General features: G+C 40.0%; 4 protein-coding genes and 2 long non-coding RNA genes across 9 annotated transcripts; 4 read left to right on the forward strand and 2 right to left on the reverse strand.

Annotated features, from left to right (window-relative positions):
* Positions 1 to 2,523: 2,523 nt before the first annotated feature.
* Positions 2,524 to 14,387, reverse strand: slc25a18 (solute carrier family 25 member 18). The gene is made up of 10 exons (XM_038306214.1): positions 14,234 to 14,387; positions 13,075 to 13,364; positions 12,735 to 12,857; positions 9,711 to 9,766; positions 9,473 to 9,563; positions 9,138 to 9,253; positions 6,356 to 6,545; positions 5,186 to 5,358; positions 4,412 to 4,487; positions 2,524 to 4,328 (listed from the first exon to the last, which is right to left on the reverse strand). Exons 2-10 carry the CDS (start codon positions 13,092 to 13,094, stop codon positions 4,187 to 4,189), a joined length of 987 nt encoding a protein of 328 aa, XP_038162142.1. The 5' UTR covers positions 13,095 to 13,364; positions 14,234 to 14,387; the 3' UTR covers positions 2,524 to 4,186.
* An 8,115-nt stretch (positions 14,388 to 22,502) lies between these two features.
* Positions 22,503 to 78,982, forward strand: LOC119797227 (cat eye syndrome critical region protein 2). 3 transcript variants are annotated; one of them, XM_038306210.1, is made up of 19 exons: positions 22,503 to 22,795; positions 55,349 to 55,443; positions 58,705 to 58,888; positions 59,106 to 59,233; positions 59,420 to 59,500; positions 61,284 to 61,351; positions 61,475 to 61,635; positions 66,169 to 66,258; positions 66,381 to 66,531; positions 67,336 to 67,465; positions 68,861 to 68,898; positions 69,058 to 69,149; positions 69,261 to 69,387; positions 71,199 to 71,548; positions 71,645 to 71,785; positions 71,902 to 72,691; positions 74,476 to 76,345; positions 76,668 to 76,728; positions 76,816 to 78,982. In XM_038306210.1, exons 1-18 carry the CDS (start codon positions 22,676 to 22,678, stop codon positions 76,717 to 76,719), a joined length of 4,668 nt encoding a protein of 1,555 aa, XP_038162138.1. In that variant the 5' UTR covers positions 22,503 to 22,675; the 3' UTR covers positions 76,720 to 76,728; positions 76,816 to 78,982. The 3 variants fall into 3 exon arrangements, with proteins under 3 accessions (XP_038162138.1, XP_038162140.1, XP_038162139.1); XM_038306211.1 differs by having other exon boundaries at positions 22,676 to 22,795; positions 76,822 to 78,982; XM_038306212.1 differs by lacking the exon at positions 55,349 to 55,443.
* Positions 78,983 to 79,824: 842 nt separating this feature from the next.
* Positions 79,825 to 88,237, forward strand: ada2a (adenosine deaminase 2a). Its single transcript, XM_038306217.1, has 10 exons — positions 79,825 to 80,095; positions 81,381 to 81,687; positions 81,881 to 82,100; positions 83,543 to 83,756; positions 83,848 to 83,975; positions 84,084 to 84,174; positions 84,270 to 84,378; positions 85,991 to 86,148; positions 87,439 to 87,641; positions 87,723 to 88,237. The coding sequence occupies exons 2-10, from the start codon at positions 81,381 to 81,383 to the stop codon at positions 87,823 to 87,825; spliced, it is 1,533 nt and encodes a 510-aa protein (XP_038162145.1). The 5' UTR covers positions 79,825 to 80,095; the 3' UTR covers positions 87,826 to 88,237.
* A 447-nt stretch (positions 88,238 to 88,684) lies between these two features.
* ribc2 (RIB43A domain with coiled-coils 2) lies at positions 88,685 to 92,794 on the reverse strand. Of its 2 annotated transcripts, XM_038306219.1 has the most exons (7): positions 92,492 to 92,608; positions 90,758 to 90,839; positions 90,318 to 90,617; positions 90,118 to 90,236; positions 89,119 to 89,280; positions 88,878 to 89,044; positions 88,685 to 88,800 (listed from the first exon to the last, which is right to left on the reverse strand). In XM_038306219.1, the coding sequence occupies exons 1-7, from the start codon at positions 92,606 to 92,608 to the stop codon at positions 88,731 to 88,733; spliced, it is 1,017 nt and encodes a 338-aa protein (XP_038162147.1). In that variant the 3' UTR covers positions 88,685 to 88,730. The 2 variants fall into 2 exon arrangements, with proteins under 2 accessions (XP_038162147.1, XP_038162146.1); XM_038306218.1 differs by having other exon boundaries at positions 90,118 to 90,617; positions 92,492 to 92,794.
* An 11,462-nt stretch (positions 92,795 to 104,256) lies between these two features.
* Positions 104,257 to 105,181, forward strand: LOC119797226. The gene is made up of 5 exons (XR_005282561.1): positions 104,257 to 104,538; positions 104,627 to 104,668; positions 104,747 to 104,821; positions 104,893 to 104,958; positions 105,103 to 105,181. It is a non-coding gene; the product is annotated as an uncharacterized LOC119797226 (long non-coding RNA).
* An 8,204-nt stretch (positions 105,182 to 113,385) lies between these two features.
* LOC119797246 lies at positions 113,386 to 114,665 on the forward strand. Its single transcript, XR_005282566.1, has 2 exons — positions 113,386 to 113,438; positions 113,588 to 114,665. It is a non-coding gene; the product is annotated as an uncharacterized LOC119797246 (long non-coding RNA).
* The last annotated feature ends 340 nt before the right edge of the window (positions 114,666 to 115,005 follow it).

Here is a 115,005-nt window from a genome sequence, read left to right on the forward strand (position 1 = left end):
GGCCTTCAGATTAGCTCAAGAACAGTGCGCAGAGAGCTTCATGGAATGGGTTTCCATGGTCGAGCAGCTGCATCCAAGCCATACATCACCAAGTGCAATGCAAAGCGTCGGATGCGGTGGTGTAAAGCACGCCGCCACTGGACTCTAGAGCAGTGGAGACGCGTTCTCTGGAGTGACGAATCGCGCTTCTCCATCTGGCAATCTGATGGACGGGTCTGGGTTTGGCGGTTGCCAGGAGAACGGTACTTGTCTGACTGCATTGTGCCAAGTGTAAAGTTTGGTGGAGGGGGGATTATGGTGTGAGGTTGTTTTTCAGGAGCTGGGCTTGGCCCCTTAGTTCCAGTGAAAGGAACTCTGAATGCTTCAGCATACCAAGACATTTTGGACAATTCCATGCTCCCAACTTTGTGGGAACAGTTTGGAGCTGGCCCCTTCCTCTTCCAACATGACTGTGCACCAGTGCACAAAGCAAGGTCCATAAAGACATGGATGACAGAGTCTGGTGTGGATGAACTTGACTGGCCTGCACAGAGTCCTGACCTCAACCCGATAGAACACCTTTGGGATGAATTAGAGCGGAGACTGAGAGCCAGGCCTTCTCGTCCAACATCAGTGTGCGACCTCACAAATGCGCTTCTGGAAGAAGCGCATTTGTCAAAAATTTGTCAAAAAGTCAAAAATTCCCATAAACACACTCCTAAACCTTGTGGACAGCCTTCCCAGAAGAGTAGAAGCTGTTCTAGCTGCAAAGGGTGGACCGATGTCATATTGAACCCTATGGATTAGGAACGGGATGTCACTTAAGCTCATATGTGAGTCAAGGCAGGTGAGCAAATACTTTTGGCAATATAGTGTATATAAACTGCAAAGACATAGAGTCGAATGATTCATCATTAAAATTTTACTGTTTTAAATTAGCTATGATGACCAAAGTTATTACAACAAGTTTGCTTCTTATTTTCTAATATCTTCTCAGTAATTTGGATGATTGTACTTTCAAGCTGATTTTGGTAAAACGTTTCTGTTTCCTTCCACAGTTTATCCTAAGAGTTTTTTTGAATTTTGGTCCAGTCCTCCTTACAGAACTGGTGTAACTGGGTCATGTTTATGGGCCGCCGTGCTTTTACACAGCTTTTCTCGGATATTCGAAGATTGCCACGTTAGATTATTGTCCTTGTTGTCCTTCAGCCATTCTGAAACGCATCAGCAGAGGTTTCTAGAGTACCAAAAAATGTATTCAAGTAAAAGTAGCACTACTTCAACATATCTCTACCCAATTAAAAAAAGTGGCCATCCAATAAATTGATCAAGTAAGAGTGAAAAGGTATTGTTTTGAAATGAAATAAATCAGCCAGACAATAATATAAAGTTAGTACAAATATATTTAAGACTAAAAGAGAATAATGAATACAAACTGAAAAACAAAATTAAAAATTAATTAATGAAAAAGAATATATAATAAAAATTGTTTGACATATATGAAACCATTTCTTAAAGTATATAAAGATGGCATGATGGAACAGAGGACAATACCTCCACTAGTGTAAACAAGATTTTTTTGTTCACTGTATATGACCTTGACCTTGTCTCACCAGATAAAAGTCACATTAAAATTGTGTGCAAAAGAGAAAAGGTATTTTTGTGGATCTTTAACTGTCTGCCTGTGTCACGTTAAAGGTTTAATTGTGGTTCTTTCTTCAGTTAAGGTGCTTGTCATGATCTTGGCACTACTGACTGGCATAATAGTTCATTCTATTCACCTGCCTAGCTTCACCAAATGTTTCATAATTGTTCATCTCATCCACCTGCTCCTGTCCCTATTTAAGCTGCTTGCTCCCAGCCATCAGTGCCAGATTATACAAGCCTTTGGTGAGTGTTCTTTAGCGTTCCCTGTTTACCGTGCTGAATGCCTGATCATGAATAGTTTCTGCAGTTGGACCTCTGAGCATGCATGCCCCTGTTCTGATCTGTTTGCCTGCCCTGTATTTGGACTACTGCTGGATTTTTCCTGCTTTCAACCCTGGATCCATCTCCTGACCCCGACGTGGATTCCTTTCAGTTCCTCTTCGGATCTCTGATCTTCTGGCCTGGACTCCTGTTAACCTCATCAACACCGGCTTTGGCTTTGCCTTCTGGAAACTCATGCTTTCCCTCGTCTGCTTGTTTCTTCACATAAGCCAGTTCAACAGCCTTCTGGACTTCGGCTCCTGGAATTCTCTGGGCGGCATCCGCCATGGCTGTGGGAAATAATCCGGCTGAATTCTACTCCTTTTTCTGGGATTCCAGCCAGAGATTCCGGCTTTTTTATCCTAGCAGCTCAGTCACAGATTCGATGAGTTGTCAATAAACTCTTTTTAAAATTACATCAGTCTGTCTACTTGATATTCTGGGTCCACAGTTCTGAATACTGACACTGCTCGCAGTGGGTAGAATACCCAAAGATTGTACTCAAGCAAGAGCAGCAATACTTCACAATAATTCTACTGGAGTAAAAGTAAAAAGTAAGGTGCAGTGAAACTACTCCTATAAGTACAGTTTAATCAAAAAGTTACTCAAATAAATACAAATAGTTATTAGTCAACGATTTATGTCCGAGCTTCGGTTCGGCTTCAGTATTTCCACTTAATTTTTTCTGGCATTTACATCCATGTTGGTACAGAACTCGATTCCTTGTGGATAATTACTTTCTTACTTCATGAGCATCTTAAAAAAGTCTTTAGCTTTTGTTTTAGGGTCAATCCTGACATTTCACATCACAGAACCCATCCCCTTCCTGAGCGCCATGGTGACTGAATAGAGGAGAACTGATGAGATTTGGACCTGAACCGGACTGATGGAGATCGACAGTTCTCCTGCTTTGCTGATTTCTGATGTCTAACAAGGAAGCAGGATGATCATTCCCATCAAACCCATCCACAGGTGTTTCCTCTAATGATCTCAGAGATTTAAATTATCTCTAGGACCAATAACTGATTTGACATCGTTCCATAACGTAAGAAATGGTGATCACAGAGAATCAGGTAAGGAGAAACAAAATAAACATGATTAAACTCTCTTATATTTTGGCACAGACTGCTATATTATTAACCGTTTATTTCAAACATTACAGCTGGGTGGAATTTAGAAGCTTTCCTGATGACCTCGGAGATTTTTGATGGAGCTGGATTTGTTTGTTTTGTTTTTTTTTCTATCTGCAGGGATGAGCTTTTAGCTGAAAAGCTGATCTGTTTCATAGAAGTAAAGACCTTAGGAGAGTTTTCTACTACTTCTTATAACCTCTAAACAGAGCCACCCTTTCAAAAGAAAATATGAACTTTTCACTTATTTTCTATTTAATTTTTTTTTCATACAGTTTTAAACATACAGCATTGATAAGGCGTTGATTGAATTGTCCTTAGTCATTGTGCGCATATCATTTATAGCAATGTATTTTAGACCATAAATCTGGAGGAAAAGCATTTTTTATTATTACTGGTATATAAATTCAAAGTGACAATGCCTGGAAGGCAATGTGTTGTCTTGCAGTCTAACCTGTGGCCTTTTAACAGGACGTTTAGCTGTGATGTAAATTGAATTGTAAGCTATTACAGGGATTAAGGAATTACCGTCAGATTAACAAATGACCTTAGAGAGATTGGCAGGGAGAACCTCCCAGTCCAGCAGAAGAATCCAGATTACAACTCTGACCTACAGAATAGAGTGGGAGGATCGCATAACAGAGTGGGCAGGTAGAGGCTGAGCTCCTGGTTTAAACAAGGCATAATAAACAACCGCTTTAGGTATGATTTAAATGGGTCACTTCCTCTTGATGTTGCACAGACTGAAGAAACAGTCACACTTTTCAGGCATTTTAGTTTAGGAGCTGTAAAAATATTCATCAGGTCTTTATTTACAGGAAATGAGAATAATATCTCAAGCAAATGTGGTGTTCAGCACCCTGGGCTAACCAGGACTCTGCACACACACACACACACATTAGTTACACAGACCTACAAAAGACCTTGTTTAACCATAAGAACTTTGCTGGCAGCTTGTAAAAACCTAGATAACAGTTATTAGAGTGAACCCGCCGGTCCAACATCTTTGTTATTCTCCTCCTTTGGTTAGCAGAGTGTGGCTGTGCTTCTTTGTGTGTTCTCTGCTTGTATTTAGACAGCATAATCACAGCCACCACTGCCAGTCACTGTTATTCCAGTAAACCCAGAACCGCCTCCCCTACCCCAAGGAAGTAGACACCCTGTGCGATACCGAAAAGAGGAGCGATGACCAGTGCCCGGCAAGCTGCGCCCTTCAGGAACGCCGACGGGCCTTCCCGACTCAAGATGCGCCTGAAAAAAAAACCCAGAGAAAGGACAAAGTGAGAAAGATCAGGGGAGGAAGAGTCCTAGAGCTCTTTGCTCTGCAGTCCTACCTTGTGCAGTCAACAATCCCTCTGTATGTGTCCTCCCCTTCACCTTTTTGTAAGGTCTGCAGACGAGTCTTAATCACTGTGCACATTTTAAGCAAAACAAAGTGTTAAAAAAATCTCCCATATAAATTATACAGTTTTATATACTTTGTTGCATTAAAAGCAAAAAAAAGGAAGATTCTATATTGAATTCTATTTTTGTAATTTGTGTGAAATTCTAGTGCAGTTTATTGCCTTCAGAAGTCACCAGGCCGGTAACAAGTCTCACCTTCAGCTGAGTGGGATTTAATCTGAGCCTAACTGCACCTGTTCTAGTTCTGTCCTCTTTTGAGAACATTAGATCATAAACAGCTTTATGAAGCTCAAAGAATCCTGCAGTGAGGAATTTCTGATTCAGTTTCAAACAGGATTTGAATCTAAAACAAAAGCTGTTACAAACATTGCACATTTACCACAGATCTGATCAATCCATCAACTGAACACGGAGAGAAGATGGAGCTGCAACTGCAGAGCTACCAAGACACTGACATCCACCTGATGAGGGTGGATTTTTACCTTCATGAACCTAAAACAACCACCCTAAACAGCACTCCAGAAATGTAATTGGATTAAAATGGCCTAGTCTAAGTCTAGACCCTAAAACCAGACAAGAATCCATTAAATCAAATTTGATTGCTTTTTATTGATGTTTTAAAACACATGACGGTTTAATGTGACAAAATGTCAAAAAGTGGAGCTATTCAATGTCCTCTGCATTGTTCTCTACCAAGAACTCACCATCCAACGGAGTTACAGCCACGGCTGCTATGGAGCCGGCAGAGCAGCCGGCCACAAAGGACTGCCAGAACGGTGCCCTGACCTGAACTGCAGCGTGGCCCTCCGCTGCCTCACGACCCACTGCGTTAAGGTTGGCAAACAGGGGGAAGTAGATCATGGAGAAGGGGACATCCCTGGGAAGAGACATTAGAAAAGTGGAACAAAAGATGAAGTGATGAAAGAGAGAGAGCGAGAGAAGAGAGACATGAACCTATTCAGCAGCAGTGTAACAACCAGACATAGCTGCAGGACTCTATTGATCTGTGTTGATTAGTAGATTTGTCGAAGAATGAACCGATCACAGCTGGAGTTATATAATCAGAAACTGGTTCAGTAATAAAGCTGCGTGACATTTGCAGGATAATAAAGAATGAAAAGTGCTGTAGCAACAGAAAGAACAGTTACACTTGAAGTCCCCGTTTTTTATTATGTGCTTGGATTGAGGGTTCTTAAACAAAATCAAGACAAAATTAAATGCAAAGAGAATTTGTAGAAATTTTTGGTACTCTTTTTATATATTGGTCAGTTTAATGCGTTACTGATTCAGAATTTGCAGACTTGAGCTGCATTCATTTTTTTCTGCTATTAAAAGGATTATGTGATTGCAAAGTTGTTTTTGATAGAAAATAAATCTGATATGTCTCAAAACATAATAAAATAAGGAAAAAGAAGGTATTAACCAAAAAATATATATTTTTAATCACTAAAATCAAATCTGTTTTATATTAGCTATGCAGCTTCTTGCATGTTTCCTTTAGTAATATAATGACTTAATTGTGGTAATGCCTCCTTACCATCACCCTAATTAAGAGTCCCTCCACATATTCTCTATCATGTTAAAGTCTGGACTTTGGACAGGCCGTTCCAGAATATTATTGGTTCCAGTCAGAAGGAACATATTGGTCTTCACACTTCCTTCACTTTCAGTGTCCTGGAACGTTTAGATGTGGTCCTTACTCTGCAAAATTGAATCAGACGGCTAAACTGCTTCGCTATCTACAGAACTCTGCTAATGAGCTTCAAGTGTATCAAAGCAGCAATAGGTTTCAGCACAAAAGAAGAAATAAAAGGGGGCGAGGGGGTAATGATTTTTCAGGGCCTTGTATTAAAAATTGATATTTGTGTGCCAACCTCATTAATGTTGCTCCTGCCCCCCTGTAGAGGCCCGCCAGGCCACGGGTCTTCAGCAGCTCCACTGTGATGCCTGTTGCCGAGGGCCGTTGGGGACGAGCCGGCCGGGCTTGTGATGCAGAGGCCACTAATGATGGAGCAGGACCAGCAGCTGCTGTCTGACTAGGAGTGGCCATGGGCCTTTGTGCAGCTAATGGGAAAACAACAACCGTCTAAGGTTAGGGAACAGAGAGATGTGGTCCTGTGGTGAGCACCCGATGGTTGCTTGTCTCTATCATAGGAGTGTCAAGTCCTAAAAAGCTACCAGATTACAGATTCTAGATGCATCCCTTCTCCATCACACCTGAATCAAACGAAGGGCTTTTTTCTCTGCCTCTGTAGAGCAGTGGCGGCTGGTGAAAAATATTTTTGGTGGGGCTGATATAGCCTAGTGTCTGTCTCCAACTAACCCGGAATAAGAATTCAAATAAACAATTGGACAATACATACAATTTAACAGTAATGATTTAATTTACTATATAATAACAGTAACAGTGATGATTTGGGTCACTGTGACGGGGTTCTTTGGCCTCCAAGAATCCAGTCTCAGTCGGGTTACCGGTGTTGGTGATTTATTGAGCTCAAAAACTCAAAACAGGGTGCAAAAGAAACTACACATACAAGATACTCTGGGCCTCAGCCTCCCTCCAGTTACCAGCAATGTAACAAAGAAACAGAAAACAAAAATTGCCGCTTTTCTTCCCACAGCCCTCATTAAATAGTTTAAGCCCCTCACCTCAGGCTCTCTTATTTCTGATTTCTTCTCATAAATCAGTTTTGTCCATATATTACCTCCACAAACAATTGATGTACAAAAACAAATAATTTTTACAACTTAATTCTTTTACACAGATTCATTGACTTATTCAATTACACCAAACTGGATTTGAACCCAGCAAAGACGCAGCCAGACTGAAGATGAAAAGTCCCCGCATAAACACGTACACACCCACACCCCCCACATACCCACACACACACACACACACACACACACACACACACACACACACACACACACACACACACACACACACACACACACGGCTAACCCCACTGAAATATTAAGTGTGCACCCTCAATATGCCAGCAGGTAACCAGGAACAGCTTGTGTGTTTTAAGTTCATGGAGCTACTGGTCTCAGCGCGAGTGTATTGGTCCTCACAAACACAGTATAACAGGAATGTGTGTGTGGCGCGCAAAGTTAGAGAGGTTGTTTTAAGCGACGAGGTGGATTCGTCACAGTCACAATAACCATGACATGAAATGTTCATATCATACAACAGGGATGTTCTTCTGGCAAACGGGTAGATAAATAAGGATCTCACCGAATTTGGTGGAAGCTGCATCTCGTTTGTTACATTCGCCATCTTCCCTCTAACTGTCTGCACCTGCGCTTGGGTTCAGAAGAGAAGCCTGTAAAAGCGCAGTATTTTCAGCGCCCCAATACCATAAAGTTCCGAGACGCTGATTGGCCATTAAATTCACCTAGCAATAGTACATGATTGACAGATTCTCTGCAAATGTGGGTCAGTCTGATCAGCGCCCCCAGAACAGAGACGGTAGGAGTCTGTCTGTGGAAATCCACAAATTAATGACAGTAGATAGGGAAATGTAGTTTATATAATTTGTTTTGCTTATAGGTACACACTCTAGAGAGTAAAACTGACATTTATGAGTTAATTTCTAAAAATATATTTTACGTTTCTCTCTTCTTATCAGGGAGGGCGGTGCCCCAGCGCCCCCTATGGGCCGGCCGCCACTGCTGTAGAGATTAAATGACTGCATGATGATGAGGGAGTTCAGCCATTAGATTCAGATGGGTTGGAGAGGGATTCATCTAAAAGTTACAGGACTGGACCTGGACCTTAATAGAAAAGGAAAGACTATCACAGATTAACAAGGCTACTTTATCTATTAATGAGATGGATACAAGCAGTGCAAAAATAATTTTTGACTTTTAACAACACTTTATATATTCAATCAAAACAATATAATCAATTGTTGATAAAAAAATATCATTTAAAAATATCTATTTATGTTAAAACACATGTCATCCAAAAATCACATAAATGAGGAGCTTTTTATATTGTAGTTCTCCATCATCTGACAAAGTACATAAAATGTTGTTAAAATCCAACAACTGTGGAAGTGAAACTCCAGCCTTATTCTGGCTTTAGCGTTGCGCTTCCACAGAGCCACAGCATCAAGGTAAGGTCCTTCCTGCAAGTCTGTCTCTGTGGGGCAAGTAAATGGCCATCTTTGCTTTGCTGTTTAAAATTTTTAAAATTCGGGCCTTTGGCTTGTTTCTTTTTGTCCTGGAAAACTCCTCCTATGAAAAGAGAATTTGTAAAAACCGTCCCAAAAAGATTAAAATCACTTATTAAAAGGCTAAAAACGGTCTTTGGTGTTCCCCTGCAAAAACAATCTAGAAATAAGTCAAAATGTCTCAAATTAAGTGTATTTGCCCTTAATTTGAGTGAGTAAATAAGATGATTTGCCAATGGAATGAGGATTTTTATTGTTAAAATAAGGTAATTAGATAATATACGCTTTAAATAAGAAAATTACATATTTTTTTCCCTTATTTTAAATATAAATTGTCATGTTGCATTGGCAAAATGCATTTATTTGAAGTAAAAATTATTTATCTAAATGTCGATTTTCTTCCAGTGTGTGCTTTCCATAAATAAAAAAAAATTGAAAAAATAAAATAAAATAAATAAATGAAATAAAACATTCTTACCTAGTCGTCCTGCATCTTGAAGCTGGATTTTGAGCATCTCCATGGGTGTGGTGACCACCACCTGACAGGTCCCAGCCCCACACCCAGCCAGTACTTCCCCCCACAGGGGTAAATGTCTGCAGAAAAGCATATAAACAGTAAGCCACTATTAAACACATTATTTGAAGAATATATCATGTTTACAGTTTCGTGCATTCTAATTAAAAGACAAGCATACCGGGTTTTAAATTTAGCCGCTTTTCCTCGGCAAAATTAATCTGAACTAAATGAATATCTAGTGATATTCTAATACAGGTGCATTTGATGAGAGGAGGGAAAGAAAAGCAAACAAATACCCGTCTTTTGAAAGCTTTTGTCTGAAGACATCATTGGCTGCCAGTTTGATTGCTTTCTCCGGTGTGACTAGTGTGAGGTTTACTGCTGCACCTGGAAACAACAAACAGGCGAATGTTTGTCTCCACTAATAGAACAGGCCTAAAAAGCAGCTTACCACCACAGAGCAGATGGTAGCAGAAGCCGTTTATGGCCGTAAAAAGATTTCAGGGAAACCATTGTTATTTCTGAATTAGATACCTCTGTAGCATCCAAAATAGCCCTCTGAGCGTATTGTCTTTGCCAGGCAGTCAAACCTTTAAAACAACAAGGAAAAGCCATTCAATTTCTCTTCAATTCACACGTCTCTGCTAGGGCTGAAACAATTAATCGGATTAATATTGACTGATTATTGAGATAATCGCCAACTAATTTAGTAATCGATTAATCGCTAACTTGAGTATAGAAACTCTAAAACAGGTTTTTAGCTGACAAGGTGACCCACTTAGAGCAGGAATTATAACAAAATAGTAAAAAAAAAAAATATATATATATATATACATTTCACAATTAAAATAAAGAAATCTCATTGGTCTGTCAATATAATCTATCCAGAACTCTTCAAGTGGAAAAGTTTTAGTTGCATCTGGTTTAATTTAGTTAAAAAACTTCTTTAAGGAACCTTTGGCTATCAGATTATTAATCGATTAGTTGAAAAAATAATCAACAGATCAACTGATAAGCATAATAGTTTTTTGTTGCAGCCCTAGTTTCTACACAAATAATTCTGCAAAAGGCTGATTCGACTGTCAAATTATAGGGATTACGTGCTTGCTCTAAAGCATCTGTTTTAAAGTAAAAATGGTGCCTCACTTTGCTGCAGATTTTATCCAAACTATTTTCCATGAATGAGTCACAGTGGAAACCCACAGGCTGCCGAGTCCAAACAGGATGGCCACGCCCGGTCAGCCACCAGATGTGAGCCGTTTAAACGTCGGGCTCATTGGGCCTTTTAAGGACACTGTCTCTGCCCTTTTCCATCTCTCTGATGATTTCTATCACAGGGTCACCGACAGAGTATGAAATGATCTGAGCCCTCTTTGTTTTAGATTTAACAGTGTTAAACTTAAATTTGTGTTGACCTTAACACAAACCTTGTTTTTTTTATTTGAAATTTATGTGACAAATCAACACAAACCAGCTCATTATTTGAAACAAGGCGAACCAAAAATAGGCTACTAATAATCTGAAAGGCAGTGTGAATGTGTGTGTTTTTTATTTATTTAATCAACCTCCCTGCAGGTCAGGCTGGAGGTGTTTTAGAGTTTGCTTCCACCAGCTTCATCTACTGAAGTTATAATTTGCATATTTATCAGAGTCGACTTAACTGGTACATCTTGGATTGGTAAATTTCGCTGTCAATGTCGAATACTTAATAATTAAAATGAGTGGTTAAAAAAAAAAAGGTCAAACAGGAATTTGTGTATACATTTATATAATTTTACAAAAGAATAAAGAGCTTAAACTCAATTGGATTTTATGTAGAGCAGCTTTAAACATTAGTTTTACCTTAGATTTTAATTTGGGTTTAGATACTTTGACTAGGCTATTCTAATCCATGAGTCTACTTCGATCTAAACCATTCATTGTATCTCTGTTTGGATGTTTAGGGTGATTTTCCAGCTTGAAAGTTAGCCTAAACCCCAGTTTAAGGTCTTTTGTAGCCTCTTGCAGGTCTTCTTCCTGGATGATCCTGGATTTAGCTACATTCATCTTTCATCAATTCTGATCACTGAAATGAAGCATCCCCATAGCATGATGCTGCCCCCACCTAGTTTCACAGGGTTGTAGTTAATTAAGGTTGATTTATAAAATGTTCATGAAACAAAAGGGCATAAAATCATTTTTGGTGTTAACAAAATGGAACTTCAAAGTTTGCTGCTGTGTCTCCTCTGTGTTTTTTTTTTCTGTTTGTTTGTTTTCTTTTTTGTGTAAAACTGTATAATCCTTTCATTGTTTCCAAACTTCCAGTAGGGCAACACTTATGGAAGCCACAGCAAATACTAATATACCCCTTTTCCACTGGCTCCTCTTGGCCCGGCTCTACTCAAATCCACCAGTTTTCAACTGCTTTTTCAAGACCTTTACTGGCTTTATTTTTAATTTACAGGTCAAGTTGGAAAGGGCAACAGATTCTCCAAACCTGAGCTATGGATCCATGCAGCTCATCCAGAACCATCATGGTCTGATTCTCTGATTAATGCTCTGAGTTTCACAAGGCTGTTTGTTCTCTATTATTATCTGAGGTCAGAAGCAGAACATCTGCAGTTTGTTTCAGATTGAAATACACAGAGTTGGAAACAAGTTACTGGGCTGGTGACTTCTGAAAGAGACAGAATTTAGTTTTTCATGTATCAAATTAAACTGCTGAGATTTAGTCAACAGTTTGTAGATTTTACTTTTTATTTTTGGCAAGAAAAGGTTAAGCTATTTTTCATTTCCTTCTCTTCACATCTGTGCTACTTTATCCTTATCTGTCACTTAAATTAGAATACACTAAGCTTTTTGAAAATATCTGATTTCTACTCATGCTTTAAAAGTTTCCTTTTCATTTGAATACAAAATGTGAGCAGTATTAGTGGAACACGGATGCCAGGATATAATATCGTTATAATAAGGTAGTATAATTAGAAAAGTACTTTATAGTACACAGATTGGGAGCCAAAAAGGTTTTGTTGTAAAATTTAAAGGTTTTGGTTCACAAAAAAATTCCAAAAATCTGTATTTCTAACACTGCATTGATCTCATGTTTACTTAAAAAAGTTGTGATATGGGTCAAAATTGTGAATTCAAAAGAACTTGAGAGCAAAAATCATTTAAATTTTTATTCATTACCAACATGACTCCTGTTACCTTGTGAATAAATAAATTATCGGTAAAAATGAAGCAGTCAGATCTTCCAGGGAATATGGAAATAATTATTGAGCTGAATTATTCGTAAGGATTGCAAAGGACTTAATTGCTTTATTCAAAGAAAACAGTCAATTTTTTGGATTTCGTTTGGACTTAATGTAAAAAGAATAATTTTAAAAGAGTGAACCAAATCCTAAAAGGTTAGGATTTGGGTCACTCTTTAACTATATTTAACCAAGTCTATTTAGCAGCTCATACATCATTTTAATATGAGTTTCACTCTGAAAAAAATCATAAATCAATCTTAATCCTCTAGTTTAGAAGCCATATTATGTCTAACTGTGACTGCACCAATCAGAAAACCCCACTCACATTCCTTTGTAGACTTGGACGCCCTGCTGGTTTTGTAGGCGGGTCTTTGCCAGGTCAATAGGAAATACACATGTCACACCGACCAGGCCCGCCACGCCCCCATTAATCAGCTTAGCTGGGAGACTGGAATGGATCAACGACAAACCCGATACAATGCAACTTTATTTAGAAAGCACTACAAAAACAACACCACTATCCTAAGCACTGTGCACTGATTAAAACTAAAAAATGCTGGACTGAAGCAATGCATGCAAAGCACAACTCAAAATGCCAACATTAAGACTTACTTATTATTAATAATGAATTAGCTAAATAAAAGAAACAAAGTAGAGCAGCTTACCTAACTTTCTTGTCTCCCATCGTGGTAGATTGGGGGCTCTTTTCCCCAGCTCCAATGCTCGTTCTCTTCAGCACGCCCCCCCCCAAAGGTGTCACTGCCGCTCAGCTCCCCCCTCCCACACCTTCCAGATCCTTTTAATGTGGTAGAAGAGGACGACTCACTTCTGTGCGGCTCTCACTGGGTGGATGCCTTCCTTTGTGCTGTCCTCAAAAAAATCCAGGGCTGGATGTTTGCGTTGCAGCTGGCTTTTCTGCTTTGCTGCACCTCAAATTCAGCTTCCCTCGCACTGTCTGGGAGCACAAAACAAAAGCAGTCACGATGGATTAAGTAAAAAAAAGACACCTTTTATTCTTTAAAGCCCTGTCATTAGTTGTCAACATGCTTGTGATGTCAGGTTTTAAGACTTCCTAAAAAAACTCATCCATAGTCTTCAGTTAAAATATTGTTTCTTTAGTCTTCCTAGAATCTGTCAGCTAAAAAGGAATGTCTGCGATGAATGGTGTCCTGCTGTAGTTCTTAAAACAAGTAGCTCAACAGGATATTCAAAGAAGGGTTAAACAAATAATTCGGCATGTTTTTTTTTATAGTAGTTTTTAGTCAAGCTTAGGAAATGTGTGACAATCTCTAACCCTCTGCTCTTTCATTTTTTCTTCAAATAGTTTCTGCTTTCTAATGTTCTGATTTCCATTTTCTCTTCACACTCCTATTAATCTCCGTCTCTTAATCCGTCCACCTCCATTCTGTCTATTTTTACCTCTGTAAACCTTCCCCTATCCCTGCCCAGGAGTAATACCAGCAACGTTTCCTTATTGTCCTGCACTTTGCATCATCTCTGGACATCTCCCAACACTTAAGCCATCGAACCCTATAGTAACTTTTTTTATATTTATCTATTGTTCTCTAATAAACTCTGTATTTTCCATAGCTGCAGCTACACATGCATTTAAAGAAACCTCTTTCAGTGAAACTTTCTTTCACTTCCATTCACACACAGTAGTGACCCTGCCAAAACACAGATCCAAGCCAACATCCAGCTTTCCACCCAAAAAAAATGGCACTAGAGCCTCCTGCTTGTCTATGTGGCAAAGGACCCATGAGACAACTTTAGGGAAAAATGTACTCATCGCAGAGACAACAGCAGCTGAGATGGAGCCCTTACCTCTGCCACTTCATCTCAGTCCTTCTTCTCACCTCAGCGACGCTGCAGCACTGGACATGAAGCAAGAGAGATCTGAGAAAGCCAGCCGCCACTCAGGGGCCGTTGCACAAACACCAGTATTGTCTTGCTTCTAAGTCCCTCCCTCTTGTGGTCACTCTCTCTCTCTCTTTCTGTGTGTGTCTGTGAGAGTGTGTCCCGGCTGCCCGGATCTACACTAACACTGCTCAAAATTTACTGGTGCCTGTAGTGTTGTTGGTTCATTGCACTCAACAGGCATGCAGTAACCGATGTCAATAATTAGATCTCAGAGTGTATTTTCATCTACAAACCAAACGACACAAGCGTAACTCGAACAAAGGAGGTTTTCCATCACTAATGAGCTCACTGTGTAACACTCTGGCTATTACATAATATCTCCACACAGACTGAATGCCAGCATGTTCACAGACTTCCAATTGGTGCTTAAAGTAACATCCAGTTTCATTTTTATGTTGGCTTTTATTGCTGAAAAGCCACTCTGCAAAAGTGAACCAAGGATAACTAAAACTTTGTAAAATGATAGCAGGATTATACGGATTCATCATTTCAGCTTTTATTATGTGAGCATAAATGAGGCAACTCCTTCTAGTTTTTTAAATTTTCACATACCCAGAAGTTCTGGGCGAGGAGGAAGAGTAGCAACAATCTTTCAGTCTGACTTACTGATAACTCCAAAGGCAGTTAATAATTACAACTCTTTTGAACATTTAACCCTTAGTTTCCAAAGCCTTTAATGGCTAAGTTCCATCGTATATCAGAGATATGACTGTTCCTTATGTTCCTAACAGAGCACTTTGCTCTCAATCTGTAGGTTTACTAGTGGTTCCTAGAATTTGTAAACAGAATTGGAGGCAGATCTTTTAGTTATTAGGCTCCTCTCCTGTGGAACCAACTACCAATTTTAGTCCATGGAGCAGACACCCTGTCTACCTTTAAGGGTTAAAACCTTCCTTTTTTATAAAACGTATAGTTCTAGTAACTCTGGTAATCCTGAGCTATTTCTATAGTTATGCTGCTACAGGCTTAGAGTTCTGGAGGAGATAGGGACCCCTATTTCATCATTTTGCTTCCTTCCATTCTATTCTCCCACTCTGCAGAATCTGTTAGTTTAATCTCTAAGGTTATGCTCTTACTGCCTTTTCTTATAGTAGCTTCGCCTAATCTGTTCTGTGTTGCGGCTGTGACACCACCCTGGAGAGAAATATCAGCTGTGCTGCTGCCATCAACACCTTTGTTTATAGATGTTGGAGATCGGCCTGTTTTTCCAATGTAGTCCTGTTTCTCTGACGATGACTGGTTGGGTGTGCTCTCTTCATTCTCAGACATGGGAGCTGGCCTGCCTGGCTGTGTGTTTCCTGGAAGGGGCCGCATTTTACAGTTGCTTTTTGTATCTCTGCTTCTGTGTCCTTGAACCCCAGTCGGCCTCAGCAGATGGCCGCTCACACTGGAGGTTTCTTCCTGTTAAAAGGGAGTTTTCCTCTCCATTGTCGCTACAAGCATGCTTAGTGTGAGGGATTGCATTCAAGTCAATGAGTCGATGCAATCAACTGGTTTTCCTTAAATAGAAAACTTTGAATCAATTTAACTGTATGATCTGGTGTAACTATAAAGTGCCTTGAGATGACAAGTGTTGTGAATTGGCGCTATATAGATAAACTGAATTGAATTTAATAGCAACTGATTTTGATGATAAAATAGTACAATGAATGAAAATTAAAAATTCAGTTTCTAGAAAGACTAACGACTACAGGAATAAAATAAAGGACTGGGCTTGGGCTCCTGCTTGAAGGTTCTGTTGGGATCTGGAGGCTTTGTCCACTTTCTCCACCAGAGGGCACACGAGATCTCTCCTGAGGGCATGAGCTGACTGCGACACCTGTTTCCCATCTGCTCATCAAGAGGCCCTACTTAAGGAGGAGGAGGCTGACACTTCCCTGCCAGAGTGTTTGCCAGTATTGGTACAGCAAAACCTGAGCCAGTTTCTCTGATCTGAAACCCTGATTTTTGTGAACCAATCTGATCCTGTGTTCTTCTGCCTCACAGATCCTGACTTGTCTGGAAACCTGTCATCCTGGAGAAAATAATCTCTGTCTGGAATCTGCCTGCCTGCCCTCCGCCTCAGTCTCTGCCTCTGCCCTCAGCCCTCTGCCTGCCGACTAGCCTCTGGACCCACAAGGTTCCTACTCTGCTGATCAGATTCCTCTCTGAGCAGGTATTAATCCCAGTCATCTGTAAATTGCCAATTTCCTGGATCCGCTCTAATTGCTCTGTCCTCCTCAGTGGCTTCCCTCCCGTGACCAGTCTGGCAAACCAAGAACCTGTGCACCCATTAGCTTGTGATCTTTGTTTCAATAAAACATTTAACTTTTTCTCTGCTTCAAGAGTGATTTCTGCATGTGGGTTAGGCGCCTCGACCCCAACATGACAGGTTCAGCATGTGGTTCTGCTGAGGTCTTCAGGAAGCAAGGGCTGTTTTATTGGAGACCTTAAGCCTTTCTGAATTTTTTTTCTCATCTCCAATCTTCCTCTTGACAATAGTCCATCATGGGGCTTTAGATAAGACCAGTTTGCTGGCGTAACCATGAGGATTAAAGCAAATATTGGTTTCTTTATCAGCGTGGGGTGGTACCAAGTCCTAATGGATAATTGAATCATTATCTCCACACAACTTGACTGCAGAAGGAAGCATGAAGCGCTCTAAAATGCCCCAGAAGATGGCTGAACTCCAATTTGGAGCTGATTAAACCCAATGGACCAGAACCAACCGACGACATCTCTCAATAAATTATCACTGGTGATACCTCTGGACAACCTCTGCACTGGACCTTTGTAACGTGGACTCTCGCCTCCTGCTCCACATAGTTGGGGTGAGGAAAATAAGTATTGGAACACCCTGCTATTTTGCCAGTGCTCCTGCTCAGAAATCAATTGTAATTGTAGGTGCATGTCCACTTTGAGATCCAGAAATCACAATGCATGATTTTTTACAACTTTTTATTTGTATGATACAGCTGCAAATAAGTATTTGAACACCTGAGAAGATAAATGTCAATATTTGGTACAATAGCCTTTGTTTGAAATTACAGAGGTTTGCTAGTTTTTCACTAGGTTTGCACACGCTGCAGGAGGGATTTTGTCCCACTTTTCCACACAGATCTTCTTTAGATCAGTCAGGTTTCTGGGCTGTCACTGAGAAACATTGAGTTTGAGCTCCCTCCGAAGATTCTCTATTTGGTTTAGGTCTAGAGACTGGCTAGGCCACACCAGAACCTTGATATGCTTCTTATTCCTTGGCTATCGACTCAACCTCAACCCATCTTCACATGGCCCTGGTCATCCTCTCCTTAATACAGTGCAGTCGCTCTGTCCCATGTGCAGAAAAACATCCCCAAAGCATGATGCTACTACCCCCATGCTTCACAGTAGGGATGTTGTTATTGGGATGCTACTCAGCTTTCTTCCGTCTTCAAACATGGTTAGTGGAATTTTGACCAAAAGTTCTATTTTGGTCTCATCTGACCACATGACTTTCTCCCATGACTCCTCTGGATCATACAAATGGTCATTGGCAAACTTAAGATGGGCCTTGACATGTGCTGGTTTAAGCAGGGGAACCTTCAGTGCCATTCATGATTACAAACCATGAAGTCTAGGTGTATTACCAACAGTAACCTTGGTAACGGTGGTCCAAGCTCTTTCCAGGTCATTGACCAGCTCCTCCCATGTAGTTCTGGGATGATTTCTCACCTTTCTTAGGATCAAAGGACATTCATGTTTAGCTTCTTCCATTTTCTAATGATTGCTCCGAGAGTGGACCTTTTTTCACCGAGCTGCTTGGCAATTTCCCTGTAGCTCTTGGCTTGTGGGGGTGTACAATTTTGTCTCTAGTGTCTTTGGACAGCTCTTTGGGCTTAGCCATATTAGTAGTTGGATTTTTACTGATTATATGGAGTGAACAGGTGCCTTTATGCAGCTAACGACCTCAAACAGGTGCATCTAATTTAGGATTATAAATGGAGTGGAGGTGGATATCCTGAACGCAGACTAACAGGTCTAAAAAGGGTCAGAATTGTAGCTGATAGACAGGTGTTCGAATACTTATTTGCAGCTGCATCTTACAAATAACTAGCTATAAAATCATATATTGTGATTTCTGGATTGTTTTTTAGATTATGTCTCTCACAGTGGACATGCATCTATGAAGACAATCTCAGACCCCTCCATGATTTCTAAGAGGGAGAACTTTCAAAATAGTAGGGTGTTCAAATAATTATTTTCCTCACTGTATGCATTAGAGAATCCAACCACTAGGGTGCTTCTCTGTTCTCTTTTTAAGTATTTAAATGTTTAAACATTTTAAATGTAAATATATTATATTACACTAGAGGTTAATAATAAAAAAACTGGTTTCCAAAAAACAATTGGTCCTAGATTTTAGAGAAAACATATCTTATGTTATTTGTTAAGTATAAAGTATAAAGGAAATATAGATGGAGTAGAGGTGGAATGAGAACAGTTCTGAATTATAAATCATCATACATTCTTTACTGTTCGCTGATTTTATCAAACGGGAGCTATATTGTAGAAGTCTGGGATAATACCTACAGGACATTACTGAAGCCGCTATGCATGCTGCAGAAACTAACCATCAGAAAAGTTCATAAAGCTGGCTCTCATGACCACACTAATCCATTATGTATTCATTCCTGCTTGCTTAAATCCTCTGATCTGGTAGAATTTCAAATCTCATAACTAATGTATAAAGCTAGAAATAAACTGCTATCAGGCAGAATACAAAAATTTTCTTTTTTTTTGTTGGGGGGGGGGGGGGGGGTGATTACTGGGATAATCTGAATTCCTGAAGTCTTATATGTTAAAAAAAACATCAAACAAAATGTTTGTTTCAGTACATGGCGTTAAAGTATTGAACAAACTCAGTGTTGAATTAAAACAATGTCCAATGAGACTGTTTATTATAACGCTCAAAAGGGTTTTCTTAAAAAAAGATGAGATGGAAGAAGGGCAGGAAAAATCAACAGGTGCATTTATTCACTGTAGATGGGTGCATGAATATCTTTGCAGTGATTGTAGTTGAGGACTGAGTTAGAATCTGGAAGTTTGTTGGTATTAAGGACTATAACCACTTAATTACACACATAATGTAATAACAATTTATTATACATGATGCTTGTATGTATTACATTTGTAATTTTAATTTATTGTCTGATATAAAGTTATAGATTAATTAATTCATTCATATTAAATTTTACCGTTAATACAAATATTTTATTTTTCTAAATCTGTATATATAAGCTTTTGTTTATATGTTTTTTACAGATGATAAGGACGAACAGGTGTCAATAATGATGGTATGGATCTGAGTACGCTGACTGTTCAGTGTCCATAAGAGAAACAGCCTGGAGGAAGAACTGTCCTTATGGGGGCTGCTTTTTTTTTTTTTTTTTTAAATAGCCCTTCAGTAGTGCTGATCTGTGTCCAGGATGTGTGGGGACTGCAGAGATGTCAGCTTCCCTTTTCTAGACCACTGACCAGAACGAGTCCTGGATGGAGTGAAGACCTGCGCAGAAGATTCTCTCTGCAGACCTGACTATTGTAGTTTGTTTCTGTGCAAATTCTGTGCAAATACTCCTGGGTCTGTGATTTGCATCTGACTTGCAATGTGCTTAGGCGATGGACCTCAGTGTTGTTTAAAAACGTCAGCACTCCAACTAGAGATTGCTCTGCTGTGAGCTGATGGTATTGATAAAGACACCTGGAAATGTGTCAAAATATCTTCAGAAGAACTGAGTGAATGTCTGGTTGCTTCTGATTTACGCCTGTTTTGCCAATGACCCAAACCAATTCTCCCTTTTTTGGGTCAGGACAAGAAGACTAGTGAAGAGCAAATGTGACCTGGATGAAAGAATTTTCACATTTTTCTAGTGCACTAGAGTGTCTTAATACAGCAATAGTCAAATACAGCATTAAATTGCTAGTATGACTTGATTGCAATGTTGTTTTAATTAAACCTATGTCTACTCATCTACTGGCACAGGTCTTATAAATGTATTTATAAAAAAAAAAAAAAAAGCTTTGATGAAGACATGCAATATGCAAAGAAAACATAATAGAAACGAATCTAAATCATAAAGAATCAGTGCATCCGGGTAACTTACAAAGTTAAAGATATGGAAACACATAATGACACTTTGAGGCTCTGATTATATCTGCCACCTGTGTATTCTGTCATGAAAAAATAAAGCAAACATACAGCAAAAAAGGCCCTTTTTCACAAATGAAGTTTACGTGTTTTTTTTATGTTAGAGTCAAAATTTATTATAGGAGAATATGAAAGAGCAGTGACGACTGGGCAGCCCTTATATGACTAACTACTGCCACCTAGTGGCGCAAGGGAGGAACCAAACCAAAACTTTGCTAAGGTCTGGTAAAAGGACTTAAAGGACTTAAAGACCTGTGTGTTGGTATCTGGGTCAATATTATTTTTAATTTGTGGGATAATATATAATCATCTTTTGCATTTCTCTGTTATTTGTAAACATTTTTAATCTTTTATTGCTGCTTTTCCAGGATGTGTTTGTTCGAAAGTATAACATGTATTAACCCCTGTTATAAAGCTTAGGAAAACTGACCAGAATTTCCTTCATTAAGGTTGGGAATTTAAAAAAAGCCAGAATATTCAGATTTGCACTAACTCTGAACTTTTGGAAGGTAAGGAAAATAACTCAATAACTGGCTCTATAAGTTTAAAAGTATGGTTACTTGGTTTATTTTAACCTCCTGGGGTTCCGTTATTGATTTGGGTGCATGCTGACCCCCCATAAAAATCTTCAGCTGCAGCTTCAGGATTTGGGTCAAAACTGACTGGTACCCATGTTTGAATCTATTCATAATGTTATCCACTCCTAATACAAAAACAAGGCCCATTTCATTAAAAGCAACTCTAAAAGTTAATACTGCAGCACAATGCACGACTGCAAATATAGTTTTCTTTTAGTAATGTTCAGTTGGTTTCATCAGAGATCATCACTTTTTCCAACAAGGTTTTGGAAGATTTTTGCCAAGCCTTGATATTTTCTTTAGAAGAACATGTTTAAATATAGGGGATGCTTGTTGGTGTAATGATCAGTGCTATTGCCTTGGAGGATGAGGATCCTTGTTTAGAATTCTGGTTTGGAGTCTTTCTGCATGGAGGTATATGCTCTCAATGTGGCCCCAGCTTACTCTCACAGGCCAAAAAGCTTGAGTTGAATCAGTAATTGCCCTTAAGTAAGAGTTTGTTTGCATTCATCGTTGTTCTTTGCCTCTTTGCTTCCCCATCCAGGGTGTAGGAGATTGTAGAAACATCCTGGTTAAACACTCTTAACTCATTCAGGATAACTGAATTCAGTGCAATGAATGATATGTTTAAACTTAGAAAAACTGAATGTCAAAAAGTAATCATGATAGATTTATAGCTTATAGAACATATGGTGCGTTTTTCACACTCACACTTAAAGTACCTTTAAGTTGAAGAATATTAACCATACCAAAATTGTAATCGCTAAATTTGCATGCATGTTAATTCGAACATATTTAGCACATGTATGTTGGAAAGAAAGAACTTCACCATCTCATAGGATGCAATATTTACTGATTACAGTAGGGGGAGCCCCTGTGTCAACTGACTTTAACTGAACACTTTTTTGCTGTTTACAAGTGTTTACTTTTACATAATAGCTATTGGACTGACATAACGAAATAAAAATAAAAACAGGTGAAAAGCAAGCAACAGAAAGTCACATTATAGTATAAAATTTGTAAAAAAAAAAATAAATCTCTAATCCAAGTCTGTTGTTTTGTATATTAACTATTTTAATCGATGCGTTCAAAGCTAAATCTGAAAAAATATATTGTTTTGCCGGTCATATATTACGTAACTTTAAACTTCCTTCGTAATTCGGTATTTTACTATCATTCCCTTTAAACAGGGAGCACATGATGTGATTGGTGGGGGCCGATAATTTTTTCAATATTCATCCTACGTAGAAAATGGGATTCCAATTTTTTTTAAAAGCTTTCAGATATGTGTTAGATGCCAAGTTAATACATATCCCTGACATTTTGGAACTTTCATATCTTTATAATCTGTGTATTGAAGTGGTTGGACTCGTTGGTCCCCCCCTTGGTGGTTCCGTTGGTAGCGCCCTTCCCATCTGCGCTGCTCCGGTGAGACACTGATTGAAACAGATTGTAGCGCTACGCTGGTCGCAATGGCAACCGCTCCACCAGGAAGGGAGCGACAACTTTCCTCTTGTTTGTAATGTTCCGGAGGGGTTCTGAGGCACTGAAGAGACAACTTTCCTATGTGAGGAAGGAGCGTTATATACTTTGACCTGTCCCAAAATGTCACAGGGATGTTCCGTTTCTGTGGAAGAGGTCCAGTCCTGGTGGGAAGTCCCCGCCATAGCCCACTTCTGCTCGCTCTTCAGGACGGCGTTTCGGCTCCCAGACTTTGAAATAGAGGTAACTGTTTGTTTACGTCGGCTTGCAGCCACACGAATGTCCTTTAATACGGAAATTAGGAGTTGTTTGTGTCAGCACTTTTGCTTACGTGATCGCTCGGTCGCATTTGGCACGAGCGCCCCGATTAACCAGCTTATGGACTGTTCTCTGAACTTCTCAGACGTTAACGGCAATCACGTTAGCTAATGAGCTGCAGTGCGGTTAGCTGGGGCTAACTCCCAGTTGCTGAAAGCTGCTAAGTGTTTACGTTTCTCTTGTAACATATTTACTGTCATGTTCCAGTGAGGAAGAAGCTACTTTTACGTCCTTCTTAAACATTTGCCACCAGTTTGTTTTTGTTATCTCCGGTTTGGCCGAGTAAACTACTTAATACACATCTGTGTTACACCCTTTCCCCTTGAAATACTCAAGTTTCTTTTAGTTTAACTTATTAGTTTATTTGAGCTTGGCATTAAATTCACTTGTTCCACTTTTAACCCTTGTTTTCTCAGCTGAAGTTAAGTTCACGGTGTGAGGTTTGGAGTTTATTGTCTCCCCAGCCATCTGGCTCGGGTAGCTATAGGGACGCAGATGCTGTTTTCAGGCATTGTTTGCTCGCTCCAGCTCCCATGTTGTTGTCCTTTAACGTTTGTGAAACGGCACAAGTCGAATACTTTCGGTTTCCATGGGAACGTCCTTCACGTGCTCCCCTTCTTTGTCAGGAAAAAGGTGAATTTATCACATTATGCGTTCATAATTTAACTTTTTCAACCCCTCCCTCCTCTTGTTCACCGAATCCCCTCTCAGTTAACAGTACAGTATCATCATGCCTCCGTGGAAGGTCAATGGAGATCGTTTGCTCTGTCCATTCGGGATTGATTGCATTTTTGAAAGAAATTGGTGAGGTCAACATCACCCATCAACAGCCTCCATCACTCAGCAATCCCCACCCCCCCTTCAAGCAGGGAAAAACGTAGGCAGTGGCTTTGTTGTTAAACGAAGTGTGGGCCAGATGGGGGATCACATTGCGCCTAGTTTCCATGAAAGTTGAAGGTGTTTTTAATGTTACTTTTTACTCCTTTATATGAGACCAAATAATCCAGACCTTTGCTATCACAACTTGTGAAGTCTAGGTCCCAGAGCGCCTTTATTTGTAACTTTGCAGATTCTTTTGTAGGTTAAGGATGATGCATTTTAACATCAGTGCACTGCAGCAGCCCACTGTGCATAATCTGTTTGTTAATCTGCCTCACCAAGCGAATCACACGTGTGGCTTCAACCCTCAGATGGATTTCGAGGAAACCTTCAGATTGATGTAGAAGATTGATGCTACGGCATCTTAATTAGATGCAGGGTTGTTTAAGGTTATAACTCTTCCGTGCTCAATTTAATTATCAGCAGTTGCATTTGCTATGCTAACCACATAGTAAAGAGACTGTCCCTTATTAGATGGATGTAGTTTGATGTTTTTAAATAAGTGTTTCTATTTTTAAGAAGTTTGATTAAAACTTATATTTTTTTTTGACTTGTTCTGTGGTTAGTGATCAGGAGTGTGATTTTTAATTCTTAGATTTTTCTGTCTAATTCCAGTCTGTTACTTTTACAACTTAAACAACCGGCTGCACACTTTTTGCACCTTTTTATATGTCGTTCTTATTGTAAATATGGGGAAATCATTTAAATAGATGGTTTGATGGTTTAAATGGAAATGTCATGAGAGCTGTACAAAACGAAATTTCAAAATGACGAAAAGTTGCCTAAGTCCTTAAGTCTAATGTAGAAAAACACTAAACTTTCCACACTTAATTTGTTATTCCATCACTGCCTCATTGATTGATATTGAGAATCACACCTATTGTGATAGATTTAACACATCAGAACTCAAGATTTTGCTTAGTTTGATACCTAGAAATGAATCCACTCATTTTACAATTCAGATTTTTTGATTCCTCTTAGAACATGTGAACATTAAATCTGATCTGAAATATCTGCTGAAATCAAACATAAAAACGATGTTAGATTACAAGCTCTGTTCTTTTAGACTTTGACTTTACAATAGAGCAGTCTGAACATTTTAATCTATATTTTATATTGGGTAAATCAATAGGTATGGATGATAGGTGTTTTAGATTTTTAAAGAATGTACCGATAAACCCGACTCCAGCAGTTAGAACTGTGGTAGGTTGTATTTGATGTCAACTCTAGATGAGACAAAGCAACAAAATGCTGAGCTGTGATGTCAAGGTAATGCTTGGAGAGAGCCACACGGTCGCATTAAGTTACTTTTCCACTAAAACAAACTAGCAGCATTTTGCTGCAGGTTGACTTGCTTCCTTGGCTTTTCCATTAGTTATGGGAAACCGTTACTATTTTGGCTCCTACTTGTTAGTAATTCCAGTCGGTCTGAATCACTCTAAAAACATGATCACTGACTGATAGGGATGCACCGAAATCAATAGCAACAACATGTTTTAGTATAATTTAATAAATCTTTTTTTTTTCTAACATTAGGCATCGTTAGTGATAGATAGTGTTAGCTTACCTAATTTTTGTTGTTTTGTAGTTGTAACGGTGTAATGACAATATAGTTACATTCTTAATTCTTCCAATGGAAAACAGGTATTTTGTTTTATCTTTAAATGGAAACATGACCTGAGGATATTAGTTTAAAAGCTGCAGAAAATTAAATGGTGAACGGGTAACGAGTTTTAGTGGCCTCTTATGCAGACGCAGGTTTATGTTTTGGAAAGTTAAGACATGTTTAACCTTTAGTCCCTTTCAGATGAAATCAGGTTTAGAGGGATCTACCAAACCAAACTGCCAGTTCGGTGAAAGATGGTGTGCTCAAATACAAATTAGGGAAATGTTTATCAGCTAATATCGAAAGTTTCCAAATGTTTTAATCATATAAGATAATATAAGATATAAAATTCTCTCCAACACTGTTGATACCACAAGGGCTGGATGTACTCTTGGAAACTGTCTTGTTTATTTTGTTTTCCTGCGGTGCTTCTGCCAACACACAGCTGAACATCAACCTCTAAAGTCTGGACATTTGGATCCAGCCTGTTTGCTTACTGAGGATGTTGTGTCATAGAAATCAGGGAAAACTGCAGGACAATCATGTTTGTTTTGCCTAATGCCACATAGCAGCAACAGGACAAGCCGGCCTGGGCAGTCTGAGGAATGTGGGCCTCTGAACCGACCGTCATTTACTTCTGCTTTCATCATGCCTTATACGCTGAGCATTTTGAAGAATACAACACTACTTGTGAAAGTTACTTAGGAAGTACAAACTTTTGTCAGTTTTCACACATACACTAACTTTGAGCTGTTTTTTTAAAGCTGAGTTTGTTAAAGCTGTCAATCTAGCCTCTGTGTAGAAAAAGGAAAGGTTTATTGGCAGGAAGTGGTTGTAATTTTGTTGTGAAGGTGTAAAGTCCTCAGTCGGTTCACTTTAATCTGCTGTCTATGTGTTTGATTTTGACTTGGTTAGCAGCATTGGCCTGTTTCAGTCAGGAAACATGAGTTTCAAATTTATCCAGATTTTATTGTTTTCTTATATGTTAACTAAAAAGAGAGAATGAATGAGTGAAAGATCTACTTCTAATATGGGAAGTACCATGTCCCTCTTGCTGTTTTTTTTTTTTTTTTTTGTTGAAACGCATCCACTCTGGATTTTAATGGGGATTGCTGTAAACCAGAAGTGTTTTAAAGCCAGTCAGTGCAGCCTAGTCAGACACGGTTTCCCAGTTTGCCCCCTCATGTCTGGTGAGTCAGAAGGTGTGGGGATTCATGTCTCCACAGGATCCATTGTGATTATCTAGACCATTTAGCTTTTGGTTCCCTCTTTGAATTATGCTATAATCCCTAATAAGCAATTAAGCAGATTATTATTATTATTTTATTTTTGTTCTTTTCATTTCTTTCCCATGTAGTGTAGTTGCATAATTGTGATATGTAAAGGTGCAGCAGATTAATTTGTTACAACCACAAGTTCAGGTCATGAGAAGAAACAATATACATTATCTGGTTCATGAAATCAAGTCAAACATGACTGATTACCGTATTTAAAAAGCTCTGTTTAGAGAACCAAGAACCAGCTGATAAAAATAAGCATTGGGTGGAGCGGCAGTCAAGTCTCAAATAATATGCTGTAAAAAAACATAATTTCCACCCATTTTCATCCCCCCTAAAATAGACATTAAATATCATTCCAATACCAATTCTGGAAAAATCATAAAGAATACAGGTGCTGGTCATAAAATTAGAATATCATGAAAAAGTAGATTGATTTCAGTAATTCCATTTAAAAAGTGAAACTTGTATATTATATTCATACATTACATACAAACTCATATATTTCAGATGTTTATTTTGTTTAATTTTGATGATCACAAATGACAACAAATGAAAATCTCAAATTCATCATATCAGAAAATTAGAATATTACTGAAGACCAATAAAAACAAAGGATTTATAGAAATGTTGGCCAACTGAAAAGTATGAACATGAAAAGTATGAGCATGTACAGCACTCAGTATTTAGTTGGGCCTCCTTTGGCCTGTATTACTGCAGCAATGCGGCGTGGCATGGAGTCGATCAGTCTGTGGCACTGCTCAGGTGTTATGATAGCCCAGGTTGCTCTAATAGTGGCTTTTAGCTCTTCTGAATTGTTGGGTCTGGTGTATTGCATCTTCTTCTTCACAATACCCCATAGATTTTCTATGGGGTTAAGGTCAGGAGAGTTTGCTGGCCAATTAAGAACCGGGATACCATGGTCCTTCAACCAGGTACTGGTAGCTTTGGCACTGTGTGCAGGTGCCAAGTCCTGTTGGAAAATGAAATCTGCATCTCCAAAAAGTTGGTCAGCTGCAGGAAGCATGAAGTGCTCTAAAACTTCCTGGTATGTGGCTGCGTTGACCCTGGACCTCAGAAAACACAATGGACCAACACCAGCAGATGACATGGCACCCCAAACCATCACTGACTGTGGAAACTTTACACTGGACTTCAAGCAACGTGGATGAAGTGCCTCTCTTCTTTTCCTCCAGACTCTGGGACCTTGATTTCCAAAGGAAATGCAAAATTTACTTTCATCAGAGAACATGACTTTGGACCACTCACCAGCAGTCCAGTCCTGTTTCTCTTTAGCCCAGGCAAGACGCTTCTGACGCTGTCTGTGGTTCAAGAGTGGCTTGACACAAGGAATGCGACAGCAGAAACCCATGTCTTTCATACGTCTGTGTGTGGTGGTTCTTGAAGCACTCACTCCAGCTGCAGTCCACTCTTTGTGAATCTCCCCCACATTTTTGAATGGGTTTTGTTTCACAATCCTCTCCAGGGTGCGGTTATCTCTCTTGCTTGTACACTTTTTTCGACCACATCTTTTCCTTCCCTTCGCCTCTCTATTAATGTGCTTGGACACTGAGCTCTGTGAACAGCCAGCCTCTTTAGCGATGACCTTTTGTGTCTTGCCCTCCTTGTGCAAGGTGTCGATGGTCGTCTTTTGGACAACTGTCAAGTCAGCAGTCTTCCCCATGATTGTGTAGCCTATAGAGCTAGACTGAAAGACCATTTAAAGGCTTTTGCAGGTGGTTTGAGTTAATTAGCTGATTAGAGTGTGGCACCAGGGGCCATCAATTTTGAACCTTTTCACAATATTCTAATTTTCTGATATGATGAATTTGAGATTTTCATTTGTTGTCATTTGTAATCATCAAAATTAAACAAAATAAACATCTGAAATATATGAGTTTGTATGTAATGTATGAATATAATATACAAGTTTCACTTTTTAAATGGAATTACTGAAATCAATCTACTTTTTCATGATATTCTAATTTTATGACCAGCACCTGTAGAGAACAACTTCGATTCAGCATTTATTAGATATAATGGTTAAAACACCTGCTTACAGGTTTTATATTTGGACAGACTTTTGTTATCTAGCAGTGTTTCATTATTTGTAGCTCATATTCCTTTATTAACAAGGAGTGGTAGATATATGGTTATCTAGGGTCTGTTTTAACCAAATCTACACAGAGAGGAAGGCTTTATGCAAACTGTAATTCATGTAGAATATTAAGATGCACTCAAAGCATTAGATGTGCTCTGGTTTTTGTTTTATATATGTTCAAAATGTAAAATTAGTTGCATAGATTTTTTTTTTTTTTGCAATTTGCCAATTAATTAAAGTGCCAACTAACTGATTAGATCTTTTCTGTTAAGCTGTTCACTAAATGCTGCCACACACATACTTTGATGCTGATGTCACAGGGGGAAGCACCCATTAATGGGCACCAACAACCAGCTGATGAATCTCTTCCTGTCTGTTTTCAAATTAGGAAAGACACAAATTGTCAAGTTTAAAGCACTCAATGACTTATTGGTAATAATTTACACGTCCGTGTCAGAATGTTTACAACCAGGTACTTTTGTGAGATAGACTTCATGTGGATAAGGGAGATTATATTCTCTTAATTTCTTGTTTCACTTCCACTATTACCTTCACTGATTAAACAGAGAGATCTTTTATTCCTGTGGAATATAATCTTGGATCAGCCTTGAGTCTTTTTGTATATCTTTTCTGGATAACTAAAAGACAGCTAGAGACAATAGCAGACATTGAGTTTCTATTGGATTGCTCTTTTGATTTGGCTGCAGCTCTTATACTGTTAAACTTAACTCATTGGAAAGCGATTGAATGGTTTAGAAATTGTACCTAAACCTCCAGTTTATGGGCATTTTATGCTCCAACCTGTATGAAACTGAAAGGGAATCCAACATAGGGCAGATCTGCTGTTCCACTTAACAGAGTTCCTAAAACTCACTGAATGAATTCCTCTTTTGGGACTTCACTTTTCATTGGCCATAAAAACTGCAGCTAAATGGGATTTTAGACAGATTCAGTGATCCAGTCCAGCAGCCCTGCAGTTGCACTTTCTATGACGGTGGTCAGTGATCAGTGGTCTGTACCCAGGTTCCCCTGGCCTGGCTTCCTAACCAATCCTTTGCTCATTGTTCTTTAGGAAACGCTTCACTGTCACTGTTTGCTTCTTTCCTCCCATCCCAGACAGTAAGCTGGATTACTGCAGAGAGGAAAACCAACAAGTGGGAGGGAATGGGTAGAGGAGGAAGTGGAGAAAGCCGTCCTTGAGATATCTTTCAAGAAAGTGAGGAAGCAAAATAACTTTAGCATGAGTGAGTGATTCGTAAACGCTCAGGGTCAACATGGATTTCTGCTTTGCCTTATCCTTTGCCTATGTGTTTTATGTTACTCTTTGTTTGTCTTTGCATCAGTGAAATGATGTCTGAGGTCCCACTGCCAACAGACACCGCATGCTTCTGTTGCTCCATCCTCCATGGGGAGCCTCTTATTGCCAGACATGAGCCTCAGCGCCAGGGACCTCTGTCCTGGTCTTGTCAGTATGCGCTCTGCTGACAGCTTGTTTGGCACATGGTTCTATGTTTAATACGCATCTTAATTAGCTGCTCTTCATTGTTTCACTCAGATCACTCGGCTCTGTAGACGTACTCTGATCAGGAACATAGCCAAAGTAGCCTTTGGATTGGGTCTGGATCTTGAGCTTTTATTTCCTGTTGATTATTATACAATTATTCTTGTTTAAAGTTTATGCTTTTTGTTGACATTTTTTCGAAAGTTTAAACTTAAAATTTTTACTATTTTGTGACTCAAAACTAACCAAAGCTTATTGTTTTTCTTTTTTGTTTCTGATTTGCACTAAATGTTTCTTTGAAATAGCTTCTTCTCCCTCCTCTGACTTTAGTTCTAAACCTTCTACTGTTACTGATTATCTTTCTCTCGAAGAACAACTTCTACACTGAAGGTTGTTGTTGCTGCCACCTGGTGGTGTTTTGCTGATCGGAAAAACGCTGATTTTTACGTTTCCAGTCAGTCTAGAAACACACTCCTGTCACCAATCGATTTTTCTGATACATTTTGTAAAGGTTTAAAATATAATCTAGAGAGAAGTATAGGCATTAATAGGGCGAGGTGGTGAGGAATTGGGGGGCAAGCTTGTGCGACCATGGAGGGACATGAGGACGAAAAAGAGCGGGGATCTGTGTGGTAAAAGGGTCCCAGCATTCTTGCGCACCTCGCTCTTCTTGCTGGTCCATCTTCACGAGGTGTTTTTCACAATGGCTGTCATACAAACAAAATCACCTGGTAAGGTACCAAGCAGGAAATACGCATAGAGTAGAGCGGATGTAGATTTGACCAATCAAAGGCCTCCTGTCTGCGGCATTGTCTGCGGTCACCTACAATTTTAGAGTGTGTGGAAGAGGCAGGGGCATATCTTTATTAACTGAGACACACACGGAGGCAACCTGGTTTCTGAGTATAAATCAGCCTTAAGCCTTCATGGAAACAGAGCAGGCAGAGTGCTGCTAATGTTTTGGTACAAACTTTTTATTTTTATTTTCCCAACAGTAATTTGCCAATTTCATTGGAGTATAACATGGTAATAAGCTATTAATTAAACAGCATTATGGTGGATCAGGCAGTTAAAAACAGTTCTTTGTTTTTATTTAACACACTTTCACTTTTTTCTTTTGCAAATCCTCCTTTTTTCTTTACTGTGATTGGATTCTGTTCTGCTTCCTAAAATTTCAACACACTTCCTGTTTTAATAACTCATTTATTTTCACTATGTGTAGGAACATAACATCAGTTTTTATTATTTGACTTTCTACACATCCTTGGCTGTTAATGACTGATGTGAAATGTATTTGATGTTGTTTGGCGTCACCAGCCCTAAGAACCACCTTAGACTAACCATAACCTTTCCCTATCTGCAGGAAGGAAATGGGCGTCTTTTAACAGCTTATGCATTTATGCTATCTTTTTGCTATTCCACTTTTTTATGTCTTATTAGGTCCCATATCTAGACTTTTGTTTCCTTCATTTATTTTCCATTTCCGCTTAGTTATTTAATTCGATATAAGCCACTTTTGCTGCCCTTGTTGTAATAAGAGCTGAATTTTACTTAAAAAGAATATCGGTGTTTTTAAAACAAAGCTTTGACCTTTTTGTTTAGCTACGTTTAGCTTTTGAACTGGCCTTCAAACTGATATAATGTGTACTCTGGTCAGATGAGGTTGCTTTTCTGGGACCAAAGAGAATATCAGTTCTTTCAGAATTCACATCTTGACTTTATCTCAGTACAGAATATGTGAATAAATCGTAGAATGGAAAATTTAACTAAAACCTGGATGGGGATATCCATTTATTTATTCTCAGTCCTTCTCCTGATAACCAAAACCGCTCCCCTGCCCAGTGCTCCCCTTGTTGAGCCCCAGCCCTTGGCATCACCATGACTAAACCCCAGATGGTGGTTCTTTCTTTGCCTTCCCCCTGGAGGGTGGAGGCTCTTCACTCTGACTGGGTAAAGCTGCTGTTGCTGATGCCCTTCTGGGGAGGGGGTTTTTTGGTGTGTGTGGGTGCATTTTAACCAGGGTGATTGTGAAAGAAGATTTAGTCCTATTAGATGTAGCAGAAAAGCAGGGCCAGATTGCCTGTGAACATGTCCTTGTTTCTGTTGTCTCAACAGCAAGTGGATTAACAGAGGAGAATGGGATCAAGCCTTCAGTGTTGCTCCCTCTTGGGCCAAATACAGACAGATGCATGGCCTCCTTATTCTCAGTATTGTGCTCTGTATCTGTGGATGGCAGTGAATGAATATATGCTGCCACCATTAGGGGTGTAAATGACACCCAACATCGCGATTAGATTCGGTATCAATTTCCTGACCCAACGATACGATTATTTTTGATACTCAAGAATACACCACGATATAATTCGATTTGATTAATTGGTTCAAATTTTTATTTTATTTTTTAACCTTACAGGCTAGAGAAAGTTTCAGACTTTAAATAAATCAGTGAAAGCTGTAATATCATTATGCATTTTATTTGAGAAACAACAGCAAATTACAGAAGTAGCAAAGTTGTACTTAACCTATGCCTAGGAAAACCTCATTCACTGAAAAATAATAATGCCTTTGTGTTTTCCCGAGTGTGTGTGTGTGTGTGCAGAAGGTAGTGGCTAAAGGAAGCAAGGTAGGAGCGCAAAATAGGCTTAGCGCCACCGCAGCACGGGAGTCAGAATTACATCCAGGAGCAAATGGATAAAAATGGACCGGAGGAAAAAAAACAAAACATGAATCGATACTTTTGCGGACGTGTCGATGCAATAGATCGGCGGCTGTTGGATCTCGATGCATCGATACAAAACAATTATTAATTACACACCTAGCATCTATGGCCTCTACGCAGAGGTAGTGTATGAGCCATAGGGTTGTCAAAAGTATGGATACTCAAAAAAGTATCAATATTGAAACGTTGTATCCGGATACAATAGTCGTTTTTAAAAGTATCGATACAGTGCCACCACCAGTGGCACCTAAGCAGTCATTCATTCATTCAGTGCAGAATAGAGGACAATGCACTTTCAAGACACTGTGTGATTGAATAATTCTGTGCACTTTTCAGTTTCACACTTTTTTTTTTTTTTTTTTGTAAGATGTGCAGCTGCTGAGAATTATTTTTGTTTCTTAACCGGTTTGGCTAGTGTCATTGTTATGTGTGCAAAGCATAGCCAAAGAAGGAACACTTAAGTTTAATTTTATAAGTTTTTTATCAAGCTTGCTTAATATTGTGCACAGCATACAACCTTTATTGTATTTTATTTATTAATGAAAATATTTCTGTAGAATTTTGGAGTCTTTGTTTTTATCCTTGTGGTATCGAAAATGGTATCGAGTATCGTCAACTTACTCGTTATCACAATAGTTTACCACAAAATATCGTGGTAAGATTTTAAAGCCATAGTGCCTGGACTTGTTTCTTAGGAATAATGCTTTATTAAGGTTTTATTTATTTTTCTTTTATTATAGTCTCATTTTATGTCTTTATGCTACATTTTATTCTTTAGCTGTGTGTTCTATTATTTTTAACTAAGCCCAGCACTTTGTTTTCAGCTGTTTTAAAGCATATAAAGTTGATGATGATTTGCCTGATGGTGATTGTTTTTTAGCTTTGCAATTTTAGCAATTTCATATCTAACTTTTTCAAATACAAAATGGCACCATTTATTGTAAGACATTACATGACATTACGTCCATCCATAAATACCTGGGGGGGCTTTAGTACTCACTGTGACACATTTATGTGGATTAGTTTCCTTTTGTCTGCTTATAGACTGATGTGAGGTAATGTGGTTATTTAACTCCAATAAATATCACCTCACATAGTTATTATGGTGTTGCTCTTAAATCTAACTACAAATATGTATTCAACATTTTTAGCAAATCATGGAAAGTACAGAACTACAGAAATAAACTTTAACTCAGCAGATTGAGTACATGGGTGTTAGATGGTGGTAGTAGGAAGGGACCCAGTGGAAAGATGGGGGCTTTAAGTGACCCAGAAGCATGACTACCCATAAAGATCAAACAGTTTTTTGCAAGTCTATTGTAAAACATTGTCACTTGTATGCTAAGTTTGGGGGGTGATGCTGCCCCTCCCCCTGATCTGATTGACAAGTGAGAGCAGCAGTACATGCATCAGATGGTTTCACATAGGCAGTGTGTGCTCAGGGGGGAGGCAAGGGGCACAGGCAGTTTATTTTCTGCCAGGCCCATTGTTGAGACTCCCTGTGGTTCCCAGTCTCTGTCTCCAGTCTGGGGTGGAGGGGCGTGCCTTTGCAGCTGGATGTGAAGCAGAGACGAGTAGTGATGAAATCCTCAACAATGGAGATCCCATCCGGGAACTGCGGAGAAAAGTCGGCTGGTCCGTCACTGGCATCTTTAGTCAGTCAGTTAGTTTAGTGAGTGATTTAATCTGTGTCTGATGCAACATCAGAAGGCAATAAACATCTTCATTTTAAACAAGCTGCTGTTTGTTCACATACAAAGAAAAATGTACTAACCCGAAACTATGCTGTTTTGTGAATTTTGTTTTCTCTGGGGAAGCACGGAGTTAAGGCTGATTTATACTCAGAGACCAGCTCGTCTGTGTTTGTGTAGCAAAATGTGCCCCTGGCGCAGGCCATCTGCTGCACCTGTCCAAAATTGTAGGTGACCACAGACAGGAGGCCTCTGATTGGTCAAATCTACATCCGCACTAGTCTATGTGTATTTCCTGTTTGGTACCTTACGGGCTCGTTTTGTTTGTGTGATCCCTATTGTTGAAACAGCCTCGTGAAGATGGACCAGCTAAAAGAGAGAGGGTCGCAAAAACGCTGGGACCCATTTCCACCTGGATCTCTGCTCTTTTCCGCCCTCATGTCCCTCCGATGTCGGACAAACTTGCCCCCACTTCCTCACCACCGTATCTAGACCCACAGCTAGTTCATGATTGTCCCTCTTGCATTGTGGCGTGGAATAACAGCCCACATCACGCTTCAATATTGGACATAAATCAGAAATATCTGTGAAAAGCTCACTGCGACACACTGCTGCAGGAGGATAACCAGCCCGTTATACTGTTGGCATATTTTGTAGGAATCCTGGAACAAAACATCTTGGCCTCTCAGGTCACTCTCAGGTGTGAGCAGAAAAAGAATTAGAAGATGACCATTTAGTCTGATATATTGTTGGAAAGGACAGTTTGAGTTCAAACACCTTAATTGCACACAAGCAATAACACATTTGCATCAGAAGACAAATGTATGTCATTTACCAGAATAATTAGTAATAATATATGCAGGGACTTATCTGACTTAGAATAAAACAGATTAGTGTTTATTAATTTAATAAAGATGCACCAATTACTCATCCAACCTCCATAAACTTTTTCCTTAATTTGCTCTGATTGGTCATTGAAATAATAAAAAATTAAATGTTGTCTTTCTTTTGAAATGCAAGAAAGAGCCAAACAAATTAAAGTCTTTAGGCACATCAACTAGGAGTGTCTCAAAACATTTTCATTTTCATTTCTGATATAACTGAAGCTTTAAGAACTGATAGATGCAGGCACACACTGGGTACAGTATCAGCACAAATCATACATGCTTTTATTACTTATGTTGTACTGTAGAGTGTTTACTAAAACAGAGAACAATGGCCAATGACAACAGCTATGAGAACAACTGGCCAATATAATATTACCAATTGGTTTCTGAAACTTCAAACAGAAGCCTGTTTCTTTCAGCATGACAGTATTTTAGATTTTAGAAGCAGGCCAATATAATCTGATATTAGTTTTTGGCTAATATTGGATCAATATCCCATATTAATACTGGACTGGGATACCCCCTAAGATCAACTGACCACATGCATGTCTTTCCGCTTTTTAAGTTAAAAAAAATTGTTTAAAGGATAGGAACATATTCTTTGATGCGTAAATTTTGATAAAGAAATCAACTTATCACCTCTTAAGTTTAATGCTACAATAACCACTAAAACCAGGGTGTGATGCAGGGTAAACCCAGCATCACATTTTTTCTTCCTTAATGTATTTTATTCCTTAGAATGACAAATCCGATGGGGCTGGTCAGAACTTAAAGATAGTGGCCATACAAATCCTGATTGGTGCATTTCTGCTTGAATCAGTTCAACCAAAGTTACATTTCTATTTCAGACCTCGGCTGGCACTCAACAATAAGGTACCTTTAGATGAACTGGAGGAGTTGGGGGTTTGTCAAGCAGAGGCTAATGTCTCATAACCTGACAACAGCCAGATGCATGTCTCGCTCCGCCCAGCTCCACTCACATACATCTGGGAACCCGCTCATTGAAAGTGATTTCCCCAACCGAATTTATGGTCTGTCCAATCAGGACGCAGGGTGGGTGTGTCCTGGAGTGGAGAAGCGACCGTGAGATTCCAACAACAATGGCGGCTCGCATCGAGGAAGCAAGCGGTAGCATTGATGCTGCTATTTCTTCTGTATTGTCCAATCTATCTGATATTGTTTCATTAAAAGAACATCAGAGAACGGCTTTGAAGGCTTTTGTTGGTGGAAACGATGTTTTCGCCCTTCTCCCGACCGGATTTGGCAAGAGCTTGATCTACCAAATGGCCCCTCCTCTCACAGCGTCACGGGTTAGCTTCGGTGTGAGTGGTTGAAATAGCACGTCAATAAAGATGACAGACAAGTGGCTTATCCAATCATATGCAAGGAGTTTTGATAAGGCCCAGCCTTCAGTAAAGGCAATTCCTATGGCGGGTTCCCAGATGTATGTGAGTGGAGCTACAGTAGGCGGAGCGAGACATGCATCTGGCTGTTGTCAGGTTAAATGTCTCATGGGCTGTTTGGGAATGTCAGGACCTTGTCACAATAGCCAACTCCACGGTGCTATGACACCTTCTGTTGGATGTGCCATCTAAGCCCGCAGAAATAGTCTCATTACAATTTCAAAATGTTTTTCAAGAGAACATCCCCCACACCCACGATTTACGTGCAAACAGCTCCAGCAGGATAGGAGCTGAAGCAGGAAGCTCAGTTTTATTTGAGGAAGCTGATGATGCGGTTCCCTCAAAGTGGAAGTGTGAAAGGAGCTGTTGGGCTGGGAGGCCTCCTATCTCCTGTCCTTAATGTTTTTCATCCACAAGTCTCAAGGTGTTGAACGGGTCTTCAAAGTTCTGTAGAGAGCCTGGTTCTGAACAGACCATCCCTGACCTCCTGCTACCTGGCCCGCCTGGTCCTGACATGTCCTGGTTAAACACATGTCAGCTGTGTTTAGTGTTAGTCACCTTTCCTTCTGTTAACACATGTCTAGTTCTTATTTCACTTCCTAATTTTCCCAAATAGATGACAGTAACTCTTAAGCTGTAGACAAGCCTTCTGATTTCAGTGAAGTTTTTGTAAATCAAAGTAAACTGTTGCCGCTTCAAAGACAGAAACTTGTTGTTATGAATTATAAGTCAGAATATGGCGGCAATAACTTAGAGATGTCAAAGTTTTCTTCTGATCAGATGATCTGTACATCCTGAGGATGTGGGGCGTTTTCCTGTGGCTTTACGGCTGGGCTTGTCATGTGGCAGGACGTGGTTGCGTGTGGGGGTAGGAGGGTGTTGTCAGATGATGGCTCCTGAAGGAACCATGTGTTAGCAGGGGTGTGTGTGTGTGTGAAGGGGGTTGGGTTGACGGAGGAGGAGGCTGTAAAGGAAGACTTGGGCCCCGTCCACACGAAGATGAACCCTGGCCTAAACGCACAAATTTTTCACCAAACCAGCCTCTCATCCACACGAAGCCGGCGTTTCGGGGGTCTGTAAACGATCATTTTTTTATTCACCCTTCAGAGTGGGAAGATTCTGAAACGCCGTATTCGCGTTTCCATCTTTACACCCTAACCGCATTTTTTTTTTACACGCATGCGTCATAGCGTCGCCTCTAAACACGCAAGCGCGACACATCACAACAACAATGGCGCCGTTGCTGCTAATGCTACTCACCCTGCTGTCGGGCTGGTCGGGCTTACAACAGAATCTTCTTCTGGAATATCTCCAGGAAGAACAGAGCAATATCGACCACATAGTTAAGCACCTGAATTTGACTTAACCACGAAAATAGACCCGCAGGGCAACCATGTATAAATATTAGTGCGCATGCCCAACATTTCGCTTATTTTTGCTTTGGCACCACAGCGCCACTTACAGGCCTGGCATACATTTTGCAGCGTTTTCATGCATTCGTGTGGACGCTCACTTTTATTTTACGTCTCCGTCTTTACGGCAAACGTTTTGGAAAATATCAGCGTTTCGTGTTCGTTTTGACTTCGTGTGGACGGGGCCTTGTAGGAGGTGAACGAGTGGAGCTTTTTACACAACAAACAGGTCTCCCATCCCCCTCCAGCTGGCCAGCCTCACATCCTCCAACTGTTGGTGATATGGACCCCGGAGGAGCTGTTAACAGCAGTGACATGGAACAATCAGCCAGAGCTGCAACAAGCTGCTGATACAGTGGGTCCTGTTCTCTCTATTATCACCTCTCCTTCGTTTGAGTGTGTCACAGCTCATCACATTAAAAGCATTTTCTAACGGTCATATGTGTCTTGAGGCCTGTGTATGAGATTCACTAGTGAAAGAAAAAAACTTTCCTCTCTCTCACTGCCTTTTTTCACCTCTTAGCTAATGTGTGGTCAAAAAGCTGTATTTGAAGATAATGCCCTTTATGATGTCATAAGGGGAAATAAGCTGTCCAGAGCTGGCTGTCTGTAGCAGGCAGTTTGTCAAGCTAGGGCCTTTATCTAATGGATCTTTATAAACTCTGACTGCTTGTCATGGTTGTGGGGTTGCATGGGTGTGGTCTTTGGGAGGACGGGGGTGTGGAAAGCCAAAACAACTCATCCAGAAGAGGTCTGAATGAGGAGGGTTTTTTTTGCCCCATTTACACTACCCCTCTGAAACCGATCCGATATTGGATCTGTTAACCGTGCCAAGCTGGGATTGAAGGAGGGAATCAAGGGAGTCAAGCATATCAAGTGGCGCCTGTAACATTCAGGAAGCTATGTTTGGTTATAATTGTGATATTTCGTCGTTTGCTGAGAGTCAGGCGAAGAAGGCAGCCTTTGGTGAATTTACTTGACAGACTTAGCTTTTGGAAAATGGATAGGACAAACAATAGTCTAATCAGATCTTACAGACACAGGAAACAACAACAGACGGTTCATCACACTGCTAAGCAGAATCATCACTAGAAATCGTGTAGCAAACTACGGAAGGCACTTTTTTTTTTTTATGAATGTCTGAAATTTCATGATTACGAGGCTGACTGTTAGAAGATGACTTATGCTCTCTTTGTTATCCGAGAACCGAGCCAGAACCAACCGCTCCAAGCCCCACTGATGAACTGGTACCAGTTTAGCATGGTTTGGTTGTGTCGGGCACAGTCCGGTTCAGTTGTGCGTGCCATTTACAATCAACAGTTAGCTCGGATACCAAAAACATGCTTCACAATGTTACCGTAAGAATCTGGAACATGTGTTGGATTAATCAGCAGGAATATGGAATATGTAAATTGATTTAAACAGTTTGCAGCTGGGTAAAGGGAAAATGTATGTATGAATGTTACAACAAGAAGGGTAATCTGACGCTTCAAACTTAGTGTTTCTCAGAGCAGGGCTTTTAGGACCGTGGGAACTTTCAGGAGGGGATCAGGGCTCCATGCATTTGTTGTAGGGCAGCTATAGACCCACTGAATTGGTAGCATGGAAGCAGGGATGATTCTGCTTTAGATCAGCTGAAGCAAATACATTGCAAACTTCTGAGACGGCGCGTGATTGTTTGTGATCTGTCCTGCTCCGCATAAATCTGACAGCTTCTGCAACAACTGCTGCAGCAGCTTTATCGGTGCCGTTTCAGGTTCTGAGACTTCATGTCTGAATCATGCCTCCTCTGTTTTAGATCAGAGAAGAAAGTTTAGTTTTTTCATCTTAGTTTATTATAATGTCACAGTTTCAGTGGGCAAAGTCATTCAACTGATAGTGAAAAATAGTGAAACTTTGATGATTCAAAGTAATACAGATGCCAAAGGTTCCTTTCAGTTGGTTCCCCTCTAAAGACTTGATGCTACTGATGCTCCTTTATATTGCTCTAAATTCCCATGTTCTGCTCCACGGTTTCTTCATTATTTTTTTAATTTTTTTTGCTGGTTCCTCATCTATTCTGTGAGCAGACTGAAACGTCATCATGCCTTGCAGCTGCAGGATGAATTTTATTATGTTGTTCTTGTTAGTTGATGAAGTGTTTCAGAGGTGTGGAGAGCAAAATGGTTCCAAGTCAAACAGAATGAGGGTTTTCATCATTTGCAAGCTGTTGAAATGAATTGATCATAAAGGAAAATGAGAGCAGCTTGCTTGTTCTTTAGTAGTGCTTTGATGCAGACGTTTCACTTTTGGTACCAGTTAGGCGCTGACTATAATTTAGAGTTTTTAATGCTGATAGTTGTATTAAATCAGCATTAAACAATTGTCTCATATTAGTTTCTCTTGGATCTATTTATTTCTTTTTTTCATTTTTTAATTTCAGTTCAGAAAAATCAAATTCATCACATTTGATGTTAGTTTTCACCCCTAGTTCCATTGTAAATTTAAGTTGGTGGGTCAGAAGTTGTCTTGTACTTTGAAACGTTTTGGGTTTGATTCCAGCTTCCTCCCACCACTTATTGATGTGGCCCTGGGCAAGGCTTCATTCATGTTGACCCAGTCTGAAAAAAAAGATCACAAAAGGATGGCCTCCAGTGATATCAGAGCTAAAGCTGCAGGTGTTAGTTTGGTATTTATTCTTGCTGTTTATCTGATCCTTCCTTAAAAAACCTTAACTAACTTAGTTTACATGTGATAGACAAGTAGAGAGATGGTTTACATTTTTTTTTTTTTTTGTGGTACAAATAAACCCCATCGCACTTATGCTTAGCTAAAGAAGGACAGATTTTTCCATAATTATCTGGCGTGCCACACTTTTCAGAGTTGATTTGTAGGTTTTATTGTAAAACTATCATCATAACATACAATCTAAAAAGTATTGAATTCTATAGTATGCAAAAAAAAAACACTTTTGCAAGATTACATTTGACATATTTCTAACTTGTTATAGATGGACTATTTTAAGATTGCATACAAACGTGGCCCAAATCAGATTTTTTCTCTTTTTTTTTCTTCTAGTGATTCAGGTGAGATTCTTTCCCGAATGTGTGAACAGCCCAAATCTTTCAGAATGTGACTGTGGTCTGACCAGCCTAGTGACCCGTCTAGGAATTAGTATGACGATGGTGTCACTCTATACTGACAGCGTTGAAACAGAAAAAACATGGAGGACAGCGTAGACTAGGTGTACAATGGAGGGACAACAACATTTTTGAATTAATAAATATTTGGGCAGATCCAAGAATAACTTAAGGGTCATACTGAAACAGTTTAGGTATTTACAACGCCACACCTACAAATTTCTCCGTGCAGATGTCGCCGCCACTGCTCCTCCAAAAGCCATAATTGAGAGTTTAGCTCTCTTTCTCCCTTTGTTCTGCATTGTTTGTTGTATCATGTTACTACTTAACAGCTTTAAATCCATCTATAGACACTAATATCTGACAGGTCTTTGTTTTTCTGCACATGCGGGTCACTTAATGGAAACAATTTGAGACGGTCTTGTGAACAGCCACAAAAAAAAAAATCAGATCTACCAAAAAAAAAAAATCTGAATTGAGCATTACGACCTGCAGTGTGAACGTAGCTACATGCGGTTTAATTTCTCCTCATTGGTTGTGTATCTGTGGAGATCAGAGGTTGTGGGTTTGAATCCAACCTTCTCTGTTTATGTGTGGAAGCATCTCTGGGCACAAGTTAGGCCTTGAATGACAGACTGATGCTGTGCAATATTCAGCAGAGGCAGCACAACTTCTTAAACACCTATTGTGTTTAAATATCTATGTTTTTTATTAATATTTACAAAAATGTCTAAAAACTTTACCATAAAGGGATAATCTTGATTTTTTTTAAATAGACAATAAGTGTGTATCTGTCAAACAATGGATGCATGTCTACTACTAAATTTCTTTCTTTTTTCTGAGTTTAGCTGCAAATAAAATCCAGTGTGTTACACGTGCTTCATAGCTGCTGTATGTTTAGGATCATCAAGACTTCTTACCTTCAAGCTTATCTTTTATCTTTGAACAAACATAAACTCTGGTTTTTATCATTTTTTCATTTTGTGGTAAACTGTACTCAGGTCTACGGTTTGACTGGATGAGGTTTTGTTTTTATAACACTCGTATTTAGTTGGTTTTCTCTTTTTATCCTGATAATGTCACATAGTTTTCTCTGACCTGGGAAAGAGTATGAAAATCCAGAGGGGGAAAAAAAACTGTAGAGATTTTGATTATTTTTGTGAAATGTAAAAATATATACTGTTATAGTGAGGAATAAATAAGGAAATTCCTCATTTATTTCCGCTCAAAATCCCAGACAAAAAGGGGTGAAGATAACATCATTATTCAGCATTTTGAGAAGGTTTGTCCTGACATGTCGATTGGTGCTTCTGACTGTTGAAGTTAGAGGTATAAATGTATAAAGCCATCAGAGAATGGAGTGTTGCAGCTTATCAGTCTCCATGAGGTCTCCCTAATGAACCGACTTTTATCTCTGAATATTTCATAGAGTATACATCTTAGTGTATCACATCTTTAGGCTTTGCGTGGTGTATTTGAGTCCAGGGGTATCCTTCACTGGAAAATTTTTAAATTTAGACTCTGAAACCCTACTTCCTGCATTTTGAGGTGAAATGCAATTACTACTTTTGCCCTGATTATGGGAAATATGTGTGATTGACTAGAGGGGGAAATTTCATAAGGAAGACATGAGATCATTTTTAGGTTCAATGTCATGTTTCATAGGTTAATTCAAACAATGAAAGTGTAATGCTACGTTCACACCACCCCGCGCTTTGAGCATCAAAAAAGTGCCTGCTTCTTCTTCATTTTTGATACTTAGGCTCTGGGGATGAACGGTTTATGAAAACCGTCCGAACCGTCCGGTTCGACTGTCTCGGTTCGGTTCGCGTGTGTTGCATTCGGTTCATGCGCTGCTCCTTTTTCTCATAGGGGAAGCGTTTACACTCCAGAGTAGAAGGTGGCGGTACTGCGACCAAAGCCAACCACCAGTAGTAAACAAGAAGAAGCAAAGCAGCGTAGCCGGATGTAGCAGAAAAAAATCAGTTGTTGTGGAGAATTGTGTGGGTATAGCAAGTGGGAAAGAACAGGAGTTGGAAGACGCGCCAGCAGCACTTTATAGGTCTGCTGTATGGGACCACTTTGCATTTAGAGTGACCTACGATGACGGCGGAAAGTTGTGGATAAAAGTGCAACAGTGTGCAAGCATTGTGCAACACGTTTTGTTTATGCGAACAGCAACACGACCAACATGTCAGGCTAACCCCGAAATCCCACATACTCCATCAGCGCCCCGGTGCGCTCCAGACCGCCTGCACAAAGCAAAGCCTACTGCCTCCGTTGTGGCTCCTGTCCGCTCCGCTCCGAGTTCCTTGGAGATCGTAGAGAGCATGCGCAGGATGAATAAATTCAAAGCAGCAAAACATGCGGAAATGATCCAGGGTTTCCACGGATCATTAAAAATAATTACAATTCATAAATTTTTCGGCATTTTTTTCATTAATTTCATTAATTTTTATGGGATTTCGGGGTAACAATCAACATATACCGAACCGAAAACCGTGACCACGAAACCGTGAACCGAACCGAACCGTGGATATGGTGAACCGTTTCACCCCTAAAGGCGTACCAAAGCCATGCATCCCAAAAACAGGGCGTGCAATTTCGTACAATTTACGCCCTTACACATTACTAGCTAAAGCCTGCTAATGAATGTTATTCAGCCGTTCTATAGTATGAAAAAAGGTAAACCATTACAGAACATTCTAAACAACGTCCAACATGTCTAGATCTGGCTGTCCAAGCATAGTCCCTTAAGTGAAGACCGTGGGATGCTAAAAAAAATACTGAAAACATAATAATGGCACCGACAGCAGGTTTTAGCTGTTGTCTGTATGAAAATTCATCACAACAAGACAATTCAATTCAATTCAATTCAGTTTATTTATATAGCGCCAAATTCACAACACATGTCATCTCAAGGCACTTTACAGTTCAACCAGATCATACAGTCAAATTGATACAAAGTTTCCTATCTAAGGAAAACCAGTTGATTGCATTGACTCATTGACTCAAATACAATCCCCCACACTAAGCATGCTTGTAGCGACAGTGGAGAGGAAAAACTCCCTTTTAACAGGAAGAAACCTCCAGCAGAACCAGGCTCAGTGTGAGCGGCCATCTGCTGAGGCCGACTGGGGTTCAAGGAGACAGAAGCAGAGATACAAAAAGCAGCTGTAAAAGGCGGCCCCGTCCAGGAAACACACAGCCAGGCAGACGAGCTCCAAGGCAGCTCCCATGCCAGAGGACGAAGAGAGCACATCCACTCAGTCACGGTCAGAGAAACAGGACCACACTGGAAAACAGGCCGATCTCCAACATCTATTAACAAGGGTGTTGATAGAAGCAGCACAGCTGATGTTTTTTTTCCAGGATGACGTCACAGCCAAACAGGAACAGACGAGGCAAAGCTACTCTGAGGAAAAGCAGAGAGAGCAGAAGGTTAGAGATTGAACTAACAGATTCTGCAGAATAGGAGAACAGAGAGAGAATGAAGCAGAATGATGAAATGGGGGTCCCTATGTCCTCCAAAAGTCTAAGCCTATAGCAGCATAACTATAGAGATAGCTCAGGATAACCTGAGCCACCCTAACTATAAGCTTTATCAAAAATGAAAGTTTTAAGCCTAGCCTTAAAAGTAGACAGGGTGTCTGCCTCACGGACTAAAACTGGTAGTTGGTTCCACAGGAGAGGAGCCTGATAACTAAAAGATCTGCCTCCCATTCTACTTTTAGAAATTCTAGGAACCACTAGTAAACCTGCAGATTGAGAGCGAAGTGCTCTGTTAGGAACATAAGGAACAATCAGATCTCTGATATAAGATGGAGCTTGGCCATTTAAGGCTTTATATGTGAGAAGGAGGATTTTAAATTCTATTCTTGATTTAACAGGAAGCCAATGAAGAGAAGCCAGGATAGGAGAGATATGATCTCTCTTTTTTATTTTCATTAGAACTCTGGCTGCAGCATTTTGGATCAGCTGAAGGCTTTTAACTACAGTTTGTGGACTTCCTGATAGTAAAGAATTACAATAGTCCAGCCTTGAAGTAACAGCAAGACAGCATCAAAAGACAAAAACCTTTATTCCCAGCAAAGAGCAGGAAGGTCAGACTGAGGTTGTCTGCAGCACACGTAGACAAAGACGAGAACTTCAGGCATAATGTTCCCTGGTCAAGTAATTCTAAAACCGAATTATTTAAACACCAGAACAGTGCATGCTTTGGATAAATCAACTTGAGATCTGTAGAGAAAAAACCTCATAGCAACTGTGAAACGTAGGGGTTGAGTTGTCATGGTTTGGGGAAGCTTTGCTGCTGCAGGAGCTAAGCATCCACCAAGAGTTCTACTGTTTGTCAGATAAAAATGAGTCCATCAGGAAAAACAGAGCAAAAGTTGAAGCTGTTAATGTAGCACTGTCCAGATCTTAGTCTCACTGAAACATCTCACAGTCGGACGTGAGGATTGGGACAAACACCCTTGTGAATGTAATTCTGCTACCTCAACGGGGTAACGGCTGTTCGGGGTTGGCCGTCCTAACTTTTTCCTGACTAAAGAAACTTTATAAAAATTATTCTTTTTGTTTGGATAAAACCAGGTTAACTTCTAGTAATCTAACTTCCTATTAATTACTTTCCCTTTCTGGAATTAATGAAGAAAGATTAGTTGACTATATGTGAACATTGCTTAGAAAGAACCAAAAATTTGATCAAATCTGCTTGTTTTTTCACAACTAATCCAACCTTTTAACTTTGAAACTAATATTTTTTTTTCTCTATTTGACTGATTTTCATTAATCCTTTTTCTTGAATTACATTAACTTCATTGCAAGGCGTTTTAAATGTTAAACTCCCACCTGCTGCAGTCATAACAAAACACTTGGAGTTTAACTTAAACCTTTCCTCACTCATGTGTATTTGAAGTTTGTTCAAAATGTGACTCTAAATCAAACTGATGTTAAAACATTTATCTGTGATTAAAGCGAAAGAAACAGTACATCACGTGTCAGTCCTGATTTTCACTATGGAAACATCGTGCAAATGACTGGCACTGTTCAGGTCATGTTAGTGGGGGTGCATTAGGTGTGACGGAGCTTTGTGAGGAAGAAAGAAGAACCAGTGCCCAGCAGTTGAGTCCTCACGCTGTTTTATGGACTGTAGGGACCCAGGCTCAAACCAATCTAGTTGATTCTATTCTGTAGATATGTTGAGTTGACATTTGGATTATTCTGTTCTGCTTCCTCAGTAGTGTTTTGGGGAGAAAAAAGGTCAGTTTTGATATTTAGAGGGACCACAGCACTTAGCAAGAAACTGTCTCTGACGGGGGCAAGGCATGGAGAGGAAGGAACGAAATAGGTGGTGGTTGGGAACAGAGGATATCATCAGGACCTCTGAGGCCCCTGCAGACCCTGGGCTTTGGGGCCGGGGGAGAAAAATGTGTGGATGAGACAAATAAGAGGTGAAGAGAAGCCACAGGGATCCTGGGGAGAGTAGCTTCAGGGTGAATAGCAGCTAGCAGGGCAGCCTCACAGAGGACTGGAGTGAGGACACACCTTTTCACTGTGCCTCTACTCAGCCTCCAGCCTTTGTAAATATTCAAAGCTGAATCAGCCGCTTTGTCTCCACCATTAGTTGAGTGATAAACCTGACGCTGTAGCTTTGATTTATAATCTCTACTTTATCACTTATCCAGCTCTCTTATCTTATGAGTCCCATTGATGATTAATGTGAAGCAGCCAAAGTGCTCTCTTTATTCTGTTAAGATGCCTTTAAAGAATTATTGCAGCAGTTTGTATTTTTCAGTTGTTAAGTTTATACCTTGTCTACAGATTTTATTATTTATATTTATATAAATATATATATATATATGACAGGTTTGGCAGAATGTATTTAGGAAGACGTTTGCTCAGTCCACTGAGAGGAAGGCACAATTCGGTGCCTGTCTGAAGAAAGAGCACACACACCAGATTCATTCTTCTTCACCTTGCTGCTGGAGACGTTATGTGGCACTTCAAAGACGGGGAAGGGTGGTGTTAATCCAGGGGCTGTAACAAGCCCTTCGATCTGATGTGCTGCACTCAGATCTGCTCTCCTTCCCCAGCTGTGGCCCCAGCTCTTTCAAAGCGTGTTCAAAGTGCGCCTGTCCTCTGATGGATGAGTTCACTTTGGCCAAAAGGCTGGCCGACAGGGGACCTGGAAGAAGAAAATAGCGCGACACAGGATCTTTGTGCATCTTTAGCACGTGTTGAAAGCACAACATTTATTGAGATCAAGTTTATCAGCAGCTGGATAACATGTGTCCATAAGAGCTAAAAGACACTTTTTCTTTTGGAGCAGTTCTTGGAGCTGATTTGTTTTGCTCTTTAATGTTTTTTATATCTTGCCCAGAAATCTGCCGTCCATATGATTCAGATGTGCTTTAAAGCTGATTTATCTCTGTTTGTGTAAAAGTTTCTGCTCATTTATTTTCTCTTATTGCTGTGTCTAATGCAGATCTAACCCTCTGAGTTCACTCTCAGATCAGAATTCAAATGATGCCTAAAATGAAAATGATCACTGATCCTCTTCCAACATCAGGGATGGTGTTATACTTTATTTCAATAAGCAGATTAACTCTGATGAGAAGAAAAGTGTCTGCTAGTTAAGATGGATAAAACATGGAACAAAAGACACACCACCCTGCGTCAGATACTTCACACTTTATTTTTTCTTTCTGACACATTGGTATCTTAGAGGGTCGATAGAGATCAAATATTCACGCTAGAGCATTTACTGAGAAGTCCTCCAGCATAAACTATCCCAGCAGTAAATCTAAAGCTGTTGCTCACAGGAACCCAAAGAACCTGAATGCTTGCTGATTTGTATTAATGAGCTCTAACCCTAGTAAGTCATTTTATTGAAATGTATTCTTGATTGTGTTGGTCTAAGTTTCCAGCATTTCCAGGTGAACCAAATTGAGACAAACCTAGTTGGTTTATCCTGGGACACAGAGATTTTAATTTCCATTTACCCCCGAAGTCGATGTGTTTTACTTTGCCACCATGTTTCTGTTCCTATTAAGATTTTCCTGTTTGATTGCTGCCTAGGTCCAACCAAGATGGACCAGCCTTGGTTGCACACAGACACAGTTTTAAAGAGGGGCAATTGGCCCAGCCCCTTCCTTTCAGATTATTCTAAGTGTAATGGGCAGCATACAGACAGACAAGTCCAGTCTGTTTTAGCATTAAGTCCACGCTAACCAGAGTTGATCAGGAGAAACTAGTCCATGTCTTCATTACAACCTGACTTGATTACTGTACTGCATTTGTGGGTTTAGTCAGGTCTCCCTGTTCAGAATGCTGCAACTCTACTTTAAACTGGAAGTACGGAGTTTTAATCATCTGTTCTTGAGCTTCCAGTTGGTCATAGAATTTGAAAATTCCTCCTGATGAACTAGAAATGCATCAGTGGCCTTGGACTATTATGTCTCAAACAAGATCATCGTCGACTTCAGGAAGAACCGGCCTAACCACGCTCCACTGCTCATCAATAGCTCAGCTGTAGAGGTGGTCAACAGCACCAAATTTCTGCAGTTGCACATTACAGACAACCTCCCCTGGAGTGTAAACACCATCTCACTGGTCAAAAGGACACTAAAGTTCCTGTACTTCCTGCGGAGGATGAGGAGAGCCCTCCTGCTCCCACCCATCCTCACCACCTTCTACAGAAGCACCATAGAGACCAGCTGTCTCGCTGTGTGGTGTGGGGGCTGCAACTCTGCAGACTGGAAGAAGGTCAGAAGAGTAGTGAGAACTCCAGAGAAGATCATCGGGGCTCCTCTTCCCTCCATAAAAGACATCCCAAGCCTGTTACGTCATCAATTATCCCTCAGACCCCCACCATGGACTGTTCCCCCTGTTGCCCTCTGGGAAGAAGCTTTGCAGCATTCAATGCAGGCACAGCAGATTCCGAAACAGCTTCTTCCCCACCACCATCAGACTGCTGAACTGTTCAATAACCTCTAAACTGTGTCACAGACTGCATCAGTGTTGTTTTTGTCAACGATAATGATGGCGAAATAATTTCGTTGACGCTACTTTTTGTCGTAATAACGAAAACTGAAAACTACCTAAACATGGATCTTTGATGACTAAAACATGACTAGTCATAGGTTTGAGTTTTCATAGATGAGACTAAATAAAAATTAGTGGGTGGTCAGTCAGATGTTTAAAATGCATCATTGTGCTGTAATCTGCTAAGCAGTATCAGCCGTGCCGCTGCATCCTGTTTGGTCATGCAGCCCACCTGGCGTGAAGCGCTGCACTTTCTGCATGACCACAGATGGATCATGGCTGCAGCAGCAGGTGAGAAAATAACCCGTAATTGTCCATTACTGCACGCTGAACTCACAAACTATGTTCTTCCAGCTTTGCTTTAACAGAAATGTGCGCTAAGCTCAGAGTCTGCACTTCACGTTCCACACTGATGGTTCACTCTCAGCAGTATGTCTCTTCCTGCTCTGGCTACTATGGTATATAAACTATATGTGGCAGATTATCCTCTGCCAAGCATAAAAAACAAAAAAACAACCTTTTTCTAACTATTAAGATTAAATTTCTTCCAGCTCACAAGGGCTGATAAATAATAATAAAATTTCTTTAATTTCTACCAAAAGAAATCCTTAAATTATATCCAAAGAAAATATTCCATTGCATACTTTTTATTTTTGGATAAAGAGCCAGGCGAAAAGGTGCATAGATCTTTGAATATTTCTTCCCCATAGTTCTCGTTTCTATCTATTTAAATTTGATGTAATTGTTTGCTCGTATTGTCACAAACATTTTCTCTGTTTCCTTTAAATATTTCAACATTTTAGCATATTAATTCAATTTAAGTCTGGATTGCCATGGCATTACAAGGCAATTATGTAGGTTATCTCTTTATTTTTGAATCGAACAGCAGAAACCAAGGGGAAATTTCTCAAAAATAAAGCCAAAATTGCCAAAAAAGAATGTTTTTGTTCTTTGTTTTCTTTCTTTTTTTTTTTAGCAATAAAGATGTTATTGATCTGTGTGTAATGCATAATTCATAGTTAATCAGGAAGTATTTGCTTTACGATGGAAACCTTTTATGTCTAAAAACATTTCTTTATTGTACATTTTGCTAGCTTGTCTGTCTGCTATATTCATCAATATGATATTTTTACAGCTTTTGTGAGACACTTTTTTTTTTTTATAAAGTAGGGCATTAATTTATAAAAAGTTCATTTGAATTCTATAAATCTAAGTTTTCTGCCCAGCAATTGTAGTATCAAGGTAAGAGCTGTCAGTCTGGCAAAGAATCTGGTTATATGAAATTGTAAAGTTGAACTTTTTTGCAACTTAAACCTAAACTAAAACTAGACTAAAATCTTTTAAAAATTCTAGTTGACTAAAACTTTAACATATTATAATGACTGAAGTGCGACTAATAGCTTTCGTCCTGAAGACTAAGGCTAAATCTAAGATGGCTGTCAAAAACAGCACTGCTCTGCATCACACTGACGCCAAAAAACCAAAACACTGCATAATTGCACCATATATATGTAAGGCTCTGAATTTCCATATCAATTCGAGTTTTTGCACCATGTTTTCTCCTACATTTGATCACTGCTGCACTTTAAGAAAAACCTGAAAATTTCGTTTTGTACACTTTGTATACAAAATGACAATAAAAGTTGTCTAAGTCAACCCTGTTAAACCTTATGTTTCTGTTCTGGCACTTAGATAACCTGATTCTGGTTGTTCTGAGATTTAGATTGAACCTTTAGGAGATGGAGCTTTTTTTTAGTCATGATGCCTAAACTCAAAATTATCTCCTGCCTCCTCTCCTTCTGTTAGACCGAAAACTAATTTAATGTTTTAAAGTTTAAAATTCTTGTCTAAAGATAAAGAAAACTAAGATGTGTCACTTGTCAAAATGTTTAGACACTTTACTAAACAAAATTAAATTGGGCTTTAAAAGAAAAAACTAGAACTTTCTTGGAAGTAAAATTCATATTTATTATTGCTGTCAGCAGAATAATGTTTAGGTTAGGTTTGGTCATCATGAGATTTTTTAACAACTGAAGTTGTTATTAATTACAACACATAATTTAAAAAATGGTTTTATATACTTTCATGTCAATTTTTTTTGTTTGGTCCCAAAATTATTCATAATAGGAAATCAGCCAATGCTGCCAAGACAGATCCTAATGGAGACTTCAGTACAGGTCAGAACCCTCCCTCAGAACTTAAACCAGGTCCTTTACCCTGTCCTTTATGGAAAGGTAAACATCTATCCTTCTGTCCGTCCATCCATCCGTCTGCCCATCAGATCTGACAAGTTATTTAAAGATTAATTTACCTCTGCAGCTTCTAATCTTAACATGGTGATTTTACCAATCATATGAACCGCCACCATATTACGGAGGAGTACCCCTGCAGCAGGTTGTTATATGTACCTGATGACCATTGTTTTCTCTTATTACAATTTCACAGGTACAGATTAAACCATGGTTGTATTTAATCTACACTATGTCTGAGACAAGTTCAGAACTCTTTGGGATGTTTCTTTGTAACTGATCTAAGGCATCATCACTTCTTTCTGCTCCTCCTGTTCCTTTTTTTCTTTGTACTGACTTGTTGGCTCCTGGCTTCCTTTAGCCTCCATTGCCAGGAGGTGTGCACGCTGACCTTTGCTGACCCCTGTGTTCAACTCGGTCCCTCCAGGAAGAGGCAGACATGCGACAACACGATAATTGAACGTGCTTCCATCTAACATGGAAGCTATTATTTAAATAATTTTTGTCTTGAAGCTGGCAGGACAGGTTAGCAAACAGTCGTAAGTCGCTAATATCAGAAAATCATGCAATGACAAATTTGCTAGTGATAACCCTATTTTTTCTTTTCAACACCTTCCTCTCGTATCTTTTTATAGGTCTTCTAACTCTCTCTATGTGCTTAAGCATCATACTTCCAATTTACACAGCATGCATCTCATAAATACTCACCCATTAATATTAATGACAGCATTTAAACTGCCTCTGCAGGGCGTTGGTATGTGTTCAACCATCGTCAAAAATTGTATTGAAGTCACTAAAGACATACTAGATTGTCTTGAGTTCATGTGTATATTTACACATCTATGTTTTCTAAATAAACTATTTGTAGTTTTGTACAACTGATTATACACATTTAATGCACCACAATAAGCAAAAACTGTAGCATCTCTGTATGCTGTGTCCTAGCACAAGGGTTGGATCTTTAGTTGACCAAAGTTTTGTGCGTTTCCCCCAAAGCAGTTCTCCTCCTAACCGGTTAGCTTAGACTGATGGTGCTTCAGAAGACAAATATCACTCAAAAATCTTATGATGTGCATTTAATATCTTCAGACTGCCGTTTCTGCTACATGTCAAACAACCAATAATCTCAGGTCTTTATGTTTTCATGCAGTTTTAGATGGTTTTTAAATGTTTTAACTGCTTTTTGTATCTACTCCAAGTATCTTTGTCTGCCATTAAAATGTATTTGCTGTTCTAAAACATTTACTTTTTGTCTGACAAAAACTAAAGCTGTAATGATCTGTAAGGGAACAGAAACCTTTTCACAGGAGTCATACTTTAACCTGAACACTTGGCTGATGGAAAACTACATTTGCATTTTCAGGCACCAGCCTCCCTTTGTCCTGTCCTGTTCAGCTCCAGAGCTTTTGGGCATCAGGGAGGAGAGCAGTGCATTCTGGGAGGCCATGTGGGGTGCTGCGTCTGGGTTGGTTGGTAGAATAGAGGAGGGGAACATGGCTGTGATGGGCCCTGCTGCCTGCCATCTTCCCTCGGTTCTTTGGCTCTTTTATAGTTTGCCCAGCCAGTTACTGCCGCTTCATAAACCCTCAATGGTTGAAAGACAATGCGAAGCAGGAGAGTGGTTATGGCTGGAGCTGAGTCACTCCTGAAGCCCAAGTACCACAGGCAAACCAGGAAGCTCTAATTGGACAACTGACAGATTCCAGTTCTCCCTGATGCTATAGTCTCTACCGCTCCGGCTCGGTTAGCAGAAACATTCTGCCTGGGGACCTGGATTTTAATAAGACTCTATTTGTCTTATAGTGTTTGTGGGATTTCCATATCAAATCCACTATTTATAATCCTGTTTGCATGTTACAGCTCACTTTGAATATTGACTCATGGCCTTCTCTGTCTTACGCCACTGCAATGACTCAAAGCACAGAGTGTTACCTTAGCTTCCCTTTTTGGACGCCGAGCTTAAATGGGCTCCAAAACACTGTAGAGATTAGTCTACAAACTAGTGTACAAATGGCTGATTCATGATGATGCAGCCTGAAGGTTTAGTGACGGCTGGCTAAAGGTTTGATGAGTCAGTTAGAGGTAGGGTTAGAAAAAAAACAGAACCACCACAGAGGATCCAGTGTGAGAAGCCTGACTCATGCTTTGGGATGTATGAAGGTAACCCAGGACTGGTGCAAGGGGTGGTGATAAAATCGGTTCAGTGTATTCAATGACGTCTGTAGAAAACAGCTATATTATTTGAATGCAAGTTATTCATCAAAGTTTCTTTTACTCTTTGATCAATATGAAAGAGAGCATGAAGCACAAAGATGTGTTTAGAGGGTGAAAATGTGGAAAAGTGGATTTCTGAACACCTCTGAATGTAGCAGAATCATCAGACATAAATCCCTCCTGATTGGCCAAGTTTTAAACTACGTGTAGAATGAACGCCTTGCTGCTGTGCTTGGATGTTTCTGTTGTGACCAAACTGGCCTTGATGTGCCTCAGCATGTGATGTTTTACCTGGTAGATGAGCAGGAACTTCAATTCCTTACGTTTTTAGCTTGGATCAGGTGTAGATATTCTTCTGTTGCCCAATCTGCTACTACTTTTTCTTAGTTGAGAGTTTGGGGCTCTCTCTGGCTGGGAGTGTTGAGCCAATTTATACTTCTGACGTATAGCCTCTGCAACCATCAAATCTGTCTCTGTGCGCAATCACGTCCCCCATTCAGAGGCTCTGCAACCATCGTCCCGCACCTCAAGAAAATCCTAACTACACGTCGGAAGGTCGCAAACCTGTGCAGACCTCAAGCCGAAGTGCGCAGACAAAAAGCAGCTGTGATTGGTCCTTGGTAGGCCTTTCCGGCTGTCTGTGTGGTTGTCCTCCTCGATTTGGTGCCGGGGCGCACCATTTTCAAAAACCGAGAAATAATAACAATGGATAACCACAACAAAAGGTTGATCGAGGAGGTTCGGAAGTACAACCACTTGTACGATGCGTCAGACATTGTTTTGCAAAATAAACACCCCATCCTGTGCCGCAGAAGTTGTTCTCTTGACCATCCGCCAAAGTTATCGTGAGTTCTCGAATAAGCTCCCCCTTCCGCTTTGGCGGGAAACTGCTGTGCGTCCCTAGAAATTCCAGACTGTTGTTGCAGAAGCATATCAGTAAAACTGGTTTGCGACCAGACCCAAGCGACATTTGATGTGTGTAGTTGCAGAAGCATAATTGGCCCTTTACTGCAGTCGAAATGCAGTCTGTACACTCAGAAAGTTCTGAGGTCCAGGGTCTTAATAGACCATAGTGGAGAGGTTACGTATCGAGCAGACTTCATAGTTGGATGCGGGGTATGAATTAGCGCTGGGTGGTAGGATTTGAAATCAGACAATGCTTCACATTCGAAAAAGCCTTTATATTGTGTTATGTGTGCTTAATTGTGTTATATATACGTAGTAACTGCAGCTCGTACACTTCATAGAGTCTTCCTAAAATAGCTTTCATACATACATGGTTGTGTAACTGTTCATTACAGCATTTAATTATCCACCTCTGGCTTAGAACTAATCAAACGGTAAATAAAATGTGTCCCCTTTTCTTTATTCTAGGAGCTGGAGAAAGCTTTGTATGAACAAGACTTTGATTTTCTGGGCGAGCTCCTGGCCTGCTTGTTGCAAGGATGCTACCAGCGCACTGATATCACGTGAGTTGACAACCCTAATGAGGAGCTATTGTGTAATAGCTTTAAAGATAGCATGTTTGGCAAAAATCAGCAGGCCAAACAGGCAAACAGGTTTGTGCTATTGATGAGGGGGATATAGCTGTTATATACTTGTAAGCAAGCTCTATAGGTGTTGCTGTTTCATATTAGGTCATACGTCATGATTTTACCAAAGCAGAGGCTAAAAAAAGGGGAGAGTTAGGCCTAAAACCACTGCTGACTGTTGAACATAACGGCTGTCGCATGTTTGTCAGTCAAACACTGTGGTGGTAGTGGAATAGATGGGGGCTGCTTTGCCATTCTATGACCTTAGTAACCTGCTGTGATTGATAATAACATAGCATATAATCCTTTATTAGAATGTGTGAGTTTGTGATCTTAAAATCACTTGAGGCAAGAGGTCAGACAGTGATTTGAAAGACATCAGGAAGTCTAACTTAGTAAGAAACAAGGTCTTCATGAAAGGTGTAGTTAGATTCTGGACATAAATCTTATTGAAATGTGGTGAAATTACAGGACATTTATTCTGAGAAACTGCATTGTGACACAAAGAATTAAAAGACTTAATAATATCTTTACATAAACAATATTCTTTGACTTATGAAAATATGTTCAGAATGATAAATTATAATAATCCAATTTGATATGGGTTTAAAAAAAAAAAAAAATCTCATTAGGTGTTTACTTCCCGCTGCTTTATTCTAAATGGAAATGGACATGCACAGGGTTGTCATACTTCCCTAAAGCGACTGCAGAAGTTCCACACTAGCAGAACTTCTGCCTGCATGTAAAAAAAAAAAAAACTGAAAAACAAAATCCCCAACAAACACAGTGTGTCGGTCCTGGATGCTGTAAGTGCCTAAAATGGACCTGCCTGAGATATTGAGAGCAGAAGTTATCGCTTTCCAGAGTTCATCCACAGGCGTATCATCTCATGCGTTTCTCACCATAGGGCTGCAACTAATGATTATTTTGCAAATCAATTAATCTGTCGATTATTTTTTCAATTATTAATCAGATTCCCTAAAGAAGACTTTTTATGAAATTAAACCAGGAGAAACTTAAAGTTTTCCACTTGAGGAGTTCTGAACAGAACATATTGACAGATGAAAATGTTTTTTTTTTATCTTAAATGCAGAATGTTTATATATTTTTTTTATTTTGATACTATTACTAAACTTTTACTGCTTTAAGTGGTTTTGCTGTGTCAGCTAAAGGCAAGTTTTAGTCTCTACACTCCAGTTAACAATTAATCTATTATTAAATTAGGTGATGATTACTTCAATAATCTATTAATCAGTATTAATCTGATTAATTGCTTCAGCCCTAGCTCCTTCAACTCACATGCAGGCAGGTCAGTTGTTGCCCTGATCCTAATTACACGATCAAAAGTGTTTAGATTGACTCTGTGTGGACTGAGAATCGGCTTTAACCCCCCCAATTGGAATATAATTCTGTTCAGTTGGAGCTCAATATGATCAGCTAGTTGGTTGGCTTGTTTACATGATGCTCGTTTATTCCACCAGCTCATTCCTAATTTCCATGTGTTTGGCTGTCTGACATCTAACTCCAACACCTATTGTTACATATTGTCGGGGTTAAAGGAGGATTAATTTTTCACATGCTGCTTTACATGTATTTTTTCTATTGATTTTTACTGTTTACTCAGCTTAACTTTGGCTAATTTTAAAATGTGTTTAATCAACAAGAAGTGAAAAAACAGAAGGAATCGGTATCGGCGTAAACCATTTCACTGCATCACTGTATGAGAAGTGAACCAATCAACCCAAACATGACATTAGATCCAAATTAGTCACAGGTCCCAGGAACCTCCACAGGAAGTCTGAGTCACCAGGGCCTTAAATGTGTGGAAGCCAGATCTTACTCATTTCAGGTGGGGTTATTCTGGTGGGAGTTGTGGTATTATTTAGATGGTTGATGATTCCTGCATGAAACCAGCAAAGCCACCAAAACTTTTCTCTACTCTGTTCTCTTGATGGGAGAAAGTGACTATAAAGTATATTTGAATCTGTTATTTATGCGTTGGTCAGGGGGATTCCCCTTCTGTATGCCTCCTACTCAACTCCAACATAAGAAGGAAGCATGAATGTACGGTTAAGCGATGAGCACAGATGCAGGATCCAGTGTTTCCACTCAGGCAACGGGTTACAGGAAGACAGCCTTTTTTATTGGACTAGACAGGCGCTGGCATCCTGGGGGCGGCTGCTGAGCGCTGGCCTTTCACAAAGCTGCCCTTTTCATCTGCACGCGTTAAACGCTCTGCCGGAGCTGGAGGGAACACAGGGAGGGAGCACATCAGGGAAAACAAGGGGACAGAAAGGAGGAGAGAGTGGGGTGATGAGTAGGGGGGAGCCTGAAGCTGTGTGAAAAGTGCACGCTGCTCTTCTAGATAAGCTCACTCTTTCTGTTTGCCGTTGCATAGATGCTCAGATAAAGCCCAGCCCCAAGGACAGCAGCAGGTCTGTATTTGAGGGAAAGCCTGGGTTTATGTTTAATTCCTGAACAAACTTATAACTGGAACACAAATCCAACATCCATGTCAAGTTCAAGGAGTTTAAATGCTGCTGCTTGAGCTTTATATACAAATAAATCCTTCATTTCAGGAGTTTAAAGGATCTGCTAATCAGGCTGAACAGGTTATAAAGAGTATCATGCCTTAAACCTCCACCTAAAAGACTGTAAATGCCTTTACTGTCCTACTGTACTGTTTAGAAGGCAGCTGATCAACAACGACTGACTTGACTTGGAGTTGATGTAAACCGTATCACCACAGCATATCAGATAAGACCAAAGAAAAAAAAAAATCTGGTTTGAATCAGGAATGTTTGGAAAATACAAATAAAATGTTTTAAGATGGGTTCCTTGTTTGATCAGTAAAATTCTGCTGGTTCAGGCTTAATAATTATTGCTTGGGTCTGGATGAAGAACTCTTGGAATATATTTAGGTAGTTAGAAGAGAAAAATTTTCAATTATGCCGAACAATGAGAGTTTCTGTAAATTTCATTAGGTTTGCTGATTTATACTTACCACAAGGAGATTTCATACCTTTATTGTCCAAATTAAATTAGCAGTTGATGCCTTTTTATTTTGAATTACAATGGGATCTGTCTGGGATTGCCTTTTTTTATTTTTTTAGCAGAACTTGTAAGCCCTTAAACAGTTTGTGATCTTTCTGTAAATTTATTTGGCCACAAACTCAATAATTTTCCTTCACTCTTCAGCCCGCAGACGTTTAGCAGTTACCTTGATGACATCATCAGCTACCGTTGGGAGCTGGAAGAGGGAAAACCTAACCCGCTTCGCGACGGGCCGTTCGACACGCTCCCACCGCGCGCTCAGGTGGAGCTGCTGCACAGACTCTGTGACTACCGGCTGGACGCCGCTGATGTCTTTGATCTCCTGAAGGTGTGTGACGTGTAAATAAACTGTCTTCCTCATTTATTCATTTTTATATTTCTTTGTATCTTGGTCTGTATGGGTTAAATGAAGGTGTCAGTGAAGTTATTCTTTAATGCTGTTTTTCAATCAGATACTAAGATGATTGAAAGACATTAATCATTAATTGCTGATGATTTAAAAAACTATTATTTCATATTTTGGTCTCCTTCTCCTCATCCTGTAGGGGCTAGATGCAGATAGTCTGAGGGTGGAGCCCCTGGGGCAAGATGGAGATGGTGCCCTCTACTGGTACTTCTATGGCACTCGCATGTACAAAGAAGAGCCACTTGACAGGAAAGCTGAGAGGCTGAGGTAAGTCTATGCAACTTTTTCTGCAATGCAAACTATGATGAAATGTTCCTGATCATGTATTGTGTGGTTTTATTGGAGGCTGCTTTCGGTGTGTAACTGGAACATGACCCTGACACATGTTTACAGGACAGTTAAGGATTCAGTAGCTAATTATCCTCCTTAAAATTATTTTTTATCTTTAAACAGTGAATATGATCCAATGTTACCAGAGAGGAAGAGAAGGGGAAGACCGCCAAAGAAACGAAAGTTTGAAGATGACTATATGAGGTAGATATGCATAGAAACAGTAGAGTTTTTATTTTAATAATCTATCACAGCAGTTTTAAACATAGTTTCCCATATATCTGTGTGACCTGACATAAATAATTACATTTCACTATTGTTTTGTACGTTCTTTTTTTTTTTTTTTTTTATATTGGCATAAAACTGTTTATATTTTCAAAGTCCTCATGGTGAAGTGATTAAAGTACTAGACTGTAATGTCAGGGACCCTTGTTTAAATCCCATTTGCTTCAGGAAGGGCATCCAGTGTAAAAAGTTTGTTAACAAAAATAAAAAATAAAAAAATAAGTCTGTGATCCCTTCAAGAGATAATCTGTGGGGTTTGGTTAAGCCAGTTTCCTGCTGTTACCATGGTGAGTAAAGCAGGTATTGGTACATTTTACGGCTACCAAGTCCTGGTAGAAAATGATCACCTTCAATAAAGTTTTCTAAAATGTCCTCCTAGATGACCTATGGACCAGAACCATAAGATGATGATCTTTCTTAAACCAGGATTGATTGTGGAAGACTCTGGAACATTAATTTCCAAATGGAATGCAAACAAAACTTTTATCTAAAGAAGAGAACTCTGGACAACCAAACAATGGTCCACTTAGTTCCTCCTCAGTCCAGGTTAAACGGTTCTGCCATTATTTCTGATTCAGGAAAGGGTTGACACGAGGAATGAGAATGGTTTGTAGCCCATAGCCTGGATACGTCTGTGGGATGGATCTTATAGCATTGATTCCAGCTTCTGTCCACATCTGGATCTAAACCCAACAGCACGTGATGGGATTTTATTTCATTATCCTCACAAGGCTGTGGTTAATCCTGTGGCTTGTACACTATTCCTTACCTCACCTTTTCCTTCCTCTCAAACTTCCACTGAACCACAACAAGAAGCTTCCATGACTGCTGCATCTTGAGAAAGATGATGCTGACTGTCAGTCTGCATCCTTTTGATGACCATAAAATTGGGTTGTACGATGGTTCAGATTTAGCTGAATGGTCCTGTTTTCCATACCTGTCTCAGGTCCTTTTCATTTAGTTTTTGTTGCTTTCATTATGCTCGCTCGTGCACTTTTGGGGTATTCTGATTTAAGTCGAAAAAATTATTAAAAAAAAACCTGCCTGTTATTATCATTAGACTGATGCTCTGGGAGGAGAGCGTGTCTTGGATTTTATTCAACAGTGTGGTATGTAGCCCACTTGAAAGGTAAAAAAGCTTAAAGCTGCATAATTACCTTGAAAAAAGTTTGTGAGACATCTATGGAATAAAACCATTAATTTCTTTGTTTAATTACTGGGAAAATTAGTGTTTTAATGGTATAATTTTTTGGAGCTGTTCTTGAACCGAAATTAATCAGATTAATCTTGATTAATTGATACCTGAAATAATTACCAAATAACAGTAATTAAATAGTATCAGTATACACGCTTTAAAAAATGCATTTTGAGGAAAACACAACCAACCCAGAGCAGTAATTAAACCAAAACTCAACAAAAAAATATTATATTCTCGTTTAAGAGGAAAAATACCTTCTCTGCCCTATTCAGAACCTCTCAAGAAGCAGTTTTTAGCTTCACCTGGTTTAGATTTGGTGTATTGAATATATAGTCAACCCTTTACTGGTGTTTGATGTGGAAGTTAAATGACTAAAAATATCTCTTTTTAGATTGGTAGAAAAAAATAACTGAAAGCTGCAGCCCTACTTGTGCTATTTGTGTCATCTCTCGATATGCTAATAGATTTAGGTTTATTCATCTCCGTACTTTCTATTTTGTTCAGTGAAGAAGAATCTGAAGCAACAAAGGTGAAGACAGAAAATGGGCTAGAAGATGTTCCTCCAAGCACAGGTAAACCAAATCCAAAGGTACCAGAAGGTTGTAGTGACTGCATAGGAAATGGGAGCGTTTGATTCTTTTCAAACTCATCCATCTCAGATGTTTTACTTCCAATGTCTCTCTGCTGTGTTTCAGCTCCTAAGCGAGGTACTTGGTCTCTTGTTTGTGAAACGGAGGAACAGTGGATCAGGTTGGCAGAGAGCATCAAGGACAAAGCCTCCCCACAGGACCGCCACCTTTACCGTGTCATCAGCCAGAATTTTCTGCCTGAGATCAGCAGCATGATTGAGCACAAGGTCAGTCCTGAAATCCCATCTGCACCAGTCTCCATCAAACATGCCTGATGTGTTTCAGTCATTTTCTTGTTACATACTTTATTTTTATTCCTGATTTTGTGTTGTGCTGTCCCTTTGATAAAATTCTACACATTTATAAAAAGCAGTAAAACATCTTAAGGCATTGCCGTTCTCATAGAGTTAAACATTTAGTTTAGTGACGTCATCATTTGGTAACTTAGTTTAACACAGTCATGAATGTGATCTGACAGCAGTAGCCATATGCTTTAGAGTTATAATTGATGCTAAACATTAGCTTTACTGTGTATGTTTGGGAAAATGAGGCTTGAATAAACTCTGTTAAGCATTTTCCCTTTTAACACATCATTGCATTTATAGAATTATCAGTTGAAACAGGGACGGTTGTTGAATATGAAGGCAGAATTAAACTCTTGAAGACATCAGCGATTGGCCTGAAGATGTTTTTACTGTTATTATACACAACCAACCAGAAAGAAAACACTTTAGTACTGAGAGGCAGAATTTACTTAGAAGTTGTCAATCACAGGAGGATTACTTTCCCCAGTGGTTTTCACCCTCAAAGTGACGAACGTCAACACTTGCGCACAAACAGATCCACACGCGAGTAGGAGAGAAGCTACGGGGGTGTTAAAAGCAAGCCACAACCGCATGGAGCATGCACTCATATGTGTGACATATTTGGGTCTGGTAGTACTGAATCTGCATGCTTAGAAATTTCAAAATGCATATGGAGGGTAGTTCAGGACTGTGTGTTTAAAAACAAAATAGCTGTCCATAAAGTATATGATGAGTGTGAGAAAATCCTTCTTCAAAGTTTACACTTAGACCAGTAAAATCAGACAAGAACTGTTTAAACAATCAGCTTTTATCGTGTGCTTTTCACACCCAGAGTGACTAAAGAGGTTTACAGGTTGAAAAATGCAAAGGAAATAAAACACAAAAACCCAGACTGTTCCATCAGATGGCCAGCTGGAGAAGCATGATTTGTCACTCCAGAAGTGGTGTGCTTTACACCAACTCCACCCCATGCTTTGCACCTGCTGATGTGTGGCTTGGGTGGAGCTGTTATAGGAAACTTCCATGAATCTTCCTACACACTGACCTGAGTTAATCTGGAGGCAGCTATACAGTTTGGGGGTCAGCAGCGATGGTCTCTGCAGAAAGTAGGTGACCTCGGCACACTATGGGTCTCAGCATCTGCTGCTCTGCTGGCCTACCGCTAGGACTGACCTGAGTAGTCATCATTACCAGTACCTTCAGCTTTGTTATAACACCTCTGAAAGTTGGCAGTGGAATATTTAGGAGCAATAAAATGTCACATCTGGATTACAAAGATAGGGAATCAAAGAAGCATGCCTAGGTGCCTGATTTTATACAGGTCCTGATTTAATCATCAGATTCCAATTATTTGGGTTGATGAGCCCATACCATGCCTCACGGTTCGTGTGGCCTCCTGTTAGGATCTGTCTCCATAATTTTAACTTGAGTCTGTTGCATTGTATGGAGCAAAGATGCTTTGCAACTGACAATTGATGGATGTTGGTTTGGGTTTGATCCATTATCAGAACGATTTAGTTGTCAGATTCCATTCCTCTCAGCTTAATATTTAACCAAAATCCACAATTAATGCTGTTCTTTTTCAAGCTAATTTAGATGGATTATTTTGAATTGTTTTCATATCTAAACTACCAAGGTCCCCAGATTGATCCGTTTTTTTTTTTTTTTTTTTGTACATAAGTAGTGCTCATGGATGTGCATATGAAACATTTTTTTTTTTTTTTAGTTAGAATTAAAGTAAAGCTTCTATTGGAATCCTCCTTTTGAATTGATGAGTTTATGGAAACTGTCCAAATCCAGTCAGAGTATTCTCCCTGAAATCGGGCTGTCGGGCTGCTGTCAAAGTCATTTAATGTGGTACTGACAGCCAGCAGGAGCTCACCTTGAGGCAGAACAGGGCCTCTTGACTGACAGCTCTGCTGGGCTGCAGGATTCTGTCGACCCTTTCCATGGCGACACCTGAGGCTCTCTGTCTGAAGTGTCTTGGAAGGGCTAGGGTTGTCTAGGGTTGAATTGTAGAGCCAGAGGACTCATCAGTGTTTCTGACTAAAATGAGTCAGAAAAGGCTGCTGTACCATCCAACTGATGGTTTTCCTTTTGCTTTTATCTTTTTTCCACCATTGTCATTCATCTCATCATTACTTCCTACCCACATCTTATTTCTTTTTCCTTTCAAACTATGAAAAATGCACATACACACCCACACCAATACAAAAACAGAGATGCTTATGCATTTTGAGGCTTCACCGTTTTTTTTAATGGTTATTCATTCTTCAGCTAAATTCAGTACACTGTAATGACCCCAAACTGATATAATTAATTAAAGATTTTTATTCTAATTAAACTGTTTAAATTAAAGTCTTATGTTTTCTGTTCATTCCTTTCAGCTTTAAGAACGTTTTCAATTCAATTCAGAAATAGATTTTTAATCACAAAGGCAAATTTGATGCCATATTATTGGGGTTTCTTCTGTGAGTTGTCTTAGGCTACGTTCACACTGCAGCAAATCCGATAATTTGGCCCATATGCGACCTGGATCTGATCTTTTCATGGCAGTCTAAACAACACAGATCCAATTTTTTCCAATGCGACCCAGGCCGCTTGGCTATGTGGTCCTAAATCCGATAGGAATCTGATCTTTTCAAGTGCAACCTGTGTGAACGGCCAGGTCGCATTCATCAAACCTGAACGTCATTAATACCTGACAACGGTCACTATTCCACTAGCTACGCATAACTGGCAAGAAAAACAATAACCATGGCAGACGATGATGCAGGGAGCAGTATTTATGTTTAACTATCGAAAACATTGTGTTTTTATGGTAAGGAAAGATTGCTAGATGCGCGGCGGCACTACCATCCGTGTTTACTTCCGTGAACACAGAGCACGCTGACCTGTAACGTCACTGCGCCCTCTACTGCTCATGCGGGACACTTGCGTTGTATGACTGCAGTTCACACAAGAGATCACATATAAGTCGCATGTATTTGGAAACATCAACAGCAACACAAAAAAATCTGATTTCACAAAAAAAACTGGAATTGAGCATCAAGACCCACAGTGCTGCCAACTTAGATTTTGATGACTGTTTGCAGGAAGGATGCCCTGTAATGGTCTGTCTTATAATTGTTCTGGAAAAGCCTTGATCCTTAGGGTTGTTCAGTCATCTTTATTTGCTGGTTGAACTTTTTCTAAATTCAAGAAAAAAGCAATTTGAAAGTGTAACGTGTTTTCTATAAAGAAGTATGTTTTCAGAGACCAAAGAAAAAATACTTTAAGGGAGAAATCAGTTTTTGAGAGAAAATGTTTGCATTCTGAATGCAAAAAAAAAAAAGTATTTGGGAGAAACATTTTTTTTTTTAAGAGCTTCTTTCCCTTGAAAATGATTTTCCAAAAGCGATTTATCGTTCATTTATTCTGACACAATAATGTCTCAAAAAAACCTTTTCTCCAGTCTCATGTAACATCAGTTTTAAGGTTGGTGTGAAAATGTGTTCTCTCGAATATATTTATCATTTCCCCCTTTCAGGTCTTTTTTAAATTGAATTAAATAAAAACACAAAAATAACTCCATACATTAGCACCATGCTTAATCTAATTCCATCACTTAGAAAATTAAAAACTCTGAAGGTTTAACTCTTTAGTTTAGATTAATCTTTTTTTTTTTTTTTTTTTTACTTTAAAAGAACCAGGTCTATGATGCCTGGTGATCTGACCCAATGGGATCAGGAAGATCAGGACCAACAAAAGTCCTGCATGGTTGTATGGTTGGTCAAAAAAACAAAAAAAGAGGATTGTTTAAGTCTGTCTCAAGCAGAAAGCGTGCCGTATGGAGCAGGGATCTGGATCCACAAGAGGTGACCAATGACTGAAAGCTTGGTTAGATTGGATTAACTCAGACTCCATACTGTCTTGTAAACAGGATCTGATGTAACAGTTATTCCTGCTGTTGCTCCAAGAGGGGGATTGCTTCATTTGTCTACTTTGTAGAGCTGGAGAAAGCTCTGATGGCTCCTCTGGTATCTCAAAAGAGTGAAGTCGATCTGTTGTAATGGTGTGATTGAAAAAATATGAGATGTTTTTAAAACTTGACTTTCCCTTGATGCTGGAAAAAAGTCCATTCCTGGTTAAGGAAATGCAGAAAAACTCCTTAAGTCTTGGTGGTAGTGTTGGCCATTGTTACCCTTATCTATGTATTCTCATTAATAAACATAAATGTTGGTCAAAGGTTAAGGGTTGAAGAGAGTAGGGAGTATTGGCCCTAGACACTTGGATGTGTTGGTTTATGGTTGCCAGTCTGCTGTGATCCCAGAGTGATTGAAGGCCTGCCGTTCATGGATGAACACACAAACATCATGGTTGAATGTCGATGATACTCCTGAAACGTCCCTGTCCAGTTTATAAGAAGGGAACCAAGCTTATGGTGTTTATTTATTTGTTTGTTCTTTTCTACAGGAGCGAGAGCAGAAACAGAAGTTACTGGATCCACCCCCGGTCCGTACATCCCAGTGGTTCTCAGAGAATCCCATTAAAGATGAGAAAGAGGTGCGTCATACAGATACTTCTGATGAATTATAATGAATGTTTAGTCATCAATGTTTTTTCCCCTGGTAAAACAGACACTCTGCGTGCAGAGGGAAGTAAAACACTCATGTTTGTATATCCAGGACAATCTGAAGGCCCGATCAGAGGAGGAGAGGAGGAAAGATGAAGAACTGGACCGGCAGGTTCTGCTGGCCGAGCAGCGCCGGGAAGAGGAGCGGCTCCTGCAGGAACAGCAACAGAGGGAGAAGTTGGAGAAGATCAAAGCTGTGGAGGGTAAGGTGGACTGCTGGATCACAAATACAGAGATAGAGCCCCCTCACACCACAGCTGGATCTGCAGAAATCAGACTCACACCAACTAATCAGGGAACTGAATGGTGAAGCTTTATTAAAAGACTGCAATAGGCCCCTTATTCATACCCCTTCCCATCTCCATTGCTGTGGTTTATTCCCTGCGAGCTGGAATAACATGCAGGTTTGATTTATGAGCAGCACTCAGATTGTGAGAGGGAGTGGAAAAGCCTCCAATTAGGGGATCTCTTCTTTTTCCACTTCTTCTGCTGTCATCTATCAAGGCTTAATGAACTGCTGATTGTTCCTCAGCGAACAAGCCTCAGTAATGTTACCATAGATGAGCAGCAGGATCTAGGCTACACTCTGTGGACTGCATGTGTAGATATTCTCCCTCAGACATATTTAATCTGCCCGGCCAGGGGTCTGGCAGACTGCTCTGCCTTTCATGTTGAAAGCTAAAGCAGTGATACACATCTGCTCTCTCTGTTCGTCTCTTTTCATCAACTGGACCTGAATAAGGGGACAGATGAACTATTCTCTTTTAACTTATTTGAGTTGCTGTTGTCTCTGACAGTGTGAGCCTGGTTTTCATTGGCCATGCTGGCAGCCTCAAAGAACCTCTATGGACGGTTTAAACTTTATCTTCAAAGCCTGAAGAACTAATCAGTGTTTTTCTGAAGCCTTTGAAGATGGATGTTTTGTAGTGTTTTTGTTTTTGTTTTTTTAAATACTTTTTATTAATTTGTGGATCTAACAGAGGACTGTGTTATTTACATCCTATCAGAACGAGCAAAGAGGCGAAAGATGCGCGAGGAGAAGGCCTGGCTGCTGTCGCAAGGAAAAGACCTTCCACCCGAACTTCTCAATCTGGATCCATCTTCTCCCATCAAAAGAACACGAAAGAGCAAAGAATTGTGAGAACCCACTTACTCAATCTTTGTCGTATTAACAGATTCTTGCTAAAGTATTCACACCCCTGGAATATGTTTACATAATGACCCTTTAGATTTTGAAAAAACATCAAAAAGTGGTATTTTATTGTTAGGTTAAGGAAAAAGGATACAGGGTTTTCATAATTTAAATCTTTTTATTGAAAATCATGTGGTGTGCATCTGGTGTGTAATCATTCCCTTTTCCCTGTGATAGCCAGAATCACAGTAAAGGAGCACAGCTGTGTTTCTTTTATAAATGGTAAATGGCATGTACTTATATAGCGCCTTTATTCAAGTTAGGAGACTTGACCAAAGCGCTTTACACTACATTCATTCACCCATTCACGCACACACTCACACACTGATGGTGGCAAGCTACATTGTAGCCACAGCTGCCCTGGGGCTCACTGACAGAAGCGAGGCTGCCCTGTGTAAATGCAGCTGTTCTTTTTCTGGTCTCAGAAGTTGGCCAGCAAACAACCAGAATCGCAAAAAACTGAAGAACCCAGCAGACGGTTCATGGAGGAAGTTCTGGTTCAGTTTAGAGCAGGTTTTATATATTCTAAGTAATGTTGGGCCTATTTTAGTCAGATATGCAAAACACTGCTGTGGAATGCTAACATGCCATCCTAATGGTGGTCGCAGCATAATGCTTTGGACATGGTTTCTTCAGAAGGGACACGAGTGAAGTGGAGGTCTACCAGTCGGCCTCAGCAGATGGCCGCTCACACTGAGCCTGGTTCTGCTGGAGGTTTCTTCCTGTTTTTCTCTCCACTCTCGTTACAAGCATGCTAAGTGTGAGGGATGGCATTTGAGTCAACGAGTCGATGCAATCAGCTGGTTTTCCTCAGATAGAAAACTTTGAACCAATCTGACTGTATGGTCTGGTTGAATTGTCTCTGTTAAGTCCATTGAGATGACATGTGCTGTGAATTGGAGCTATAAAAATAAACTGAATTGAATTGAAACAAGAGCCCAGAACTTTTAGCCAGAACAGTAGCTTTTTAGATCAAGGGTGTCAAACTACAGCCCTCTAAGGACAGCGCCATTTTCATATTCAACATGTTCATAACAACATATTCATGAGTTAGAATGGACCAGGCAAAGTCAAGTTGGAAATGTGGCTTTGATTTAGCACCATCATTTCTAAATGGATGCTCAGACTCCTTTTATCCTTAGCTTTTAAAAGAAAGCTGATTGGTTCTACAAAGTTAAGACCCAGATGGACTACAGCCAAAGGGATGCCACACATTTTAGATTTCCTATTTACAAACAATAAAAAATGAACTTTTCCCTCCACTTTCCAATGATGCATTGCTTTGTGTTACAAGTTACTGAAAGGACTCATTGTAACATCTCCAATATTTGATTTTACAGGTATGAAATTGATGAGGACTACACCGCTCTTTATAAAGGTATGTTCCTAAAGTAATAATCAGATTAGATTAGATCAGATATAACTTTATTGATCTCACAATGAAGAAATTCATTATAATCTACCTCTTTTGCCTTTATGTCAGTCTGTGGTAGAATTTTCATTCAACCTTTAACTCAATCCTACTTTTGTCTTTAAGTGCTTGAGGCCCTGAAAGCTCATAAGGATGCCTGGCCGTTCTTAGAGCCTGTTGATGACTCCTACGCCCCAAACTACCATGAGATTATCCAGGTACGTCGTCTTCATTTAGGAATTAAAATAGATTTACACTGAATATTATATCATATTAATATTGCTAGATAAATTGAATATTTTGACCTGGATGATCTTCCATTCTATCAGACGCCCATGGACCTGTCCACCATTGAGAAGAAGCTCAGTGAGGGGGAATATGTGGCCAAGGAGGAGTTTGTTGCTGATGTGAAGCTCATGTTTGAAAACTGTGTTGAATACAACGGAGAAGACAGCGGTAATTTTTCAGTTACACAAACACCTACATGTTGTTCAATGAAATGCATCAGAATCTGTTGCTGTGAGAAAGGAGTGTGAAGATGTTTCTCAGGGGAGGATTGTTGGTTCGAGCGCTTCAGAAAGAGGGGACGGACATGGTGCTGTGTTGGTGCCGTGGCCAGGGCAGCCTTGACAGTGATTAATGGGGAGTGATTGAGTTGCATTTCAGTGCTCAAGGGAACCCCGGCCCTGCAGTGCCAGAGGAACATTCCAGGCCCTAAGCGCCCTGTCTGGAGCCATCCATCCAGCTGAATGCTCTCCCCAGGGATGGACGGGGGAGGAGAGATGTAGCAGGGCCTGGGGCGGGGGTGAGCAGCAGGAGGAAAAGAAGCTAGAGGCTGGAGAGACGGGGGGTCAGCCGAAGCCCTCTGACCTGGTCATTTGGATAGGATGAGGCTGAGTCCTCTGAATCTGTGATACTCACCTCAATTTACACAGTTTATGAGGAATCGACTCTGTTGGATGAAAGGATTTACCCTTTTTCAAGTTCCTTCTGTTTTTTCTTTCGTTACACTATATTTTTTTCAAGTCATCAAACTAATTTCAGTATCGGATAAATAAAAATGATTAAATACCAATGATGATTTAATTAATTTGGGAAAAAATGTTCCCCACAAAAATGTAAGCGTTTGTAGGAAGTATTTGGCCCCTTGATTAATTGCAGACCCAGTTGTGATTACTGCCAGGGCTGTTGAATCATGAAATCACCCACATCAAAACCCTTCAGACAACATGAAGTAGGTTAAAAGGAACAGAAATTACTACAAAGTTACTACTAAATGAAACATTACAGAAATCAGTTTGTTACCTTAAACTCAGTAATACCTGGATTCTGCAGCATTCAGAGCTTACCAGTAGATTGGGCCCAATCATCTCCTGCACCTCTACCAAATGCTACATGTTCATGATAGAATACAGCAATATAGGCCAAGCTGTCATCCTGAAAGTGTTTACTTAGTCCTTTTTGAGCCAGAAAATAATATTTTCACCTTGCACAATCAGCAGATAGAGCATTCACATATGCGTCGCCATCTGCTGGTAGTACCTACTCACTTCCATCTGAGTAAAAACCCACCCTCGTGTTTTGTTCAGAGTACTACTCATTTCTTATCTCTCCTGACAACCTAACAACTATGTTTTTTGCGCTTTACAAATGCTGTTTCTTTTTTTCACACCTCTGCCGATCTGCTCCATAGTTTCCTTATTACTGCATGCACGCAGCATATTGTACCTCCTGTGATCTTGTTATGGTAAAGAGACAATTAACACTTAAGTTTACTAACTAATGGAGCAAAAAGAAATTGTGAAACAGAAATAACATATATTAAGCCACCAGAGCAGCAAGCCCTTTTATAAAGAGTAAAGTAGTGGTGCGTGACTTTGCCTTTTCAATAACTAAAATAACCCATATGGGAGTTTTGGAATGGCCTAGTCAAAGCCAGGATGGAAAACACTCCAATGTGGCTGATTTAAAACAACTTAGCAAAGTGAGTGATGATGAAGATTCAGCTCCAGTTACCAGAGGCTCTACAAGTAAAGGGAATCGGGTCAATATTTTTAAAGCAATCGATTGGTTTTGAGAAATTAGTTCCTTTGTTGTTTATTAGTTAATTTGCTCCATTGAATATTGGTTATGAATGAAATCTACGTTTAAAAACTGCTCTGTTTTAGCTCAAGTTATTTTAGTCTGTTTTTGTGCAGTGTTTCATTTAGACAGCTCTATTAAGTTTAGCCTGCAGCAGTTCATAAGTGCTTGCTGTTTGTCTCCAGAATACACCACCATGGCAGAGTCTCTGGAACGCTGCTTTAACCGAGCCCTGCTCAAACACTTCCCATCAGAGGACGCCGACACAGACGAGGAGTTCCACATCAGTCGCGAAGACAAAGAGCGGAAGGACAAGAAACGGAACCGCAACAGTAAATATTCAGGACCGGAAAGTTTGATCAAGGCTACAGAGCAGGTCCAGCGTAAGAGAAACCCTCAGGGTAAGGGCAGCACGCCGCCAGAGCCAGAAGACAGCAGGCTGACCCGACCACAGCTTCCTCCTCGCTGGACTAATGGGCCTGCTCATCCTCACAATCTGCCTCCACACCAGCAGCACATGTTCCACCCAGGACAGGTAATCCCAGGAACTTTTTTTTTACTTTTACATGGCATCTTTAGCTATATTCTTTCCAATATAACAAAAACAAAAATGTTTCTCTGTTTTCGTCAGTTGCGTCCTCCAGCTGGACCTCATGACCCACAGATGTTCACTCAAAGAATAGCAATGGATCCTCGCTTTGGATACCCCGTCCACATCCCGAGACACGGAGATCCAAACCTCAGCCGCTACCCTCACAGCTTCGCTATGCAGGTAACCTCTTAAAAATTAAGGTTTAACTGTGCCTATTGAGTGGAAAATATTTAGGCAATACCTGAGAAATATCTGTGCCTTGCTGTTAACTACAATAATCCTTTCATTAAATCTAGAGTCGCATGGCTGTTGGGCATCACATGAGGTATCCGATGGGACCAGATCCTAACAGAGGGCCTCGACAACAGCGCCCTTACATTGGTCCGACTCACGGCCCGTCTTTGGGCCCCCGCCCCATGGCCCTTCAGCCCGGACCTCCACCTGAAGCCAGCATGTATCCATCCCACCAGCGTCCAGAGGGCCACACCTTACATCCAATGGCCAACAGGTTTCCTGGGCCAGATGCACCTGCTCAGCACACCTACCCAGGCATGAGGTCTCCTGGCATGGGGCCTTCAAACATGTGGCCTGGTATGAACCGCCCTGGACAGGACCGACTGAATGGCATGCGGATGCAGGACCCTAACATGGCAAACCAACGCAGCTTCAGTTATGGTGGAATCCCCCCACCGATGGGACATAAGCCGTGGCCAGAAGCTGCCGGTTACCCCCAGCATCCTCCCACCGCTCCACATCAAATGTCTGCAAGCTCCCTGGGGCCCCTGTCTTCACAGCCCACCATGCCTCAGCCAGACTCAACTGGCAGGACTCACTTGTCTTCCATGCTGGAAAGCCCAGAGATGCTGGCCTTGCAGCAGCTGTCAGCCTCTTCTGGACCCCCTGCTGGCATCCCTCATCAGCACACAGGCAACTTTCAGCAGCCAGGGGCCCCATCAGGATTTGGCAGCAACCCAGCCCACCCCACCAAACAACCCCCCACTTCCCTTGAGGTTCAGCTGCTGCGTCCTGCAGGAGACAAAGGGGTAGAGAGCCAGCCCTCCCAACAGACAGACGTGGATCTCAAAGGTAGACCTGGACTTTTTCTTTTTCACTATCTTACAGGAGCATGAGAGCGTCACAGGACTCAAAGTAAAAATTTGTGGTCCTCAGCACAGCCCAGAAAATGGGAAACTGCTTTTCCCAATTTGACGTAATTATCCTTCCCAGTAGGCAGCTGATTAAATATTCATCACTTCAGTTCATTTTTACAGTGCCTGAGTTATTCCTATAAGGGATGTGAATACATCAGATCAGCACTGAAGACGTACAAATAAGATTTTAGAGATGACCTAAACATCCTTAAAGTACTTTAAATTAATCACATTAAAAATCACAAGTGACATTATTATGATTATTATTATTATTATTATTTGGGATTTTAATCGATTGACCAACTCAAGGTGGTGAGACAGTGTGAACTGAGTCTCTTTGTTTAATCAACCAGATTCACTGTCTCAAATAAAATCAAGTCCCAACTAATAACTTAGTCAGGGTGTTCAAGGAGATAAGCAACCAATTGGCCCAAAGTGCACCACACAGATCACACAAATCTGGTCTTTATGGAAGAGTGATACACAGAAAGCCATTAATTGAAGAAAACCACAAGTCCTGTTTGCAGTTTGTCAACAAATCATGTTGGAGACGCAACATACAAGGTTCTCTAAAATAGTGTGGAGGTACGTTTTGCGGAGCATTTTGCAAAGTCATCTTAATCAATGAAAACTGTTTCACATCCACCACTACTCCTCCGCACGTCACTGTCCACATATGTCCTCTCCATCCTTCACCGTCAAAATATGGAACAGTAATTTCTTTTTGCTCCGCTCCAGTCCGGCCAGATCAAGATCTGCAATTGCATTTGCTCCAAACAGAAAAAAGAACGTCGAGAAGACCCAGTTTTTCAAATTAAAATATAGTAAAGACAGACCGGTAACTACAAATTAGAGCATAAGTCTTATATATATCCCTAAAAACTAAGATAGTTTAAATAAATTATTGGATGCAGATTATTGGTACTTCAACATACCAGGAAGCAGATTTCTGATCTCGATAAAAAAAAAAAATGGTTCACTGAGAGGCTTAAAAGTTTAATCAAATCCAGACACAACAACTTCCAAGAGTGCATCTCAAAACTTCAAATGAAAGTTCTTATCGTAGGCATGGATGAAGAGATGCTGACTTTGGAAGTAGAGAACAAACCAATTTTCTATGTTCCTAATTATCCCTATTACAAAGACCCACAACAAAAAGAAACTGTTTGGGCAGAAACGTGCAATTCATGCTGATGGTGCGTTTTAATTTTCTCATATTAAATTAAGTTAATTTCCATAAGTTTTGCTACTGTGAATTTAATAATAGTGTCGCCCATGCTCTCCTCGAGCTCCGAGGAGTTCGGAGCGAAGCGAGATGGGAGGAACAGCGGAGGCTGTAGGCTTTGCTTTGTGCAGGCGGTCTGGAGCGGAGCAGGGCGGTTACGGAGGATGTGGGATTTCTGTGTCAGACTGAATTTTAAGTATTTTGCAAAGAACAATGCACAAAATGTTTGATCTAAGTTGGTAGAAAAATAAAGCTAGAAAACAACTGGAAGAGGAGAGAGAAGATGGTTCTGCAAAGTCTCTTGTCAATAAACATCATTTACACTAAATCCCAGTAATGTAGGCAAAAGTTCAACGAGTCCAAATACTTTTTATGTCATCTATTGGGTTGTTTTTGGATTTACTGAAATCGGTTATTGTCTGCTCTGTCTTCTTAGATATTCTGTTTGACTCACATCGTTTAGCTAACCTAATCTAATTCCTGTTTGTAAACAGGTACAATGGCTGAGAACAAAACGGATTCACACATCTCTAATGAAGCTGCATCACAAAGAAATGTCTCTGCGATAAACCCAGACCCCCGTACCACTTTGAGCCCAACAGGACATTGCGGTTCATCTCAGGAAATTCCTCCTGGACCAGAGCCAACAATTTCATCTGAGAGTTCCAGGCAGGAGGTTCTTGGACAGCGTCTCAATCAGACCACCCCACCTTTAACCCACATCACCGCTGCTACAACCAGCTCCACCGAGACTGTCGCACAAATGCACCCAGAGCATGCACTGAGCAGTCCACAGCACAATGTACAGCCACTGCATGTTTCTGGATCTCTGACTTCCTCTCTGCACACATCAGAGAAGCAGGAACACACTCACCAGCAAAGTGAAGAAAAACAAAACGCCTCCAAACCACAGATAAGCCTCACTCAAAGTCACATTGAGAGCTCTGCCCAGCCTCCCATCTCAGAGCAACACAGCTCATCTGCACCTTCTCATCACACCCCTCACACAGGCTCTCCACAGTTTTCCACACAGAACCCCCCCATGCATGGGATCTCGCACACAACTGGTGAGACAGTGCAGCCTGCCCCTCTCCCCTCTTTGCCCCCCAGCCATCCTGCCACCTTATTACCTGCCCAGCCCTTCCCAGCAGAACACAGAGATCAAAGAGCCAGCAGGCCGGACAGAGAGGGTGCTGCCATTTCCCCACAACATGCCATGATGTCCCCCGGACCACCAACCAGTATTTATAAACAGCAGGCTTTCAGCCCAAATCACACTCGGACCCAGTCCATGGTGGGTAACGGGGGTGTGGAGGTTCAAAGAGCCCCACCCACCAGTTATAGTCCAGCAGGGCCTCCTCACTCCCAAAGTCAGCTCAATGGAGCTATGGGCCATTATAGTACAGGAAGCTCTCTACATCCACACTACAACCAGACCAATGTGAATAAGCCTCCATCTGTCCTCCACCAGTACCACAGTCAGCCCATAAACACCCTGCACAGCACCGCCCCCCACCCTGCATACCAGCAGCAGGGAGGGAACCCCTACTACCAGATACCTACACAGCAGCACCCACAGGCTCTCAGAAATATGTACCCGCCCCATCAGTACCCGCAGCAGGGATACTATAACCAGCCCCTCAGCAGAGGGGGTTACCCTCCCAAGGACTGGCACCAGTCTCCCTACCGGCCTCAGCAGCCAATCTCAGCCAACGCATACCTCCCTGTAGGCAGCGCAAGATCGAACGGTCATTACAAAGAGAGTAGCATGTCACCGCTGGGATCTGATGCCTCCATCGGTGCTGGCTTGCTATCCTCTGGTCCTGTGCCTGATGTAGGGCCGCTGTCTGCAGGCTCAGAGGAGGGGAGCACTGAGAGCAGAGAGCAGGCTGGTCCAGGTAGCAGCAGCCAGACAAAGCAGGCTCAGAACGAGAACTCTGACCCACCGGAAAGCCCAAAAGAAATCCTTGACCTCGACAGCCACAACGCAGCGGCTCGCCATCGAGGCGCACCGCCGCTTCAGCTGCATCGTCCTGCGCACATAAGCTCAGGGTTTACGTATGATCATCGAGCCCTGCATCCAGGGATGCAACAAGGCGGCATTCCTCCACCTCACATGATGTCTCAGGGTCGCGGAATTGGAGACGGGACACAATATCCTGACCAGCGGTACCCAGATTCACGCTACGCTGGGCAAAGACCTCACCCACATCTGATGGAAGCTCTGCAGCGGCCCCAGCAGTTGCCCTACTCCCCCGGTCAGATGCGCATGGCCATGTACAGACACCCCAGAGCTGGAGGGCACTTTCAGGACATGATGGTTCAGCAGAGAGGCCTAGGACCAGAGCGCTTCCCACACCCTGGGTAGTTTGGTTTATTTATTTTTTGGATAATTTTAAGTCATCTAAAGTATATTAGTGTTATCTAATAGATTCAAAACATAAAAAGAAGAGATTAACAATAACTGCAGATGTACATGACTAACAATCCTACCTGTATTTAGTCACTGTTGGGTCGTTCTTAAAGACAAACTGCCTTTTCTAGGAATGGTAGCTGGAGAATAAAGAGTCCTGTTTAATATAAAGCTGTGTGTTTCTGCAGTTAATAATACAGCTTTGGAGCAACATGTGAAAATTGCACCAAACATGCTGCTGAGGTAACTAATAAAAGTGTAAACTCATTTCAGACAACAGATGATGGCGGCTCCTGGAGGTCCTGGAAGTAAACAAGGATTGTGAAATCTCAGAGTGAGTATAAAAGTTATTTTATTTATTTATGAAACTTTTTTTTCAATCTGACTTAGTTTGACTGGATCTTTTTTCCTCCTCTTGCTGATATAGACACCCCAAAAATTTTGGAAATCCTTAACGTCAGTCCAGTACTGCCCGGGTGGATGCAGCCATTTCCTTTTCCCCAAACAGAATGAAAATGACCCACAGATGGATATGAAGCAACCATCCAGCTGGTACAAAGAACCGAATAAAAATGTGAAATAGTTTTGAGCCATGAGGATCAATCCTCTTCTCCCTCGGCTCATTGTGGCCGAGACGACTAAACCGAAGGGTTTCTCTTGTCTGGATGAAGCATGCAGCAGATGCAGTTTCCTCCCAAAGCGTTGAGACTTTTAAGGGAATCCTTCTAACCACTAGGTCAACCTGTCCAGCACAGGGGACGTTGCCTTCAGGAACACTGGATGGCTCTCTTCCACATGATCAGCCGCAGCATGGACGGAAGTCTAGCTTCTCAACAGAGCTACTGATTTGGACTGTGGTTGTCACATGTAACTCAGGTGTAGAAGAGGAGGTCCTGTGAGGAGCGGCTGACTCACAGAACCCCTCCAGATGCCTTCATCCTCTTTGTGAATGTATGAGTAAATGTTTAGAGCAGAAATGCATCACCGTAGCTGCAGATGTAAGGACATGCTAGCTGATTACTCCACCCACTGTCTATTGTCTATTTCTACCACAACTCCCAAAAACATTTCTCAACTTGAGTAATTAAGAGAAAAATATGCATCTTTCAAAGCTGCCTTCATTATTAAGAATGTCTTGAAAGGGCCTGGAAGCAATGGTGCAATTAGTATCTCTCTGATGCACTATGAAGTCCAAATCTGAGTGGCCTTTCTTAGTCGTCTATCAGTCCCATTCTCACCCCAGAAATAAAAAAAGGAAAAAAAAGAAAGAAAAAAACAGTCAAATATATATTCATCAGAGTCCTATACTACTGAGGTCCACCCTCCCTGCTGTTACATTGCACATAAATGAAACCAACCCTAAAACTAATTTCAGTTTTTAACTGCTCCTTCATGGCCCTGCTGAGCTCCAGGTGGTTTCTCCTTATTGTTCTTCCTCCTACTGTTAATAGTAAAGTTCTCAGGGTGTACAGATTTGGAAAACGGGTATTTTTATAAATCATTTGAGGAAGGAGCAGCACACCTGAAGTGAGACAGAAGCTTTGGTTTTAGTGTCTGTTTATAGTTGTGAGCACACAGCCTGCCTGCTTTAAATCTGTCTGCTCTGTGTATTTCCACTGAGAATGTGTTTTAGTTGAATCTACTTCTTATTCTACTTATTATAATTCATTTTGCATTACAGACATAATTTTAGCTTTTCATCTCATTTTCCCTGTTATGGATGACGTGCTGCAGTTTAGTCTTTCCTTTAAGAGCCCTCTTAGTGCAGTTTAGTATTGAACTGAATCTACCTCATCTAGCTGCTGAGTGCTATCCTATAGGAGTCCGTCCACCTTCACTCCTCCCTCCTCAGACTCCCAGTTGTTTTAGTCGCCTTTAGATAACAAGGTAAACCTGGCCTGGAAATCCATTGTCCAATCCATCGTGGAAAATGTAATTACGCATAGTTTGGTTGGAGGAGTAGGTGGACAAGTTCTGCTCTGTTTGTAATTAACTGGTTCGAGTTTGGGCTATAGTAACCCACATAGTTTGAGTAACTGTCATTAATTTGAGTTGTTTTGATGCAATGTCAGGAGACACTGGAGAGTTTTCTAAACGAGTTATCGTCAGTGACTTATAAAAATAATTAACAGCAAACATCAAATGAGGTAGCGCTCATCCCTGCTGTGTGACATCTGAAGGACAGTGCTGTTTTTAAACAGGTTGTGATGTCACCTTTGTTCGTGTGTGTCTGACTGTACTGGTGCACATACCAGTTAACTGGAACCGATTCTTCCTTCTTCTCTTCTGTAATTTCTCTGCACTAGTAACTAAAAAATGTAGACGTGGTTAAATGTGAATCATATTTATTTGCTCTTTTAAGAATTTTTGTAAATTGTTTTTGGACTTGTTTTAATATAAAGTTTCCCTTGATATTTTTTAAACTGTCGTCCTTTACCTCTGTTGCGTGGTGTCTTTGGGAAAAAGGGAAAATGTCTTTGGTTTTAAAATGACGTTTACATGTTCCTGTTTGACCAACATGGATTATTCTGGGAATGGATTGGAATATTTTCTATACTGCCTTAGAAATAAATAACGTTTCTCAGCTCCGAGTGTGTCTTATTTTAATTAAACTTTTGGGAAAGGTTTAGACCGAATGTCCACAGCCTGATCTCCTGTCAGCAGGACTCTGCCTGCATTCTGAACGATCCTCCAAAGCTCACCACGAGTTAAAAATTGTTTTATTCAGGCAAAAGTTGGAAAAACTGAAAACAAAAAAATATGAACCAATTCAGCATGCAATGAAGATGCTAATGAAGACACTCATGAGGAGTGTTGTTTAAACACTACAAACAGGAAAAACAAGATGTTAACAGAAGAGGGAACTATTTAGGATCAAAATTATACCTCAAGTTATAGGGTTGCTTAGTAATGTTGCAACCTCATTTAGATGTGTTTTATTTGATAGATCAGAAACTATTTGTGCATTAATGATATGCAGAAGGAATCATGTTTCACAGTGCAGATCATTTGTTTAGAGTGATCTACACTAGTAGTTTTCTGCAGTACATACGTGCTTTGCATGTAGGTAAATAAGTTGGGGCATTATTACAGGTGCATGCAAATTTTTTTTTCTGCATTCACGTAACCATAGAATTATTAGCGTTGGTCATCGCAGAATTTTTTTATTTATTTAACAAAATGCATTTAAATATTCAGCTGTCCTTATTCAAATACTGTATTGTTGATACGCGTTGATAGCATTTTATCAGATTCAAGTTAGATCTTCCTGTATAGATGTTTGAATCTATAATGAAATGTATTTTTTTCAAAACATCATAAAAACCCTCAAAAGAACCTTTTTCTTTCCGTGTTTACATCTTTAGAACAACCAATCAAAGACCGAACAACATCCTCTATCAGCCAATCGCATGACAGGAGGCGGGGCTTCGTTGCCTAGCAGTCAATGTTCCGGGTGAACTTAAGCCCCCTGTGTTCTGTTAAGGAGAGCCCGCTGCCCTGTGATCAGCAGTAGCTATCGCAGCCTGTTTATTAGTGTGACAACCCTACCAGAAAGCCCTCCGCGGTGAAACTCTTCGCTCTTCGTTAGGGGCTCCCACCCCCCACCCCCACCACACAGCTGAGTTGTTTACCAAACGTCAAGCCGCTTCGCTTTGTTCTTCTACCTGCTGTCAGATCAACGCTGCACCACCAACACTCAGGTATGTAACATTTCTTCTCCGTGTGCTCAAATAGTGACTTCCAAAGGCTCCACTTTTATGATTACATTTTTTCTTGCTTTTCTCTAATATTTAGATTAATGGCTGATCTCCTTTTAAACTGAATAGTTTCTATTCGGAAGCAGGTTGAGACAGCTGCTGAGGAAGCTGGCTTCTCTTCTCAGCTTTATTTTTGCCTCTGGTGATACAGAGGGACCTGTTTTCAGTTCTGCAAAACAGCATCGCTTCTCCTTCAGTCCCTCAGGGCTCTGTACCCATCACACCATCAAAGCCTGATCTACCTTCAGCTGCTGACATGACCTGATCTGTGAAAAAAAAACAAAAAAAACTAATATTTCTCAATTTACTTAAAATAAGATGTAAAATATGAAGAACATTCATTTTATTTAGTTTTCAAAAAAGAGAAATGTATGTATGTGGGTGTGTATCTGTTTAGCCATCAGAGTGAGGACCTTTTTTTTTTTCCAATTTCACCATCAGATTGAGGACCAGTTGTTGCTAATGGTTAGGTTTAGGGCTAAAATGTCAGTGGGTTAGGGTGAGGTATGCATTGGTAATGATGAGGTTTGGGGTTAGTTTTAGTGATAGGGCATAGAAAGGTTTGAAAATGACTGAAAATCAATGGGAACACATGGTCAACTCACTACGATAGCAGAACGTGTGTGTGTGTGTGTGTATATGAGATTTTTGAAAAGTGGATTAATAATTTGAGGAAATTAATGCTGCTTATTTCCAGTCCCATAACAGAAAAATAATAATTATAATAATAAAAAGGACACTTCAAAACATGAGTTGGTTCTGTATCATTTTTAGCCATAATTATTATGGGGGAGCTTTTGAGCAAGGAACAAAGAGCTCACTTGCAGACCCCCAGAGTGTCAAAACAGATAACTTTTTGAATTCAAAGTATTCATGTAATCCCTTTACACGCTGCTGTGTGTAACTTTACTTTATTAATATTACTATTTTTGCTCTTATTTAGTTGTTTTTCATTTATTATTATTATATTTGTTTAAACCCAGGCTGATTGTTCACTGAAAATTGTACTTATTTCTTTTGTATGTTATAAAGAATGTTCTAAAAAAGTAAAAGAATAAAAAAAAAATACATAACTTTTTAAGTGAAACAGTAGAATTATAAACCTTTAATTAAGCACATCTGCTCAGTGTAAGCATTTTTATATAAGAAAGTTTATACCAAGGTCTGTGTATTTGTTTTAGTTCGTAGTAGAGTTGGCTCTTGCTATTGGATCTATTTTATTTTTCAGATGATGGCAGTCCATCTACAGCGCCCCCTTGCAGCTATGTGTTGCCTGTTTCTGTACTGCCTGATTGGGGTACTGTCTAGTCCGGACCCCAGACTGAGAGAGGCTCTCATAGAGCTTGAGGCCTCCATGCAGACAGGAGGTCAGATGGTGCTGACGGATGCCGAGCAGCGGCTGGATGCTCTTCTATTTAAATTGAAGCAGGAGGAAATGTCCAGAGAGGATTTTCCTCCAGCCATGCATTTCTTCAGAGCCAAACATCTCATCCAGACCAGTCCCATTTTCAGGCTGTTGCAGAAGATGCCTAAAGGTAAAATAAAAAAACACATAGCTGCATGTTCTAATGGTTAAAGGTTTGACTGATGGAGTTCTTTTAATTATACATAGAAATTCTATGTATAAAAACTATTTCAAATGCTTCTAATATTAGTTGGATTCCCAGAATGACTCAAATGTTTGACATTTGAATTATTTCACTAACCACTATAATTCCACTCTGCCAGGTGGAGCTCTTCATGTCCACGATGTCTCCATGGTGGACGTAGAGTGGCTGGTGAAGAACGTCACCTACCGGCCGCACTGCTACATGTGCAGCACAGACAACATGTCCGTCAGGTTTATCTTCTCGTCTCAGTCGCCCAAACCTCTGGCTCGTTGCTCTCCCTGGGTCCTGCTGGAGAACCTTCGCGCTAAGATAGTCAACACAACAGATCTAGACAACAGGTGACCCCTGCTTTTAACAAGTGGATATTAAGCAAAAGAATCAGTATTTAAAGGTGATCGCTACTAATTTAGCTCCTCTCGGCCAGACTGTATGTGGGGCACTCTTGCTTACCTGTTCTCATTCTTAGACTTAGAAAAACGTTATTGTCATCTTGTATACACAGAGTGTATACAAAACAAAAAATTTGATGCATACAGCTTTTCAAGAGTGAAATGAAAATTACCATTTATAAAGTGCAGCAGTGATCGGAATTTAAACAGTGTAAAGTCACAGTGCAAAAGGGATTGATATGGAAAGGTTCGGTTCAGTGCAATTAAGAAAATGAATAAATATGGTGCAAAATGCAGTAGAACATTGAGTTATGTTCTATTTAAAGGGATTAGGAAAAAAATCTGCCATGTTGGTAGTGCAAATGTGACGTTTACAAGTGTGATGCAGAGTCTCGATCAGAGTTTTATCAGTGAGCTGAGTTATTTTCCACGTCCGGTAATGCTAAAGCTTACCAAAGCAAACATTTAACTTGGAAGTTTTGAAGAAAAGCAACAACCTCTGAAGCCGCATTCCTTTTTGAATTTGGCAGCAAAACTCAAAAGCGTGACTAATATTCACTCTCATTTTACCTTTTTTTCTTTTTTTGGCTTGAATATGAGGAGAGTAACGCAGAGAAGAAGCCATTTTTATAGAGCTATCACAGAGCTGTTGGGATCTGGAAACACCTGAGCGCAATCTGTCATGCCTTGAACCTAAAATTCCTATTAGGCAGAATACTTTCAAATGTCAATATTTATGTTTTGGACCCTTCAAAAATTTATAAACAAGTATTTATAGACTAACTATTTTTGTTTTTAATACAATTTATGCATTTATTCGACATCACTCTAAATATTCTGTGGATGTATTTTTTTTATTATGTTTTTGATAAAAAAAAAAAATAAAAGCTAGAATCCTTAATAAAATAAATTATTTTTGAAATAATAAATATATATATATATATATATATATTATTTTCTGAATTAATAAGCCAGAAAAAATCTTTCTATTAAATTCAAAGATTTATTGTATTTCTTTCACCGTTATTTATATAGTTTGATGTCCATGCTTTAATACTTTGAATAAGCTGCTGCTGTAATTTAGATATTAGTAAAAGATAAACAGAGGGAATCCCTTTTCCATTTAAGGACTGAATTTATTGTTCTATTAATGCATGCTGAGATTTATAGACAGGAAAGCTGTCCAGCTTTAACTGAAACAAATATGAACAAATATGAAAGCCTTTTACTTGTAGCTTTAAACTAATTACACTTTTACTACTTCTGAATCACTCCTTTGGACATTTAATACTTTAAAAGCTCCATGCATTAAAATGTTGTAAATAAACCAACATAAAAATTATGCCCAAGTCCAAATGGGCCTTATTTCTCCTTATCTTTATCATCTTCAGCATCAGGGGCAACCTGAGCCTCTTCACTGACCGGGATCCGGAGGCAGTCTACCCCAGTCAGGACGTGGTTTGGGATCGGTTCGAGCAGGCCTTCCAAGCCGTGTGGGGTCTGGTCACTTATGCTCCAGTATTCAGAGATTATTTCTACCAGGGCCTGACCCAGTTCTACACGGACAACGTCATGTATCTGGAACTGCGTGCTATGCTCCCAGAGGTATGGTATTAAAAGCTCTCCCCTGGATGTGGTCCTATTTGTCTCAGATCCGCCCAGTTCATATGATGTTACAGCAAACATTGGTGCACAGGTGTATGAACTGGATGGCAGCACACATAACAAAGCATGGACCATGAAGACCTACCAGGACATTACCAAGCAGTTTGTGTCGACGCACCCAGACTTCTTTGGAGCGAGAATCATTTTTACACATCAAAGGTGAAGTGCCTGCCTCTGTTATCCCCTGAGTCAGCACCAAGTGCTGAAACATTTAGAGAACATTTAAGATTTTTTTTAACTGCTGATCTTTTTTGTTTTGTTTTTTAGGCGAGCAAATATATCGGCAGTAGCTGAAGCTGTGAAAGAGGCAATGCAGCTAAAGAAAGACTTTCCTGATTTCCTGGCTGGCTTTGACCTGGTGAGATCCTGCAACCATAACCGTCAGTTCAGCGAAATATGGTTTAGGTTTTTGTTCTCTTTGTAAAGCTTTAAACTCTGGGTCTGCTTTATCAGGTGGGTCGGGAAGACCGAGGCAAACCCCTGTGGTACTTTAGAGATGCTTTGTCACTCCCTGCAAAGAAAGGCATCCAGCTTCCTTTCTTTTTCCATGCTGGAGAGACGGGTGAGTTTATCCAACCGCAGGCTAGTTGTAAAGGTAGCATCACAAGATTCACAAGATATTTGAGATTCATAAAAAACAAGTGAACTACAACAAAACAGCTTTGTGACTTATATAACTTAAACTTATTGTTTTCCTTTATTTTGATGAAATGTAAAGATATGTTTTCGCTGCTGAATATTTATCTGGGAAGTAGCTTCACTATTAATTATTGATTATTACCCAAAGATAGAAACAAGACAGATTCTCCTGCAGGATGTTCTGGAAGAGGGGGAAAAAATTACAATCCCATCTATTACAGGAAGTCATCTTGAGAAAAGCAAGCCAGCCCCAGATCATCACCCAACCATCACCTTGTCTGATGGACTAATGTTTGGTTTCATAGATGCTGTTAGTTCGAGAGCAGATCTAACAGGCCCTATACCATTCTAAAAGGCTCACCTCCATCTCATCACAGCACAGATTATTTTCTCTTGATTCTTTTGGATCCTCCAGATGTTTTTTGGTGAAAGAGGGATGAGCCTCTACATTCTTTTGGGTCAGCAGTGGTTCTGGTCTTGGAACTTCCATGGAGGAGAGTTCTTTTTGATCATTGGATCATGACCTCTGACCTTAGCCGAGGCAGAGATCTTTTTCATTTTGTTGTGGGTTTGTTCTGGGTTTCTCTTTGACCTCTTGAAGTAACGTTTGGGAGGGTTCTCCACTGCTGCATTTTTCTGCAGTCGATCACAGTTCTCACTCTATCAAAGCCTTAAGGGCTGGTTATGCTCCTGCAGCAGTGTTTCGCAATGAGCTTGTTGCAGATATTTTTGATTTATTCCCAAGCGTGGTCTATGTAGTTCTATGCGATATGTTATTCCACGCCACAACGCATGAGGGACAATCATGAACTAGCTGTGGGTCTAGATACGGCCGAGAAAGTGGGGGCAAGTTTGCGGGACAGCAGAGGGACATGAGGGGCGAAAAAGAGCGGGGTTCCAGGTGGAAAAAAGGTCCCAGCATTCTTGCGCACCTCGCTCTTCTAGCTGGTCCAACTTCACGAGTCATTTTCCACAATGGCGGTCATACAAACAAAACAAGCTGGTACGGTACCAAACAGGAAATACGCATAGTGTAGAGCGCCCAGGTCACCTACAGTGTAGGTCACCTACATTTTTGGAGAGGTGCAGCAAAGTGTCTGTGGAGGGGGCGGGGGCACATTTACGTTCCCTACGACACACACGCAGAAGACCTGGTTTATGAGTTTAAACCTGGCTTTAGAAATATATTTATAACCCTTTGTTTTTCTACTTTTTAAAAAAAAATTTATTTAAAGATAATGTATTGATTTTTAAGTTGTTTCTGTTTAAATGTTTATCTGCTGGTCCGATTGTTAAAAAAAAAAAAAAAAAAAAGAAATCACAGCAAATTCCTGATTTAACAAGAGGGGAGTTCTGTTTTTTAGAAAGTCTGGTTGGTTCAGACATTTTTTTTCCTCTTAATTAATATAATCTTCATATTAACTCAGGGTCTTTATTTAAAATCCCAGCAAACACAAGTTATTTCAGAATTTAACTGGAATCTTTTTTTTTTAAAGCATTTCTATTGCGTGTCTGTTGTGTTTTGTTGTGTGCAGATCTTGAGGGCACTGAGGTGGATCAGAACCTCTTAGATGCTCTGCTCCTGAACACATCTCGTATCGGCCATGGATTTGCTCTGCTGCGGCATCCAGTGGCCAAAGATTTATCCAGGAAGAGAGGGGTGGCGGTGGAGGTCTGCCCCATCTCTAACCAGGTACACTGACCACTGCTGCTGCATTTCTCTCAGAATCCTCTGAAACTGCTAAACTACTACAGGTGCATCTCATTAAAGCAGATCGTGACCGCAGGTATTATTCATTATATTACCTTACAGGGTAATATAATGAATGTTATGCTTATAGCTCAAATAAAAAAAAAAAGTTGGTAGAGAAATTATAATTTTGCATCAAACCATTTAAACATATCATAAACTCACATCCTGCATAATGCTAGAGAAGATGACTGACTTGACAAGTTTTTGACAGTCAGTCATTGACCTCCCTACATTAGGAGGCTAAGCTGCAAAAGGTGTTTATAGAGTGGAAGGGGGGTGGGGGGTGGGGATTGGGAGCAGAAAAAACGGGAACAAGCACTGGAGGAGTTGCAATTGTTGAAGCAACTCCGGTAAAAAAATCAGGATAAAAAAACTCAGCCTGATCCAGAGCATGGGCTACAACTGTCCTAGAAAGAAGCCGGTTCTGAACCAAAGAGGATTTTGGTCCAGTCTCTTTTCTGGTTACAACAGGAATGATGCTGTTAAAGTTTGCATTTTTTATTTATTTTTTAAGTAAAGTCTGGACAGACAATTGGAATAATCCAGATCTTATTTCCCAGCAGGTCTTAACACCAGTCCACCCTGTCATAAATCCCATTACCTGCTCTAATGAATATGGTGTTACTGTGAACCATCCAAAGAACGATGGATGCAGATGATCTGAAGCTCTGCTATTAAAGCAACCTGGCTTTCTGAAAAGCTCAATAAAAACCAGAGGAGACTCTCCCCTCAATGTAGTGATGCAGGAATTTATCCATATGGAGCCCAGATTCAGAACTATGACCACATACTTTACAGAACCTGTAGAAACCTTCCATTAAAATCCTGATTTATTTTAATTTAACTGTAAGCGTGAATCATCAAAATGAAATAGAATGGATTCTTGCATAATTAGTCTATATAAGGCCCAGCTTTTAGTTTCAGTTACTAAAGTAAGTTAGATTTATGGCTAAAATATTAGAAATAATGCCCATCAGAAAGCTATTTGTGTTAAATGGTTGCTGTTTTAGCTGTTGTTTGGTGTCCGTCATCACATCTCCGATTATTTTTCAGGTCAGTAACATTAAATTAATGCTTTAAGCTTTATGTTTGTGACTCTGATATTACATTTTATCAGCTGGGAGCCAGAATCAAGAGAAGAAAACCTTATATCTATGAGCGAGTGTCAGTCTCTGACAAATGGAAACTTTCAGTGCTTCTGTAATTTATTTATGTCGAACTGTATTTTAGGTTTTAAAGCTTGTGAACGATTTACGGAACCATCCAGCTGCTGCTCTCATGTTGGAAAATCATCCACTGGTCATCAGCTCTGATGACCCAGCCATGTTCGGGGCTTCTGGTCTTTCTTACGACTTCTATGAAGCCTTTGTGGGCTTCGGGGGCATAAAGTCCCACATCGGCTCCCTTAAAGAGCTGGCCATGAACTCCATCAGGTGAGGCTTTGCCAGGATGCGGGTAAAGCTCGGTGCTTTGGGTCATGACTTGCTCTGAACCTTTTTCCATCTGTGTTTCAGGTACAGTTCTTTGTCTCGAGAACAACAGAAAGAGGCGCTGCTTCTGTGGCAGAGGAGATGGAACACATTTGTGACTGAAAATGAGTTTCTGAAAATCAACTAGAACTTTTTTCTGACCTTCATACCCGTTTCAACTGTCCCACTAAAGCAGGTCCTCTTTGAGCTGCTTCCTGTCTGACCTAATATGGGCACAGACCAGGACTTCCTCTTCTTTATTGTAGAAGAAGAGAAGAAGAACGAGGAGGATTAGGTCTGATCAAATATGCGGAAAGGAAGTGGAATAGATGCTCAGCTTACACATCATTTCATGATTAATCTGGTTTTATCTTCTTAATAGAAACTTTTTTTTTTCTTTTTTCAGAATGGTTTACAGGGATTTGGTTTTACAATCTTTATTTTATATGTTGTTTATGTTTGTGTCAAAGAAAAAACCTTCATAAGGTTTGTATGTAGATGTGATCTGTTTGTTTTCTAACATTTGCACATTTAATCCTGACTAAATTGACTGAGATGAATCCATTCAACGTTTATTGAAACACTTTAAACAGCTGCAGCAGCAACCTGTTGGTCATAGAGCTGCTCCTTTGTGTCCATCAACACCTTCGGGTTCAGTTTTATAGTTTATAATTTAAACTGAAAACAGCAGGAGTTGGATTAGGATTACAGTAGGACTCTAATGGTGTGACTTCTGATAGGGGCAGAATGCTTTAGCTGTGTGTCAGGTTTTTGTTTTTTGTTTTACCATTTTGAACTATTTTATTAATTTATGTGATCAGATGATCACATAAATTATTATTAAAACTATTATTATTATAATTAATGCAGATAAAAATATGCAAGCTGTGAAAAATCAGCTTATAATATTAAATGGCTGGCAGACTGTAAACAGGTCTCTAGGGTTTAAATGTTTAAAGCAGACAAAAAGAGAAATATTTTTTGCATTGGCTCCGTTTATTTTTTTACGCTCCTCTTGCAGCAGAACTGTTGGTTTTCTCCAGTGATTCCCCCTCATCTGCTGCAGGTGTTGAAATTGGAGAAGAAGCTGTCTTCAATGTTTCCTCTTTTAAGATCTGGCTTCCTTTAAATGAGACAAGTTAAAATCAGTCTGAGGAGTGAGGAGACTTTAACAGCGGGTTCCTCTATAACGCTACTGACCGTTGTTTTTGGGTTTGTGCCAGCTGAACATTAAAGCTGTCCAGGTGTCTCCTCAGCTGCTTGTTCATCCTTGCTTGCTGCCGCTCCATCAGCAGAGCTTTACGGGCCGAATCCAGTCGGATATTATTGTAGAAGTCCTCCTCTCGCTTCTTCTCCAACTCCAACCTCTAGAGGACCAGATCCATCTGCAGATGAGCTACTTTTTTATCTGGACTGGTGTTTCTCTGGTTGTTAGTCTTACCTTCTTCTCCTCGATTTGGCCTTGCTGGAACTGAGTGACCTGCTGCAGGGTCTCAGGCTGAGGTCTCCTGTCATCACTGGGACAAAGGCCAGGGACCCCCACAGCGGTTGGGACACAGTCTTCATCACGCCGCTGCCTTTCCTCATTACCTTTTTCCTCAAGCTTGTTTAAAAAAAAAAAAAAAAAGCTAAATAAAGTATTGATAAGGCTTGATTCTTTCCCACTCTGCCTCAGCTGTAGATTTTAAAATATTGCATCCAATGATTTAATTTCAATTACAATCGCACCAAACAGGGAAAAAAACTTTGAGAAGATTCGGTTTGTCAAAATAAAATATGGTAATGATAAATCGATAACTACAAATTAGAGCATAATTCTTATATATTCCCAAACACTAAGTTTGTTTAATTAAATGATTGGATGCAAACTATCGGTACTTTCACATACCAGGAAGCAGATTTCTCATCTTCATCAAAATATCTATTTTATACAGAGGCTTAAAAGTTTAATCAAATCCAGTCAAAACTTCCAAGAGCGCATCTCACAACTTGAAAACAAACTTCTTATCGCAGGAATGGATGTAGAGATGCTGAGTTTGGAAGTAGAGAACAAAACATAGTTCATACAAACCAATATTGTATGATCCTAGTTATCCCTATTATATAAATTCACAACAAAAAGACAATATTTGGGCAGAAACAACATATGCTGGACGCTGATTGGGATTTTTTTTTTAATATGTCATTAAATTAAGCATGAATTTCCATATGTTTTGCTCCTATCAATTTGATAATAATATAGCGTATGCTCCCCTCGAGCTCCGAGGAAGACTTTTATATATATATAATTCGGCTCTGTGGACATCATTAAAAAACCTGGTGGCTGTAATTTATCTACACCTCGCTTATTCTGCCAAACTTTGATATTTTTAAAGCCACATAACCTTCATGTGTGTAATCATGTAACTGAAGGGCTGACCTAAATGAAAAGATATCTTACCTTGCCTAGGTTGTAGGTTGTAATGGCAATGCTGTCTGCTTTTCTCTTCTCCATCTCAAGGTTCTGGAGTTTTAGAGCTTCTTTATCCATTTCTACTCTCCTCTGGTCGTGGTTCAGCTCTAAAGTCCAGAATGAAAGACAGAAGCATAAACTATCAGTGAACTCAGGATTGTGTCCTTTAAGCACAGCATTCGCCCTACCTTCAAGCTTTTGTTGCTGCCTGTCCTCCTCCTGCTCCTCCTGCTGCTGGATGAGCCAGGCTCTGAGCTGCTCCCTCTGTCTCTGCTGTCGGTTCTTTTGCTCTGGGTCCTCGCCTACAAAGTTGGCCAGAACCATCTGAGATGTAGCGTCTGGGTCGTTCAAATCAAACCCACATCTATTCGAAGGCTGCTGGTTCTGGTGCCAGAAGGAGGCCATTGCCTTCTCCATCTTGCGCTTCTCCTTGTCTTGTCTTCTCTGGATCAGGCAAGCAGCTTTGTTGTATTGTTGCATGGCAGCATCTGTTTAGAAACGACATATACCGTTCACCAGGATGCACCATTTATGAAAGCATCACTTGCATATTAATGAATGTTATATAAGGTTATTTTGAGCTAGTCAGGCTTTATCTTTGCTATAGGCTTATTCTGAATAAACTCACCATAGGCATTTTGTTCTCCTTTGGCTGCTTCCTCTTGTCTCTTCTTCTCTTGCATTTGCATATCTAAGGCGTCTTTATCCACCTGGAACCGGACCAGAATTTTCAGGAGTGATTTCTGCTATATATGCATATATATATATATATATATATATATATATATATGCATATATAACGGATGTACAAGTGACCAATCCTTTCTCTCCTCCCTGTGACCATATCTGCAGCACTGTCTCTGGTCATCTACAATTTTGGGGAGGCGCACCAGAGTGTCTGCGTAAGGGGTGGGGAGCATATCTACATTAACTGTGACACACAAGCAGACGACCTGGTTTCTGAGCACAAACCATGCTTAACTCTTTGTGCTCTCTTTCCTCCTCTGACAGATAAAGTTCCTCGGAACTCGTCTGCCTGGCTGTACGGGCCTACCTGTGGAGCTAATTAACATTCTTTGCTTCTTTCTGTATCTCTGCTTCTGTCTCCTTGAACCCCAGTCGGCCTCAGCAGGTGGCCTCTCACACTGGGCCTGGTTCTGTTGGAGGTTTTTTCCTGTTCAAAGGGAGTTTTCCTCTTCACTTTCGCTACAAGCATGCTTGGTGTTAGGGATTGAAACTTGGTCATTAGAAGTCAGATTAATGTTTACTGTTTGATGTTTCACAGATTTTAAAGTTATTTTTATATATAAACAATGTTTCTTACCAGCAGTTTGGTTTAAGTACATCATGTTTTATTTGGTTCAGCACATGTAGTGCTGTATATGACCAGTAGGGGGAGCCCTGGAACTTTCTCCTCAGCCAATACATGCTGAGAATGTGAAATGTATATGAAATCTCCATAAGAGGAACAAATTAATAATGATGAAGCTGAGAATTTTACCTCTACATTCAAACTTAACTATAATATCCTAAGATACAGTTTGAAATAGTGTGTTTAGTATTATCCTTGACAAACTCTTCATTGTCCATCCAGAGCCTAGATTACAAAATACTATATTATAGTCTCCTACTCAATTTAGGAAAAGGAACAGTTTTCATCCTAATCCTTAAAAAATCCTTAAACAACTATAGATTTATTTTTCAGAGTTTTGAAGCTTCCTTATTTAGTTTGTAACAAAGTACTGAAAGTGAACCATGCTTTTCTACTTTTTATAACAGCACATGGATTCCAGAGGAACTTTGCTTTGGATATCACCATACTTGTGCTACACAGAAGCTTCCTTATATGCTGATTTGGTAATCTCTTGTCAATTAAATTGATTCAGACAACTTTTAGAACAAGTGTCTTTGCAAACCTTTCATATAAATACAAAATGTAATTCCATTAATACTATTGTTCCAAAAGAAATGCCTTACTACTGAGGTAAACTTTGTACCTCAGGAAGTTTTCTCAGCTGAAAAGGGCACAATTATTCTCAAATAATTCTGCAACAAAGGTAATACCTTTATCAATCCAACTTTTATTATAAAAGCTTTGTTGTTGGTAGTAATATGACATTATTCCAAAACTGTTCTTTATGCGGGGAGAATTAGTGTGCATAACAAGTGAGTAAGGCTTGATGATAAAACTTTGAAAGCTTAGATACAATAAAGTAATTTAATCCTCCTACAATGTTAAACATGGTGTGTGGAAGATAATCCCATAAAGATTCTGGTAACGTAATTGAGCTGGGATCCTAGACATATAAAAAAACAAAACAGTGACGTCACACCTGATACATATTGCCCAGTAGAGACTCACCCCCATCGTCCTGAGCTTGTCATTAAAAATCCTCTCCTTTCTCTCCATCTCTCTCTTGCGGCGCCTCTCCACACTCTCTCTGGCGACGCGCTCCGAAATCAACTCGCCGTTAAACATTTTTACTCGTGTGAAAAACCGCTTCTTCGATCACTTCTCTTCTCCGCCGGCAACTTTTTGTATCAAAGTGGTTGCTAGGTAACCATTGTGCTCGGGTTCTTCCGTTAATTTCCGGTAAAATAAACGGAAAAACAGTAAACGGTAAAATAAAATAATAATTATTGAATATTAATTTCACTTGCTCATTGGAACATATATACATATATATATATCATGGGCGTAGGTTTGCATAGGGACCATAGGGACATGTCCCTACCAAAATTTTGAACCGACCTAATTGTCCCGACCAATAATTGGATGTGAGCAACATGTTTATAATTTACAGCAGTAGTTGTTGCAGCAGTGGCTTCTTTTCCTCTCGCAGCTCCTCTGCCTGGTCTCTCCTGTCCCTTTCATGTAGCAGCGCATGGAACTGTGCTGCGCTGTTTAACTCAACTCTCATTGGTTGTTCCATAGATATCCATAATAAAGGCCTTTATTATGGATATCTATGGGTTGTTCTGCCTTAAGTTCCGCCTTCTCTCTCTCTGATTGGCTGTTTTCTAGTCCGCGTGTGCTTGGAGCACAACATTGAAAATTTATTCACACTAGAATGCAGCGGTTACTACAATTAATATTAGGCTACAAAACTAGTCCCAATAAAAAAAATGAATATCATGTACACTAAAAAACAAAAACCTTTTTTTTCTTTTATAAAACGAAATATTCTGAGTCAGCCAGGCAAGGGAGTAGGTTTAATTTCAACTTTGGTAGGGACACTATTCTTCAGTTTCATTGGTCCTCTGCAAAAAATATGCATGCTCTTTTTTAATGCTTAATGTGAGCTTCAGGGCTCATTTTGTTAAAAGAGAACAGCAGCATTTCTTGCTACATTAATACAAATCTTATAAGCACTACATGCACTAGATGCTGTTTATCAATGTTTAAAGCATCACTGGCTCTGATGAATGTGGAATTAGGACTTTTTCCACTTTGAAAAGGATTGCATTTAAATTTACCTGCGACTAAGACAGTGTCTGTTTAACCAAATATAGTCTATAATATGTGGATTTATCCTGTGTTTTCTTCTGAAGATAGAGAATTGTGCAGAGGTAAAACCCACTCTTATTTTTTTTTTAATCTAATATGCTCTCTCTGGATCATGCAAAATAATACATTCAAGGGACGGCAAATACATGTATTATAATTACATGTGCACTGGAACTAGTAGAGGAACTGACACTGAGCATTTAAAATATTAATATTAGAAGTTGTACATCTGGGCTGTTGTTACTCTGTGTAGCGAATATCATGTATTTTATCTATGGCTGAAACAATTAATCATATTAACAAATTATTTAAATAATCGTGAACTAATTTAGTAATTGATTAATCGTAAACTGGAGTATAGGGCCACTAAAATGTGCCTTTAGCCGACAGAGCGACCCACTTAGAGCAGGAATTATACCAAGATTGTAAAAAATATGTAAACATTTTGCATTTAAGAAGTAAAAAAAAAATAGTTTTTGTCTGTCAATATTCTCCATCCAGAACTCCATCCATCCTTTTTCTTTACACGCTTGTCCCAAGTCGGGTCGCGAGGGGTGCTGGTGCCTATCTCCAGCAGTCAATGGGCGAGAGGCGGGGTCCTTCCAGAACTCCTCCAAAGGAAACATTTAAACGTTTCTGTTTCACCTGGTTTCATTTCATAAAAGATCTTCTTTAATGAGCCTTTGGCTATCTGATTAAAAGATAAAATAAAAGAAATCCTAATGTTGTTAACTTACATTTCTCAAGTTCCACAAATAAAAAAACTCTCTCCTGCTTCTTTACAGAACTCCAATCAGAAGCTTTCGCCTGTTTTAGCGTAGATAATAAGTTTTTAATTTGGACTAGTTTCGTAGCCCAATATTAATTTATTTTAGCGTCTTTTTTTTTTTTGCGCTCCAAGCACCCGCGCCACGCCCGCACCAGGGGCGGATCTAGAAAAATATTTATGGGGTGGGAAGAGGGGGGCAGGAATTTTTTAGGGGTGGCAATTTGTTTACACTGAATTTAATCACAGTTATCACAGTTTGGTGTTTCATGTGAAACAGTTCATATTAATAATACATCGTACAATGTGATCTCACTTAATAGGAGATAGAAGAATGATAACACTACTTCTAGAGGGGCCTTATGACAGGAAAGGTATCAAGGTAAGACACAGGTGCTGAGTGGCAGATGTGTGAGATTGACTGTCAGAGAGGCAGCTTTGCAGCATTTGCACAAGAAGAAACTATAGAAAGAAAAAGTTACCCATCATAGATCTATGGACTGAGCTGTACTAAAGTGAGCATAACTACACAGTAGAAATAAATGGGTCAAGGCACCCGAACAAGGTACTGGACATCTATGTACTGTTTACTCTGAACACACATTTACCACATTTTTTCCTCAGTAACTTGACATACAGCAGTTACGGCAACATGAAAGGGACATTTCATGCATGTAAATATGCTGTAGATAGAGCTGTATATGGAGGACCAACTCTGCCATATTTAAAAATAAATACAGAAATAAATAAATGCTCAATAAATAAATAAGCATACAATTAATTGCCACCAAAAATACAATCAACAAATAAATGTAATTAGAAATTATATTATAATGGCAGGCAGAAATGTTAAAAGGGCAGGCAGAAAGAAATAGCGGCAAAGAAATAACTAGGGTAAAAATAAGAAAAAATTAGTAAAAAAAAAAGAAAAAAATTATTAAATAAAAAAAATAAATACTAAGAGGAGAAATTTTTTTATTAATAAACAGAACAAAAATAATGAGATTGATAACATGCACATATAATGTAAAATACTTTTTAAAAACTATTAAGTTAGAATTTTAGAAAAAATGATAGAGTGAGATTATAAAATGGAAAGAAATGAAGAAAAGTAAAATAAGGTTAAGAATTTATTAAAAAGCAAAAGAATAGAAAATAAAGAGAAGGCCAAATTTAAAGAGTTATTTATATAGCAGATTTATGGAATAGCTGGTTATTAATTTATGTTTCTATTAAGCATGTATTTTGTTGTTTGTATTTTGTGGGTACAGGTAGTGGGGCAATTTTAATTGAATGTATGCTATTTTTTATTTAGAAGCATTTTTTAGTGTGCTGGTAGTTTATGTTGTAAAATAATGGCAGAGTTGGTTTCCTCTCCGTAGACTGCCGTGTATCAAATACAAGAGCAAGATCAACTCTAAAAGGCGCGTGGGTGGTTCTGTATGTTACAACTCGCAAAATCTCCACAAATCCTGAAGAGAGAAGCAAGCATGTTATTAAAAAAAAACATTTTAGCTTTGGGTTGAGTAGGTTCTTCAGACGGGTCGATTTGTTGATCTGGGATAGTTTCATAGACTATAATATTACAAAAATAGAATAAAAAAAAACAACACTGCTTTCATATTTAAGCAGAGGATTTACACAGTTAGACACATTTTTATACTTTTAAGATCAGACTTGTTTGGGTTTTATTAAGGAAATATAGTCAGTTGTTTTTTCTGCAGGTTTGTGCCGCAAAAACACAAAAAAAACAAAATGTAACAGCTCCTGTGTAAAGGGCATGTCACCAGAGAGCCATAACATAAAAAGGATAACATGACTATAATCAGCCTGTAATGCCAGTTGATTTTCCATGGTTGCTCAGCAAAACAGCTTCACAACTTTATGTTAGATCCAATGCCGTCTTTTAGTGTGCGTTTTTTTTTGATTATTTTTGAATTTGAGTTTACAACCAAACAGTTTAGTCTACTCGGCTTTTCTGTCATGTAAGTTGACCGCTAAAATAAATATAGTCGTTTATGAGGACTGGAGAGACGTCAGGCCTACTAAGACATCATGGATAGAGGGAGATAAGTGCGTTCTGGCCATCTCGATTTTTTATCATCTCAAAAAATCAGACATTGACCGAGCTATGCTAGCAACATTGGGTTTTTCATTATGATTCATTTCGTTGATTAGTGGTTGGATCAGTTTTGTTCCTGTTTTGCATCTCCCGTGTGTGGTTGTCTCCTCTCCCATCACTCCCCTGGTGCTCCCTCGCTTTGCCCCTTGTTCCGTATCAGCGTGTAGAGCACATACATGTCAGGGAATAATAGCATATCTAATGGTAAAGGAGGACGGCAATGCGCATTCTGCAGGTGGGTCCGCAGATATGAGGAGGAAGCGGTCGGAGTTCTCAGCTTGTGTCTCATACGCGCGTGAGAAGTGGATGACACCGCAATAAAAAAGTATGTAAATAGTTAAAATTTTTAATGCGTGCCCTGCAGCTGCAGTAAACTACAAAACACGCCCTGTTTAAATTCACGTCCCCCAGTTCCTTAATATTTTTGGGTTGGATAACATGTCTGCTAACTGTGGAACCAACTACCAGTTTTAGTCCGTGAGGCAGACACCCTGTCTACTTTTAAGGCTAGGCTTAAAACTTTCCTTTTTGATAAAGCTTATAGTTAGAGTGGCTCAGAGATTATCCAGAGCTGATCTCTATGTTATGCTGCTATAGGCTTAGACTTTGGGGACATAGGGACCCCCCATTTTTCCATTCTGCTTCATTTACTCTCTCTGTTCTCTCCTTATTCTCTGCAGATATCTGTTAGTTCTCAATCTCAACACCATTCTGCACTCTCTGCGTTTCCTCAGAGTAGCTTTGTCCTCGTCTGGTTACCTGTTTGGACTAGCTGTGACGTTCCTATCCTGGAATCGAAAACATCAGTGTGCGTCTGCTTCTCAATCAACACCCTTGTTTATAGATGGTTGGATGATCGGCCTTGTTTTCCTCCGAGTGTGGGCGTCCTATGGTTCTCTGACCGTGAATGAGATGGAATGTGATTTCTTCGTACCTCTGGCATGGGAGACTGCCTTGGAGCTAGTTCTGCCTGGCTGGTGTGTATTACCTGGACGGGACGCGCCGCTTCTTTTACGCCTGCTTTTTTGTATCTTGCTTTCTGGTCTTCCTTGAACCCCAGTTCGGCCTCGGCAGGATGGCCGCTCACAATGAGCATGGTTCTGCTGGAGGTTTCTTACTGTTAAAAGGGGAGTTATGTTTTTCCTCTCCACTGTCTCGCTTACCAAGCTTGCTTTAGCTGTGTGGGTGATTGTATTTGATTCAATGAGTCTAATGCAAATCATTGGTTTTCTTAGATAGAAAACTTTGTATCAATTTGAATCTAGGTTGTGAACTGTTAAATAAAGTGCGCTGGAATGAAATGTTTGTGGAATTTGGCGCTATATAAATAAACTGAATTGAATTGAATTTAACTTGGTTAGCAAGTCGTGTATGTGTTAATGTTAACACTGAAAAGCCTTCATGTTATTAAGGAGTACAGACAGGGAAGTAATATCTGTCCCTACTCACCTTTTTAACATCCTACAATAGGATGAATTAATGTTGGATACACACACGTTATCCAACATTAAATGAATTCACACGTATGAAAACTGGGGCAAAACCAGTGTTTCACTTTGGAAACAAATTCTTATCTTCATTAATGCTCATATGAAAAGCGTTCATGTTAATTTGGTTTTTATATGTGCTTTACATTTACACATATTAGTTTATGCCAAAATTGGAGGTGTTTTTGGAACATGAAGTGATTTTTATGGTTAACAGATCCAACTTTACCGAGTATAGCAACCGGGTTTGTATTTGTACTGTCAGTGTGACTTTGCCATCAATTATAATAAAAGACAGGAGATGTTCTTTGTGTCACTTGAAAGTCCCTGTGTTTCACCAGGACCGGTTGCCAGGAAGGGACATGGCATCACACCAGTGTTGTCAATTAAAAATTTGGATCTCTCATTTGTCATTGAAACTTGCTGTTTGTGTTTTCTGCAGTATTTCAGAGAATTGCATTTGTTGGATGCACAGTGCATAATAAGATGTTGAATATATGGTTTTTGTTGTTTATTAAATCGAATAGAAAGGATGGATAGGAAGAAGCTTTTCACTACAAAACTTTTTTGTTATTTATTTATAACTTTTGTATTTTCTTGTCCTAAGAGCTGATGTTTCACAGAAATGTCTTATTTTTGCAGACACCAGTTGGCAGAGTTGGTTAGTAGCAGGAGTAGGTGTGGTTTTGTTGTGGTACAGCAGCTGCAGCAGGGGTTTTTTTTTATATATTTTGAAAATTTGCTGGTGTCTAATGAATTTTCTTGTTTAAATGTTGTTGATGCAATTTACATGTTTACTTGTGTCAATTTATAGCAAACATGAAGTGCAAATGGCGGGGAAAGTTCTTCAGTTTTATATCTGAAGGCTCCTACCCAATTGACAACCTAACAGAGGGCAGAGGGCAAACTTTAAGAAAGTATGCCGAAAAAATTTACCAATCCATGTGTGGGTTTTTATATTTAAATAAACATAATACATCTTTAACTAACAATATTGACATAATATGGTCATGGTTTTATACAGCTGGTTGGACCCTATTCGACGGAAGCATTACCTGAGAAGAAGGGCCATACGGTCCAATGAAAGAGGCATGGAACCTCGTCAAGGAGTTTCAATGCATCCCCACCATGGGAAGGGACACACTGCATTGTCAAACCACGCATTGCCAAGTGTGTTCCGATTATAATGGGCTGGTATGACAGTCTGGACATTGAGAATTGGGTTATGTAACAAACATAGTTAGCAAAATCTTATGGTCCAAAATGTCGTACAACTCCTATAACTGTAAGGTTGTAAAAGGTGTCTGCAATGTGACCGGTGCCCAAAGAGTTGACCTCCCCCTCCAGTTGTTCAGAGACTTCTGTGCAATAAAAGGTAACCTTCCACAGCAATCTCATGAAGTTGTTACCCTCACCACTCTAGGGACATTGTTGTGATAACATTGTTGTCATCCCCAACAGGTGTCAGGGGTGTGGGAGCTTATCGGACATTGATCTGACAAGGTCCCATGCCCTGACATTTGTGGCAATCAGTATATACATGACAAGCCTACAGATTACCTTCTCTAAATGGGTGGAAGGCTTTCCCTCTCAAGACTAAGACCGATGAGGAAGTCTGCCAAAATTATGTTCCTATATTTTTACCGGCACGGCTGATGTCCTCAGGGGCGTTATTTCACTGACCAGGGGCAGAGAATTTGTGAACAAGTAGTAAGCACACATTTAATACTACATTTATTTTTGTGAAGCCTAGGTATATGGTAAAAGGTTATATTAATGTGCTTCGTTTGTTGTTTTAGATGAACAGTAGACTCTGTGTTCTACTTTCAATCTAAAGAAGCATCTCTGCACGCACTATCATCTCTAACCAACGGCTTGGATTGAAAAGACAAATGGACATCATTATAAGCTCGGTTAAGAAATGTTAGAATAGAAACTTAAATGTTTTTTTGTGTTGTTTTATATCTCTTAATTGTTTCTTTTCATTGCAACATAATTCTGTAGACTTTGGTATCATTTTACAGCTTCTTATTGATATGGACATACAGTAAAAAATGGCAACACTATAAGAAAACTGTTTTACAAATTTGGGAGTATGTGCTGTGACTGGTATGTAATAACTGTGCTTCTAGGGCACTGTGAAATAGAGCCCTAGCGTGGCGACGGGTCGAAGTGACACCCTGTCGGGGGCGGGGGGTCCTGAGACCCGTCTGGGCGCTACCGAACCCCGAGTAGCCGTCAGGGGGGTCGGGGTGGAGGGAGCCCGGGCTGGGGGGTCAGGAGGATGTGGGAGACCGGGCGGGCGACCGGGGGGGGGGGTGACGGTGGGGCGGGGGGGCCTTGACGGGTGGAGACGGCGTGGGTCGTGGTGCAGTTAGCGTGGCGCGGTGGTGTTAGAGGGGGCTGTGGTGGCGATCGTGGGGTGGTGCGTTGGACTGGGTTGCGGGGTACTGCCGGGGTCGGTCTGTGGGTGAGTGGTCCGGGGGGGGAGTGGGGCGGCCCTGTGGCTTGGGGTATGTGGGGGGGGTGTGTATGGGGATGCAAGGCGCACGGGGCGCGTGGGCTGGGAAGAGACCCGCCTGGGCTGGCGGCTTGCGGCGCTGGTGGGGGGTCGGGGGTTGTGGGCAGGCATGAGTGTGTGGGCGGGGGTAGGCAAGGAAGTGGTGCAGGGGGTCACCTTTGGGGGAGAGGGCTGCGGGGGGGCGGGTTGTAGTGGGGGGATGGCGGGGTGGAGCGACAGTTGGTGATGGGAGTTGTTGGGTAGGGTGGGCGGGATGCGCAGGCTGCCGGTCTGGAAAGCCCCGCTCAGGTCCGCGGAGTAGGGGGGCGAGAGTTCGGGGGATGTGTGGGGTGGGGGGGGCGTCTGGGGTGTGGTGGGGAGGGAGAATCTGGATATGTCGTCCCGTCCCGGCGGCGGCCGGGGGGCGGCGTGGTCGGGGCCTGTTCGGGACCGGGGCCGTTCTGGGCGCGGGGGTTCGGGGGGTGAGGGCATGGGGCTAGGAGCGGGGGTCATGGGGCGGGCTGGGTCGCTGAGCGGGGCGGCGGGGGCTGAGGGCCGGGGGGGGTGGGGGGTGGGCAGGCCAACGCAGGTGAGGGGCGGGGCTTGGCGTGGGTGCGTGCGGTTGGCAGGTAACGGTTTCGGTTGGGGTGAAGGTGGGAAGGGAGGAAGGGCGGCGGCATAGACGGGGGCTGGTGCGCAGCTTGGGGGGGAGGGCGGCTCGCGGGGGTGGGAGGTGTGGACTGGGGTGTGGGGGGTGTGGGGGGGAGGACGGACGGGGGCGCGTCAGGAGTGGGTAGGGGAGTCTGTAGGGTGAGGGAGGAGGGCGCAGGAGAGGGGCGGGGGCGGGAGCGGGGGGGGGCAGTATTCGGGCTATAGCTAAGCTGGGGGGGGGTGGCGATACAAGGTGGAGAGGAGTGGGTAGGGTGATCGATGCGTCGTGGAGTCGTTCGGTGTGGTCGGTGTGGGTTTGGGTGGCTGGGGTGTGTCCATAGAGAAGGTGCGGCAGCGGCATGCTTGCGATAGTAGGTGTTGCTGCGGGCATTGGGGGGAAGAGGAGCGGGACGACCGGGGTGACCTGGGTGGGGAGTGCTTGCGTTGGTGGAGGCGGGATGTCCGATACTCCCAGCAGGGCTACTTTCGCGAATGAGTATGGGTTCAGAGCAGCAGCGGTTCGAGGCAGAGAAGGATCGGAGAGGTTGGGAAAAAGGATCCAGGCTCAGCGATGCGCGTGCCCGCGTGGTTTGGTGGTGCCTGTAGGGGTTATCGCGGTCCGCACGACTACCGGAGGGAGCCCTGGGAGGCGTGTTAGGTGTGGAAGGCTGGGACTGTGACCGACCGTAGCGGGGACTTGGGGTCGATGAGATCGGTTGGGGTGAGGTATGCGGGGGGGTTTGTGGCGCTGCGTGTGGGAAGTGGTAGGTCAGGTGCCGTTGGTAGTTGTCGGTGAGGTGGGATGAGGAGTTGGATGGGGGGGAGTGGGAGGGCCCTCAAATGGTGAAGGGGAAAGGGGTGCACGGAGCGGGGGTATTCTATTGTGGCTTTGGGGTGGGGGGAGTGGTCGTTGGGCGGTGTTTGAGCTGGGGGGCTAGTGGATATCAGTCAACGAAAGCAAGATGACAGGGACATGTTCTTGAGCCCACTTTTGTTTTCCTTAAGGGTCGAAAAAACCTCACATCCACCACGAAAATATCTCGCCATTTTTTATGATGTATGGCAGAGAGGGCTAGGTTTCCTTCTGAAGTTCATGGTTGACTTGCCGGGTAACTGATGCTCTGTTACGAATATTACAATGGCGTTTGTACTGGAATTTTGACATAGAATTCCGAGTTAACAATTTTGCATACTTGCCGTTCTAAAAACATCTGGCATTAGCTCAAAACACTACAGTCTATACATGATAGTAGAGAATGTGTTAAGATTTGGTATCCTAAAAATTGAATGTCATCGTTCCTGTTCAATTGTATATATGAAAATAACTGAGTGAAGAACTGTGAGGATTTATTTTAATGTGTTCAGCTTTATTTCTAACTTAACACAATTTTTATAACTACAGAACCAGGAATGATGATTTTGGCATGGTTAGTTTGCACTTGTTTGTAGACCCGGACGAGAATACTATGTCCGCACATCCTTAAATTCAGAAGATTCTGCAACTGTTTTAATAAAACGTTGGAGATGTTCTTGTTAGTAATCTTTGAATGGTAATGTGTGATTTGTGTTTTTTATCATTACTCAGTTGTCTTCTGTAGTTCCTACCAGAGCGTACGCTACAGCCAAATTAGTTAAAGACAGAAGGACACAGATCAGCGGGAAGACAGCAAAGATCCCAGGTGGAAGAGAATGTCGAATGTGTGTAAAAAATAAGAAATGAAAAAGAAGCTTTTGCAAAAAAGGGGCACAAAAGAAGAAAAAAGATCAAAAAATTTCAAGTTCACGAGGAAAGGGGGAGAGAAAAGTTCTATCTTCTTCAACATAAGAATCAAGGGGTAGGAAAGGTGGCCAGGATGGAGAGACCAAGGACAATAATATCCTAGGGACCTTCTAGCTGTATCCATACGAGTGATAGAGGGGATATTAAGCAGCACTCTAGTGAGGTTGAAAAGACAGAATGGCGGGATAAGAGTAAGTCATCAAGACTAATGCATAGCAAAAATGAAGTCGTCTTGAAGACCATATAACAGCAGGCCAATTGGAGGGGACAAAATGAGGTGAGGTGTTTCATATCTGGTATATAAAGAAGTTTTTGAAATGAAAGGGAGACTCGTGATTAGGTTTCGCAGGGCAAAGCAGTAAAACACATCTGCTGGACTAAGACAGATCCAGGTCAGGTCCCATGGGCGAGGTCAGCCATGTGCGTTTACCCGGTGAGGGTCGACCCCTCTCGGTCCGACAATCTTTAACTCCCACTGCTCTTGTTCTGGCGAGGGGTTTGTGCTCTCCCCTATCACTAATGTAGGCAGGTGACTGGCGAACAAGGCTATCATTGATTCACGCGCCAGAGCAAACAAAGCTGTGTTGGCTGCAAAAAAGCACTGGGGGGTACACGCGACAGTCAGAAACCGCACTGGGTGGCTTTAAAGGCAACAGGGTACCGCGCCCAAAGCTACATTGGGTCCGAGCACGCTCAACACAAGGCACTGGGATGTATAACCTCCAGGGGGTCCATCGCCCCCGCAAGTGGGTTGTTCAGACAAACGAAGATGGGGTACAAGCGAAAAAGATGTGTTGGACGCCAAAGAATGGGTACGAGACGCATCAAACACGCCTGGCGGTTTGGCGAACACAGAATGTGATACGAGACAAGCGGAACTCCATGGGTTGGGGCACGAATTGGGGTAAGAGGACAGAGACGCCCCACGCCAAGGGAGTATCTCAGCAGACCCTCGCCACTCGGTTAAGTGAGTGATGTACAAAACCTACTCGTAAGTGTCCTCTATCCCATCGTCCCACCACGTCCAGTATGTGACCTTCTCCATTCCCCCTCCAGTGAGTCTCTCCCCCTCCAGTGAATCCTCGCCCCCTGGCCAGTTGACCTCTCCCTTCCCCACCTCCAGTGGACTCTCTTCCCCTGCTTAACCATACCAAGTTGTCTCAGTTGTCTCCTCTAGGCCAGACATTCATATGATTGTGTAAGAGTCTTTCAGACGAAGCTATGCGTTGACAGTGAACAAACACGAGGCCCAGTGAGGGTAAGCCTAACACCTATAGATGCATTAGCTGATTTGTGCACAAATATGTTTTCTAGTTTTCTGTTCTGGCCTGTTGGTCATGGGTTCTGATCGGTAGATCAATTTTTGCATGTTGGTTCAATGACCTGTTCCTGGTCTTGTCTGCAAAACTTCCTCTGAAGTTGTGTTGCTTTTTTCAGATGTATAAGTTTTTAAAAGAGCAATTTCTGTTTTTGTTGCAGTAGTTCAACTTTGGTCTTTGAAAGACTCAGGGCAAGTTGAAGCCCTTGTTGGCCCATATAAATTGTATGACACATCTTTTAGAACACTCTGTGGACATGGCTGGCTGTCAGATGAAGTAAGACTCCATGTTCTGGGAAGTTTATATTTTCACAAGGCAGTCCATCCAGAAATTTATGTTTTTTTTTTTTTTTTTTGTCAAACAGGTTATAGATGCATATTTGTATGTGACACTTCAGAAGACCAAGGTTCAACATGTTTTAAGGTTAAATTTAATCCACTCTTAGTAGTTTCACATATTTCTTTGAAATTATATTACATTTCAGATACCTGTATACAGAATGGATGCAGTAATTGCATCTTCTGTATTTCATCTTGGGCAATATCGGGCTGTTCAAAAGGTAATTATTCACTTTTAAATCATCTTAAGAGAATGAATGCAAATTAATCTTATTATTTGCAATTTCAAAAGATGGTTTTACCTGAAGCCTCCATTTGGATGTGCCCTGTAAATGTGGGAGGTCACTGGCTTTTGGTGGTATGTAAAATTTATTTATTTAACTTTATTTACACATGAATATGTCTATATGTCACAATCGGTTGTTCCCTGGGCAGCATGGGAGGGTGACAGAGGTTGTCTGTCTGTCTGTCTGTCTTATCTATCTTCCAAACATTCCAACAGATTGTCGTGATGAATCACCAAGAGCTAGTAGTTATAGACCCTATGGGGAACGAAACAATGTATGACAGAAAGCTTCTCCATAACTGGAGGTGATCTGATTCATGTCTTTATCATTCATTCATTATGTATTTTGTTATTGTTACAATGTCCTATAAACTTCCTAAAAGCAAAAGGTGCTGGCCGGAGAAGCTGGAGTGTCCGCCATATGTCGCATATGCTGCAGAAGGACTCCAGCAGTTGTGGGGTCTTGGTTTTGAAGGTACAAAGAACAGATGGAATGTTTTGAAATCCATGGAATTATTACATTAAAAGGCATAATTTTTTCAGTTTGCAGAAACATATGTTCAAATGGGAGGGCTGCAGGCAGTGCAAACAGGACCCAAAGACATATCCCAAGCCAGACTGCACATCGCTACCACACTGTATCAACATCGAGGTGAAAGAACAATTTCAAAGAAGTCTTGTTTTCCAGTTTGCTGGCTGAATGTTCAGAGATTTATAGCTTTGGACAGCTATGATTCTAAGAATTTTTTGGTCAGAACACATGAAATTTTATTAATGTTGGGTATTAAGAACCAGTTCCACTGTTCTGGGAACTGTGGAAGTCTGTGTGAAACCTGTTGATCTGTTTTGTTAATATTCTAACAATCAAAAACACAAGATGGCTTAGGAGCATATCAACGAATTTTTCATTCCAAACGGAACAAATTTTCCCTTAGGCTATACCGGAACAGTCCAAAGCATTAAAAAAATCCAAAGATATATGACATACTAAATTGCAGTATTTTCTGTTATGTACTAGTATAACATGATGGCTTGTCAACAGAATATAAAGAGGTAGTACTTGACTATTTTTGGTAAAGTACACTCTAAATGCCTTTATTTGTTCCCAGACAAGGTGGAAGAGTACTGTGTGGAATGCAATATGCTTCACTGTAATGCTTCAGAGAACATCATTGACATGGTAAACAACTAAACTGTACAACTTAACGCTTCAAACACATTACACTTGCTTACTCATAACTGTTTTCTTTTTCTGTCCACTTCACAGATACAGTGTGACTGCTGCTCAAGGTGGACACACAAAGAATGTGCCACAGACATGGGTGACATGTTCAAATGTAAAAAGTGTAATTTAAATTAAACAGTTTTACCCCACCAGTGACAGTGTGGATTATTAAAAATACAGAAGTAAAATGTTCTACATTAAATATAGTACATCATACAACTGATGTCATTGGTATTAATCAGGAAGTCATACAGTGGCTAATAACAAAGTGTATGGCAATCAGACAGGTTAAGGGATGCATCAGGAAGTCATACAGTGGCTAATAAAGTGTTATTTCATTAGCAGCTTTATGACGATCTAACACCGTTTTAATAAAGATGATTAAATATAAAATATGGTGAAATTGCCGTTGTTCTGTCAGATAGCCATACGCTGTCAGGATAGCACACATGCAGTCAGTACGCATGCCCGCGCATGCGCATTAAGAAGTCTGACCGTCAGTGGAGTTGTCAGTTCAGCATACGCAACAAGTTATGACGAAAATAAGTCATTAAATTGTTTATAATATGACATAATATGATAACTAGATAAATATACATGCGTTGTCATGGTTTCAAAGTGTATTTAAAGCAGGTCTGGCTGCAGCTGCAGTCAATTACAACACAGGCCCGTGTAAAACTCATGAACCTACTTAACCGCTAAGTCAGGATGCCATATAACTGTTAATAACAAAGTGTATGATGATCTACGTCATGATTCTATGTTGCTGATTAAATAAAATCATATGGTAATGACAACGTATACATGTCTGAGCTAAGCGTATGACTATCTGACAACGTATGCTGATCTGACAGATATAGCCATCAGTTTGTCATACGCGTATGACGATCTGACAACGCATGGCTATCTGACAGATATAGCCATCAGTTTGTCATACGCGTATGACGATCAGACAACGCATGGCTATCTGACAGAACACCGCCACGTGCGGACGTCGACCCCCATTGGCCAGCAGCGCGGACGAGACATCTAGCCTTTATTATGGATATCTATGGTTCGCAGACCAGAGGAGGACACTTTTATTTTATGCCCTACTTACTTTTTTTTTCAGTAATAATTTAATATTTTTTTATTTTAGCTATGAGTTATTAATTTCCTGTAAGAGTTTAAAGTTTTGTTTTTTTAAAGCACCATTGAAATTTCAATTCATTATTATAACTTAGTATAGTGTAATTTTAATATGTAATACAGTTTAAATATGTTTAGTATCAGGTTTAAACACTGCCTTTTTGACTTCTTATTTTAACCCATTTCTTTTTGAAGCTGAGAGTTTCTTTAAACTCTCCTTTTATCCATCCATCATTTTAAACTGTTTTTTTTCTTTTTTCTTTCTCCCTTTTTTTCTATTTTTTTTTTTTTAATCTGTAAATTTCTTACCTTACCTTCTTTTACCCCTCTTAACTTCTCATGATATTTGTTTATCTTATCTTTAACATTTTTGTTTATTGCAACATTAAAAGAACCATATTTTTTTTTGGCATTTGATCAAAAATTTCTCCTTGGGCAGTTGACAATTTCCCGGAACCTTGCCTTTTGTTCTACTACCATACTGTAGAACTGCAAAACCTTTCCCATTATCTACAGGTAATTTAACTCTGCCCGATACACACCAATCCTATGGTGCCAACTTGGATAACTGGGGGGCGGGGGGGTCCCACTCTAGATTACCGACGTCTCAGTAAAATTAAATGCCTTCTGGTGGCACCTACAACCTTCCTCTCACCCTTAGAGAGAGCCTCACGTTCCTATGCGAGGTCTTTTGGTTCACAGGTGGAACAAAAACCTGAATTGCCTTTCTGCTCCCCAAAAAGAAAAGTTATCTTTTATTTTGTATGTATATTCTTTAGTATTATACTAATGGTAATGCTTTTGAAATGATTAATCTTTAATTTAGTTAGATTTTTTGCTAGATTACATTTATTTATTTGATTATTTTTAATGGAGAAAAAGAGGACTTTGTTTGAGCTAATTTTCCAGTATTTGATTCCTAATTATCTTTAAATCTGTTATCTGCTGTTATCTTTGCACCAGTCCACCAGCTGCTCCACCTCCTCTCTGTAGTTCTGATCGCTTTCATCCCTGATGAGTCCCACCACCGAGGTATCGTCTGCAAACTTCACGATGTGATTGGTGGTGAACCTGAGGACGCAGTCATGTGCCATCAGGGTGAACAGCAGGGGGCTCAGGATGCAGCCCTGAGGGGAGCCTGTGTTTAAGATGATGACATCAGAGGTGTTCTGTCCGACCCAGACTGAATGAGATCTAGGCTATAACTACTTTAAGCATCAACATGTATGTTAAGTCCCTAACAGCAACCCCCCACTTGTTGTTAGTCCCTGTCTCGTCTAATTGTTTGACTTTATTTATAAAGCTCCTTATAGAAAATACATCGTCATTCAAGGCACTTTATATCATACTTGCCCTATATTTACAATATGAAATGACATTATTTATGTATCAAAAACATTTCAAAATGACTATCCTATCCCTTTTCCCATAGGACCTATATCTGATTTCATAAATAATGTTGTAATTTGATGAATACCTTGATGAATTATATGATTTATGTAATATACAAAAAAAAACTCCCATATATATATATATATATATATATATATATATATATATATATATATATATATATATATATATATATATATATATATATATATATATATATATATATATATATATATATATAGTTTTTTATTTTTGTATATTACATAAATCACATGATTCATCAAGGTATGGAAATTTATATATAACTTATATATATAACTGAGTTTTCTACAGATGTCTATTTTTATTGGTTCTACAGTAGTGAAACTTTGTTTGTTCATTTCATTTTATTTTTTAGATGTATATGAAATGAAAACATCACCAGAATACACAGATTCAATCAAACAGTTCTACCATTTCTATTTCGCCTTGCTTATTCATGACAGATTTGGCTCCAGCCAGTGAAAAATCTCATCACGATGTCGTTTATAACGTCTTAAATCTGTTTGGGCTTTTTTATTTCCTCTTTCTCGGGCAGGGTGGAATAAATAAGAAGAGAAAGTTTATGTTTATTTTAATTTCAAGAGGAGAGGGCGCGTCTTCTAGAAAATTCACGAAAATCCTCCACAAAATCTTTACTGCAGAGCGGGACACGAGTCCCTGCCTGTTAGAGAACTGTATGGCAGGCCATTTGACATTTATTAGCTTGAACGAATATATATTCCAGGTGTTTCAAATGCATTTCTTTCTAGTCAAAATGAACATTTCAGATATCTGTAATGCAATTCTTACTAGGACAAATTACGTCACTTGTCCCATTCATGCGTATTGGGCTTTTACTTCCAGATATCTAAAATAACTTTCTTCCTATCAAAAATAAACATTCTTCCTATCTAAAATGAATTCTGACTAGGATGAAATCTCATTTCAGATCTCCACAATAGAGTTATTGATCATAAGTCATTATTACTGCTTTGGATATCAAAAATGAATATAACATTACAGATATCTAGAAATCCAATTCTTGACATTTAAAATATATTTCTGTGAGTACATATATAATTACAGATATCAACTAGTTATTAAACAACTAGTTAAATTAGAATTCCAGATTTCTACATTTTAATAATGCCTATCTAAAATTTTGTTTTAGATACTTTCAAAATGACATTACAGTGACATTACTCCTATCTGAAATATCTGAAATACAAACATTATATGTTAAAACGGTCACCTAAAATAAGTAAAGATTTGTAGATATCTGAAATTCATTTTTAGACATCCAGAATGTTTATTTTAGATAGGAGTAATGTCATTTCGGATATCTAAAAGTAACGGCCCAATACAGATGAATGGGGAAGAGTGACTAGTAACAATTACATTTCAGATATCTGAAATTATGTTTTTGGCAGCCTGAAATGTAATTTTTGCTAGCAAAAATGTAATGTAGGATATCTATATTTACAATGCTGCCTAGTAGGAATGTAGTTTGAGAAGTGGCTGACCTTTTGGACTGAGGTGGTGGAGCTCCAGGACTGAAACCGCCTGTTGGCAGCAATCAGTAAAAGGGTAAAGTGATCAATTATATATTTTCTTTTATTTTTTTTATGTAATTTTATATTCCATTTCCATAGACTTCCAACTATTCAAGAAAAGTTTGATAACTTTCTCTTATTAGATTCCTTTCTGCATCTTGCAATGAAGAAAATGTTTGCTGACTGACATGACTTTTATCTGTGGGAAAATGTCCAATGAGGGTGATAATGTACGGCCTGGTTGGCTTTCACTGAACCATGATTCTTTTAGAGTAATTTCTGATCAAATTAGAACCAACCTTAAGTATCTAAACCAAAAGGTATCTTTTAAAAGAGAAAAACTCAGCAGCAACTGCCTTTTCCTATGTCGGCTTCAGGACTAGAAAACAACACGTTTTTTATCAGGCCTGTGGTTGTTTAAAAACAGGACGGGTTTGTTCATTTCCTGCTGTCACCATGTTCCATAATGTTATGGACGGACCTGGAGATGAAAACTTAGGCAAATCCAGAGAGAGAAAAGGGTCCAAACATGGTCTGACACAGTAGTAGAAAATGTGCACAGGTTTTAGTCACAAACCAAATTCGCCATTTCCACAGCAGCCACTCGGAGAGATTAGCTTCATCTCTTCATGATTTTGTGGTGTGTTGCTTTGTCCCTGTGCCATGAATGTCTGAGGTTCTGACTAAGACAGAGAAAAGGTGATTGTTGCTCTGACTTATGAAAATGTAAACAAAACAGCAACTTATAGAGGAAAAAGAAGGAATAATATAATCCAATAGGATAAAATCTAAAGTCATGTGTGATTTTAATCTGAATTAGATTTTACTAAATGAAAAACTAAGAGAATTAGATTTTCCTTTCCTCCAAAAAAAAATTTATACATATGTATATTATTTAAAACATATAAACAATGATATCAACTATTTTCCTCCCTTAAGTGTTTTGTGACAAAGTGGTTTAGTTTGTGTTTACCACTTGTCCCTTATTCCTGCTTCTGATTTGTAATGCTTAACTTTAAACATTAGTTTGCAACTTTGACTTTCACTTACTATCCCGGGTTTGTTTGTGTTAGCATTATGTTGCAGTTTCCATCTACTTATGTTTAGGTTAAAACTATTACTTCAGGATTATTGGATTAAATTGTTATGTTTCAAAGTATATTCATGGTTTTTGTTTTCCTTTTTACATACCATTATTTAAGTATTTCCTGCTAAATTGACTAAATTATGTCATCCATTAATTTGCTGGATTCTACCATTTAGAGGGTTTCCTTTAGAGTTATGCTTTTTTTTTGTTTTTCTTTAAAGTAACTTTTTGAGTTATCTTTTGAGTTATCTGTTTATTTTGCAGACTTTTTTCTTTATGTAGAGGAGTTTGTAAATTAGATTAAGTTTATTCTTGTTTCTCTGTTTAGACTGTTTTTTTTTTTTCCTGTTTAATTGAGGCTTGGTCCAATCAAGTGCAGGTGTGTTGCCACTTGATTATATAAGCCCTGAGCTCTTGGAAGCTCGAGGTGAAATGTTTTGTCTGAGAGAAAAGTAATAAAAGACAACAGAGAAACTGGAACCGTTGGCTGAAGCTGGTTTTTTTGGTTCACCTTTTTGACCCTCGACCAAACTACTTCACATGTTTAAGATAAATAAACTTTACAGTTAACCAAATATATGGAATTTAGTTTGAAAAATGCAACTAAAATATATAAAAGCTATGAGTTTTTTTAACTAAAATTACAGATTTGCAAAAAATAATTAATTCCTGAAAGATTTGAATCAAAATGGCATATTTTCCTGAGAGAGTGAAATAATCTTAATAACAATTTTTGGCACATTTAAAAACAATTATGTTTAAAAATAAATAAAACCTAAAACCTGCTTAATGGATTTAAATCAATGGTGATAAAAACAAAAAAAACATCCTAACTTTCAGAATCAGGACTGAAATAGCACCAGACATAAAGTTATAAATGGTTGGCTTACAGCAGAATAGTAACTGATTTGCTGTTTATTGACTAGAGTTAAAGTACCTGCGTATAAATAGACTGAAAGCGTCCATTTTACCGTTGACCCAGTTACAGGAGGTTCGGTAAAGATGGGCGGGCTAAGGGTTCCATGAATCTGCCTAAACCCCTCACCCCCCAGTGAGAGAAAAGGGCCTGACACACATGAAGGTTTGCATGCAACAATTACGTTTAATCATTTATGTTATGGCCATTTGTTGGTGTTTTGTTTGTCTTATCTGTTTGTCTTATATGTTGTCTGTCGTGTCTGTGGATCCACTCTATTGTATGTTGTCCATTTGTGAAAGGATAGTTTAGTTATTTTTTGTCTTGGTAAAATAGAAATGAGTGAATAATTAGGGTTAAACTGTAAAATAAGGACAGTTTCTAGTTTCTGTGGCTCATTCTTCCCCCTAACCTGTTTTCAAAACAAAGCAGGAGTTAAATGTGTTAAAGATAATGCACAGCTGTTTAAATTGGTAATAAAGGGGATTGATGTAAGGTTAAAATATCACAACAAATAAAGTTTAATGAGACAGATAAAAAAAAAAAATTTAAATCAAATGAACAGATTTGCTTGTTTAACAATAATTGGGCATTTCTTCAAATAATCAAGGACCTGTGTCATTATTTAAATGCTAAATGCTAAAGTTTAATTTATCAACCTTAATTCTTTAAGATTTAGATTAAACTTTAAGGGTAAATAAATCTATATGTGTGTAGCACAAATAACTCGTATAAAAATAAATTAGGCTGATCGAATTTGCTTTTAAATTATTTACAATTCTTTAAGAAGTAAATCTATCTTAAGCTGATCTGGAATAAATATGCAAATTTATTTAACATAAGTATTGGTTAATAATTATACGGTGTTCAAATGACTCAATTGGAAATAATGACGTTTGGGAAAACCAGCTTTGTTGATGTTTGTTGATGGTTCAGCTTCTTGGACCCCTGATTTGGTGTTTCTTCACCTCATGAAACTCTTGTTTCTGGTTCTTTGATTTTGCTTTGCCTTGGAAACATCGTTCTTGAAATCAGATAGAAAGCCTATTTTCTTCTTCCACACACATCATGTCTGGTGGAAGCAACAGAAGGCTGTGCTGCAGCGTCTCCCCTTGTTTACATTGCTGCAGCCCACTGACACACAGTCCTCTGCTGAGGAGAAGCTTGTTTGGATTTCTGCAGGTGCAGAAGTGATAAGTGGTACGAATACTAAGGAAGTACATTTACTGGGTAAGTTTGAAATTATGGAATAATTCAATGATTTGTGACAAAGTCCAAAGTTTAAATTTTAATCTAAAGTTCTTTAAGCTACATGAACTTGTTTTATCTAGTATTGTTTGTGAAAGGCTAAGATAACATCTGATCTGTCCTTCTCCCAGCTCCTTTAATTCAGCATGTTGGTAACTTTGACTCCCAGTTTTCCTCCACATGAGCTCATGACGGGTCGACCCTTTCCTGGACCACAGAACGGGCCAGACCACTGACCTCTGGCCAGACTGGGACTGACAGGTGACACATTAAAATGACCTACAAGACCTTTTTTTTTCCCCCTTAGTCAGAGACGGCTTTACAGAAGGACCAAGGTGCCTGGAGACCCTGATGGGGAACCATCTCAGCCATCCTTCCATCCTTCAGCAGGAGGAGGTGTGGCTCAAAGTCATCAAAAGAAAGTGATCAGAGCTCATCTGAGCTCATCTGGAAGGAACCAGGAAAAGCTTCAACAAAGCAAATTAGAATAAAGGGGCAGAATAATCCCCTCTGATTGGTTAATTAACACATCAGTAGTCCACCTGATGTGTTGAGGACCAGCTGCTCTGCAGACCACCCATTGAACCTCGTTCAAAATGTTGCCTGTATAAGGGACCAACATCAACAGAAAGATGAAGACGCCCACCTGAAGATGTCTGACATCAGTTTTGGCTTTTTGATTTTTCAATTATACAACATGAATGAGAAGGGAAATGTGTTGTGATGTGTTGTATTTTAATCAAAGATTAACATTTTTAGTATCTAAGTGTTTGATATTACTTTTCTTGATAATAAAAAGAAAGTCCATGTGTTAGATGACCACCTGATGGCTGATGGTCAGTATTGGCAGAGATTTCTGGATTAGAGAATGAACTTTGATGATCGGGTCATCTCAGCTACCATTGGGAAAGAGGAGCGCTGAGATTAAATCCTCCAACTTTTCAATGTGTGCTTTGACTGAGCCTGATTCTGAAGAGCTGAACTCGTCATCTGCGTGAAACATCTTTGTGTTATGATTTTAACATTTTGCATAGAGATTGATCTTTTTTTACTTTTAATGAAGCTTTGTAGAGATGAAGGGGTCTATTGTTTTGACTGATTTGAACTTTTCTCTTTCCAGGGAAACAAAAAGGGTAACTGATAATGATAAGAACTAAAAATTAAAATTTTCAGCAAATAGATATTTTACCATAAAAGTATCATCATGGGGAAAAACAGTAAATATTTTTGCCAACTAAGATGTGATTCCAGGGCTCTATTTATTGGAAACATATTTTAGCTATCATAATCTTTTCCATAATTTTTCCATCTATTATAATCATTTAACATTGTCCACCGGCTTAATGCAGTTGCGGATTTTTTATTTATTATTTTTGAATTATTATTATTTTTATTATTATTATTATTTTATTTTAGTTTGTAGTTTTTAGATTTTCTTACATTTTTTTCACAATTTTAGTTTTTTAGTTTTTAGCTTTCTCTACATATATTTACAATTTTTAGTTTTTTAGTTTTAGCTTTCCTCTACATATATCAATTTATGGTTTTG

The sequence above is a fragment of the Cyprinodon tularosa genome, unplaced genomic scaffold (genome assembly GCF_016077235.1).
Source record: "Cyprinodon tularosa strain WSP-4 unplaced genomic scaffold, ASM1607723v1 ctg576, whole genome shotgun sequence".
NCBI lineage: Eukaryota > Metazoa > Chordata > Actinopteri > Cyprinodontiformes > Cyprinodontidae > Cyprinodon > Cyprinodon tularosa.

Bases quoted from the DNA above. Each gene is read 5' to 3' on its own strand.
- LOC119797227 (XM_038306210.1), top strand. From the start codon at position 22,676: ATGTCACAGGGATGTTCCGTTTCTGTGGAAGAGGTCCAGTCCTGGTGG. The intron at 58,889-59,105 runs GTGTGTGACGTG...CTCATCCTGTAG, and splicing joins ATGTCTTTGATCTCCTGAAG to GGGCTAGATGCAGATAGTCT. The intron at 66,259-66,380 runs GTGCGTCATACA...TTGTATATCCAG, and splicing joins CCATTAAAGATGAGAAAGAG to GACAATCTGAAGGCCCGATC.
- ada2a (XM_038306217.1), top strand. From the start codon at position 81,381: ATGATGGCAGTCCATCTACAGCGCCCCCTTGCAGCTATGTGTTGCCTG. The intron at 81,688-81,880 runs GTAAAATAAAAA...CCACTCTGCCAG, and splicing joins GTTGCAGAAGATGCCTAAAG to GTGGAGCTCTTCATGTCCAC. The intron at 84,379-85,990 runs GTGAGTTTATCC...TGTTGTGTGCAG, and splicing joins TTTCCATGCTGGAGAGACGG to ATCTTGAGGGCACTGAGGTG.
- ribc2 (XM_038306218.1), bottom strand. From the start codon at position 92,608: ATGTTTAACGGCGAGTTGATTTCGGAGCGCGTCGCCAGAGAGAGTGTG. The intron at 90,840-92,491 runs GTGAGTCTCTAC...GTCCGGTTCCAG, and splicing joins ACAAGCTCAGGACGATGGGG to GTGGATAAAGACGCCTTAGA. The intron at 89,045-89,118 runs GTAAGACTAACA...CTGGTCCTCTAG, and splicing joins GCCAAATCGAGGAGAAGAAG to AGGTTGGAGTTGGAGAAGAA.
- slc25a18 (XM_038306214.1), bottom strand. From the start codon at position 13,094: ATGGGAGACAAGAAAGTTAG. The intron at 6,546-9,137 runs GTAAGAATGTTT...TTTTCCCATTAG, and splicing joins TCAAGATGCAGGACGACTAG to CTGCACAAAGGCCCATGGCC. The intron at 4,488-5,185 runs GTGAGTTCTTGG...AAATGTGCACAG, and splicing joins GGCTGTAACTCCGTTGGATG to TGATTAAGACTCGTCTGCAG.